The sequence below is a fragment of the Littorina saxatilis genome, linkage group LG1, assembly GCF_037325665.1.
Source record: "Littorina saxatilis isolate snail1 linkage group LG1, US_GU_Lsax_2.0, whole genome shotgun sequence".
NCBI lineage: Eukaryota > Metazoa > Mollusca > Gastropoda > Littorinimorpha > Littorinidae > Littorina > Littorina saxatilis.
Window position 1 is genome coordinate 11,014,717 of NC_090245.1, and position 141,633 is coordinate 11,156,349.

General features: G+C 41.9%; 6 protein-coding genes across 11 annotated transcripts in view; 3 read left to right on the plus strand and 3 right to left on the minus strand.

Moving 5' to 3' along the window:
• Window positions 1-26,793, plus strand: part of LOC138961542 (GDP-D-glycero-alpha-D-manno-heptose dehydrogenase-like) — a 32,385-nt gene extending 5,592 nt beyond the window's left edge. Inside the window, exon 2 of the mRNA XM_070333204.1 lies at window positions 17,575-26,793. Within this exon, the coding sequence (XP_070189305.1) occupies window positions 17,673-18,653 (981 nt within the window). The 5' untranslated portion in view covers window positions 17,575-17,672 and the 3' untranslated portion in view covers window positions 18,654-26,793. The remainder of the gene's footprint in view (window positions 1-17,574) is intronic.
• A 5,171-nt stretch (window positions 26,794-31,964) lies between these two features.
• Window positions 31,965-42,736, minus strand: LOC138961527 (ganglioside-induced differentiation-associated protein 1-like). Of its 3 annotated transcripts, none has more exons than XR_011454218.1 (6): window positions 42,515-42,736; window positions 41,699-41,891; window positions 40,561-40,731; window positions 34,231-34,431; window positions 32,846-33,323; window positions 31,965-32,698 (listed from the first exon to the last, which is right to left on the minus strand). XR_011454218.1 is itself a non-coding variant. In XM_070333186.1 (5 exons), the coding sequence occupies exons 1-5, from the start codon at window positions 42,653-42,655 to the stop codon at window positions 33,010-33,012; spliced, it is 1,020 nt and encodes a 339-aa protein (XP_070189287.1). In that variant the 5' UTR covers window positions 42,656-42,736; the 3' UTR covers window positions 31,965-33,009. The 3 variants fall into 3 exon arrangements, 1 of the variants encoding a protein (XP_070189287.1); XR_011454217.1 differs by having other exon boundaries at window positions 31,965-32,779; XM_070333186.1 differs by having other exon boundaries at window positions 31,965-33,323.
• A 180-nt stretch (window positions 42,737-42,916) lies between these two features.
• Window positions 42,917-45,853, plus strand: LOC138961570 (EKC/KEOPS complex subunit TP53RK-like). The gene is made up of 2 exons (XM_070333234.1): window positions 42,917-43,218; window positions 44,785-45,853. Exons 1-2 carry the CDS (start codon window positions 43,035-43,037, stop codon window positions 45,324-45,326), a joined length of 726 nt encoding a protein of 241 aa, XP_070189335.1. The 5' UTR covers window positions 42,917-43,034; the 3' UTR covers window positions 45,327-45,853.
• Window positions 45,854-46,529: 676 nt separating this feature from the next.
• On the minus strand, window positions 46,530-59,624 carry LOC138961553 (neuroguidin-like). The gene is made up of 13 exons (XM_070333214.1): window positions 59,489-59,624; window positions 58,129-58,254; window positions 56,260-56,397; window positions 54,692-54,776; window positions 51,250-51,302; window positions 50,390-50,498; window positions 49,956-50,080; window positions 49,611-49,666; window positions 48,901-48,949; window positions 48,404-48,493; window positions 47,785-47,820; window positions 47,444-47,480; window positions 46,530-46,658 (listed from the first exon to the last, which is right to left on the minus strand). The coding sequence occupies exons 1-13, from the start codon at window positions 59,513-59,515 to the stop codon at window positions 46,633-46,635; spliced, it is 957 nt and encodes a 318-aa protein (XP_070189315.1). The 5' UTR covers window positions 59,516-59,624; the 3' UTR covers window positions 46,530-46,632.
• Window positions 59,625-60,109: 485 nt separating this feature from the next.
• LOC138961593 (ER membrane protein complex subunit 4-like) lies at window positions 60,110-64,715 on the plus strand. Its single transcript, XM_070333255.1, has 5 exons — window positions 60,110-60,225; window positions 61,279-61,408; window positions 61,860-62,013; window positions 62,573-62,730; window positions 63,080-64,715. The coding sequence occupies exons 1-5, from the start codon at window positions 60,173-60,175 to the stop codon at window positions 63,113-63,115; spliced, it is 531 nt and encodes a 176-aa protein (XP_070189356.1). The 5' UTR covers window positions 60,110-60,172; the 3' UTR covers window positions 63,116-64,715.
• Window positions 64,716-64,901: 186 nt separating this feature from the next.
• On the minus strand, window positions 64,902-119,128 carry LOC138961460 (protein fantom-like). 4 transcript variants are annotated; one of them, XM_070333124.1, is made up of 35 exons: window positions 119,050-119,128; window positions 118,129-118,233; window positions 116,990-117,140; window positions 116,650-116,711; window positions 116,118-116,221; window positions 113,722-113,900; window positions 105,160-105,234; window positions 104,557-104,629; window positions 103,938-104,008; window positions 103,429-103,534; window positions 102,567-102,787; window positions 100,246-100,385; window positions 99,785-99,891; window positions 98,772-98,889; window positions 97,467-97,585; window positions 96,822-96,923; window positions 95,938-96,009; window positions 95,646-95,723; window positions 94,337-94,452; window positions 92,998-93,067; window positions 91,100-91,229; window positions 90,474-90,568; window positions 89,776-89,935; window positions 89,156-89,310; window positions 88,768-89,016; window positions 87,577-87,768; window positions 86,855-86,993; window positions 85,004-85,072; window positions 80,382-80,456; window positions 74,597-74,625; window positions 73,580-73,864; window positions 72,097-72,286; window positions 70,296-70,380; window positions 67,637-67,764; window positions 64,902-67,333 (listed from the first exon to the last, which is right to left on the minus strand). In XM_070333124.1, exons 2-35 carry the CDS (start codon window positions 118,184-118,186, stop codon window positions 67,221-67,223), a joined length of 4,116 nt encoding a protein of 1,371 aa, XP_070189225.1. In that variant the 5' UTR covers window positions 118,187-118,233; window positions 119,050-119,128; the 3' UTR covers window positions 64,902-67,220. The 4 variants fall into 4 exon arrangements, with proteins under 4 accessions (XP_070189225.1, XP_070189215.1, XP_070189220.1 ...); XM_070333114.1 differs by lacking the exon at window positions 80,382-80,456 and adding an exon at window positions 83,518-83,640; XM_070333119.1 differs by lacking the exons at window positions 80,382-80,456; window positions 119,050-119,128 and adding exons at window positions 83,518-83,640; window positions 118,786-118,876.
• Window positions 119,129-141,633: the final 22,505 nt, after the last annotated feature.

A 141,633-nucleotide genomic window follows, 5' to 3' on the forward strand; every position in this document is an offset into this window, starting at 1 on the left:
TCATTTCATTTTCATTACTTTATTGTCCCATCGCTGGGAAATTCGGGTCGCTTCCTCCCAGTGGAAAGCTAGCAGCAACGGAGTCGCGCTACCCAGGTGTCTGCGTGTTTAGGTGTATTCAGCCACCTGCACTTATGGCAGAATGACCAAGGTCTTTTACGTGCCATTGTGATGACACGGGGGTGGGACATGGCTTCCGTCTCTGGGTCTGCACATAAAGTTGACCCGTGTCCGTCCCGGCCCGAATTCGATCCTGCGACCTTCCGATCACAAGTCCAGTGCTCTACCAACTGAGCTACCGGAACGTACCGGCAGCAGTGGCGTTTCACCGTTTCGATTTTCAACAGACATTAAATTTGTAGCAATAACAATGGCAGTAAAACAGTAGCAACAGTCGCAGTAATATGCACTTTATTATGTGTGACTGTCGTTACATTATGTACGAAATAATAAAAGCTTGTCAGTAACACTGACGAGGGTTGGCCGAGTGTACATGTATTGATCCCCACGTACCCCACGACTTCTTGACCGGAATAAACCAATTTATACAACCTACAACCGCGGCTTGATTTAAAAAAAAAAAGCTCGCCACTACAAAACTTCGATTAGACAAAGTGGATTGCCACCTTGACGTGGTCGGGGGGCTTGCTTGCCTCAGCGACCCATAGAGCTATACCGGCGGGAGATCCGTCTTCTGGTTTGGCCACCCAAGCCGGACAGGTCGAAGGGTAGAGATATTTAAACTGTTAGCGTCGAGCAGTTACCGTTTTCAAGCTGTCAGTGTCGATGGCCACAGTATTCAGTATTATTTGCAGAACGTTTTCAGCAACACGGTCTTGCTCGATGGCTAAATAGGAAACGATACTGCCCGATCAGTGTTGGTTGATGACAACTAGTTCGTATACAGCGGCTGAATCCTAATACATATGCCAAAGAAGGAAACTCGGTTCCACTGATTTCATATGAAAATACTCATACTGTATCCGTTTCTCAAAGACAACAACACGCTCTGGTCAAAGCAACTCTAGCACTAAAGCCACAGAAGCACCTTGGTACTACCATAAGGATTAATTAAGGCACTTAATGTACAGATTGTCTTCATTGTGATTAATGCAAAGCAGCTCAAACTCTGAATCGCATTTTCCCTTCTTGTGAGTACAACAGTATATTAATTATTCCGACGCTACGAAAAGTTCAGACAAAAAGTGTGATCCGTTTATGTGTAGACGTAAGCGAACGGGAAAGAAGAAAGAAAACGGCACATTTTCTCTTTGTTTTCCCTTCTTCAAAGTTACCCGAGCTGCTGGACATTTTTTTATCATGGCGCTATATAGTCTAAAAACGCGCGTCCAAATGCGTAAAACGTCCAAACACCGACGCACAAAAGGCTTTAAGTTCAGCAAAATCCTTGCCATTGTGGTCGCATGGTTTTTGACTACACTGTAAACAATGGCAATGTGCTGTAAATAATGGCTATGTGCTTTTGTGTGAACGTGCCGTTTAAAAATGTTAATGTGTAATCGAGGGTTTTGAGCGGCTTTTCTATTTATTGCGCTCTAGTAAAACCCTGCGTCACCGTTCTTTGAGGTACTGCCGATCAGTGCTCGTGTTTTATAATTTACTGCGGACAGACTTTTTTTCTCGCGAAAGTCATTAGGCCTATGATATCCAGCCACACTGGGAAGTGACAGTTCGAACTTACTGAAAACGCAGCGCAAGTTGGCTTTTTGGATTGAATAATAGCCTATCTAAGAAGCCATTTTGGAAAAGTTTTCTGGCGAATTTGACATTAACAAGTTCAATAGACTTTAGCATAAAGTGGACCGTAACGTGACTGTGCTAATTATATTAATCACGGTGGAGACACGTTACGCCCAATATACGTACCCAGAAGGCGAAAGCGGTGTGAATGTATGCTGGCTAAAATTGTATTATAGAAAAGAATCAGAAGCGTACTAAAAACAGATTAGTTCGTGGCGTTTTTTCCCGTCAGTGTCTGTCAAAGAAACGGTACACAGACTCTGTCAAAGCTAAGGCCAAAAAAAAAAATAGGTCTGTTTACGGTAACCCGACCGACCCTAGTTTTTTCGCGCGACCCTAGACTTTTTTTTGGCATTTGGGAAAAAAAAAGAAAAATTCTTGGTTTTTTGGCAAAATAACGTAAAAATATGGTTTTTTGGAAAAAAAACAACAAAAAAAAACAATCCCGACCTACCGACCCTATTTTTTGGGCCTATGTTACCGTAAACAGACCTATTTTTTTTTTGGCCTAATCTCAAGTGGTGCAAGATAAGGCCAAAGGAGCTGGAGGGGTATGCCAAAGATCGGTCACGCTGGCGATACTGATATGTGAAGTATTGAATAATACACTTATTGTTGAATTTCTAGTTTTGGATTGCAATTCCTTGGAAAATGAGCATGCGTGTATTACATGGTGGTCACAAAGCGGCCACTTTGTGCTCAGTTTGTAAAAGTAGAATTGTTGTTAAGAAGGGATAAGGGATAATATCTATATATATCTATATATATATACGACTTGTGTCTGTGTGTGTGTGTCTGTGTGTCTGTGTGTGAGTTCGCGATGCACGGCCAAAGTTCTCGATGGATCTGCTTCAAATTTGGTGGGCATATTCAGGTAGACCCGGGACAGGACACAACCTGGTCGATATTTCAACACGTGCTCTCAGCGCGCAGCGCTGAACCGATTTTGGTTCCATTTCAGCTATTTTGGTTCCACCTCAGCTACCCGGGCCCCCATACCGACACACCAAAGCCAAAGTTCTCGGTGGATCTTTTTCAAATTTGGACACCGTATTCAGCTACACCCCGGACACAATATCATCGATGAGATATTTCAACACGTGCTCTCAGCGCGCAGCGCTGAACCGATGTTGGTTTTTGTGTTCATTTCACCATTATAAGTAACTCTTCCTTATCTTCTCATCTTCTCCAGGTTTTCAGCGTTTACCTCCCTTCCTTCGTATGGTGCACTATAGAATGAGTGGGGCGTCTTCGGATATTCCCGGCGTTCTGTTACTATTTTTAGAAGGTCACCGCAGTGTCCAGAACGTAAATTGGACCCGTAAATTATCCTCACTGTAAAAGTGCAAAGGTCGAATCAATTTATAGCCACGCGAAAAATACACTGTCATCTATCTCTCTATAGATACGGCTTCTCTGTGTTTGTGTGTGTGTGTGTGTGTGTGTGTCTCTCTATGTGAGCAACACTTGGGGATTGTTCAGTTCTGTTTGTGATGTGGTCTGGCGGCTTTTGTGTATTTGTATGTACTGGCCTTCCTTTGAAAAGCCATAACAGTTCAAAAGGGCTTACAGATAAGCTATAAATTGCTCAATCCTGTTTGAGTGGAGTTCGCCTCCAAAGGTGATTAACACGGTTACATTCGTCGACAAGGATGGGACTCGATATGGTCAGGAATGGCATTATGGCCACTGAATCATTTTCGTGCTGTTCCCATTCCACGAATCTGGGAGGGACCTAAGCTTGGCGGGTCCATTGTTCGGAGCCGGCGAAGCCGGCGTACGGCTCTAAGTACTTCTTCCCGGCGAAGCCGGCTACCCGGCGAAGCGGGTATTCATTCTAGTATAATATATACGACTAGTGTCTGTCTCGGTCTGTCTGTTCGCGATGCACGGCCAAAGTTCTCGGTGGATCTTTTTCAAATTTGGACACCGTATTCAGCTACACCCCGGACACAACCTCATCGATGAGATATTTCAACACGTGCTCTCAGCGCGCAGCGCTGTGCGCGCTGAACCGATTTTTTTCTTTCTTTGGTGTCGGGATCCACTACCAGTAACTCTTCCTTATCTTCTCCAGTGTTTTCAGCCGCGATTATCTCCCTTCCTCCGTGTGGCGTCAATCCATATTCCCGTTACTACGTTATTAGAAGGTCACTGCATGTTACTATTTTTAGAAGGTCTCCAGTGTTTTGCGCGTTTATCTCCTTTCCTTCGTGCGCCGGCAAAGCCGGCGTCCCAGGCGCAGCCTGGTATTCGGCTCTATGTACTTCTTACCGGCGAAGCCGGTACTGACCCGGCGAAGCGGGTAATCATCTAGTTTTATATATAGTCCTGTGAGGTTACCATTATGAAAATTCGGGCTGCTTTCTCTCTGGGGAAATCCATATTTTTTCTTCTTTTTCCTGCATGCGTGTATTGATGTTTCCAAGCCCTGAGACTTTCGCTGTGAACTTAGGTTCTTTATCGTGCGCATGCGTGCACACCGGGGGTGTTCGGCCACCGAGGAGAGTCTGCACAAAGTTGACTCTGGGAAATAGATCCCTCGCCGAACGTGGGGATCGAACCCACGCCGATAGCGACATCTGGTTTTGAAGCCAGCGCCGCTACCGACTGAGCTTTTCCCCCGGTGAAAATGGCAGGTGGTCACGAAGCGGTCACTTTGGGGTCAGATTCACCACCTGTATATAAGTTTGGGGAAATTTCGTTAGATACAGACAACTACAGAGGGAATAGATGAAGCTATTCACCAGTTTTAAAGCTGCTACTCCAAGAAACGAAGGTGTGAGGAATTTTACTTGTTCTCGTTTTTGAAGTAAAAGTTAGGGTAGGTAGATAGTAATACTTGTTCTCGATAGGCAACATTTCAGATGATAAATAACATGTGTATTTGAATTATTCCACTGGTATATTGAATAAAAATGTATTATTTGAATCACACTTGTTTTCATTTGTTCAATGCATTTATTTGTATGTGTTGTAGAGAAATGATAGGGAAAAACAACGTTGTGAAATGTGCACGAGTTAGATGCGAGTCAGATGTGTGTTTGGTGCTTGATAATTGACGGGATAAGTAGAGGTTACATGCCGAGTCTCAGTGATTATTAAAAATAATGGTCGAAGTTGGCGGATCATGAAAAATGCGAGCTTCAGCGAGCTTTTTCATGACCGCGAACTGAGACCATTATTTTTAATAATCACTGAGACGAGGTGTGTAACCTCTTTATTCCTCCTTTCTTCAGTTATTCAAAGAAAACAGGAGTTTTTGTGCGAAAGTTTGATCGAATCCGAATCACTCAACCAGTCAACCTGGGCAGGCGATCGATTAATGCGCGGTTGTATAGTTCCGTGCAAATCATTCCATTCTGTTAACACTTCTTGTCAGTTTCCCTGTTTTAGACTAAAATCAAATACACAGATATGCTGTTACTCTGCTGTGGCGGTAAAGGCAGATATTGTGTGTTCTGTTTATGTTTTAGTATCGCTTAAGATAATGTTCTTTCGTCAAATGGGACTAGCAGACGAACTTTTGCACCCGTGTTCCAACGTTAATTACTGTATGAAGTTCAGTTTTCTGGGGAAAATAGTGTATGAAACCGCTTTATGTTGTTTAAATTGATGAGATGTGTGCATTTGGTTGCGTGTGATCTGTTTATAAAATGAAATATTGTTGAAAACTGACCGTCGGATTGCAGTAAGTGTTGTCGAAGAAACTGCGTTAAAAGAAGGGGAACTACTCTTGTCGGCTAGAGTATGAGTTACTTGCCTTGGGAATTTGCTTGTGATGAACGGTTTGTGACGGCAGATCTAGATTCAGAAAACAACCGAACTCATGGATTTTATCTGGAGATTCATGTGTTCAGGCCTGTAGTTGTTAATTTAAATGCGGTATGTTTGTATTGTTTGCTCCAGAGATGTATACTTCGTACGTATAGAGCGTTCGAAACTTTTCAGTCGCAAAAGTAGTACCAAAACAGAACAGCATCTCAACCCATTGCACTATCGAGGATTCAGGCTGTTGCTGGCTCGTTATTTGTTTGGTTGCTGGGTCATTATCGAAAAATAACTAGCTCTACAAGTTTACAGAGGTAAAGAAGCAGAGGGGGGAATAAGGATCCATTACACCCTTTTTCAGTTTTTAACACTGTGCAATACCGGTGTAACACGAGGAAATTACTCCCACGAGATTTTTACTCCGGAGTAAAAATTTCGTACGAAAGTGTTACTCCCTTTACAAAAAAACTACTCCCCCATTACACGAGAAAATTACTCCCCACGACAGGTGAGTTCCGAGTAAACATTTCGTACTAAAATGTTACTCCCCTGACGAATAAATAACGAATAAATTACTTCACCTTAACAGGAGCAATTTAACTTCCCATGCCAGGTGTACGAAATTGTTACTCCCTTGTCCCCTGTTAATCTTGGTGGTAGAAGGAGGGTAGCGCGACATTCGTTTGTGCAAAATCACATATTGGCATCATCCCTTCGCCCGCATACCATTTTCGCGTACGAGATTTTTACTGGAAGTAAAACATTTTGGGAGTATCATTTTTGTAGAGTGAGTGCTTTTTTCGTGCCTTGGGGAGTTCTTTTCTCGTACGAAAGGTGTACTCGGAGTCAGAATTTCGTACGAAATTTTTACTCCGGAGTAAATTTTTCGTGGAGTAAAAAATTCGTGTTACACCGGCACCTCTTCTCTAAATCGACTGCAGTTATTTTCTTGGCCACATTTCACAATTGACATATTTACCAAGCACCGTGTGTTGGTCCGAATTTCAACCTTTTTCCAGTCCTTCCTTCCAGGCTGTTGATGTTGATTTGTAACATGTGTTGATTTGTAACATGTGTTGAAGTGGACGGGCGCCCTTACCGCATGTTATAACAGGTTGGTTAAACACTGGGCAGATATGTGAGGATTTACAGGGGGGGGGGGGGGGGGGAGAGAAATCCTTAGCAATGGAGCAGAGTGGAAAAACAATGGGAAACGAGATATCGACCTATTCTTGCGGTCACTCGATCTGTGCATGCTCTAGGTGCTACTCTTTGGCCGAGGCGGAACTGACTGACCAGGATGTCGTGGTCATTTCATCAAGCTGATGCACGAAGGCAAAATTGATCGCTGCCTCGCCACCCCTTCAATTATTTCACTTTCATCTGACAGGAGGTGGTCTTTGGAAGGTTGAACGGTCGTGGTATTAACCAGATCGGCAGCGGCTGGGATAGCGAGCTCACATGGTGGACCGCACAGATACAGAGATCATTTGATATTCTCTTCTTTATGAATATTGCAAGCATTCGCGAAACCGTGGTTCACGAAGGTCTTATCGATTTTGGTCCGATGCCGGGCGGCCGGTTGTCTCAGAGAAGAGAGGATTGTTGTTGAAAGAGTGACGAATGGAGTTTCCACTCAGCGGCGTTTGTCATTGACGCCGACAACGATAAGCGGGACTGAAACAGGGGGGGGGGGGGGGGGGGGGGGGGGGTTCTAAGCCGAAGAAGATTTATGTCGAAGAAGTTGAGTTTTATATCGGCCAGTGGCACATTCAATGCAGTGGTGTTTTTCTCTCTGCAGTAACGTTAGATGATCAATCACTTTTGAGTCGTTGACACCGACCCGACGGTAAGGATTGATGAGGTGACGTAGGTAAAAAGACGCAGGTAATCTTAATTGTGGTTTCGAAAATGATCCAAACTGAGATAGTTTGGTTGGTTTGTTATACATTTAGGATGTAGAATGCTTTACCCGGCGGAGCAAAAGTGCCACTGAGTTTCTTTCAGGGCCAGATCGAGTTAACACTGTTCTGTTACATGTTCGACGGTCGTCAGCATGGTCACTGAGGAGGCTTATACACGAGGGAGGGGTTGTGTGGTAATGTCCCAAAGCAAGCTGAAGAAATATACGCAATTTCCACATATGCAGAGAGAGAGAGAGAGAGAGGGAGAGGGAGAGGGAGAGAGAGAGAGAGGGATAGAAAGAGAGATGATGATGATGATGGAACTTTATTTTTCAAGGATAGAGGTTTAAGGCGACGCCTTTTCTTACAACCGGTCCTTACTTCTAATACAAATATCTAATAAATGATAAACAAGTAAAGCAACATGACAAATAAACAAAGTAAACGAACGAACCAGCAAACAATCGACAAGTAAGCAAACAAGCAAATAAAACATAAACAATAAAAATGGCAAAGTAAGCAACATACAAATCGAAAGCGAAACATGCAACATGTTAACACATGGAAAGTGATCGACGGTAAAATTCACACGATACCAACGTTTACACTAATGCTAATAATGATTATATGGTGTAAATGATAATGATGATGATGATGATGATGATGATGATGATGATGATGATGATGATGATGATGATGATGATGATGATGATGATGAAGTGATGATGGAAAATCGCAACATAAATTCCACATAATACATATAATAAAGAACATATTTGTGTAATTCATAAAGCTTTGCCAATTGTTGACAGCTACTTGCACGTGTTAAGACTAGTATAGCCATCTAGGTAGACATAAAATGATTATGCAGAGCTTGTTTAAAACTCTTTAGTGAGGTTAATGATCTTATTACAGACGGAATGGAGTTCCACACCATAGCGCCAGAGAAGGCTTGACTACTTTTGAACAAATCAATCCTGGGTATTGGTGGTAGAAAATTGATAGACCCGTACCTTTCGGTGACTCTGTGAAATAGGTCCTGAATATAGATGGGCACTTCGCCATGATATACTTTATACATCATTACAGTCTTATTAAACTGTAACTGTTTAACTAGCGGCAGGTAGTTTAGATTCTTTAACTTCAAATCAGCTGATAATTGTGGACCATTTACCATGATTTTAGCTGCCCGACGATGTAGAGAGTTTAATTTTTTCATGTGAATATCAGAGACGCCATCCCAAAGAGTTGATGCGTAATTAATATGGGATAAGATGTGGGCATGATAAAATAGTTTTAGTGTTGCGATATCGACATATTGCTTTAACTTTGATAGCAGAAACAAATTCTTGGATACTTTTTGACAAATATAATGTACATGAGATTGCCATTTTAATTCTTGATCGACTATCACACCCAAAACACGATGTTCCGTTACCTGCTGAACAGGTTGTGATTCCAGAGAAAGATTTAACTTAAGAGGTCGTGACTGGTGTTTTTGTCTTGTTGTAATAATCATGCTTTTTGTCTTTCCTGGGTGCACTATCATACAATTCTGGTTACACCAACTATTGACTTCATTCAGACTAGACTGTAAGGAAATTTCAATTTCTTGAACAGTCCTACAGCTTGTGTGAAGCGTCGAATCATCTGCAAAAAATTCCGTTTTAACTTTGGAATTAGATATATGAAGGGGGAGGTCATTAATGAATACACAAAACAAGATAGGCCCTAAAACTGACCACTGGGGGACTCCACTCTTTAAACATCCTTTGGGAGATGTTTTACCGTTTATAGAAACATACTGTGTTCTGTTGACAAGATATGATTTAAAGAATGAACACGTTGCGGGATTGTTCACGTACAATGCGAGTTTATGTAAAAGTAATGTGTGATCTACAAGATCAAAAGCTTTCTTAAAATCAAGAAATACAGCCCCTGATATTTCCGAACGATTAATTGCCGATAGCCAGTTATCACATAGTGATGAAAGAGCTGTACTACAGGAATGTTTCGGACGAAACCCAGATTGAAAGTTGTGAAATAATTTGTACCTTTCCATGTAGTTCAGAAGATTCTTCTGGATGTGCTTCTCTAAAGGCTTTGATAAAATAGGAAGCAATGAAATTGGCCTGAAGTTATTAGGGTCAGACACATCTTTATTTTTAGGAAGTGGAACGACCTTTGCCGTTTTAAATGCATCAGGAAAAATATTTTGTTCAATGCAAAGATTATACACATACGTTAGGGATTCCACTATGTACGGTAGGGCTAATTTAAGCAACGACGGGGGGATTTTGTCAGGCCCCATGGATTTATTATTCTGAAGGTTTTCTATAAATTTTCCAACTTCATGTACGGCAATAGTTGGGATAGAGAATGAATCTTGTGATTTCAATTTATGACTACAAAATTCTTTTAGTCTAAACAACAGGGTGTCCCCACCCTCGACTTCTTCATTTACATTTTTAGATTGTTTCAATCGATCAGCCAAACACAGAAAGTGCTCATTGAATTTGGCAGGAGAAATGGCGCTATTTAATCTGCTATTTCTTCTCTGGGATTTACCTAACACTTCATTTATGGCTTGCCAAAGCGTCGCAACATCCTTTTTGTCTTCAACCAATTTATGAAAATGATTACTTTTTGCCTGGCGTACTAACTCGTAGAGAGAGAGAGGGAGAGAGAGAGAGAGAGGGAGAGGGAGAGAGAGAGAGGGAGAGAGAGAGAGAGATGCTCTTAACCTCTCTACTCTGTGTGTGAGGCGGACTGGACCGCACGTGGAAAACTCAGCGACAGAGTAAAAAAAAAAGTAAATTTTAAGGGGCTTATTGTCCGTCAGGTCTTAATTGCCTATATTGGACATGAATTGGTTTATACGATTCGAGTTTTACGCCCTCACGGCTTTTTGATGTTTGCGTGTTTAGGTGGTATCAGCCATCTGCACTTATGGTAGAATGACCAAGATCTTTAACGTGCCATTGTGGTGACACGGGGGTGGGAGATGGATACCGTCTCTGGGTCTGCACATAAAGTTGACCCGTGTCCGTCCCGGCCCGGATTCGAACCAGCGACCTCTCGATCACAAGTCCAGTGCTCTACCACCTGAGCTACCCGGGCCCCCCAGCGACAGAGTCGGTGGGCTGTGTCATAAATTTGTATGGAGAGAGAGAGAGAGAGAGAGAGAGAGAGAGAGAGAGAGAGACAGACAGACAGAGACTAACAGAGAGAGGGACAGAGAGAGTATGTGGTGTGTCACTCAGTTCTGGAGTGCCTGTCACTGTATGCAAGCACCGCTCAGTGCCCCTGAATAGCAAACCGTTAAGCATTGAATTTCAACAAAGCCTGGTCTTTCACTGTCGATTTCAGTACACAGTCTCTCATCTTTGCACTTGCATTCATGCCGGATTATTACGACAGTGCCGTTTGGTATGGGTGTAACCACCAACGTCATTGTGTGTGTGTGTGTGTGTGTGTGTGTGTGTGTGTGTCACGAAGTGGAATATGGAATTAGGGAAGTTACTTTTAATGCTTGAAAGTGCTAATGCATGCTCTGCCCTATCTATTCAATCTGACTCTTTCACTCTAACTCAATCCACTTCACAAACAGAATTTAGAGGATACAGACTTATTATTTATCTTCAAATTCAATACAACACTCTTCAGGTCAATAACATAGAAGTACAAATTACAACTCACAATTCACAACTCATATATTGCTATTGTACTCACTTATGGTGCAGCGTTTAAGCGGCTTATTGATTCAGTGGTTGTCGTGGACTTGGCTTTGTTAGCAAATCAACCAGAACCGCAGTGACACGTTTACCTGTACGCTACGTTGACTCTGACTCCTTACCAAGGTTTGTTGGCTGTCTTGTGTTGTGCAACATTGTTCGGGGTTGTCCGGCTGGTCTGGTTATTGTTGTGGTACATTGGAACCCCCTAATTCAAGACTTCCTCGATCCCTGTAAAGACCTTGTTTTCTTAGATTTTATATTCATAACCTCTGTAAAATTACCCCCATTTTAAGACTCCCTCCTTGTTAAGACTGATTTTGCAGATTTTTGGAGGTCTTAAAAGGGGGGGGGGGGGGGGTGGGCTCCACTGTATTTCACCCTGAAGGGGCTTACCTTGACGGGGTGTGGGTGTCCATCCCTTGGGGTGTGGGTGTCCAGCCCTTTGGGTGTGGGTGTCCAGCCCTTGGGGTGTGGATGTCCAGCCCTTGGGGTGTGGGTGTCCAGCCCTTGGGGTATGGGTGTCCAGCCCTTGGGGTGTGGGTGTCCAGCCCTTGGGGTGTGGATGTCCAGCCCTTGGGGTGTGGGTGTCCAGCCCTTGGGGTGTGGGTGTCCATCCCTTTGGGTATGGATGTCCAGCCCTTGGGGTGTGGGTGTCCAGCCCTTGGGGTGTGGGTGTCCAGCCCTTGGGGTGTGGGTGTCCAGCCCACAGAGATATACAAAAGACGGTCTAGCCCTTGTTGGTCGTGTTGGTCAGAGGGCTTTCTTCATCTCATCGTAGAACTTAGGGTACTGTAATATTATATTGCTGAGTCATAAAGCTAAGTCACGGCAGGTTGAAAGTCTTTATTTTTAATTTTTTTAATTTTTTTTATATTGATGTTAAACTATGGATCTTAAAACCGTTAAAACTCCAAGAAATCAGGATTTGAAAAGTGGGGGAGTATGAAAAATGGAGTAAAGTTGTAGATGTAATGATCAGAAAGTGAGAAAAAGCAGGGTCTTTATTAGGGGAGGTCGGTGGGCTGGGTGTACCTCAATTGGCTGTGTGTGTGTGTGTGTGTGTGTGGGGGGGGGGGGTGTCCCACTGACGTTCTTCTAGGTATTAACTGCTGTAGAAGTCAGCAAATCGGTTATCACTACAAGTACATTGTACAAGGTAAATGGTGCATCAACAGGTTTGCCCCAATCAGGTGTACATATTATTTGCAGTAATGAGGTCAAAATACGCTTATCATTACCACACATGATTGATCTAGGCATGCGATCTACATACAATGAATGACCGACAGTTAGGCCGAAATGCGTCTGATCAATCAGCCAATATCAGCAAGCTGTTGTGCTAGAAATATACATCATAAGTTTCATTCAGGCTACCCACAAATTGTACTGAGTACATCCTTTCAGTAGCCGTCACATTTGCAACTTCATTTTCGAAGTTAGACATAACTTGGTGACAATGCAGGACTTTCCAGTTATTACACACCCGTATATACGGTTTGTGTATGTAGAGGTTACATGCCGAGTCTCAGTGATTATTAAAAATAATGGTCGAAGTTAGCGGATCATGAAAAATGCGAGCTTTAGCGAGCTTTTTCATGACCGCGAACTGAGACCATTATTTTTTATAATCACTGAGACGAGGTGTGTAACCTCTTTATTCCTCCTTTCTTCAGTTATTCAAAGAAAAGAGGAGGTTTTTTCTGAAAGTTTGATCGAATCCTATTCTCTCAACCAGTCAACCTGCGCAGGCGATCGATTAATGCGCGGTTGTATAGTTCCGTGCAAATCATTCCATTCTGTTAACACTTCTTGTCAGTTTTCCTATTTTGGGCTAAAATCAAGTACACAGATATGCTGTTATTCTGCTGTGTCGGCAAAGGCAGATATTGTGTGTTCTGTATATGTTTTGGTATCGCTTAGGATAATGTTTTTTTCGTCAAATGGGACTAGCACTGAGACGAACTTTTGCACCCGTGTTCCAACGTTAAAAAATGTATGAAGTTCAGTTTTCTGGGGAAAATAGTGTATGAAACCCCTTTATGTTGTTTAAATTGATGAGATGTGTGCATTTGGTTGCGTGTGATCTGTTTATCAAATGAAATATTGTTGAAAACTGACCGTCGGATTGCAGTCTGTTGTCGAAGGAACTGAGTGAAAAGAAGGGGAACTACTCTTGTCGCTAGACAAAGTATGAGTTACTTGCCTTGGGAAATTGCTTGTGATGAACGGTTTGAGCACGGCAGATCTAGATTCAGAAAACAACCGAACTCATGGATTTTATATGGAGATTCATGTGTTCAGGCCTGTAGTTGTTAATTTAAATGCGGTATGTTTGTATTGTTTGCTCCAGAGATGTATACTTCGTACATAAGAGCGTTCGCAACTTTTCAGTCGCAAAAAGTAGTACCGAAACAGAACAACCTCTCAACCCATTGCACTATCGAGGATTCAGGCTGTTGCTGGGTCGTTATTTGTTTGGTTGCTGGGTCATTATCGAAAAATAACTACCCCTACAAGTTTACAGAGGTAAAGAAGCAGAGGGGGGAATAAAGCATTTGATCTGTCCGTCTGTTTCTCTGTCTTTTGGTTAGACGTGTATATCTGGTACTCTGCGTTAAATTGAGCTGGTTTACAGTAGATGATTTGTGCTTATATTTAAGGACTTCAATGAACTTCTGATTTGCTGTCACACTGTAGCTTTGAGGATAAACTGTTAGTTTGTCTTGTACAGCAGTCCCTGCAATGTACGGCCCCCGGCGTGAGCGGACACCTGACATATATACGGACACATTTGCTCGGCACGGAGTGTTTTCCTTCTTTATTCCCCCCTCTGCTTCTTTACCTCTGTAAACTTGTAGGGGTAGTTATTTTTCGATAATGACCCAGCAACCAAACAAATAACGACCCAGCAACAGCCTGAATCCTCGATAGTGCAATGGGTTGAGAGGTTGTTCTGTTTCGGTACTACTTTTTGCGACTGAAAAGTTGCGAACGCTCTTATGTACGAAGTATACATCTCTGGAGCAAACAATACAAACATACCGCATTTAAATTAACAACTACAGGCCTGAACACATGAATCTCCATATAAAATCCATGAGTTCGGTTGTTTTCTGAATCTAGATCTGCCGTGCTCAAACCGTTCATCACAAGCAATTTCCCAAGGCAAGTAACTCATACTTTGTCTAGCGACAAGAGTAGTTCCCCTTCTTTTCACTCAGTTCCTTCGACAACAGACTGCAATCCGACGGTCAGTTTTCAACAATATTTCATTTGATAAACAGATCACACGCAACCAAATGCACACATCTCATCAATTTAAACAACATAAAGGGGTTTCATACACTATTTTCCCCAGAAAACTGAACTTCATACATTTTTTAACGGTTGGAACACGGGTGCAAAAGTTCGTCTGCTAGTCCCATTTGACGAAAAAAACATTATCCTAAGCGATACCAAAACATATACAGAACACACAATATCTGCCTTTGCCGACACAGCAGAATAACAGCATATCTGTGTACTTGATTTTAGCCCAAAATAGGAAAACTGACAAGAAGTGTTAACAGAATGGAATGATTTGCACGGAACTATACAACCGCGCATTAATCGATCGCCTGCGCAGGTTGACTGGTTGAGAGAATAGGATTCGATCAAACTTTCGCAAAAAACCTCCTCTTTTCTTTGAATAACTGAAGAAAGGAGGAATAAAGAGGTTACACACCTCGTCTCAGTGATTATAAAAAATAATGGTCTCAGTTCGCGGTCATGAAAAAGCTCGCTAAAGCTCGCATTTTTCATGATCCGCTAACTTCGACCATTATTTTTAATAATCACTGAGACTCGGCATGTAACCTCTACATATTTGCCCCCCCCCCCCCCTTAAACGGACACCTGCAAAACGTGGACGCGGACACTCATTTTCGGTCCCAACAGCAGGTCATACCTCCAATGTACGGACAGACCATCGTCAAATTTTCACCACAACAAAATCGATAACAGAGCAGTCCGGTTCTTGGTACAAAGATCACAACCGCAATGGCGTGATGACAGTCACTGATAACTTGAGTGCACGTGCACCCATCACTGAGGGGGGGGGGGGGGGGGGTAGTTTTGGTCAGGAGTGGAGTACATGCGAAGATGCCAACATGAAACTGCACTGAGCTCTTTATTCTTGTCTGTTGGACGTAAACAACAGAAACCACAGTCGATGAAGGTCCTGAGCGAAAGTGAGTGAAAAACCGGCCACAGTTCTCAGCATCGTGTGTCTGTGTGTAGGCCTAACCTCTTTCATTGACAAGATACTCTTGTTTCCCCTCAGCCTTGACCAGTGAGTCGGTTGCCTAATCTATGAACCCTTCAGTTGTCTTGCTTTGTCAAAAGTTACGACACTGTCAACTGGTTTTGCTCTGAGTGAACAGTGCAGCTGCTGGCCTCTCTGGCCACAGCCCCCAACAGTACATGGCTGGAGGGAGGGAGAGAGAGAGGAAAGGGGGTGGGGGGTGGAGGGTTTGCTGGCTAAACTCTGTGGGGTGTCCGGTGTCACTGCATGTCAGCAGGAAGAGCATTGGAGAGAAATAGAGAGGTGTACTCTTCCACACAATTTCCAAGCATCAGTTATCACGGCTTGGGGTAGGCAGAAGTGAGGGAGAGTGAGAGCTGTGTTGTGTACAGTGTATTTCCGACTGAAGAGTGAAAAGTCACTGCCATGCCACATGATCGGCATGCAGTCAATAAAGCCAGACAAGAAAAAAATAAATTACATGATTATGACATGCAGCTCTATCTCAGTATCTGCTGCTATTTATTCAAACTGGTTTTCAAGCTTATTCTTGCAAAGCATCTGCACACGCTCCTCTGTGCTGTGTTTGTGTGGCTGCTTTCGTATGTCAGTGCATGGTGAGTGTGTTCACTGCCTTGAGGATTTATTTTATCTCTTCTTTTCAACACTTTTCATACAAATCCTTTTTACAGAACGTTTAAAGAAGTATTAGGAGTTTATTGTTATTGTTTAGTAGCCACAAGAAGTGATTATCATAGACTCAATCCTGTTGTTTGTGTGTCTCTGTGTGAGTGTATGGGGGAGGGGGTGGTGTGGTCACCCCTCCCGTGACCGGACACCTGCAATGTACGGACAGTTTTGCTATGGCCCAAGGGTGTCCGTTCATGAGAGGGACTGCTGTATATGACTCCAGCCATTTTTGTTAATGAAAAATATTGGTTTTCGCCTTTTTACATAAAGTAATTTTGGGTTGAATGTATTGCAGTAGACTTGGAATCAAGACAAAAGAGATTGCGGTTAAAACTATGAAACGATGAAACTTCACATGTGAATTCTTACAAAAAATATACTGACAGGTGGTTTTATTTTTATATTTTTATTATTCTATAAATTGATGTCTGATGGTGTTCAGCTTTTAAAGAAGTTCAAGCCGCACTGTGGTGACAGCATTTCCTTTTAATCAAATGTCATGCATTTTTTTGTCAAAAAGTCTTTGACCGGGTCCGGACTATGGGAATTCATTTCAGCTTGGAAGTTTAAAAATGAATAACTAATTTGTTCATTAGAATTCTGTTTGATATTGAATTTGCAAAAACAGATTAATAACCTATTGCATTGTATTTGTTATCATTTTATGGATCCAAAGATATAAATGTTATGTTTATTCTGAAAATGTGCTCCGAATGATAGAATATGAGTTTTATGTAAATTAAGTCTGATTTTTACATTTTTCGCGGAGACCAGCTCGACCCGCCTTGGTCTATGGGTTTGGGTTAGCCAGGCCTAACTAAACTCTGTGATCCCAGGTTTTCAGTGTCGATCTTTTAATTTTTTTGTCTCAGGCCCCCAGACTATTTTGATATCGCTTGACGCGTCTTGTTATTTTATTCTCATATTGATTCTGTGGGTCATCATCTGTGATTTATTTGTCAACCATATGCGAGTCGTTTGTCACTTGCATGTTAGCCAGTTGCATCCTGTTTCTCTGTCTAGGGGATGTAGGAGTAATCGGCAACTTTTACTTCACTGCATAACCCTGTTCTGATGTTTATTGCGTTCAGCTGTGACCCAGCTTATCAGTCAATATTTGTGTGTGCAACACGTACAGGCATCATTGATGAGTTCTTTTAATGGAGTGATGTTGTGCTGCTGTTGCTTTATGAGCATGATGTTTATGTGTTTGTGTGTTTCTCCTAGCCCTAAATCCTCTCCCTCCCCCTCCCTTTGCCTAAAACCTCTATCCTTTGGTAATAAAGTTCAGTTTCAGTTTCAGTTTCAGTTTCAGTTTCCCTGGTTGAAATTAGATATCTGGTATAGTAAAATGACAGTCATTTTCATGTTTCACAACTTTCAGGGTCAAACATGCTAAAACGAATTTCTTCTGTTTTTGTGTGTGCAGAAGTCTGTTAGAAGTCTAGACCACGATAAGCTACAGAATCTGCTTCAACTCTTCGCACAAATAGTCCAAGAAATCAATTCCAACATAAGCAAGACAAGATGGCTGACCTGATAAATGGTGACCACGTGGACAACGGCATTGCCCATGGCCACATTCTGGTCACAGGAGGAGCAGGCTACATCGGCTCCACTCTCATCCCCATGCTGCTTGAACGCGGCTACGAGGTGACATGCTTTGACCGCTTTTTGTGGGGCATGGGACCCCTCCTCCCCGTGGCTCACCACCCGCGATTCCACGTCATGAACGGCAACATCATGGACAAGGACGAACTGGGCAAAGCCATGGCCGGCAAGACAGCGGTCATCCATCTAGCTGCCATCGTCGGCTACCCAGCCTGCGACAAAGACCAGGCCCAGGCTCAGGCCGTCAACGTGGAGGGAACGCGTAACCTGGTGGAGCTAAAGACGCCCGACATGGCCGTCATCTACGCCAGCACGGGGTCCTGCTACGGGGTGGTGGAGGGAATCTGCACGGAGGAGACCAGCATCTCCCCGCTGTCGCTGTACGGCAGCAGCAAGGCTCAGGGGGAGAAGCTGGTGCTGGACGCCGGCGGAACCGCGCTCCGATTGGCCACCGTCTTTGGCATCTCACCTCGCATGCGCCTGGACTTGCTGGTCAACGACCTCACCTACAAGGCTCTCGTCATAAAGGAGTTTGACCTTTACGAGGGACACTTCCGTCGCACGTTCCTCCACGTGAAGGACGCGGCCCGAGCGTTCATGTTCGCCGTGGAGAACCAGAAGACCATGCGGGGCGAGGCCTTCAACGTGGGTGACGAGCGCATGAACCTGACCAAGAACCAGGTGGCGCAGATCATCCAGAAGAGAGTGCCTTCCTGCAACATCACCATCTCCACCACTGGCGAGGACAAGGACAAGCGTGACTATGAGGTGTCCTACGAGAAGATCCGCCGCTTGGGCTATCGGTCCACAGTGACTGTCGATCAGGGTGTTTTGGACCTCCTCAAGGTGTTGCCCAACTTGCTACCGGACGAGATCGCTCGCTGCAAAAATGTGTAGGCGGAGGTATCCGTGCGTTGTTCAGGTGTTTTGCTCACTTCAGGGTCATAAACTCCCAGTTCTACATATCTTGATTCCAGTGACCCAGTAAGACTGACTGGAGTTTGATCCGGGACCCAAGTAAAGCTAAATGTTAATGATTAGGAAAACCACCTCAGGCAGGTAGACCCCAGTTGCTAAACATGGCAGAAAAGTCTCTACTGTATTTTGTTTACATAAATGAATACCTTCTGCATGAGTATCACTTCATGCTTTGAAAACTTGTTCACAGCCATTCTTATCATCATCGCTCCACGGCTATCGCCAGTTATCTCTCTGACCGGACGGTAAAGTCCTACGCGAATCTATCAAAACAAGAATACAGAGTTATCTCCCATATGTTGTTCGCGAGCAGTGTTCGCGAGACGAAAATGATTACAGATTGGCCGACTTCGACAGTGATCTCCGTTCTGTTCTTCACAGTTATGATAAAGACATCATTCTAAGGTCAAAACAAGTCAACATTTTGGGACTGCTGCCGGAAGGAGACCGTAATATATGGTTGCATCACTGTCAGAAAAAATCGTCTGCTCCAGCGAGCGTCGAAACCAAACGGTTGATTATCACTTGACACTTTTGCCATATTTAGAGTTGTTTGCACAGTAAATACAGCCGCGAAAAATAGCTTGGTTGAAACTGTCTTACATATCAATTCCTTTGTAATTTAAAAATTACACAACACCATGAAAAATCATTATCGACGATCGCGAATCTGCTTATATCCATAACACATTACAAAAAGATCTAAATATGTAAAAAATCGATTTCCTCACCAGACAAGGAAAACCAAGGCATCCTGTCAGGGATAGAATGAGCCGAACTCATTTTGACCTGAGGTCAGGATGGTTCACAGCCAGATTGGTGGTTATACTAACAGGTCAGATTTTTGGAAAAGTTAGTTTTTTTAATTTGATTTTTACTAGTGTGTGTACATACCATTGTTCCATGGGAGTAGACATTTTTTAAATGTTTTCTCTTAATTTGAACAAAGAAATAAATTAAGAACCAATGAAAACAAAGCTAAATGGACAGCTAATGTTAGTCACAATGTTCCCAGTATAATTATGTTGCAATGTGTCGTACATTTTTTTTTTAATGCAGTTTTAAATTCAGAAGTAGAACATGGTAATATATATTTATGGACTTGACGAGAAATACTTTTCCACGTGTTGTTATGACAGACCCAATGAACACAGGCAAGGACTGATTATAGATAATTATTTGAAAAAAAAGTGAGGAAACTTGACACATGAATCATCATGCTCTGTCCTGGGGCATGATGAATTCTGAGTGCCGCACATCAAAGGAAGAATACAGAGTGGAAATATGTGTGCTCTGTGTGCCGCAAAGGCAGGTCCATTGTGATAGCTGGGTTGCCTTTTTTAGACACTGACCTTCTTCCCAGGGGTCAATGACCCAGTTTTTGCTATGAGAGGTGGTTCCCCTGTCATAGATCTGAGAGAGGAAACACTTCCTGCACCGGGGTCAGTGACTGAGTTTAACCTATGGGGCGGTCTCTTTGATGTCTTGAGAGGAAACTTGGCAGGAGGAAAAAAGTCAAGTCGGGGAAAGTAGGGTAGTCAAAACTTTTAACTAAATGTAAAAAGGGAGAATGGTTTTTTGCCAGCAGGGCTTTATTTTTTTCTCCTTGTTATGCTAACTTGGTTTTTGTGTCCCCAGAACTAGCGTCTATTTGGGACATGACGTGGTTATATGCTATTATTCTCCTTTGCAGGACTCTATTTATTGCTCAATCGCTTATTAAAAGCACAGCCCTTCCCGTCAAAACAGTTTGGCTCACTATCTCGGGTCTACCCAGGTTTTTTTACGTGGAATAAGACCGTCCCTGCCCCCCGCGGGTTAGGGGGAAGGATTTACCCCTCCCTGGTCCCCCCGCGGGTTAGGGGGAAGAATTTACCCGATGCTCCCCAGCATGTCGTAAGAGGCGACTAACGGATTCTGTTTCTCCTTTTACCCTTGTTAAGTGTTTCTTGTATAGAATATAGTCAATGTTTGTAAAGATTTTAGTCAAGCAGTATGTAAGAAATGTTAAGTCCTTTGTACTGGAAACTTGCATTCTCCCAGTAAGGTCATATATTGTACTACGTTGCAAGCCCCTGGAGCAAATTTTTGATTAGTGCTTTTGTGAACAAGAAACAATTGACAAGTGGCTCTATCCCCTCTCCCCCCTTTCCCCGTCGCGGTATAACCTTCGTGGTTGAAAACGACGTTAAACACCAAATAAAGAAAGAAAGAAAGACCGTCCCTCCACTTGGATGCATATCAAGAGAAAACAACCTGACTGCTTTCGGTGCAGAGGGAAAAGGTTTTGATGAATTAAATTCACAGATTGAGACTAGTGTCCCGTAAAAAAAATATTTCATCAAGTCACAGAAAGCACAGAGGCTGTTGATTTGTGCTATGTGTTCAAGTGGAGGGTGGTCTTATCCCATGTAACAGCCTGGCCACATCTGAGACGGGGAGCTGAACTGATTAGAAGGGAAGAAATGTGCCTTTAATGAACTTAACTGTTGTGATCCCCCTTATTATTCAAGTCGGCATGGCAAATTGGAATTCTTATTTCATGTGCACATTGGAACACTTTTTATTTCATGTGCCAATTGGAATTCTTCTAATTTCATGTGCCAGTTGGTAAATCCCTGCTCCCCTCTTGCTGTCTGTCAAAAATCATTGGTTATCCGGCTTGGCATTTCAGAATGTGCATTTTTAACAGGATGAATTGTTTCTCACACCAGTAACTTGATGGCATTGTACCTTTGTTACTGACATGCATGTTGGCAGTGTGGATTTCTTTGTTTTGTTGAATTACTTTATAAAGAAGGCTAGTACATGTAGTGTGCTTTCTGAACAGCAAAGCGTATACTTTATGTTCGCACATGTATCGTTTTCTTTCCACAGATGTGAGCCCTACCATTCCCAACCACCACTCCCCACCCCCATTTTACATTTGAACGGGTTGTATTGAAATGGCAATGTTTTTCTACCACTGTCTATAACGTCCATAATATTCCATGCTTGAACAAATTTGTTTTAGAAAATATCGAGACTCGCTATATATATGCAGTCATTTTCACTGAATTTTCTAAACTGCATGCACTATTTAGGTGCCGATTCAAGGTGTTGTTTGCAATGCGTTAGGGTCTGCTTATGACGAAGGTGTGTTTTATGCAACACTTTCTGACACTTTCTTGTCTTGCTTAATTTGCAGTACATTGATTCCTTGTTTTGGGTTGAACACCCCCAGGGCACACTGCTAAATAACAGAAAATGTTCTGGCATGTGGGTCTCATGGAGAAAAAAAAGAAGGGAAAAAAAGGTTCAGATTTGTGCATCTACAACATTTTGTTTTGTGTCAAAACACATTGATGAAGAAATCCTTTCTCATGGCTAATGCAAAACTTCAAGAAATGTTATTGTTAATAGTATTTCCAGAAGTTAGTATTCATCAATCATTCTGCTTCTATTTATTGATACCAGAAATTTGGCATCAGAGTATTTATGGCCAAAGGGTATCATGTTTGCAGTGTTTAGGTGGTTTTAGATGACATTTATGTTAGAGACACTTTGACATTTTATTGATTGAACACGAAGGTTCATTTCAAGAGGGGGATGGTTGGGGTAAAGGGTACAGCTTTGCGAGATTTTAAAACAATTCACAATAATCATTGTTTTTTCGTCGCGACATGGAAACCAGACCGCGTTGAGGATGAGTTCCTTTAAGGTTTAGCACAGTCTTACGCATGGTAAATTAAGATCGTTACACATCCGATTTTTCAATCACCTGATGCCACAACTACTATTTCGCAGCATCTTAATCACTTCGTCCCACCTTTCCAAAGACCTTTCCATGTCTCCGATACTTAAGGCAAGGTCAGAATCTGTGCTGGCCGTTTCAACAGGTGTGTCCGTCTCTGTGTACTGCACACTGGAATGTCCTTTACGACGCACACTGTCACCGACTGTAGCGCTGAATTTTCCGCACGCTTTTCAGCATCTCCTGTGACACGTCCGTGACCTGTTTTCTTGTTCTTGGCATTACTGCGTGTCACCACGCCTGACTGAGCCACACTATGCATAACACTGTCCGGACATCGTGATCCACGTGCATATGTACTGACTTCTCCAACAGTGTGTTTGTCAGCTTGTCCACGTTGTTTGTCAGGAATAACGTCTTTGCTAACTGTGTCATTTGTTTTTACATAGACAACTTTCCGGTGAGGTAAAGAGAGAGTCTCTGGTGTATCTCCTACCTTGGTCTGTCTCTGCCTTTTGTTAGCCCCGTCGTATTTGCGAAGGCGATTTTCTCTTCCACTGTGACAAGGTAGTGGTAGCGGGTGTCATGGCGGCCTCATGGCTTGTTGCTGTCAGGCAAAGCATGAAAACAGCATTTGGACCTTTGCCACATACCTGCCATGTCACTCTGTTTTTAGCCAACAGGGTGGTCAGTAGATCACATGCTGCTGCTGGTAAACCGGCAACGTCCATAATTCGGCGTGGTTCAGGAAAACTTTGACAATATGCGAAGAGCAAAAGTTACAAGTGTCTTCCTTCCACTGCCGGTGACCTTTCATTTGTGTAAGAGAGAGAAGCAGAGAGAGAGAGTGTGTTTTTAATATTTTTTTACCATCAACATTTCAATATTTCTTATAATAATATTCCATGCTAAATGAGATATGTACCTTTCCCAAAAAATCATGAAATTAGCTCATATTTCTATCAATATTTATTTTTTTAATGATTTAATGGGCACCTAGTCATAACAAACTTCAGCATTACCCATTGTAGTCAGTTGTTTTTGCTGTATTTTTCAGGTTATAATTATGTAAAAAGCCTCTCCAAAATTGGAGAAAAATCGAGAGAAAAATTTCTATAAATTAGCAGCATCCAAGAGATTAGTAAGAACAACAAGAAAAGTTAGTATCAAGTCATTGAACCAAGACTGACCAACCAAAACATAGGCAAAAAACATGAATGAATGAATGAAAACTCAGTATTTTATAGGAATTTAATGCTAAAGGGATGTTCTCAGCCATGTATGTCGCCAAACCAAAAGTACTCTGTCATCCAATTGTGTGATCAGTGTGAACACACTTAATAACCGACGTGGACAGTGACATACAAACCAACAGTACTCTGTCATCCAATTGTGTGATCAGTGTGAACACACTTAATAACCGACGTGGACAGTGACATACAAACAAGCGACTGACCTCCAAATAACACTCTGATTTTGTGTGTACATTTTTTGATCAACTGAGTGAACAAGGCTGTGGAAGATTAGTTAAATATTAATAAGGAGTATTTGTTTGTTTGTTTGTGTTCATTTACATTCCAATAGATAGCTTTGGCAGAAGAGTGATTGTTTTTGTGTTTTAAACTGTTAAACATTTGAGGCATGCCACATTAAAATGTGTTAACCTGTAAACAGTCAAAGTATAGTTAGCAAATTGTTTGTAATGAGAAGAACGAAAGAGTTATCTGGTTGTAATGAGAAGAAAAAAAGAGTTATCTGGTTGTAATGAGAAGAACGAAAGAGTTATCTGGTTGTAATGAGAAGAACGAAAGAGTATTATCTGGTTGTAACAGATAACATTTACTCTAATCATGATCATTTTGATTAGTGAGAGTTAATGGAGATGTGCTGTGTTCGCCAAATAAAGTCTCTTGCAAATTTTCACCCATACTGCCAGCACCTTCCCCACCACCTTATGTTGCTCCTTACATAATCAAAATATATGGTGCCTTATGACGCACAGATCTCCAGTAGCCCTGAAATGTAACTTATTGTGTGTTTGTGTTTATTTATAACTGGATACACATGCATGTCTAGTTAAACAGAACAAACGAGAAAAATATTTGTGAAAGGATACTTTTTTTATCGTTATGGTACAGGAGTAATTATTTCTACTTTTACTGAATTTTAAAGCTTATTAAAAATAGATGAGGTCATCTATCATATTTTTGTCCCTCAGAGAAAAAGTTGTGATACTGTTTACAGACATACATTTTTTGTCATACTTTTTTCTTTTTGATTCATGTTCCGAGGTTGTTTCCTCCGTGTTGTTAATGAGTATCTTAGCCTTTTCCAAGAATGTGAGCATCTGTATACCTGTAATGGCCTTGCCATGAGGGCATAAAATTGCATTCTAGCATTTTGTTAGTCCCATGTCATGGCCAAGGTTGATCATTGGTTACGAGTGATAAGCTTTTGGATTTTTGTTCATGGAATTGACTGGCATTCAGTGAAGTCGTTTACATGAAATTGAGATTTAGCTGATGTCAGCAACATAATGTCTCATTTTATTGTTACATGGGTTGTGCTTATTTTGAAAGACAATGTGAAGTTGGGTTGGATGGGGGGAGGGGTAGTTATTTTTTGTTGTTGATTGGAAGTGGAACCTTATAACTGACTTTGATTACCCCCCGCGGGTTAGGGGGAAGAATTTACCCGATGCTCCCCAGCATGTCGTAAGAGGCGACTAACGGATTCTGTTTCTCTTTTTACCCTTGTTAAGTGTTTCTTGTATAGAATATAGTCCATTTTTGTAAAGATTTTAGTCAAGCAGTATGTAAGAAATGTTAAGTCCTTTGTACTGGAAACTTGCATTCTCCCAGTAAGGTAATACATTGTACTACGTTGCAAGCCCCTGGAGCAAATTTTTGATTTGTGCTTTTGTGAACAAGAAACAATTGACAAGTGGCTCTATCCCATCTCCCCCCTTTCCTCGTCGCGATATATTACCTTTGTGGTTGAAAACGACGTTAAACACCAAATAAAGAAAGATAACTTTAATTGAGAGTGCAAGTAGTGTTTTGTTGTTGTTTCAACGGCTTTCTTCTTGTTTGCTCATTTGACAGTTTGTCATTCTCCTTCTCATGAAAACAGTTTGGCTCGCAATCAAAGTAGCTCAGTTGGTAGAGCACTGGACTTGTGATCGAAAGGTCGCAGGTTCGAATTCGGGCCGGGACGGACACGGGTCAACTTTATGTGCAGACCCAGAGACGGAAGCCATGTCCCACCCCCGTGTCATCACAATGGCACGTAAAAGACCTTGGTCATTCTGCCATAAGTGCAGGTGGCTGAATACACCTAAACACGCAGACACCTGGGTAGCGCGACTCCGTTGCTGCTAGCTTTCCACTGGGAGGAAGCGACCCGAATTTCCCAGCGATGGGACAATAAAGTAATGAAAATAAAAATGAAAAAATGAAAAGATCTGGTTTGGCTTTTACATGGAAGACCATCCGTCCACTTGGTCAAATAGCAAAAATGAACAGTGGGTTTTTTTTTCTCTCAATGATTTCATGTTTGGGAAATTAATTCATCTAACAGTTCTCACTGTGCACAGAGTGGGGCACTGCGGTTATGAAATTAAAGGCCCCTCCTGTTTTTGGAACCGCAGGAGCTTTCTAGTTTGCTGTTAGGTAGATTTTTGGTTCCTCTTTCCTGTCATGCTCTCTTTTTCTTCATGAATTCTTTTCTTTTTTCTGCCTTCTTGCTCATTCACCTGTATTTTTTCCAAAAATCTCTTCTCTTGCCGCTTGTCTCGCGATTCATGTATAGTTTAATCTGTTAGTGTTCTGATGTAAGTCCAGCAGTAGATAGGTTAAGCCTATTTTAACATATTGGAAACTGATAATCTTCCAGTAGGTATTAATTTAGTTTTACTAAAGCCTGCTGGGACATAAGTAATGGGTTAGTGCATTTGTAAACAGGAATCGCTTGACAAGTGGCCCCCTTCATCCCCCCCTTCCTCGTCCTGATATGGCTCTGCGTAGTCGGCTGGACGTTAAGCAACAAATAAACAAACAAACAAACAAACTGTGCACAGAGAACGCCTAGGCTGTTCGGTTTTGGTGTGTGACCTGGGTTTTTCATGAGAAGGAGTGTGCCTTTATTTTTCCTATCTGTTGCATAATAATAAGATATATATATATATTCAATAGCTGACATTTAATGTGATTTGCATAATATTCTTCTTGGTCATCATATTCATATACATTGTACCCATAAATGTTGATGTGATTTGCATAATGTACGTGCTTGTTCACTAAAATATTAAAGAAATATTCTGGGTAATTTTGGCATATCTTTCTATTTTTGTTAAAATGCGTGTTATCGCTTTGTATGAATGATCAGTTGTCAGTCTCTTGCTATCTTTCTAATTCTACTTTTTTTTCAACATTCATTCAATATTTGGCTGAATGTTTTGCTGGGAATGGAGAGGGAGGGAGGTGTGTGTGTGTGTGTTTACTGCCATTCCCCGAAAACAGCTACACAGATCTTCATGAAACTTTACATGTGAATTCTTCCAGATAATACCCGAACATGTTTTTTTTGTTATAAAAGTCTTTAGTGTCATTTCTATCCCTTAAAAAAGTTGAGGACACACTAAGGCAACCGCCTCATTCATTCAAATACATGTACAACATTGACATATTTGTCAAACAATCTTTGACCAGGTCCGGACTATGGGATTGCATTGCAGCCTAAAATCTTAAAAATTGATTTATCAATCTGTTCATCAAAACGTGGTTTCATTCTATTCTTTCCTTTTTTCTTCTGAATAAAAACAATGCATAGATTCATTGTTTGATTTGAAAATATGTGCTCCGAGTTAAAGAATAATCCCTTTATGCAAATTGGGATAACCGTTTACCTGCTTTGCGTAGACTAGTTAGACCTGTTTATTATATAAATTTTTATAGGTTAAGTAAAAATCTTTACTAATATTATTCATGTTATTAAATGAAAATAGCAAGCTTAGCCAGACGGTTACTGATGTTTGTGTGCAATTTAAACTCTATATCTACATCCAGGCATGCTACAGGCCAAAAATGGTTTTACCTGAAAGAAGCGCGCAGTGGCGAAGCCACAAGCCTGAGCCTGCGAAGCAGGCAAGCCAACTAGGGGGGTCCGGAAATTTTTTCCAAAAACGGTTAAAATCTGTGCAATCTGGTGCATTCTGGGCATCATTTTCAGGGCTGTAATAGTGTTGTGATCTGGTTAAAAATCCCATTTTAGCCTCCCCCCACCACCATTCAACACACCTCCAAACTGGTGAAAACAACACTACTGTAGACTAGTATGTATTGACCAGTGCGCTGTACTACAGTAGTGGTGTTTTCACCAGTTTGGAGGTACACATGAAAAGGGTTTACAAGTCACAAAAGCATTGAAAAAGGTTACTGCAAAAAAACAAATGCAAGGAAGAGTAGTCACTCACAAGTCAAAGAAGGCACAGTTCTTTTTGCCGCTTTTGCCGGATTCGTTCTACTTCGTGTCAACCTTCTTTTTTTCCGGCGGGAAGGTGTTTTCAAGCCAAGCCCAACTCTTGTTGTTCTTCACGCCGGAATCAAATGGTCCCGGCGAATTTCTCTGTACAATATCTGGGCGAAACATTTCGCCAAAAACGACGGCCTACATCCGCAGAACTAGATTGGGAACGTTCTAGATTCAGAACGCAAGACCAATGACGGGCAACGCGCGTGCGCTGGCTTCATTGAGACCGGCGCCCGATCGCGTTGCGCGATATTCACACGGATCGTTTTTGCGGAAATTTTTCAACTTCACCGGAATAAATGTGACTTTCCCGGATTTTGAAAACGGCTTTACCAGATTTCCGGCAATTACCGGAAAAGTAGCATGCCTGACATCTCACACCAGTCAACACAAATAAAAACTAGTTGCGTGAAGCGATATCAAATCATTTAGTCAGTATGTCCAAACAAAAAGATCTAAACTTAGCAAAATAATTGTTTGCGACTTATCTCGCACCCTAATTACAGCATTGATTCCTGTGTCATTTCACTCAAACTTCCATACCAATTAAGACCATCCACTTAACTATCTGGCACACCTTTCCAATCAAAGATTTCCTGCAAAATCAACGCGACAAAAACTGAAGGGACCAACTAAAAATTGACGAAAAAATCATAATATGCACAACTTGGTAACTTTTACATATGAGGAGAAAATCAAATCAGTAATCTACCCAGAACATGTTATGTTTAGCTGGCTTGCACATTTCGTGTCTTATGCAATTCCTACTGATGTAGGTGTGGATCGCTTGAGGGGTCAAAAACAGGTTTTGCGGCAATGTTGAGAGGTGCCATTGGGCCTTAAAAAAAATAGGTGTGGTTACGGTAACCCGACCTACCCTATTTTTAGGGGCCGACCCTATAACTTTATTACATTTGTCAAAAAAAGAAAAAAAACGAGTGCAGAAAACGCAATGAAAGCGAAAGCGCCCGAGTCGCACACTTATTTCCCTGTCAAGTAGGTTTAATTTGTACACATTAGAAAAAAAAGTTTAAAAAAAAAAAGTGATTGCCTACCCTATTTTTTTTGGCTATGTTACCGTAACCACACCTATTTTTTTTTTGGCCTTACAAAAAGCTCTGTTGTTCATAGAATACTGGGGGTTGTGTGAGGACAGATCAGGTCAATGCGATCCTGCACCAATGCTTCACACTTTTACACTTCATTTGAGACATGCCTGGCCTTTGATGATCTGATAAACAGTCACCCTCTAGTCGACATGCACACTCGGACTGGCATGTAACATTGGATGACATCACACACACACACACACACACACACACACACACAGACACACACACACAGACACACACACACACACACACACACAGACACACACACACACAGACACACACACACACACACACAGACACACACACACACACACACAGACGACACAGACACGTTTATTCTTAATTTGAGACATCCATGGCCTTTGATGATCTGATAAACAGTCGCCCCCTAGTCGACATGCACACTCGGACTGGCATGTAACGTTGGATGACATCACACACACACACACACCAACACACACACACACTAACACACACACACACACACTAACAAAAACTAACACACAGACACTCACACACACCAGTATTTGTGTTCAACCAGATATTTTTCTGGTGTTTTACTCCTTGTGTGAACTATACACTGGAAAAGAAATTGTCAACTGGTCAGACTACACCTGACACACTTGCATACAGTAGTACCTGCCATATCCGGTCACCCATTAGTCATTGCAAAGGTGACCGCAAATATCAGGTGGCCGTTCATTACAGGCCCCCTCCTCCTCCAAAAAAACCCATAAAAACACGATCAAGTTTTCATGAAGAAAAGAAAGCGATCATCCACGAGCCGCCGATTCATTGTCTCTGTTAGTTTTGCTTTCGTTTATACATCTTAATTATTTGCGTGTTTAACTCGATCGTCCTGGCTAAGCTATTGTTTCGTATGTTTCTATGTGTGTTGTTTGGATTATTATATATGTATTTGAGTGTCAGATAAACAAGTGTTTCAAACTCACATCAGCTGTGATCGATCCGGAAGTGACTGCCGTAAATGTACATGTATGCGCATGTCTGTATTTACAGTTTGCGCATGCGTAAGTATTCATGTCGTCTGCTCGTGCTGTGCCGTCTGTGCACACAACACACACACACACACACACCACAGGCGCTCGCCCGCGAAAGTGACAAGTGGCCGTTAAGTGGCCGCTCCTGTCGAGTAAGAGGGGCACCTTAGGGCAAAAATCAGTGACCGTTGACCGCGTCAGACAGGTTAACGGCCATTAAGAGTCAATTATAGAAGGAAAACTCATTAGTCATGGGAAAGCTGGCCGCTCCGGGTAGGTTCACGCCCACGAAAGGGCCGGAAATGGAAGGGACTACTGTATCAAAGGAAAGCTACTGCCTTGCCATTGCACCTTAGTTTGACCAAGAAACACCATGACCACTGTGCAACCACACACACACACACACACACACACACACTAACTAAATTACTACTTGGCATTATTTTTTGCTGTCCATTTCTGTGATCACTCACCAGTTCATTTTTTTTCCTTCTTTTTTTTCTTCATTTTCATTACTTTATTGTCCCATCGCTGGGAAATTCGGGTCGCTTCCTCCCAGTGGAAAGCTAGCAGCAACGGAGTCGCGCTACCCAGGTGTGAAATTCGGGTCGCTTCCTCCCAGTGGAAAGCTAGCAGCAACGGAGTCGCGCTACCCAGGTGTCTGCGTGTTTAGGTGTATTCAGCCACCTGCACTTATGGCAGAATGACCAAGGTCTTTTACGTGCCATTGTGATGACACGGGGGTGGGACATGGCTTCCGTCTCTGGGTCTGCACATAAAGTTGACCCGTGTCCGTCCCGGCCCGAATTCAAACCTGCGACCTTCCGATCACAAGTCCAGTGCTCTACCATCTGAGCTACCGGGCCCAATTGCTAGTCCACATCAGTGGACCCCCCCCCCCCCTTTTAAGACCCCCCAATTTAAGACTTCCTCCCTTTCAAGACCTTGCTTTTTCAGATATTCTGTTTAAAACCTCTGTAAATGTACCTCCTTTTTAAGACCTGATTGTCTGAGATTTTTGAAGGTCTTAAAAGGGGGGTTCCACTGTACTGGGGTCTTTGGGCGGAGGCTCAGTAGATGTGCAATGGATGGAGCCATTTTTGTGTTCTATCGAGTAGGCAGTTATTTCTGCAAAGATTGGCAGAAGTCCATGTTTCTTCTTCTTCAGCGTTCCAGAATTTTGTCTGGTTACGTGTGAGCTCGTTTGCCCATTTGGGTTCCCCACACTATACTCTGAGAGCATTGTCAGCTCACTCCGCTTTCGTTGAGTAGGCATGCTGGGTATTTTCGTGTTTCCATAACCCACCAAACTCCGACATGGATTACAGGATCTTTTCCGTGCGCACTTGGCCTTGTGCTTGCATGTACACACGAAGAGGGTTAAGTCACTAGCAGGTCTGCACATAAGTTGACCTGGGAGATCGGAAAAGTCTCCACTCTTAACCCACCAGGCGGCAGCGACCGGGATTCGAACTCACGACCTCCCGATTAAGAGGCCGACGTCTTACCACCACGCCACTGGGCCCGGCAGAAGTCCATCAATAATTAATGCCTTTATGCCTAATAAATGGAATCTTTGAGAGATTTAGGCTGTGGATTGGCTTTTCAGAGGAAATGCTTCTTGATGACGCTGCTAAAGATTTAGAACCTGGTTCAATGGATAAAATCTGTGGTCTGGATCAACTTTGAGGCCTGAAAAACACAACCATGCCGTGTCTTGGAGCCAACATTTTCTACAGCAACTCTGCTGACTGCACGCTGAAGCACACCTCTTTCCACTACACCTCCCCCCCCTTTTTCTAAGACACAAAAAAAACAACGACATGCACACAACAGCAAGATCAAAAACAACGGGGAAGTGGCCAAGTCCATTCTAGAAACCACCGACATTAACAGCCAGCAATATTTACACTCTTCACAGCAACAAGTCTGAACTTTTCCTGCTTAAAAGGGCTTCTGAGCAAACACACCTCCAACAGAAAACCACACACACACAAAACAAAAAATCAACAAGTAGCACAGACCACATGGGGCAGACAGTCCTTAAAGCCTTTTGTTGTGACACGGTTTCAGAGCAGAAATGCCAGCTAGCACCGAGAACACAAATCACAGGTCTCACTCTGTGCAACAAGACACATACACATGCTCCTGTGGCACCACCTATCCCATCAATAAGTGTCATCAAGTTTGCAAGCAAAAAAGTTCTGCAAGATCAGAGGAAGCGACTAGTCAACCCTGAGAATTCTCCTTGCAACAACATGAGTCTCATCCCCCGAGTTTTACACATTTTGGCAGAAAACAAGTTCCCGAGATTAGAGGATACAGGACATATGGCCTTTTTGAGGTCTTCACTAAGCAAAAACCATAGCACCTGCGCATTTCTTTCTTCTCCTTCTTCTTTTGTAGACTAGAACTCCCAGGTACACTCAAATGTCTTATGAGTGGTCGTTTAGGTGTATGCCAATGTTCCATCCAGCCATGAAGGCAGCCACACTCTGTTTTCAATGGTAAAGGTTCAGTTTCAGTTCTGCTTGCAGGACAGCAAATAACCCAGCCAAGCCGCACGCTGTTTTAAGTGGGAAAGTAAACCTCAGGGTTCAGTTTCAGTTCTGCTTGCAGGCCAGAAATAACCCAGCCAAGCCGCACGCTGTTTTAAGTGGGAAAGTAAACCTCAGGGTTCAGTTTCAGTTCTGCTTGCAGGCCAAGCCGCACGCTGTTTTAAGTGGGAAAGTAAACTGCAGGGTTCAGTTTCAGTTCTGCTTGCAGGCCAGCAAATAACCCAGCCAAGCCACACTCGGTTTTCAGCGGTAAAATAACCCTCAGGGTTCAGTTTCAGTTCTTGCGAGCCAGCTAATAATCCAGCCCGGCAGCCAAGCCACACTCTGTTTTCAGATTCAGTTTCAGTTCTTGCGAGCCAGCAAATAAGCCAGCCCAGCAGCCAGGCCAAGCCCAGCGGCGGCCATCATGTAGGGGGAGGAAGCTTTGAGGTCCTCCCACAGCAGCGTTAGCCTGAGCCCTGCCACCTCTTTCTGGATGCACAGGAAGGTGGCGCGTCGCTGCAGCTGCTGCAGGTAGCGGTGGATGTGGGGGCAGGTCTTGGTGGGGAAGTAGCGGGCGTCCAGCCCCAGTAGCGCCAGGCGGTGAAGAAGGATGGCGAAGGTGATGTCCGCTGCGGTGAAGTCGGCGCCAAACAGCCAACGATCACCGCCCTTGTCTGCACAGATAAAATGAGGACTCAGAACTTAGAAAGTTTACTGTATAGGCCAAGTGACCCATTACAACTGATACACACATATATATATATATATATATATATATATATGGTAGGCATAAACCCCAACTGAAGGACTTCAAATGCATCTTCTCTACATTAACAACAACAACAACATTCTTAAAGGATCTTCAGGAATCTCAAGAATGGATCCTGGGGCTTTGGAATTTATAGAAAATTATAAATTTATGGAAAAATTGCACGTTCTTAACTGAAATATCAGACACTTTGGCCTAGCGCATGCAGTTATTGAAGGAGAAAAATAAAGTCAGTGTCCACTCTCATCCTTCTGCTGTAGTTTGTTTGTTTGTTTGCTTGCTTAACGCCCAGCCGACCACGAAGGGCCATATCAGGGCGGTGCTGCTTTGACGCAAAACGTGCGCCACACACAAGACAGAAGTCGCAGCACAGGCTTCATGTCTCGCCCAGTCACATTATTCTGACACCGGACCAACCAGTCCTAGCACTAACCCCATAATGCCAGACGCCAGGCGGAGCAGCCACTAGATTGCCAATTTTAAAGTCTTAGGTATGACCCGGCCGGGGTTCGAACCCACGACCTCCCGATCACGGAGCGGACGCCTTACCACTAGGCCAACCGTGCCGGTTTCTGTTACAGTGGAACCCCCCTTTTAAGACCCCCCAATTTAAGACTCCCTCGTTTTTAAGACCTTGTTTTCTCAGACTTTGTGTTCAGAACCTCTGTAAATGTTCCCCCATTTTACGACTCCCTCGTTTTTAAGACCCGATTTTCTCAGATTTTTTTAGATCTTAAAAGGGGAAGGGAGTCCCACTGTACTCCAACAACTGACATTTTCAGGCGTCTGAAATTTTGATAAAAATATCTCACCTGACTGTGAAACGGCAAGAAGTTGTTCCATGTCTCGGAACAATGGGTCCAGCTGCCCGAGCTGACCTTTGACCTTATCCTCATCAGTGATGATGTCATACTTCTGAGCAGCAATCTGTGACTTGGACAGGTAGCCGTCGCGCAGGTCAGGGTGCAGCGTGGCCTTGTGGGTAAGATACTGCAGTCTCTTGGCAAAGTTTTCTGTGAACAGATGGCATGCTGAATGTGAAACCAGTCACTGCTAAGAGGAGAAAATAGAGAGAGAGAGAGAGAGAGAGAGAGAGAGAGAGAGAGAGAGAGAGAGAGAGAGAGAGAGAGAGAGAGAGAGAATCTTAGAGATACAGACACAGATATAGAGAGAGATAGTAATGAAACAACACCAAACGTTGTACATCCCCCCCCCCACCCCCCGAGGACCCCCCCTCCCATTCTCACACACATACACCCCAAACGACCCAACGCTTTATCTCATGCTAGTGTGTGCAACCCCCACACAGAGTTCAGCCCAAGATCCAGTAACAGGACTTCATACATAATAAATAAACGCTAATGGGAAGTCTGGTGGCTTGCTCCATAATGGCAGCAATTTGCCTTGCTGCCTGGCTTACGTCAATATGAGTGTATCCCAGGTCTGGCTGGCTGGACCTAACTGTATAAAACCACAGACAGACCAACGCATTCAGTGCTCTTTATGTCTAGTAGTTGTACAGTGGAATAATAGTACAGTGGAACCTCCCCCCCCCCCCCCCCCCCCTCTCAAATGTGGACATATGTGTGGTCTTTGCAGTGTGTATGCACAGTATCTTGTTTTATTCTCTTGCTATCACTGAGCTATGCTGACCACAGACAGACAAGACAGACAGACAGACAGACAGTCAGACAGACACAACACACTTACATCCATGTTTACATTGGTTGCCTTTTTACCTGAAAATTGTTAAGAAAAAATCTGCACAGTCCAAATGCTCGTGAAAAGATTTACAGCAGCGGAGTGCAACTATGTTTTCCTTCCTTATATTTGACTTGCTTTGTATCCATGCAGAGACCTTTGTAAGAAAATATAAAGGTGAACTTTTTTTCCTGGCGGAGGATTCTCTTTTTTTTGACTAAATGTTTTAACATAGAGGGGGGAATCGAGACGAGGGTCGTGGTGTATGTGTGTGTGTCTGTGTGTGTGTGTAGAGCGATTCAGACTAAACTACTGGACCGATCTTTATGAAATTTGACATGAGAGTTCCTGGGTATGATATCCTCAGACGTTTTTTTCATTTTTTTGATAAATGTCTTTGATGGCGTCATATCCGGCTTTTCGTGAAAGTTGAGGCGGCACTGTCACGCTCTCATTTTTCAACCAAATTGGTTGAAATTTTGGTCAAGTAATCTCCGACGAAGCCCGGACTTCGGTATTGCATTTCAGCTTGGTGGCTTAAAAATTAATTGATGACTTTGATCATTAAAAATCTGAAAATTGTAAAAAAATTATTTTTTTTATAAAACGATCCAAATTTACGTTCATCTTATTCTCCATCATTTTCTGATTCCAAAAACATATAAATATGTTATATTTGGATTAAAAAAAAGCTCTGAAAATTAAAAATATAAAAATTATGATCAAAATTAAATTTTCGAAATCAATTTAAAAACACTTTCATCTTATTCCTTGTCGGTTCCTGATTCCAAAAACATATAGATATGATATGTTTGGATTGAAAATACGCTCAGAAAGTTAAAACGAAGAAAGGTACAGCAAAGCGTGCTATCCTTCTCAGCACAACTACTACCCCGCTCTTCTTGTCAATTTCACTGCCTTTGCCATGAGCGGTGGACTGACGATGCTACGAGTATACGGTCTTGCTGCGTTGCATTGCGTTCAGTTTCATTCTGTGAGTTCGACAGCTACTTGACTAAATGTTGTATTTTCGCCTTACGCGACTTGTTACATCATATTTTCAGGGAAGAGAATTGAGATGAGAGGGTGCGTGCCTGTGCATACATACCTGTATATAATTGTGTGCAGGCATGCACGCAAATATATATATAATTATGAGTGTTTATGTTTGTAAGTGTGTGTCACTGAGCTGAGTTCAGTATGTGCATGCAAATTAACTTGAGTAAATTCATGTGTTGGAGAGAGAGAGAGAGAGAGAGAGAGAGAGAGAGAGAGAGAGAGAGAGAGAGAGAGAGAGAGAGAGAGAGAGAGAGAGAGAGGGAGAGAGAGAGAGAGGGAGAGAGGAAGGGGAGAGAGGGAGGGGAGAGAGGGAGGGAGAGAGAGAGAGGGGATAGAGAGGGAGGGAGACAGAGGGAGGGAGACAGAGGGAGAGAGAGAGACAGAGAGGGAGAGAGAGGGAGAGAGACAGAGGGAGAGAGACAGAGAGAGAGAGACAGAGAGAGAGAGAGAGAGAGGAGAGACAGAGAGAAAGAGAGAGAATTCTTCACTGCTTGCTGTGTGATACCAGGACTGAGGTGCAATAGGTGAACCTGGATGCCACTCAAATAGACGGTATGCAGCTGTGGGGTCAGTTTGATTGAATTTGAGATTTGTTTTGATTTGTTGTAAATTCAACCAATCAGACCATGCAGCTTGTTCTTGCCCATCTGGGTGGGACCCAGTTTCGCTTCATGCACCTCTTGCCCAGCTGGGTGGGACCCAGTTTTGCTTCATGCACCTCTTGCCCAGCTGGGTGGGACCCAGTTTCGCTTCATGCACCTCTTGCCCAGATGGTTGGGACCCAGTTTCGCTTCGTACAACTCAGCCCAGGTTTACAAGAGTTGTTGTTTTAAATATTGAAATGCGAGTGAAAGCGTAAGCCTAGCATAACACAGTAAACCATGTAGTATTCTGTTTATCCTACATTCATGGGTCTGTACGTGTGTGCCATCTGCTGCAAACTTACCTTAAGCTTCACCCTTTTGCATTGACTCACCGACTTTCAAACCACTGTATTAAGTTAAAACGCAGTTGTCTGCATGTTTTCACAACAAATTAAAAGTATTCCGAAGTACATGTGCTTCGAGACTGTTAACATAACAACATATTACATGTAGTAATTACTTTGAACGCTTGAACTTTAACTAGTTTAAACACTGAATTAGTTCAACATGAACATAATGTGGTCAGTTCCAACAAACGAGGCAAGTATTTGCTGGTCATCCCTGGACTTCTTTTACATAATACACACAGGTGTGAAAGATACGTTATACAAGGGTCAACTGATAAGTATCGGGCCCGACCAGGAAGGGGTTGACTTACGAGTCTAGAAAAAGTTTACATTTCAACATTGTCCCTCCGGACCTCCACACACGTGTTTCATCTGTGCCTTAGATCCTTATTGCTGTTGCTGCAGAAGCCTTTGTATTTCTTTCTTTATTTGGTGTTTAACGTCGTTTTCAACCACAAAGGTTATATCGCGACGGGGAAAGGGGGGGAGATGGGATAGAGCCACTTGTTTCTTGCTCACAAAAGCACTAATCAAAAAATTGCTCCAGGGGCTTGCAACATAGTACAATATTTTACCTTACTGGGAGAATGCAAGTTTCCAGTACAAAGGACTTAACATTTCTTACATACTGCTTGACTAAAATCTTTACAAACATTGACTATATTCTATACAAGAAACACTTAACAAGGGTAAATGGAGAAACAGAATCCGTTAGTCGCCTCTTACGACATGCTGGGGAGCATCGGGTAAATTCTTCCCCCTAACCCGCGGGGGGTAGCCTTTGTATTGCAACCGTTGGAAGTCCTCAAAAGCAGTCATGACGTCATTGTCCGTTTCGTAGTGCTCAACCCTGAGGTACTTCTTCATGTTTGTAAACATATGATGGTTTGAAGATGGCATATCTGGCGAATACGGCGGATGGTTAACGATCTCCAAGCCGCATTAATGATTTGTTGCCATGGAAACCAAGGACTGTCGGGCAGAGTCGTTGTCTTAACAGAGCAACATCCCTTTCCGGAGCATTCCTCGGTGCTTATCCTTGATATGCTCTCTTAGTTGACTCGGAAGTATGAAATAGAATTCACCGGTTACTGTCTCATCTTTTGGAACTAAGCCCAACAGGAAATACCCCTCTGCGTCCAATACAATTGATGCCATCACCTTTTTAAGGGAAAATGACCCTGACCTTCTTTAGGTGGGTATAACCTTGATGCCCCTACTGCATGAACGGTTGATTGGTTTCAGGCTGAAAGTGATGTATCCTAGTCTCATCATCAGAAACACATCGGGACATAAAGCCCTCTCGATCTGCCTCAAATAACCGTAAAATGTCGCATGCCGTGTTCATTCTGAAGTGCTTCTGTTCTGGTGTAAAGTTTGAGGACCTACCTTCCTTAAATTGTCTTCATGAAATGTTTTCTGTACAGAATACTCCAAACTCTTTCATGTGAGATGCCAAGTGTATCAGCAATGTAATAGGTGCCCATTGGTTAATTTTGCATTACCAGCACGCAGACAGCATCAACGGTTTCTCGAGTTGTGACCGTTGTTGGTTTTCCACAGCATTTACATATTATCTTAAACGGTTTTCCTTCCAAGCCTGAATTCCGCTGACCACCTTATTACTGTGGTCACTGAAGGGGGATCCCTGCCTAACGTTTACGTCAGGTCATTATGAATTTCCAGTTGGCTAAATATGTTTTTTTGCAAATATTGGATCACTGAGTTTTGTTAGTTTTGTAGAATGTGGGGTTAACAGTGGGGTATGGTAATTTGAGAAACCAAGGCACACAAACTAACCGGTGAAAATACGTATTATTTTGTATGTACCGTACTTTCCGGGTGACAAGGCGCTTCGTTATACAAGACGCACCCCCTTCTTTTTAAAACAAGAAGAGCAAACGCTCGATCGAGTCACTTTCGCAGTTCTGAATATTATATGAGGCATCAGATGGACAGGAAGAAATTGCTATTCACAACACAATGAGTCACGTTCACATAAAATTTGAGCCCGGTCACTTTTATAGTTTCCGAGAAAAGCCCAACGTTAAGTTGTGTGTTGCCGAACAGAAAAGGCTAGTTATCTCCCTTGTTTTTCTGATAACGTTCGTAAAAGGCTACAGATGTAAATACTTTGATGTAAAGAATAATCCTACAAAGTTTCAATCACATCCGATGAACTTTGTCAAAGATATAAAATGTCTAATTTTTCCTTTGACGCTGACCTGTGACCTTGAAAAAGGTCAAAGGTCAACGAAACCATCGTTAAAGTGTAGAGGTCATTGGAGGTCACGAGTAAACAAAATATGAGCCCGATCGCTTTGATAGTTTCCGAGAAAAGTCCAACGTTAAGGTGGTGTCTACGGACGGCCGGCCGGACAGACTAACACTGACCGATTACATAGAGTCACTTTTTCTCAAGTGACTCAAAAAATTGTAATCCAGTCACCCATTGGACGCAGGGGGCCGATAGGGCGCACCAAAATGACCCAGTTTTTGCCATGAGAGGTGGTTCCCCTGTCATATCTGAGAGAGGAAACACTTCCTGCACCGGGGTCAGTGACCGGTCAGTGACCGACTTTAACTGAGGGAAAATATGTGTGCTCTGTGTGTGCGGCCAGATCAAAGGCATTGTGATAGCTGGGTGGCCTTGTTTATAGACACGACCTTCTTCCCAGGGGTCAATGACCCAGTTTTTGCCATGAGAGGTGGTTCCCCTGTCATATCTGAGAGAGGAAACACTTCCTGCACCGGGGTCAGTGACCGGTCAGTGACCGAGTTTAACAGAGTGGAAATCTGTGTGCTCTGTGTGTGCGGCCAGATCAAACGCAGGGCAGTACCTAGTAGCTGAAACATGCATTATCACAAGTTGTTTGACTGGTACTCAGGCGGTCTCTTTGATTTTTTTCGTATTTCATACACGGATTAGACGCTTCGTTATACAAGACGCAGGGGTCGAACTCGAGGAAAAAAGTTGCGCCTTATGACCCGGAAAGTACGGTAGTCTTCAAAAGAACCTTTCTCAATTTATGCCAAGTTTTGAATGTCTAAGTCAATTCTTTCCTGGTCGGGCCCGGTACTTCTCAGTTGGCCCTCGTAGTTATCATAAGTGTTGTCGCCAACCCTCATGCACAACCACTCACATGTCAAGTGTCATGGGAGGAAGCATTTTGACTAGTAATAGGAATAGTAATCTAAATAAAAAGTTTCACTTCACTACCAAAGCTTTTTATTGAAGCAGTTTGAACCAGACCACTCATCCCATTTGCCTATCAATCAACACTGTAAATAAACAAGGAATTGATTACCAACACAACCACACAAGCAACGAACATGGCAAACAAACAAGACACCATCCGTCCATCCAACCAACCCACAAGTACTTCCTCACCTCGCATGCTGCGCTGTACAGCGGTGGGCAGACGACAGCCAGCGGCAGACAGGTGGGGATGGAACACTGCGCCGTACGTAATGACGTCCACAGGAATGCAGTTCAGCTGTTCACGCGCTGCCTGCACCGACTGGCCGTACGCTGTTTCTATGTCTGGTACCAACGGGCTACCTGTAAGACGGAAAGAAATAAAAGAAAAACTAAAGTGGAACCTCCCCTTTGAGGCCTCCAAAAAATATAACTCTCACTTACTCTATTAGTATTACACATGTAGTATGCATTTCGAGTGCTTACTTCCCTTAGTTTATCAGACCTAACAAAAATCTGAGTCTTAAAATGCGAATAAATGTATAGAGGTTATGAACAGAAAGTCGAAGAAAACAGGGTCTTAAAATGAAGGAAGACTTAAATTGGGGGGGGGTCTTACAAAAAATTAGAAAGGGCTGCTGAGTCATTAGTTCATCTTAGACTGAAGCTATGTTATCTCCAGAAAATCTTCCATCTTATAAGATTCCAAGTTTTTGTGACATAAATGTATCAGTAAATAAGCAAAAGTAGACATCCCAAAGAAAGAATGATAATTCAGCTGATAAACCAAGAATGAACAGAGACAGGAACCAACCACTGTGCATGCAATGAAGTAGCTCAAAACTCACGTCTGTTCACATCAAAGAAAAAATAAAAATCCATCAAAACAAAATCAAGGAGTGTATAGTGGTTTTGTAGTTTTTGTAAAAGAGAATTACATGACTGACAGAATATATCATGTCAAAAGAACATGTATGTAGATTCATTCAACTAAAAGTAAAAATGACAATGCTAGTTCCCACATGGACTAAGGGAAGCAACTCCATCACTGCCATCAGATAAGGCAGGCGCTACACAGGTTCAATGCTGTGCTTCACTATAATCTGCTTTGTAAAAGTATACACACACAAAAATTAAAAAAATGAAGATATCATTTTATCTTCTGCTTCTAGTGTTCAGAAATACAAGCACACAGAAGCTGTGCATACATGCGAGCAGACTTATAATGGTAAAGACAAAAGTTTCTTTTTAGAACTGCAGGCTTTTTTTTCAAGATAACACTACATGAGACAACAACAGAAATCAAAAGCTGAATCTCTTCAAATCTCACCTGAACCAATTTCGTCAATGTAGTTAATAATTTCCTCTGGGTTGTTAAGCACCTTGTCACCGTGCACCAATACCGGTACATGCGTACCCTCCGGGTTCAACTTGACGTACCATGGCTCCATATGCTGTCCATGGAAGAGGCTCACAAGGCGAGGCTTGAACTGCAGGTCTTTCTCGTATGCAGCAAACAAAACCTGAAATGATAAACAACCACATTTCTCATGAGATTATAGCTTGTTAGTATTATTGTCACTGCCTATTTCAGTATTTGTTTTATCTTGTTTTCAATTCAAATACAACATATGCATATATATTTCAGGATTTAGGAAATATACAAGAATACAATGCAATCATTATTTAATCTGTTATAACTATTTTGATATTAATCCCAGTTCTAATTAAAAAAAAACGAATTATTTAATACACTTTTAGTTTTAAGCTTCCTAAATTAAACGCTATCTCATATTCCGGACTGAGTAAAAGAATGTTTGACCAAAATCTGATTCAAAAATGAGGTCGTGACAGATCCAAAAATTGACTGACTGTTAAAAGCACACAAAACTGAAAAAAAACCTGCAAGTCGGTTCACCTCAGTACATACTGCACGATGCAATGCACACATCTTTTCACTTTTACAAGGAAGAGCAGAAAACTATGATTTGACATGCACACACACACAAGAAAACAATAACAAATACAACAACAAACAACTACACTCTGTTACCTAACGCAAAACAAATGACATCTTCAAAGGATGCCAGAACTGTAAATTCTAAATGACAGCAAAGGTCATGCAGTGCTAGACTGCCTTTCTCACCTTTTGTGATGAAAACGAAGTGGGGAAGTAGTAAAGGGTGACTTCTTGTCCATTTCCGTTGCCATTCTTTCCCGCAGCAGCGGATGTTGCACTTGCATCTGCGCTCTTGGCAGCAACAGCAGCATCGCCCGCCTCAGACATCTTGAAGTCAGATTGTCTGCTTGCCAGCGTGTGCAGCAGCCACTTGCACTCTGCAGCAATTTGTACAGAGTAGTGCCCCTTCGAAAACGTCAAAACCGACCGATAAACTGGTATCAAATATACGTTCAGAGTTCGTGAAGTAAGAATACTAAATTAGTGCATGACTATTTAAAAAGCATTTTTAGTCTAATTCTTTACATAGTACAAATCTGATTGCATCTCTTTTATAATACTTAAAGCTTTTATCAATGTGCATCTCTTCAGAAAGCCTCCCTTGCACCAGCATGGCGACTTCCTTCTGATCTCATGCGAACTCGAGAAAGCTGAACTAAAAAAAGCGAAGTTCGGATAGTAAAGGTGTGCATAGTTAGGCCGCACGATGCAACGTACGTTTTTCAAGCAAGGTGCAGAGGCAAAGCTAGAGAGGTGTACATTCTATGGCAAGCCCTGCCTTGTGAAGGAACGGTTCAGGAAACAATACCGGCATGCTGTACTGGACAAGTCTTTGACAACCCAAAGAATCAAGTCTGAAGTACGGGCAATGCTCCGCTGCCGCACAAACGGTAATATAACATCAGTCTTCTTTGCTAAGAATTACTGTGTGTAAGCTTTAGCATAGTTTCACGCATTGAAGCAAGCATTTAATGCATGCAAGATGTCAACAGGCATCCCAAGGGAAGGGACTGTTTTCATTTTTAATAAGGCCAAAAAAAAAAAAATTGTCTGTTTCTGGTAACATGGCTAAAAAAAATAGGGTCGGTAGGTAGGGATTTTTTAAAAATTTTTTTTACCCCAAATGTAGGCCAATAAAACTAACTTTAAAAATCGCGCAAAGAGACTGGATTCACTATACATAGAGACAATACACTCAACACATTTACAAATCGTCAGCGGACTTTCGTTTTCACACGTTTTTTGTTGTTCATTTTCTCACCCTGTCCTTTACCACCAAAAAAAAGAAGAAATTTTTTGAGTTTGGAAAAAAAAAGTTTAGGGTCGGCGCCGAAATTTAGGGTCGGTCGGGTGACCAGAAACAGACAATTTTTTGGGGGGGGCCTAATGTTTTAACTGTGAACACAATCCTTCGTAATTTTTGTTGTTGTTGTTGTTGTTTTGACTAAATGTTTTAACATAGAGGGGGGAATCGAGACGAGGGTCGTGGTGTGTGTGTGTGTGTGTGTGTGTGTGTGTGTGTGTAGAGCGATTCAGAGTAATTACTACTGGACCGATCTTTATGAAATTTTACATGAGAGTTCCTGGGTATGATATCGCCAGACGTTTTTTTCATTTGTTCGATAAATGTCTTTGATGACGTCATATCCGCCATTTTGTAAAAGTTGAGGCGGCACTGTCACACCCTAATTTTTTAATCAAATTGATTGAAATTTTGGCCAAGCAATCTTCGACGAAGGCCGAACTTTGGTATTGCATTTCAGCTTGGAGGCTTAAAAATTAATAAATGACTTTGGTCATTAAAAATCTGAAAATTGTAATTAAAATTATATTTTTATAAAACAATCCAAAATTACGTTTATCGTATTCTTCATCATGTTCTGATTCCAAAAACATATAAATATGTTATATTCGGATTAAAAACAAGCTCTGAAAATTAAAAATATAAAACTTATGATTAAAGTAAAATTAAATTTCCGAAATCGATTTAAAAACAATTTCATCTTATTCCTTGTCCGTTCCTGATTCCAAAAACATATAGATATGATATGTTTGGATTAAAAACACGTTCAGAGAGTTAAAAAGAATAGAGATATATATAGAAAAGCGTGCTATCCTCCTCAGCGCAACCGCTACTGCACTTTTCTGGATTGTTAATTTCACTGCCTTTGCCCCGAGCGGTGGACAGACTATGCTACGAGTGTACGGTCTTGCGGAAAAAATGCAATACGTTCAGTTTCATTCTGTCAGTTCGACTGAGCTTGACTAAATGTTGTATTTTTGTTGTTGTTGTTGTTCAAAAACGTGTTGTTGTTTTTTGTTGTTGTTAAAGCAAGTTACCTCAGCGCAAGGGTTAAAGTTCAATATAATATTTACAATTTTGCATGTATTATAGCATTTTTTTACGTACATGTTCTTCATGAATCTTATTTTACTTTGTTGATGTTCTGTTTCAGGCATCAAAACCCCAACAATTTTCATGGTGGACATGGAAACCAACAGCATCTACATGGAGTATGTCGAACCTTCCATTACAGTGCGAGAATTCATCGCCGACGTACAGCAGAATCAAGCAGGAGACTGCCCCCTTCTTGCACTTGCCGAGCAGATTGGTCAAATCATCGGCAAAGCTCACCAATCCAACATCATCCACGGAGACCTCACCACCTCTAACATGCTGCTGGCACAGAAATTCCAGGGCGACGCTCAATCTACAGAGAAATTCACACCTGCAGACATTTTGCAGAAAAACATCCAGGACCTTGAAGTTGTGTTGATAGACTTTGGACTCACGGCGTTGGAAGGTACCCCTGAGGATAAGGGGGTGGATTTGTACGTGCTTGAGCGAGCGTTGCTTAGCACCCACCCCAATACCGACCATGTTTTTGAAGCCATACTGATGAGTTACAAGAAGAACAATCCACGCGGGGCTGCTGAGGTGGTTAAAAAACTGGACGAGGTGCGATTAAGAGGGCGGAAGAGGACGATGGTTGGGTAGTTTGAATGTTGCTGTTTATGCGTGTCTCCCACACAGCTTACCCATCATCTTTGCTTTGCTGTATAATGTTAAAGGCTGACATAGTCCTATGTAATTAGTTTAATTACTTCCAGGGCTTTTCCCATCGTTGCGGGGATGTATAAATTAAGCTTCCTGCAAAGTTTTAGGTTTGAAGTCCTTACCAATTACGAGAAATAATTAATTCTTTATTGCATTGTTTAGCAACAGTTCTCCAGGACTTGGGCTATTTTTAGACCGTTGACGTCACTTTGTGACGTTTCGTAAACCAAAGATGGCGTTTGAGACGGTTCTGTTTACATTCGACACAATCAACACCACTTTGCAATACTGAAATAATTTTTTCTGTGTTCGAAAGCTACAGCCAATCGTTATTATATCCCCTTAGGTACAGTTTTATAACATTATTGGCACATGTAAACAATATGAATTAATTAATGAACGCTACGAATATGGCAGCCTTTAAAACATGTTCTAAATAAAATGCCCTGTTCGTTAAATAAGGAAAAGAGCTTTCAGTTTTTCCCTTGTGATTTGCAAGACTGTTTTGTTGCGCATCTGATTTGAAATTTTCATGCTCCTGTTTTCAGGTGCTCCACGCGTACACACGCATGCATTATAGTTTATACGTTATTTGTCATTTTGGCCAAAATATGACATTTTACACAGATCAAGACAGTCAGTGTTCCTCTGAGACTGCGCTAGCGGTCGAGGTGAACAATGACTGTCGAGATCTGTGTAAAATGTCATATTTTGGTCAAAAATACAAATAACACTTATGTATCGATCGATTCTGGTTAGAATTCCTTTTAGTTGTTATGATTGAACGCACACATTTTGCAGTCTCGGCTGGCCATCTAAATAAGAATTTTTGTCTGATTCGGATGTCACATGGCTCAAAGTCAAAGAAGGAAAATCCACTGTTCAATCGATACATTAATTTATAACAAAATAGAATAAAAGAGACATTTACTTTGCTCTTGTGTGTGTACTGATATTTCTTTGAAACTGCTAAGATAGGTCACAATGTTTACTGTCTCTTAGGCATGTGTACAGTTTCAGGATGAAATTGTTTCTCTTATTCTTTCAAATACTTAAAAAATTGCTTGTAAAATAGATATTGTTTTTACACTCCTTTCAGCATGCAATGCTCCACACACTCGAGCTAACACAAACACAGAAACAAACATTCTCATACAATTTTATTTACAGATAATACATGCATACTCCAAGTTTATTATTTTCGCATTTGTACATGACAGTTGAGAGAGAGAGTTGTCTGCACTTTTCACATTCTGAACTTTTTCTTCTTTCCTGTAAGTAAAAGGAAAACAATTATTTTACCAATAAAAAAAAATAACAAAATAAATAAATGAATACAGGAACAGATACTTATTAGCAAAGAGGATACGAGTAAGTTCCATAGTTTTAATCTCATATTTTTGGCTCACGTAAGTGTAGCCTATGCGATGCTAACTTTTGTCTGTCTGTGCGTGCGTGCGTGCGTATGTATGTATACATGTATGTATGTCTGTGGTAGAAACTTTAACATTTGAAGACGTCACAACATTTGAAGACGTCACATTATGACGTAAGAGGGTTAGACGTCACGCGAAGGAATTACTGAAAGTCTCGGTCATTGTTATTTTGAGCGGGCCGAGACTAGTTTTTTCTTCGAAATCGGCCATTCAGATCTAGATCTAGTGTCTCGCTTTCTTGCACAGTGTCACCTATGCCGCTTACTGTGTGTGTGTGTGTGTGTGTGTGTGTGTGTGTGTGTGTGTGTGTGTGTGTATGTGTGACGAAGTGATTGAGTTTGTGTTACTGTTTGTCGATTTCTTACGTGAGCCTTGAAGGCTTCGCCTCTTGTTCATATTTGAATCCTCACAGTCTTTCTTTCCTGTTGGTTTCTCTTTTCACTACATTTTTGTGTGGACAACAAAAGCTAACAATGATTAACCTGCCGAGCACCTCCATATTAACAGATGTGAGTGTGTGTGTGAGAGAGAGAGATTCACATAGGACAATAATAGTTATAATAAGAACCTAAACATAAGTCAAAGCCAGTGATCTTCATTAGTTAAGCCAGTTAGACCTACCTTTGCCCTTCTTGCCTTTCCCTTTTCCTTTGGAGCCCTGGAAGAATGATCACGCACAGTGGGTTAAAAATAAAATTGTGAAGCTGTGGAATAAACATCATATGCAGACAGGCACAAAAAAACCTGTATGCACCAACAAATTTATATTTGGCAGAACAAAGAGAAGTTCACACTTTTCTTCACTGCTTTTGTTTCTTTAAAGTCCAAGAACATGACGCCTCTACAAAACACACACACACACACACAGACACACGACACACACACAAACACACACACACACACACACTCCCTCACACACACACAGGATCCACTTTTTGCGATTTTGTTTTTTAAAAGCTCACCTTTGAAGTCTTTCTCTTCTTTGCAGAAGGTTCATCCTGAAAGAAATCAAATTTCAATTACATGTAATGTGATACACTCTCTCTTTAAGCACTCCTTAGGAATAGGAATACAAGCAAACATTCAAGCCAACTGATCTTGATATAACAAACAATAGCACATGAACACAGGGACTGATCAAGATAACGCAGTAATTCATACCTGAAAAAACGCCCCAAAAATAAAATAAACAATGCCCTTATTAAAACAAACCAAAATGAAACTGGAGACAAAATACTGTAAAAGTCAATGCTCATGAACTTACAAAGTACACATGCTACACTCCCTGAGACGTCTATGTACAGAATTACCTGCACCTTGTACAGTTCACAACACTTAATATCACTACCAGTCGAGAGTAATGTAGATTTTCCATTAAGACCAGTACACAGGGGTGTTCGGACACCGAGGAAAGTTGGCACTAAATTGACTCTGGGAAATAAATCCCTCTCCGAACATGGGGATCGAACCCACACCGATAGCGACAACTGGTTTTTGAAGCCAGCGATGCTACCGACTGAGCCATTTCCCCGACCACCCTTGTCGCTAGATCAAACACCAGCAGGTGTGCTGATTACTTACCACTGCTCCATCACCGTCAAGGTGAGCCAGGTTGTCAAACTTTAACAAAGCATCCAGACTGGAGATAGTTGCCATTTTTCTCCCTTTGTTCTGTCGGGGAAAAAAGATCATGAATTTTAAAAGCAGCAACTACAGGATCTGTTGGAAAGACTTTTTCAGCGTTTGCAAAAAGAAACCACGACACAGTTTATTACGTGTCAGATGTTCAGGATACACATATTTGTAAAACAATTTTGCAAAGCGGCAGAAGTTGATTTGAAAAATGTATAGAATTAGAAGTGACTACAAAAACGTAAGCACACTCTCTCAGTTATACCCCTACTCTCTGGCCCTCTCTCTTGTTATCTTTCTCTCAAAAACACACACACGCACGCACGCATGCACGCACACACTCACACACACAGACACACACACAGACACACACACAGTGTAATGGAAGAACAAGAGTGCTGGAGTTTGAGAAAAGAGTGAGACAAAACTGAACACTGAACACTTACAAGTTCCTTCTTGGAAACGGACGTCCTGACAAAGTACTGCTCCTCATACCTGCAAGACAACAGAACAACGTCAGCTTTTCTCTCCTTCAACCATACATATTCCACTTATGTCATCAATGTATTAAGCCCCCCCAAAGAAGATCATATCTGCGTTCTTGGACTGCTCCAGTCATTCTGGACTGCAACTCTCATGTGCACTCGGCTATGCTTTTATTTTCTGCACAAGAGGGCTTGTACATGTATGGGTGTTTTTTCTCCGCAATCTTAGGCAGTCATACTCTGGTGGTGTGGGTTTTTTTTTGGGGGGAGGGGTGGGGGTGGGGGTGGGGGTGGGAGGGGATGCATTCATGGTATTTTTGTTTTTAAATAAGCCCACCGAAATCCGACATAGATTACAGGATCTTTTTTGTCCGTATTTTGCCTTGTGCTTGAGTGGCAAGGCACTCGCAGGTCTGCTCATAATTTTACCTTAATTTGTACCCTTAATTCACTAGGCTCAGGTGGGATTTGAACTTGGAAGCTTGAAGGCTGACGTCCAGGTCCGTCCTTACCACTAAACAACTGAATCCATCAGAATTCCAATCATTTCTGATTATTTTTATGTTTCAACCAAGCAATATCGCAGACAATAGAACCTAACACTCTAAGGTAGCAAAACAAAATTAGGTGAAAAAAGTTTACAGAGATAAAAATGCAGACAAAATACTTACTCCTGTCTCTCTTTTCTCTGACGATCCTGTTTAACTCTGTGTAGATCAGCTGATTCCTGTGAAAACAAGCAAAAGACTTCATTGATAATGGGGCATGCATGTGTGCACACAAACAAACATACCTACACCCACACATAGACACACCTACACACACACAAAGATATACCTACTCACACATATACGCACCTGCACTTCTACACACACACACCTACACCTACACACACACACTGAATTTAAACATCCAAAATGACCTACTCCATGTCCTCAGATTGACAGAAAAAGCGTATTTTGCGCAGATCCGCGTACAAGTCCCATCCCCAAACATGTATACTGTAAAGGACCGACCTTGATCTCCTCTGGTTCCTCCATGTATTCGTGCCTCAGTTCCTCCATCATAGTGGAGCTCAGCGCCCTCTTCTTCAGCCGCTCCGTCTTCTTGGTCTGCCGCTCCTCTACCGTCTCGTCGCCGGCTGGACAATACACACAACAGTCCGTTATTAAAAACAACAACAACAAAACAATGAGGCTGGATGAGAACATCATGCACACACACACACACACCTGCGCAGTCATACACACACAATCACAAAATGCAAGCATTGAAAATAAAAACTACTGATATAAAGTAGTTAGGACAAGTCCTTAAGTGTAAATGCGGTGCCAAGATGTCAACAATTGAACAAGTCTGTGATCGCGTACAATTTCAAACGGAAAAGAGTGTCACGCTTGAAAATTTATACCTAACTCACTATTTTCAAAAAGGGAAACAGTTAACTTACTATAATGCATGGGAGCCAGCTTGGGCGCTTTGTATACCCCCTTTTCCTTCTTCTCTCCGTCTTCCTTGTCTTCTTCGTCAGAGTCATCATCATCATCATCATCGCCAGACTACAAATGGAAAGTAAGTACATTGTGTATAATTTTGAAACCGACAAAAGCAAATAAGGAAAGTAAGCATGCAACAGACTTTCATAAAAAATGTGCTTCCTATAAAAAGCATACAATCAGCCCATACTTTACTGAAATATCAAACACTGATTAAAAATCTTTTTCTGCGTTCCAAGACGTCTCGATTATAAATCTATCTTTCTTTATTTGGTGTTTAACGTCATTTTCAACCGTTCAAGGTTATATCGCGACGGAGGGAAGGGGGGTGATGGGATAGAGCCACTTGTCAATTGTTTCTTGTTCACAAAAGCACTAATAAAAAATTTGCTCCAGGGGCTTGCAACGTAGTACAATATATGACCTTACTGGGAGAATGCAAGTTTCCAGTACAAAGGACTTAACATTTCTTACATACTGCTTGACTAAAATCTTTACAAACATTGACTATTTTCTATACAAGAAACACTTAACAAGGGTAAAAGGAGAAACAGAATCCGTTAGTCGCCTCTTACGACATGCTGGGGAGCATCGGGTAAATTCTTTCTCGTCCCAACCAATATGGGACTCCCCCTAGCCCGCGGGGGGCTTATAAATCTATACCAATTACCATTCATTTAAACAATAAACAAACAATTTACATTGGACAAAATATTCACATTGCAAATGCAGTTCACCACAAAACTGTTACTGCATGAGTGTACAATGTACCATTAACAAAATTCACCAAGAAGAGAAAACATCATGGATTTACCTGAACACCAAAGTTGTCCAAGTTTGGTTTGAACTTCAGGGCATCTGATTCATCTGTAAATGAAACGATTTAAATATTAACAGAAGAATAAATTCAGTAAAAGATTTGGTTGTTTTTCCCCTTGTAATAATCTCCAGAGAGAGAGAGAGAGAGAGACAAGACAAAATCTTTATTATCGAGGGTAATAGATAAGCAAGAATATTGCTTTTTTACATCCAGCCCTCATATATATATATATATAAGACTTGTGTCTGTGTGTCTGTTCGCGATGCACGGTTAAAGTTCTCGGTCGATCTTTTTCAAATTTGGAGACCGTATTCAGCTACACCCCGGACACAACCTCATCGATGAGATATTTCAACACGTGCTCTCAGCGCGCAACGCTGAACCGATTTTGGTTTTTCTCTGGATCCATTCCCGTAACTCTTCCTTATCTTCTCCATTGTTTTCAGCCGCGGTTATCTCCCTTCCTCTGTGCGGTGCGCCGGCAAAGCCGGCGTACACCCGGCATAGCCGGGTCCTCGGCGCATTCAGCTCGACTTCTTCCCGGCGCAGCCGTACCCGACGAAGCGAGTATTCATCTAGTATATACAGAGACAGACAGCGTGGCGGTTCATCACAATCACCTCTGCAGGCGAAGTTCTGTCAAACGGGATTGAGAATTTTAGAGCTTATTTCTTAGCCCTATATTATCTGTTGTGGCTTCTCAAATGCCAGAACATACAGACAGACAAAAGCCGCTAGACCCCATCACAAACAGAACTCTACAATCCACAGGTTTTTGCCCACACACACACACACACACACATCAAACACACACACAGAGAAGCCGTATATATAAATATTTATATCTATATCTATAAATATATAGAGATAGGTGAGAGTGTATTTTTCGCGTGGCTATAAATTGATTCGACCTTTTCACTTTGACAGTAAGAACAACTTACGGGTGCAAGGGAAGCGTTCTGCACAGCGCAGTGACATTCTAAAAATAGAACCTCAGAAACGGGAATTTGGGGTGAACGGCGCGAGACAGAGACAGACAGCGTGGCGGTTCACCACAATCACCTTTGAAGGCGAAGTCCTGTCATACGGGATTGAGAATTTTAGACCTTATTTCTTAGCCCTATTTTATCTGCTGTGGCTTCTCACATGCCAGAACATACAGACAGACAAAAGCCGCTAGACCACATCACAAACAGAACTCTACAATACACAGGTTTTTGCCCACACACACACACAAACACACACACACACAGAGAAGCCTTATATATATATGCATATCTGTATCTATAAATATATAGAGATAGGTGAGAGTGTATTTTTCGCGTGGCTATAAATTGATTCGACCTTTTCACTTTGACAGTAAGAACAACTTACGGGTGCAAGGGAAGCGTTGTGGACAGCGCAGTGGACAGCGCAGTGACATTCTAAAAATAGTAATAGTAACTTACAACTGAACGGGAAAGCCACACGAAGGAAGGGAGATAAACGCCAAACACTGGAGAAGATAAGGAAGAGTTACTTATAATGGTGAAATGAACACAAAAACCAAAATCAGTTCAGCGCTGCGCGCTGAGAGCACGTGTTGAAATATCTCATCGATGATATTGTGTCCGGGGTGTAGCTGAATACGGTGTCCAAATTTGAAAAAGATCCACCGAGAACTTTGGCGTTGTGATGTGGTGTAGCGGCTATGGTGTGTCGGTATGGGGGCCCGGGTAGCTGAGGTGGAACCAAAATAGCTGAGGTGGAACCAAAATCGGTTCAGCGCTGCGCGCTGAGAGCACGTGTTGAAATATCTCATCGATGAGTTTGTGTCCGGGGTCTCTCTGAATAAGCCCACCAAATTTGAAGCAGATCCATCGAGAACTTTGGCCGTGCATCGCGCACAGACAGACACACAGACACACAGACACTAGTCGTATATATATATAGATGTATAGAACTAGAGGAATACCCGGCTTCGCCAGGGTGAATCGCGAGACAGAGACAGACAGCGTGGCGGTTCACCACAATCACCTTTGAAGGCGAAGTCCTGTCAAACGGGATTGAGAATTTTTGAGCTTATTTCTTAGCCCTATATTATCTGCTGTGGCTTCTCAAATGCCAGAACATACAGACAGACAAAAACCGCTAGACCCCATCACAAACAGAACTCTACAATCCACAGGTTTTTGCCCACACACACACACAAACACACACACACACAGAGAAGCCGTATATATATATGTATATCTATATCTATAAATATATAGAGATAGGTGACAGTGTATTTTTCGCGTGGCTATAAATTGATTCGACCTTTTCACTTTGACAGTAAGAACAACTTACGGGTGCAAGGGAAGCGTTCTGGACAGCGCAGTGACATTCTAAAAATAGTAACTTAGAAACGGGAATATGGATTGAAGCCACACGAAGGCGCAAAACACTGGAGAAGATAAGGAAGAGTTACTGGGAATGGTGAATTCGCCGGGGTGAATCGCGAGACAGAGACAGACAGCGTGGCGGTTCACCACAATCACCTTTGAAGGCGAAGTCCTGTCAAACGGGATTGAGAATTTTAGAGCTTATTTCTTAGCCCTATATTATCTGCTGTGGCTTCTCAAATGCCAGAACATACAGACAGACAAAAGCCGCTAGACCACATCACAAACAGAACTCTACAATACACAGGTTTTTGCCCACACACACACACAAACACACACACACACAGAGAAGCCGTATATATATATGTATATCTATATCTATAAATATATAGAGATAGGTGAGAGTGTATTTTTCGCGTGGCTATAAATTGATTCGACCTTTTCACTTTGACAGTAAGAACAACTTACGGGTGCAAGGGAAGCGTTGTGGACAGCGCAGTGACATTCTAAAAATAGTAACTTACAAACGGGAATATGGATTGAAGCCACACGAAGGAAGGGAGATAAACGCAATGGAGAAGATAAGGAAGAGTTACTTATAATGGTGAAATGAACACAAAAACCAAAATCGGTTCAGCGCTGCGCGCTGAGAGCACGTGTTGAAATATCTCATCGATGATATTGTGTCCGGGGTGTAGCTGAATACAGTGTCCAAATTTGAAAAAGATCCACCGAGAACTTTGGCGTTGTGATGTGGTGTAGCGGCTTTGGTGTGTCGGTATGGGGGCCCGGGTAGCTGAGGTGGAACCAAAATCGGTTCAGCGCTGCGCGCTGAGAGCACGTGTTGAAATATCGACCAGGTTGTGTCCTGTCCCGGGTCTACCTGAATATGCCCACCAAATTTGAAGCAGATCCATCGAGAACTTTGGCCGTGCATCGCGAACTCACACACAGACACACACACAGACACAAGTCGTATATATATATAGGAGAGAGACAGACAGACAAACACAGAGAGCACCACAAGTACTTCTGCCATTAATGTGACCGATCTGTTGTTTGCACAAACATACCAGTTTCTCCAAACTTGTGGGATTTAACCAGTTTATCAATCTGGTATTTCATTTTGGACTCAATTGGCTGGATCTTTTCCAAAAACTGCAACAAACCAAAACTTTATTTCAAAAGCAACATGATGAAATGTGTATTGTAAGTACAGTGGAATATTACATGTCATGTGAAGCCCCACTGATTAGAGGACATCTTCCAACACAAAACTCCAAGGTACAACCCTTACTTAATCTAGAAACTTTAGTCTAACAGCAGTCCTAAACGGTCACATGGAATGCAGAGACTATTTTGATGATCTGAAAGGTTTCCTCATTACACACTCAATCATGGAACAGACAAGCTACAGAGCTTTTGGTTCAGTTTTTCTAAATCACATATTGAAAATTCATAGATCTATTCTGTTCTCAGTAACACACTAAGAAAGTGTTTTGACTTTTCTGTAAATTAACCGATCTGATCAACAAAGGGAAGTAAGCGCTCTAAATGCATACGACATACTGTAATAGAGTAAGCGAGAGTTATGCGGAACCTGTCTCCTGGCACCTGAGAGAATAACAAGCATCGAAACAGTGTTGTTGCCAGCCTAAGAAGACAATAGGTCATTTGGACCTCCCTAAAAAAACAATAGGTCCAAATTTCCTGGCTTTAAAAAAACAATAGGTCCATACCTTTGATACATGCAATGCAAAATAACTTACAGTCCGGAGTTAAATCTATCTTTTTACACAAAAATGACAATAAAGCCTATTTACCGGAAACAGCGAAAATAGCGAAACAGTTTTGAGATTATATGTGTTTGCAATTTTTTGCAAGTTTGTTTGCACCTTTGTTGCAATTGTTTTTTTTACAACTTTGTTGCAACTTTTAGCAACTTTTTGTTTTGCAACATTTTCAGGCTATTCCCGTTTTTCTCTTTCCTTCTTATTCTGAACCTGTTTCAAGTCTTTTGGCATTGCTTTGGTGTCGCTTCCTAGTTTTAATTGTTCATAAACTTTGCGAGGAGAAAGAGCCTGACATTCCTGGCCTACCCTTTCCAATACAGTGCCCGGTGTGCGAATGTAGGGATCCTGCCTGATCTTCGCATTACCATGCCTTTGTCCTATATTAATGCACTTTCCGCTGTTTGCGCCGTTTTCGGTAAAAAGGTACACCGGCTGGATCGGGTATTTCCGTAAACGCAGCCTCGAGTGTCAATGACGACAAACACGGACTCGGCACCGAGTGCATTTTCACTCGTAGCGAACATGAGCATTTCGATCGGGGTTTGTTTTCCGACTTTGCAACTCCCATTCCATTCATTGCAGACCTTGTCCGCCTTGTACGAATATGTATCGGTCAGTTGACCACCAAAACGTAAAAACTATCGGTCCATCGACCGGACAAGGCTAGGTCCAATGCGTCAAATCAGAAAGGAATGCGTCAGAGACCGAAGACCGAGGCCTGGCAACAACACTGTTGAAATGAACAAGCGACTTTCATCTTCCATTCAAATGCACCTCCATTTTACAATTTCCTCAGATCTTAAAGGGAGGGGGGGGGGGGGGGTGTTAATGCTGTAAAAGTATCTTACCGTTCTGTTCTCAATCATGCGCCAGACGGCGGGGTCATCGTGGATGGACTGACCCGACACTTTGCGCGACATGACCAGTGTCAGGTCCAGCATGTACTGCAGCATCAGCTGGTTCTTCACCTCCAGCAGGCTGATACCCTGCACAGTCATCACTCATGTCTTCTGATTTGTTTTAATAACTTCTATGTATGATAAGATAGGAAAAGATAAGATAACTGTAACGTCCATTTTCATTGTAGTTTGTACAATGGAACCCCCCTTATAAGACCCTCGAATTTAAGACTTCCTCCTTTCTCAGATGTTCTATTCATAGCGTCTGTAAACTTACCTACATTTTAAGACTCCTTCCCTTTAAAGGCCTCATTTTCTCAGATTATTGGAGGTCTCAAAGGGGGAGGGGGGGTGTCTACTGTACATACACTTGGACATTTTTCTTTTCTGCAACACATCGCATTTCTCATAACACAACGACAAGAACAATGATTAGTATAAAAAAAATCAAAAAAATCTCTACTCACCAATACAATTACAAGGACAGCACATACAAACGAAATCAAATGTTTGCCTATGAAGGCTTCTTTTTATATTTAGTCAAGTTTTGACTAAATATTTTAACATCGAGGGGGAATCGAAACGAGGGTCGTGGTGTATGTGCGTGTGTCTGTGTGTGTGTGTGTAGAGCGATTCAGACTAAACTACTGGACCGATCTTTATGAAATTTGACATGAGAGTTCCTGGGTATGAAATCCCCGAACGTTTTTTTCATTTTTTTGATAAATGTCTTTGATGATGTCATATCCGGCTTTTCGTGAAAGTTGAGGCGGCACTGTCACGCCCTCATTTTTCAACCAAATTGGTTGAAATTTTGGTCAAGTAATCTTCGACGAAGCCCGGACTTCGGTATTGCATTTCAGCTTGGTGGCTTAAAAATTAATTAATGAGTTTGGTCATTGATTCGTTGATGACACAACCATTTGGTCATTAAAAATCTGAAAATTGTAAAAAAAAATAAAAATTTATAAAACGATCCAAATTTACGTTTATCTTATACTCCATCATTTGCTGATTCCAAAAACATATAAATATGTTATATTCGGATTAAAAACAAGCTCTGAAAATTAAATATATAAAAATTATTATCAAAATTAAATTGTCCAAATCAATTTAAAAACACTTTCATCTTATTCCTTGTCGGTTCCTGATTCCAAAAACATATAGATATGATATGTTTGGATTAAAAACACGCTCAGAAAGTTAAAACAAAGAGAGGTACAGAAAAGCGTGCTATCCTTCTTAGCGCAACTACTACCCCGCTCTTCTTGTCAATTTCACTGCCTTTGCCATGAGCGGTGGACTGACGATGCTACGAGTATACGGTCTTGCTGAAAAATGGCATTGCGTTCAGTTTCATTCTGTGAGTTCGACAGCTACTTGACTAAATATTGTATTTTCGCCTTACGCGACTTGTTATTTAGTTTTGTATGTGCTGTCCATGTATACATTTTGTGTGTACAGATTTTTTATTTATTTTTTTAACTATGTTCATCTCACCCACAGTAACATTTTGTTGTTTAGATTATGATTAGTTTGTGTTACCAGCAATCAGGCCTTCTCTAAGGACGCTTGTTGAAAGAAACTCACAGCACTGTACATGTGTAAAATGGCCACATGGTATGCTGCATTTGTAAAGCCAGACATTTGTTGACCTGGTAAATTTCAAACTTTTGAAACTGATGACTATACACTTATGAAGAAGGAGCCCTTTTGACCTTTGCATCGTTACTCCAAGACTGCCAGCTATGCAGCTAAAAAAAAGAAAAGAAAAAGTCTCTCTCTCTCTTTCACACACACACATACACCACAGCCTACCTTAGCGTTCAGATCATGTTTAATAGCATCATGGTCGGCCACAGACTTCACTGTTTCCAGCGTATCCGTCGCACTTTTCTTGATTTTCAAGAAAAGCTCCCCCAGATCCTCTTTTTCTGCCACTGTCTGTGTTATAACAAGGAGAAGAAAAAAACGAATCAGATTTTGGTCTGCAGCATTAAGAGTAAAATCAAATCAACCCACTACTGTAGTACTGATACAAGCAGAGTAAAGCGTGTGTGTGTGTGTGTGTGTGTGTGTGTGTGTGTGCGCATGCGAGTGAGCGAGATATCCTGAAAGTGAAACGGGGGGAAAGATATCAAGGACCAAGACATAGTCATCAGTATTTTGTTCCAGAAGTTTTGATTGCAAAGTTTTGGTGGGGTTAGTATTGTGTGTGTGTGTGTGTGTGTGTGTGTGTGTGTGTGTGTGTGTGTGTGTGTGTGTACTATTTTTACTGTGAGGCGAGTAGAATAATGATCACACAAACTTCCAGTTCCACACATCAGGGCATCAAATGATCCATGGTCCTCAGTCTGTTATTGAAGATGCCAAGCCTACTTTGCCCTTGTCCGTTCTCCCATGGAATTTGCGAGTCCCGTGTGGGATCCGTACACCTGCAAGGACGTGGATTGCCTCGAAGCTGTGCAGCGCAGGGCAGCCCGTTGGGTTGTAAATCGCCATCGCAAGACTTCGAGCGTTGACGCCATGTTGGAACACTTGCAGTGGCCCACACTTCAAGATCGGCGCCGCAGAGCCCGCCTCATCACCATGTATAAATACACCAATGGCTTGCTGTCGATCAACACCCGCAACACACCCACCCCAAATCCCACCGCCAGAAGCACCAGACTCCTCCACGATGCTGCCTACCAGCTACCGTTGTGCCGCACAGGCTACCGCCAGAAGTCCTTCTTTCCACGCATCATCGTGGACTGGAACGCACTCCCGGGTGAGGTCGCTCTCAGCCCCTCTCTGGAAGCCTTCAAATCCCGGATCTAGACACCCCTCCCCACCCCCCCCCCCCCCCCCCTGCCCCTGATCCTTCCCACCTCCCTCTTCTATTTCTACCCCCCACTAGCTATCACTGAACCTCCGGGCAGTTCTGTTAACACCAGCTGCAAATCATCGTCGCAACTCTCTCCAAGTCTGCAGAATCTTCACTTTGATGAAGGCGGCAGTCTGAAGAAAGAAGAAGACGAAGAAGAAGAAGAACCAAGTGACCTCACCGTGACCATACTTCTCGATATATCTTCGCATGTGTGGTTCTTAGCGGAGAGATCACTGTTGTGATCACACCTGTGTTTTAACCAAGCAATAGCGTCTTCGTGCTGTATAAGTTACTTTGTATCTAACATACCTCATTGCTGTTGTTTTGGGTCTCCATCCTCGTGTGCAGTGTGACAGGAAGTGCTCAAGAGTTATGACTCTTGGCCGGGGAGTAGTTCTTTGAAGAAATGACCACGTAAAAGAATGCACTGATTGAAAGGTTTGCGCTAAACCAATATACTAATAAAATTATTATAAAAAATGCTTGACACTTCACAAATTTAAAGTTACCAGTTTGTGTATAACTTACAATAAAACTTTTCTTCAGGTACGACTTTATGACTTGGTTTTTCTTCTTGTTCACTTCCGGTAGTGTTGGATAGAAGCACAAGATGTCAGGGAAAAGACGGCATAAATGGGCAATCGACTTTGCTGGCTCAAGCAGGTATTACTTCATTTAGTGCATGAATTATTGTCTCTTACATTAGAAATAATGCAGCATCCATATTACTAACGTTTGTATTTACTGAATTTCTTCTCCCACAGCATGGAAACATCGATCTGCACAACCACCAGAAGCATCTAGACTAATGCCCATCTAATGACTATTCATTGTTATCAACTGTGTACATCATACTGCATGTATTCACTTACAACAGCGAGACTCAGTTTCAGTCTCACGTATTCTGTAATTCATCCCAGTTTCTTCAGGTACGACTTTATGACTTGGTTTTTCTTCTTGTTCACTTCCGGTAGTGTTGGATAGAAGCACAAGATGTCAGGGAAAAGACGGCATAAATGGGCAATCGACTTTGCTGGCTCAAGCAGGTATTACTTCACTTGGTGCATGAATTATTGTCTCCTACATTAGAAATAATGCAGCATCCATATTACTAACGTTTGTATTTACTGAATTTCTTCTCCCACAGCATGGAAACATCGATCTGCACAACCACCAGAAGCATCTAGACTAATGCCCATCAATGACTATTCATTGTTATCAACTGTGTACATCATACTGCATGTATTCACTTACAACAGCGAGACTCAGTTTCAGTCTCACGTATTCTGTAATTCATCCCAGTATTTAGTCTCGGCCAGTCCAGCTCTCGTACACACATTTATCTGTGCATGCTTAGCAGTTAGGCCAAAAAAGAATAGGTGTGGTTAAGGTAACATAGCCAAAAAAAATAGGGTAGGAAGGTAGGCAATCACTTTTTGTTAAAAAACTTTTTCTTCTTAATAGCAGAGCAACCAAGCGTGTAGCACTCGCAACCAAAGAAGATGCCGCCATTTTTGTCATGGCAAGCGTCTGTTGGGCCTTTTTAGTAGAAGGAGTTATTTCCCTTGCATCATCTGTCGTCTGCATGACGACTCGAGCGCTTTCGCTTTCATTGCGTTTTCTGCACTCGTTTTCTTGTGTTTTTTTTTGACAAATGTAATAAAAAGTTATAGGGTCGGCCCCTAAAAATAGGGTAGGTCGGGTCTGAGCGAACGACGAAGAAGAAGAAGAAGAAGGGTAGGTCGGGTTACCGTAACCACACCTATTTTTTTTTTAGGCCTTAGCAGACAGTAAACTAATGTTCTGTTAGTGTAAGTGTTACAAACTAAAAAAAGAAGATAATCATAATGTGTGTTACATTTACAAAGTCGTCAGTTAGATTGAACCGGTACCCGATTGAACTGTTCAATAATGATTTTTCAACTCAAATTCAAATCTTTTGTGTACAAGTTTGTTAGTGTTATGCATTGAATGGGCGCTCCTGATTTACTTGTTCAGTGCTGAGACTGAGACTAAAACAAATTCATTGTTCAGAATTATTGATTCATTTATCATTGAAAACATGTGATTAATTAATGTTTATGAATATGAATTACCAGGTCCAGAGGTGAACGAGGGGCAGTAGTGCCGGCACACTCAGACGTTCATGTCGCAAGTCCTGTTGGCTGTGTGGATACCACTGTTGCCAGCGACAGAATTAAGGAGGCAGACCCAAATCTTATTGTCAAGGTAATGTTCAGTGTTAGCTGCTTCAAATACTGAAAGTGGAAGTGGAACGCATTAGCATTTAGCGCTTATGGTGTGATGGTATTTATTCCTGATAAAAAAATATTGTAAAACTGTTTGTTTGTTTATTTGTAATATGTTGCATACTTACAAACACATGAACTTATGTCAATGTCCAAAGATATTCTTTTTCACAAAGGGCACAAAACAAAACATGAGGCCCTCTCAAGCAGACCCAAGCTTGCAATGAACACGTTTATCATGCGTGAATGTTAAGATAGTTGGGCTTATGGTTCTCAGTATGCATGCAGTTTCCTAATTGTATGCACATGTTTATTGTAAATTGTATACATGTCACACTGAGAGTGAGATCATTCAACATAGTCCTGGGTCCCATCTAACCAAGAACAAGTTGATTGCATTGTACAGTGAACATGTTGATTGTTTGTTACAGAGATCATGGGACATTGCCTTGGGTCCCATCAAGCAGGTCCCCATGAACATGTTCATCATGTGGATGGCTGGCAGCTCCATCTCCATCTTCCCCATCATGATGGTCGGCATGATGTTCTTCAGACCCATCCAGGCCATCCTCTCCATTCAGAACAGTGAGTACTGTGTGTCTGGAGAGCCAGGGGTCACACTGACTTTGAATGATTCACACAAAACAAGGCACCCTAAACATGTTATTTTTATGCAAAATTTTGCAATGAGTTCAAACCCTGTTGTGTATGTCTGGTCACATGTAGACAAATTATTTGTTAACTTTTTTTTTTATAAATCTGATAAACAAAGGGAAGTAAGCGCTCAAAATGCATACGCCATGTGTAATAGAGCAAGTGAGAGTAATTCGGAACCATTCTCCTTGCACCTGAGAGAATAACAAGCATTGAAATGAACAAGCGACTTTTGTCCTCATATTTAATTTTTGTGTAAGTCTCACTCTCAGACTTGGCAGAAAATTTAGAGTCCACAAATAAGACAATTCTTTGTGTTGATTTTGTGTGTGTGAATGGAAGATTCATCAACATTAAGTAAGCTCGGTTTATGTTATTTCAATCTGTGACTGTCAGTTATCATAATGTGTGACGAAGACGTTCAGATTCATTGCAATCAATAATTCAGATTATAACCAAACTTGTGTAAAAATGATATTTTTTCTTCCAGCGTTTAAAACGATAGAGGGACAACAAGCAGCGTTTCAGAAGCTGGTGTACATTCTGGGCAACCTGGCCTGCCTGGCAATGGCCGTCTACAAGTGTCAGGTGATGGGGCTGCTTCCAACACACGCCTCTGATTGGCTGGCTTTTGCTCAACCGCAGCTAGTAAGTAAACATACAGATGAGCCTGTCTATAACCACCCAAGGGACTGACCAAAAGTGGTTGTTTTAAACAGGTGTTAGTCTTTTTTGCAAAGACAATGAAAAAACATGATGTACCTGTGTTCCAGACAATTCTTGATACCATTTTTTTTCCCAGCATAAAAATAGAAAATATGTGACAATGGTTTGGATTGGTGAAGGGTGGTGTATCTTTCAACAGAAAGAACACATACTCATTTTGAATGCTTCTGCAGTTGCCTGTGGCAGTGCTAGCCTATAGAAGACTTTTATTTTGTTTTTGTCTTTTGTAAATTTACAAGTCTTAATTTTCTTTTTTTGTGTTTACTTCCAGCGCATGGAATGGTCAGGAGGAGGTGCCTACTTGTGAACCAAATTGAAGAACCAGAATCCAGAGTCCTTTGTCTTCTGTACATTCTCTTTGTGTTTTTTTTTATCCATTTATACCCTTCTGTCATAACAAATCCAGCCAGCAAAATTTGAACCAATGCATGCCACCAGCAAAAAGTACAAGAAAATGATCTGCGTTCTGACTGTGTCAAACTCTGTTCACAAAATTGTTGTATAATTTGTTATTGTGCACATGTGTCTCTCATGCAACTCATCTAAAAACTATACACATTTTGTGAGGGTAGTAAACAATTTAACTGAAAGTTTTCTTGGTGTCAGCATGCAGCCAAGTTTTGTGATAGTTTGGGTTACTTTAGAGATTTGTGGGATACAGAAACTATCACTGATGCACTGTAGTCCACACATCTGGCATGCAGAGGCCAGTCCGTTCTTTGGCTCTGGCAAGCTTGTTCTTTTCGTATCAAAAAACAAGAATTGTTGGTTATTGAATGTTTATTTATTGACAAAAGAAAACGTTACATGCAAATTGTAAATGTAATGTTTGTTTTGTCAATAATTAAACGTTCAAATTACCTACAATTCTTGTATTTTGATTCTGAATTTTGGAATGTTTGCAGTCTATCTGTTTTTGAATTTCTGTTTTTTCTGTGCCCAAAAAGATGGCGACTTTCTGCCAAAGTGTCTTTAAGACTGGTTTTGAGAGGATGTCATGGCAAGCCGTGCGGCCAGTCCTGCAGTGAGGAGAGTTGTCTCCCTGGGCACTCTCACCACCAGTTGAGCATTTACATCATTTCATGATGTTTCCAGTAGGCGTGGAGATGTTGACAGTTTTAAGTGTTGGCTTTGGAATTTAGCAAGAGTGAAAATAGCTTGTCATTTTTTGTTCTGTATGCACAAGGAAGAGTAAACAAATTCCAAAAATAAGTCTGTCTGGTTTATGTGTTGTGGAATCAATCAATCAATCAATATGAGGCTTATTCGCGCATATTCCGTGGGTACAGTTCTAAGCGCAGGGATTTTTATTTTTTTTAATGCAATTTATATTGCGCACATATTCATCGCGCAGTGGAAGAGTGACCTTTTCTTGCAAAACCTCTGCCAAACATTGGAGGGGCCAATCACTAGCGAGGGGAGTGTCGGAAACACGTGAAACACACTCTTCCACAACACATACAAACCCGACAAGAGTTATTTCTGAAAATCGTATCTTGAGACTTTTCCAGAGCTGATAAGGGCAAAATAATGATAAACAGCTACACAAGCTACCATTAAGGTGTATTGGTTTGGATCTGGTTAGTCCGGGAGAGACACCAGTGTCCCTTTGGGACGGCTGGTTGATACTGTATTTCATTAGTCATAATGTGAAGGCATTATTTAATTTTGACGTTGTCGCTAATTTTGACTTGGTTTGTGAAGAAGGCTTCGGTGTACTTGTGTTTTGCAGACTGTTTTCTGGATATGTATTACAGCGGAGAATTGTTGTGAATGTTTAAGCAGGTGAAGCTGTTGTCAAGTATGATTTGTGGATGTGATGCAATAATGTTTTGCTCATCAGTGTTTGATGCAAAGTAGCCGTTTCATTAAATATCTTAAAGAGGAAGAAAAGTTACATCCGACAATATTGTGTGTGGATGTCTGAATTGCATGTAGGTTTGTGTGTGTGTGTGTGTGTGTGAGAGAGAGAGAGAGAGAGAGAGAGAGAGAGAGAGAGAGAGAGAGAGAGAGAGAGAGAGAGAGAGAGAGAGAGAGAGAGAGAGAGAGAGAGAGAGAGATTGGACCTTCACACACTAATGAACAAAAACCAGTTTTAAAATGTATTCACGATCATTTACTAAGGAAAGAAAAATCTGCAAGGGGGCAGAATATATTTAACAAAACTAGATAACTAAATGCAGAATTTATTCGTGGCTAACAAAAATGATTTGCTGCTTGAAACAGGTACGTTTGTACTTATGGTAGGAGAACATAGTTCACTGAAGGATGAAATTGTTACAAGGATTCTCATGATTTTGACAAACATACTGATACATACATATATTTCATTTATGCAATTGAATCTAGCAAAGTAACAATACATTCGGCAAAAACAAAAAAAAAGTCTGTTTACGGTATCCCGACCGACCCTATTTTTTCGCGCGACCCTTGACATTTTTTTGGCATTTGGGGAAAAAAAAAATCTTTGTTTTTGGGCAAAATAACTTAAAAATATGTTTTACGGGAAGAAAAAAAAAATAAATCCCGACCTACCGACCCTATTTTGTTTGCCTATGTTACCGTAAACAGACTATTTTTTGTGTGTGGCCTTAGTCATTAAAGACAAAAAGCAAGCTGCCTAAATACAGACTTGCTAAAGACTACTGGAATAAAATGCATGTACAACATATCACAGATTCAAAGTTTTACAAATAAATAGCACTTACATAAAGTTATCTCAACAAAATAAAAATTACACAAACATACACTTTAGTCAACACCAAGTAAGTACGTAGAGATATTCACAAATGACTGTAAAACAGGCACTAAGAAATAGGAAGCAAGAATTTAAAGTGGCTGAAGGTAAAATACATATTATATTAAGGCATACACGATTCATTTGGTTTCTGTAAATTGTTAGTTATGGCAGACACACTCCAAGATAAGACACTTGCTCTATGTGGTAAAATTAAATACCAAGTACAGTGTTATGGAACGCCAGATACGCCATGTCCCCCCGGAATTCTGGCTGGAATTCCGCGCGGACTTTTGAGCTATTCTCGTCGTTGATTGGTCAGAAATTCCGCCCGAACTTTTATTGTCCGCGCGCAATTCCGGCCGGAGTTCCGCCCGGACTGTTGAGCTATTCTCTACTCACTAAAAACATGGAATGGAAATTTACCGGACACTCATATGTAATTGCTTTGAAATCAAGGGCGATAACTCAAATTCTTCAAACCGCAGGATTACAAATAGCAATGGATGTTGCGCTGTTAATAGTGATAGATGTGAATGCGATCATTGCCAAGACCCATGTATCATAGGTGCTTGAAGAAGACATTTTCTTACAGGCAGAATGTGAAATTAAACAAAAAAATACAGATTTTAGACAGATCTGTACGCAATTGTGCTCGCTATATGGGCATCTACTTCTTTAGATACGTACTGAAATCAGCAACTGTCCTGCTTCCTTTGCAGACATGAATTGTGTTGTTGTTGTTGTTGTTGTTGTTGTTGTTGTTGTTGTTGTCAGAGATGTATTTTCTGGTTTATTTTGGGCTGGTATAGCATTTTATTCAAGTAAGGGTATGTATGTTTGAATGTATTTTGGTATATGTATTTTATTCAAGTAAGGGTATGTATGTTAGAATGTCCGCGCGCAATTCCGCCCGGACATTCTAACCAATCAAAGACGAGTATAGCTCAAAAGTCCGGGCGGAATTCCGGGTGGAATTGCGCGAAGAATTTCTGACCAATCAACGACGAGAAAAGATCAAAAGTCCGCGAGGTATTCCGGCCGGAATTCCGCGGGGACATGGCGTATCTGGCGTTACATACAGTGTATCAAAAACAATTGATAAATCTGTACTTACATAAATTATGTTGCTTAACAATGAGGGGTAAGCAGTGAGCAGCACTTTTCTGCTGTATGTTGGTAAGCTTTCCCTGGACATTCTGTCTTAAATTTGGAGGGAAGGAGAAACTGGATTCAGAGTGGGTTAAGGGAAGGGGGAGAGAGAATGATTGGAGAGGTGGTTATGCTAAACATAAATAATAACGCAAGAAAACCTACATGTATAAATACAAAAGGCTACATGACTTTGGACGGACAAAGGGATTTCTAAATCACAACATGAATCATTTTTTCTCTTTCAAGTCTCCAAATGCTGCAGAAGTTTGACTGTTGTTAGAAAACGCTGGCAATGAATGCTTTCTTCAAAAATGATCAATATCTAGTTCACCGATCAGGGATTAAACTGACCGCAACGCACCTTGAACGTTCAACAAGCACTCTTCTCAAAATCAGCCCTGCTGAGTTGCAAGACACTCCTTCCAAAACTGCAGGAGGGTGCTTTGTTTCCACTTTCACTCAGAAGCAAACAGTTTTGATGTAAACTCTGTGAAGGTCAGGGAGATAAAGTAGGTCAAGGTCAGTAGGTTCCGTCGACTTGCATCTCCTCGTCAACAGCCTTGAGAGCGGCCAGACACTCCACGGTAACATTCAGTTGTCCCACCACCGTCTTCTCGTCACTGGGGTCCAGGACTGAATGGGAAGTTAGACACTATCATTTAGAATTTGGCTTGATCATGGTGATGAAGAAAAAAGGTTAAGAGGAAAAGACGTATAAAAGAATGCACACACACACACTCAAAGAAATATGCACACATAAACTCATTTCTACAGAAAAAATGGTGCCAAACCCTATTCCTTTCCCGCTTTTCATCATTATGTCTACAGAATATTTAAAAAAAAAATGTCTTCCAAACAATACAAAATAAGTCTAAATTTGACAGCCAGCTTAAAAAAATTAAAAAAAAACAACCCAAATGAAAAGGATTAACTTACTGTCTATGTCTTCGTCCTTAATGTCTTTGCCCGTCTTCAGGATGTTTCGCACGCTGACGTACGCCGCACCCACATCTTCACAGTCTGCCTCTGCGTCATCTGGTTCACTGACCACCGTGAACCGGATCCTGGCCGCCACACAAAACAATCAATTAGGGTTGAAATATTCAGCAAACTCCTAAATTTTTTTTATTATGGTGAGCTTATATAGCGCGAACCACAATTAACTGTGCTCTCCGCGCTTTACATATTAACTTCTGCCGTGTGAAATGGAATTTTTTTACAGACAGACAGACAAACAAACATTTTTTACACACAATATATAACGCATTCACATCGACCAGCAAACCTCAAGCCTGTTAGGCGAGCATTCACCTTTCGCGGCCTTTATTCCAAGTCACACGGGTATTTGATGGACATTTTTATCTATGCCTATACAATTTTGCCAGGAAAGACCCTTTTGTCAATCGTGGGATCTTTAACGTGCACACCCCAATATAGTGTACACGAAGGGACCTCGGTTTTTCGTCTCATCCGAAAGACTAGCACTTGAACCCACCATCTAGGTTAGGAAAGGGGGGAGAAGATAGCGGCCTGACCCAGGGTCGAACACGCAACCTCTCGATTCCGAGCGCAAGTGCGTTACCACTCGGCCACCCAGTCCCAATTTTGGGCGCAAGGAAGCAAGCACAACAGTTGACAAAGAGTAATGAAGTTAGTATTTGCTTGCGTCCAGGAATAAATTACCAAGGATATGTGTCAGGAAGAGCTAAGTCTACTTTAACAGCAGTCAATGTCGTTAGTAGGGGGCATAGTAGGTAGTGGGCTGCGTCCGTTAGCTCGGGACAGACCCACTACTGAACACCGTCGAAGTGACTCAGCAGAAGTGCAGTGTCATCTTCCGAGGGTAGCCTACCGCAACGACCCGACATCCCTCCCTGGAGCGTCTGTAAAATCGGCAAGTCTGGCAGCGGAACGAAATTCAGATGTGGATGGAGCAGTGAGTGCAGGGACGGGGCGGCGTGAGAGCACACCGGGACAAGGAACAGGTGTAAGGGAAAAAAAAAAAAACAAAAAAAAACAAGAAGAGCAAACGCTCGATCGAGTCACTTTCGCAGTTCTGAATATTATATGAGGCATCAGATGGACAGGAAGAAATTGCTATTCACAACACAATGAGTCACGTTCACATAAAATTTGAGCCCGGTCACTTTTATAGTTTCCGAGAAAAGCCCAACGTTAAGTTGTGTGTTGCCGAACAGAAAAGGCTAGTTATCTCCCTTGTTTTTCTGATAACGTTCGTAAAAGGCTACAGATGTAAATACTTCGATGTAAAGAATAATCCTACAAAGTTTCAATCACATCCGATGAACTTTGTCAAAGATATAAAATGTCTAATTTTTCCTTTGACGCTGACCTGTGACCTTGAAAAAGGTCAAAGGTCAACGAAACCATCGTTAAAGTGTAGAGGTCATTGGAGGTCACGACTAAACAAAATATGAGCCCGATCGCTTTGATAGTTTCCGAGAAAAGTCCAACGTTAAGGTGGTGTCTACGGACGGCTGGCCGGCCGGCCGGCCGGCCGGACAGACTAACACTGACCGATTACATAGAGTCACATTTTCTCAAGTGACTCAAAAAAGTCTACTTTAACACCTTGCACAAACAAAATACAGTTGCGACCACCTCTGGAAAGCAATCACCTGCCCACTAGGACCACTCTGAAAGATCCCAGACGAGTTTTGCTTCTACATTTCACCTTTCCATAGCGACCACCTGTCTGTTGTGACCACTTTTGATCAGTCGATTGGGTAGTCGTTATGGACAGATTGAACTGTATAAACAAACTAAACAAAACATGGCCACTGTTGACATGCTTATTACAAACATAAGTAGAAGGAACACCAGTTGCATTTTTCAACAGCAGTAAAGTTTACAAATGAAACTAGTGCTGACCTCCTCATGGCAGTACAGACTCACAGATAAGGCACAAAAAATAAAGTCTGTTTACGGTATCCCGACCGACCCTATTTTTTCGCGCGACCCTAGACTTTTTTTTGGCATTTGGGAAAAATAAAAAAAATAATAAATAAATAAATAAAATAAAAAAATTAAAATTAAAAAAAAATCTTTGTTTATTGGCAAAATAACTTAAAAATATGGTTTTTTTGAAAAAAAATAAAAAAATAAAAAAATCCCGACCTACCGACCCTATTTTTTTTGCCTATGTTACAGTAAACAGACTATTTTTTGTTGTTGGCCTAAGGCATGAAACAAGCTGTCTCTACACTTGCAACACTTTATGCAATGATTGAACATTGGATTTCTCTCCTTTGAGCCATGTGACATCAGAGTCCAACTAAAACTCATATTTAGGCGGCTGGCTGAGACTACAAAAGACAGCATATTTGTGTGTGTTCAATCGTAAAAAGTGAAAAGTAAAAGGAATTCTAACTAAAATCGATCAATACATAACTTTTAATTGTATTTTTGACCAAATTAAAACATTTGACACAGATCTCAACAGTCATTGTTCACCTCGACTGCTGGCGCGGACTCGGAGAAAGGCTGGCTGTCTTGATTTTTGGCAAATGTCATATTTTGGTCAAAAATACAAATTACGAATATTGTACAACCAAGACAAAAAGTTGAAACTGACCTTCCCTGTTCAGGATCATCAGGAAGCAGGAGTGATGCCAGCTGCTGTCTCCTCTCGTAGTTCTTCTTCATATCTACATGAATTGCTGCAATACAATTCAATACAATACAATACATGACAACTGTATTATCTGAATATAGTACTGTAAAGCGCCATAAGACTCCTGTCTGGCAGTGAATGGCGCTGCAGAAGAAATTTGTATCATAATTACACATTAACATGCTTCCATTTGAAACTTCGAGGTCGTCATCGTGGATTTAAGCCCGACCAAAGGTAATTGAAGGGCGTCAATCCACGATAAAGACCTCAAAGTTTCAAATGGAAGCATGTTAATGTTATTGTAATTCAATCTGACGACGAACTCTTTCCTGCTTTCATGTGATGGTAAACAGACAGAATTGGTTCTGTTCTGTTCACACACTACTTTCAGTCCACCTACCTGCAAGGGTCAAGTCCCAAGAAATATGTCTCTGTATTCCCATCTTATCACTCTGCTCCTGTTTTGTTTTCTTTCACATACATTTTCCCTTCTTTTTTGACGGGTTTCTGGACAGCAAACTCTAAAACAATTCTTTTCATCACAAAAGCGATCTTTGGAATTGACTGACGTAGTCCGGAAGAATTCATGCATCAACTTACGTCACGTATTCGACGTCATCACTTCGCATACCTTATGGTCTCGGTATTTCATTGGCCTTCATATTTCCTACTTGTAAAATGACCCTCAAAGCTAACCGAGACTAGTTGAGGTTGTATCAATGCGCCTCGCCAGCAGGTGGTTTATGGCTTTTTTAGCAAGTGGTTATCGACAATTAATGACCGGTAATTTTTAATGAGTTGGGGCATTCTGACCAATCACAGGATCTCTTTCATTAAAACGCCAACTTGATTGAATTACAATAAATATTAATATTACACCTTAAAAAGAAATTTTGTATTGGGCTCGTCATACACAGCAAATAAAATAACATGACGTAAAAATCAGTTTCATACTCGCACACCTTCACTCCACACAACTTATTACTCACTTATTATATAACACAAAAATCACCAAGCTTGAACATACTGCACTATTGTTTAAAAACTCCCTTCTCACACACACACACATCCACACACACACACACACACACACACACACACACACACATCCACACACACACACACATCCACACACACACACACACACATTCACACACACACATCCACACACACACACATCCACATTCACACACATCCACACACACACACACACACACACACATCCACACACACACATCCACATTCACACACACATCCACACACACACACACACACATCCACACACACACATCCACATTCACACACACATCCACACACACATCCACATTCACACACACATCCACATTCACACACACATCCACACACACACACACACATCCACACACACACACCCACCCACACACACATCCACATTCACACACACACACATCCACATTCACACACACATCCACATTCACACACACACATACACACACACATCCACATTCACACATCCACATTCACACACACATCCACATTCACACACACACACACACACACATCCACATTCACACACACACATCCACACACACACACACACATCCACACACCAGTTTTAAATTGGGGGTCTTAAAAGGGGGGATCCATTGAACCAGATTTATGAAACTAACCATCTTTAGTCTTTTATGGTCTTGTAGAATGAGCTGACAGACGGAAGAACACACAGAACAAATATGTGCTAAAAGAGACAGACGATGGCAATAAAGGCCATACATGTACTCACTTTTGCTGAAGTTGAAGGCGATGGAGTGGTAGGGGCGGGGCTTTGGGAGGGCGAAGGGTGTTTCCGTGTCTTCTGGTGGCAGGCCCAGGAATTTGTACTCCACGAACAGCTTGTTGACGCTCGGGTTGTTCATGGCTGGTGAGTCCTCTTCCAGGGACAGGTGAGACACCACCACCGTCACCAGGTCACCCTGAGATCATTGCATTCATTAGTTGTACATGTATTCATTGGGGAACAATGCATTTACAATAAAGACTTCTTACAATGCTAAAACTAACAGAGTGGGTTTGCCTGGATCAACACAGACAATAATGACTGAACCATAGATGTCACAAATATATGAGTACAGTGGAGTCCGGGTACAACGAATCTCAAGGGAGATACATTTTAGTTCGTTATATCAGTAATTCGCTGTAGAGTTTTCAACCCTAAATGGCCTCAAGACAAGTTTTCCCACTCACCTTCAAATGATCGTCCCATCGATCTTTCCTTGGAGAGTACAATCTCTGCATGTTTTCAACAGCTTCATAATATAATCCATAGAGAGCTCTAGCAAGCTAACAGCGGGAGGTGCACGAAAAGCGTCAGTTTTCACGATAAAACTTTGACTCGCTCATTCACGGGACATAACTGCACTCCGGACTGTCCACAGTGTTGAGCAATTTAGGAGACTTCACTGCCTGAGGAGAGTATTGATTCAAATGAAAGCGTGGTTCTATATTGCGTCACTCGGTCACGGATCGGAGAAAACAAAAAAACAGTTCCAGATTTCGAAACCATGTTCGTCAGCCATTGTTTTTAGCAAGACGGACCACATGTGCACGAGCTTCGCTGACGTACATCGCAAAATGTCATGACGTCACCACAACTTTCGGTTTTGGTTCGATCTGTGCACCTCCCGCTGTTAGTTTGTTCAGAGTTCGCTCATCACGCGATGGGCACTTGTGTTTGTGTATTTTTGTGTATTTTTGTCTTTGGAGACAATTATTGACATCAGTTCGTTGTAGCCTTGTGACTTTTAGAGACTAAACGGCTCTGGGGCGATGAAAACGTGTTTGTTAAAAGAGGGGTTCGTTATGCAAATGAGTTCAAAAGGTTCGATGTAGCCGGAAAGTAACAAGTAAGAAATAGAAGGCTGTCTGCCGGGAAATCAATGGCAGTTCGTTAAAAGAGGGATTTCGTTATACCCAGGTTCGTTATAGCTGGACTGCACTGTACAAGCACACAGACAGACAGTCATCAAATCACAATCTGGCAGACTGGCTGACAAGTAGACAGGCACAACAACAATACGACATACATTCAGACTCTATTTCATCCACAGACTGAGCAAATACGAAATATCCAAAGACGTTTCTTTGCAAACCAAACCACCAGCACTGACTTATAGGGGCTCGCTGTCCTCAAGCTTGCATATCCCTAACTAGGACAGTGATATAAAGACGTGCACTGATATACACAATTCCTTATAACACACACTCACAGCTTTTGGCATCCTGGATTTGCGTTTAGCAGGTGGAGCGACCGTGGTGACTCCCTCGCTGTCAGACTCGATCTGAGGTGGTTCCGACTCCTCTGACGCTGACGCCTTTGCCTGCGCTGCCATTTGGGCGGGTGTAGGGGGAGTGGTGGGGGTGGGAGTGGAGCGCTCGTCCTCCTCCTCCTCCTCCTCTATCTCCTCCCCCACTGACTCCTCGTCATCCTCCATTGACTGCGCAAGAGGGGCTGGTGCCGGTGCCGGTGCCAGTGAAGGCGGTGCTGCACGAGCCTGAAAGAGTTCAATGAGGAGGGATATGAGCAAAAACAATTGTCTTCTTCTCAACATTGTTGAAATTATCTGAATGTTACTGTTATCTTGCCAAACCTGTCTACAACTGAGATCCCAACATCACCTCCAAATATTCCCGTGATATCATAGTACACCACTGGGAAAATTTAAAACATCTGTTGTTAATTTCTCCTGGTGTTATGCCACACCCCTCCCCCCCTCCCCCATATCCCCCCTCCCCACCCCAGTTTTTGTTTGTTTGTTTGTTTGTTTGTTTGCTTAACGCCCAGCCGACCACGAAGGGCCATATCAGGGCGGTGTTGCTTTGACATATAACGTGCGCCACACACAAGACAGAAGTCGCAGCACAGGCTTCATTGTCTCACCAAGTCACATTATTCTGACACCGGACCAACCAGTCCTAGCACTAACCCCATAATGCCAGACGCCAGGCGGAGCAGCCACTAGATTGCCAATTTTAAAGTCTTAGGTATGACCTAGCCGGGGTTCGAACCCACGACCTCCCGTTCACGGGGCGGACGCCTTACCACTAGGCCAACCGTGCCGGTCCCACCCCAGTTGTTGCTGTTGAACTTGCAGAATAGGTAAAAAGAATAAAGCTATTCTTGTCTGAAATCAAGAGACCCTAACAGCATGCAACACTGAATAAAAATTATGTTAAAACTAGCAGAACCATTTATTAAGATTGTTCTATTTACTATGTCTTAATACCTTATGAGCTGTTTTCCTCACCACTTTTTCTGAAAAAAAACACACAATATAATCAGGGTTTGAATACTCATTCAAGCACAAATTATACATATACTCTTTTTGCGATACCCCTTCTCAAGTCTGAAAATAATACATAACCAAACATACCATATAAAAGATACCCTTTCTTGATCTTCAAGACTGTAAAAACATGTCAGCAATCATAAAACGTTTTAATCTTCAACATTAAATCATTGACCACTATATAAGTATATTGTTTAATCACTGGAAGATGACTGCATGACACACAATCCACTTTATAAACTTTTACAGTCATATCCAACAGTGTCCTGGTAATAAACTGCTTCAGATTAATAACATCCTATAGTTATCCCCCCCTTTCTCATCCTCCACATACTTACCGCACAGAAAAGAGAGCCGAACCCACTAAAAAGTACAATGACCTCATCATTACCCATATGTTCAAACAAAACACTTTGTCTTCTTTACTCCTATAGTTACCAAGCAATGTTGAAAATACAACCATGAAATAAATTGTGTTGCAATAGTCATAGAAAAGCAGGGTTTTAATCACCTGGTGTATGTTTTAAGCCTTTATTTTGTTTTGAAAATAACACACAGAGACAACATGCAATACAAGAAATAAGAAAAATGAATAAGAAAAAAAAGAAGAAAAAAAGGTGATGATGAATAAAAAGGCAAGCTGTAGAACATTAAAACCCACTTTCCATCATGATCAGAACAATTAAAGAATATAAAGAATAAACAGAAATCCTGACTGTTTACATTTTGATCTGGACCAATGTCATACACTACAACCTTTAACTTCTTTATCTTTTATTAAATGATATGAAAAAAAACAAGTCGCGTAAGGCGAAAATACAACATTTAGTCAAGCTGTCGAACTCACAGAATGAAACTGAACGCAATGCAATTTTTCAGCAAGACCGTATACTCGTAGCATCGTCAGTCCACCGCTCGTGGCCTAAGGCAGTGAAATTGACAAGAAGAGCGGGGTAGTAGTTGCGCTGAGAAGGATAGTACGCTTTTCTGTACCTCTCTTTGTTTTAACTTTCTGAGCGTGTTTTTAATCCAAACATATCATATCTATATGTTTTTGGAATCAGGAACTGACAAGGAATAAGATGAAAGTGTTTTTAAATTGATTTCGAAAATTTAATTTTGATCATAATTTTTATATTTTTAATTTTCAGAGCTTGTTTTTAATCCAAATATAACATATTTATATGTTTTTGGAATCAGAAAATGATGAAGAATAAGATGAACGTAAATTTGGATCGTTTTATAAAAAATGTATTTTGTTTACAATTTTCAGATTTTTAATGACCAAAGTCATTAATTAATTTTTAAGCCACCAAGCTGAAATGCAATACCGAAGTCCGGCCTTCGTCGAAGATTGCTTGGCCAAAATTTCAATCAATTCGATTGGAAAATGAGGGTGTGACAGTGCCGCCTCAACTTTTACAAAAAGCCGGATATGACGTCATCAAAGGTATTTATCGAAAAAACAAAAAAAACGTCCGGGGATATCATTCCCAGGAACTCTCATGTAAACTTTCATAAAGATCGGTCCAGTAGTTTGGTCTGAATCGCTCTACACACACACACGCACAGACACACACACACACACATACACCTTGACCCTCGTCTCGATTCCCGCTCTATGTTAAAACATTTAGTCAAAACTTGACTAAATGTAAAAAAGAAAGGAATATAGTAATGTTTAAAAACTACTCGATCTCGTAAAATAATGCCTCACCATTTTGAAAAGGTTAAATGTATAAATGCTGCAGTGTATATAACTCAACTGTAAACAGCTACCACAGTCTTTGTTCTTTTCTTTCGTGTATACAGTATCTTTCGTAGAAAAGCAAAGGAAACGGGTAAAAAGAAAAGCGGAAAAAGTGTTAGATATTCATTTTACATTTTAATTTCTGTCCATCCTCAGAGCCTAGGTCTGTGCTGCTGAGTGATAATTTGAAGACAAAAACCATGCCGGCATGCAAAACACTAAAGTGTGTGTGTGTGTGTGTGTGTGTGTGTGTGTGTGTTTGTGTGTGTGTGTGTGTGCATGTGTGTGTGTGTGTGTGTTTGTGTACATGCCTTTGCAAACACTTGTTTACATTTTCTTAAAGTTAGCTGGTACCACATCAAGTCATTATCCCAATGGAATGTAAGCAAAGGATTCGGAAATAAATACAGGTCCATGCAACTACTAAGGGCAAAAATGTCACCTCATCATTTGGAAAGAAAGAAGAGGAAAAAACCCGCAAGTTAAATCGCAAAAACAGTCCACAATTTAGCACTGATGAATTATCTAGAGATGATTACTGGGCGGCAACTCCTCACCAGGAACAAAACGGCCAAACCAAAGCAAGGCATGATGGTTGAAGAGGCGAGTGGAGGATAGTTATTGTAAAAACATATGGACTGAGTCTGGATGAGTGTGGGAGGGGGGGGGCAGGTAATATTGGAGAAGGGAGCAAAAATCCACGGAGGGAGCGAGGGTACGAGCAGAGAGTATCGCCAAGACATGGGATTCTGAAATCTCGAGTTTTGTTTAAGTGCTGATTTTACTTAAATGCTTTTGACTAAAATACTGTAGATGAAGTAAAAATCTCATGTCTGAATGCCAGAACATTTAGTAAGGGGAGGGTGGTGGATGTTGGGTAGGGGGAGGGTTGTTTAGGTGGAAGACCGACAATAGGATGGACAGACGGGCTGAACCTGAGGCAAGACCAGGCTGTCTTACCCACCAATCAAATCATTGCTTTGCTTCCATCAAAACAGCTACACTAAGATATGTACACAATTATTGTCTGACATGCAACATGCACATGACCACACTCATTCTTCCATGCTACAGTGGAACCCCCTTTTAAGACACCCCCCCCTCCTCCCCTCCCTATTAAAGACTCCCTCCCTCATAAGGCCCTGTATTCTTATATTTTCTGTTCATTATCTTTGTTCGTAACCTAAGGCCTTGTATTCCTATATTTTCTGTTCATTACCTTTGTTCGTAACCTAAGGCCTTGTATTCCTATATTTTCTGTTCATTACCTTTGTTCATAACCTAAGGCCTTGTATTCTTATATTTTCTGTTCATTACCTTTGTTCATAACCTAAGGCCCTGTATTCTTATATTTTCTGTTCATTACCTTTGTTCATAACCTAAGGCCCTGTATTCTTATATTTTCTGTTCATTACCTTTGTTCATAACCTAAGGCCCTGTATTCCTATATTGTCTGTTCATTACCTTTGTTCGTAACCTAAGGCCCCGTATTCCTATATTTTCTGTTCATTACCTTTGTTCATAACCTATGTACATTAACCCCATTTCAGACTTCCTCTTTGGGGCGGGGATGTATACCTCAGTCGGTAGCGCGCTGGATTTGTATCCAGTTGGCCGCTGTCAGCGTGAGTTCGTCCCCACGTTCGGCGAGAGATTTATTTCTCAGAGTCAACTTTGTGTGCAGACTCTCCTCGGTGTCCCAACACTCCCGTGTGTACACGCAAGCACAAGACCAAGTGCGCACGAAAAAGATCCTGTAATCCATGTCAGAGTTCGGTGGGTTATAGAAACACAAAAATACCCAGCATGTTTCCTCCGAAAGCGGCGTATGGCTGCCTAAATGGCGGGGTAAAAACGGTCATACACGTAAAATTCCACTCGTGCAAAACACAAGTGCACTTGGGAGTTTCAGCCCACGAACGCAGAAGAAGAAGAAGCCTCCCTCTTTTAGACCTCATTTTCTCAGATTTTGGCGGGTCTTAAAAGGGTGGTTCCAGGGTATTCCATTAGTGTCTTGATGATCTCAAACTAAACATTCAATGCCATTAGGCCAAAAAAAAAAATAGTCGGTTTACGGTAACATAGGCCCAAAAAATAGGGTCGGTAGGTCGGGATTTAAAAAAAAAAATTTTGCTCCCAAAAAACATATTTTCCAGTTATTTTGCCAAAAAACAAAGACTTTTTTTTTTTTTCTTCCCCAAATGCCAAAAAAAGTCTAGGCTCGCGCGAAAAATAGGGTCGGTCGGGATACTGTAAACAGACTATTTTTTTTTTGGCCCAAGTGTCTTGATGATCTCAAACTAAACATTGAATTCCATTAGTGTCTTGATGATCTCAAACTAAACATTGAATTCCATTAGTGTCTTGATGATCTCAAACTAAACATTGAATTCCATTAGTGTCTTGATGATCTCAAACTAAACATTGAATTCCATTAGTGTCTTCATGATCTCAAACTAAACATTGAATTCCATTAGTGTCTTGATGATCTCAAACTAAACATTGAATTCCATTAGTGTCTAGATGATCTCAAACTAAACATTGAATTCCATTAGTGTCTTGATGATCTCAAACTAAACATTGAATTCCATTAGTGTCTTGATGATCTCAAACTAAACATTGAATTCCATTAGTGTCTTCATGATCTCAAACTAAACATTGAATTCCATTAGTGTCTTCATGATCTCAAACTAAACATTGAATTCCATTAGTGTCTTCATGATCTCAAACTAAACATTGAATTCCATTAGTGTCTTCATGATCTCAAACTAAACATTGATCTCAAACTAAACATTGAATTCCATTAGTGTCTAGATGATCTCAAACTAAACATTGAATTCCATTAGTGTCTAGATGATCTCAAACTAAACATTGAATTCCATTAGTGTCTTCATGATCTCAAACTAAACATTGAATTCCATTAGTGTCTTGATGATCTCAAACTAAATATTGAATTCCATTGGTGTCTTGATGATCTCAAACTAAACATTGAATTCCATTAGTGTGTTCATGATCTCAAACTAAACATTGAATTCCATTAGTGTCTTGATGATCTCAAACTAAACATTGAATTCCATTAGTGTCTTCATGATCTCAAACTAAACATTGAATTCCATTAGTGTCTAGATGATCTCAAACTAAACATTGAATTCCATTAGTGTCTTGATGATCTCAAACTAAACATTGAATTCCATTAGTGTCTTCATGATCTCAAACTAAACATTGAATTCCATTAGTGTCTAGATGATCTCAAACTAAACATTGAATTCCATTAGTGTCTTCATGATCTCAAACTAAACATTGAATTCCATTAGTGTCTAGATGATCTCAAACTAAACATTGAATTCCATTAGTGTCTTCATGATCTCAAACTAAACATTGAATTCCATTAGTGTCTTGATGATCTCAAACTAAACATTGAATTCCATTAGTGTCTTGATGATCTCAAACTAAACATTGAATTCCATTAGTGTCTTCATGATCTCAAACTAAACATTGAATTCCATTAGTGTCTTCATGATCTCAAACTAAACATTGAATTCCATTAGTGTCTTCATGATCTCAAACTAAACATTGAATTCCATTAGTGTCTTGATGATCTCAAACTAAACATTGAATTCCATTAGTGTCTTCATGATCTCAAACTAAACATTGAATTCCATTAGTGTCTTCATGATCTCAAACTAAACATTGAATTCCATTAGTGTCTTGATGATCTCAAACTAAACATTGAATTCCATTAGTGTCATGATGATCTCAAACTAAACATTGAATTCCATTAGTGTCTTCATGATCTCAAACTAAACATTGAATCTTGCTTGAACAGAGTACCACCGTGATAGGAACAAAATCTGTAAATCGCCCCTTTTGACAATTAATACTTCCCACAGGAACCATTATAAAAGCAGCGCCCATGCAGAGTATATGATAATATTTTGACAAAAGGGGATACCCGCATGCATAGTTTCATACCCGACTTTTTCAAAAAGTGTGTCCGCGCTTTGGGTTTGGGTGCTTTTGAAAATGTGTCACCAAGAGTTGTCTCACCTGAAGTGTTCACAGCAACAATTGTCAAAAAGTGAATGAGAAAACTGACAGAACGCACACATACACAAAAGAGAGAAAAGAACATGTTAAGGTAATCCTGATGAAGATAAGCATAATACAATGATGAACTATATTCACTGGAAACAGAGCATAATCAAAATTAAAGGTACATGTATTATTTTTAATGTTAATACAGAAAACACATTTTGTATACTAAATAGCAAAACAACAACAGAAGAGAAAGTGTACTGAAATGAACTTTTGAAAAGCAACTTTACCTTTGGAACTTACATATATGCAAGCAGTTAGTTTCACCAAACGATGCCAATAAAATTAAGCGCTGATACAATTGGTAGTAAACTCAGAATGCAAGGACAACAAGGCCACTAAAATACAGACAGGTTGCGGCAAAATTAAATCAAAATGCAAGGAAATAAATGATTCCAAAGGAGATACACAGGCACAAAAAACAAGTCGCGTAAGGAAAAATTACTACATTTAGTCAAGCTGTGGAACTCACAGAATGAAACTGAACGTAGTCCGCCGCTAGTGCAAAAGGCAGTGAAAGTGACGAGCCTGTTTGGCGCGGCAGCGGTTGCGCTGTGCTTCATAGCACGCTTTACTGTACCTCTCTTTGTTTTAACTTTCTGAGCGTGTTTTTAATCGAAACATATCATATCTATATGTTTTTGGAATCAGGAACCGACAAGGAATAAGATGAAATAGTTTTTGAAACGATTTCGGAAATTTAATTTTGATCATAATTTTTATATTTTTAATTTTCAGAGCTTGTTTTTAATCCAAATATAACATATTTATATGTTTTTGGAATCAGAACATGATAAAGAATAAGATGAATGTAAATTTGGATCGTTTTATAATTTTTTTTTTTACAATTTTCAGATTTTTAATGACCAAAGTCATTAATTAATTTTTAAGCCACCAAACTGAAATGCAATACCAAAGTCCGGCCTTCGTCGAAGATTGCTTGGCCAAAATTTCAATCAATTTGATTGAAAAATGAGGGTGTGACAGTGCCGCCTCAACTTTTACAAAAAGCCGGATATGACATCATCAAAGACATTTATCGAAAAAATGAAAAAAACGTCCGGGGATATCATACCCAGGAACTCTCATGTCAAATTTCATAAAGATCGGCCCAGTAGTTTAGTCTGAATCGCTCTACACACACACAGACAGACAGACAGACACACACATACACCACGACCCTCGTCTCGATTCCCCCCTCTATGTTAAAACATTTAGTCAAAACTTGACTAAATGTAAAAGAAGAAAAACAAGTCGCGTAAGGCGAAAATACAACATTTAGTCAAGTAGCTGTGGAACTCACAGAATGAAACTGAACGCAATGCAATTTTTCAGCAAGACCGTATACTCGTAGCATCGTCAGTCCACCGCTCAGGCAGTGAAATTGACAAGAAGAGCGGTTTAGTAGTTGCGCTGAGAAGGATAGCACGCTTTTCTATACCTCTCTTCGTTTTAATTCTCTGAGCGTGTTTTTAATCCAAACATATCATATCTATATGTTTTTGGAATCAGGAACCGACAAGGAATAAGATGAAAGTGTTTTTAAATTGATTTGGACAATTTAATTTTGATAATAATTTTTATATTTTTAATTTTCAGAGCTTGTTTTTAATTCAAATATAACATATTTATATGTTTTTGGAATCAGAAAATAATGGAGAATAAGATAAACGTAAATTTGGATCGTTTTATAATTTTTCATTTTTTTTTACAATTTTCAGATTTTTAATGACCAAAGTCATTAATTAATTTTTAAGCCATCACGCTGAAATGCAATACCGAAGGCCGGGCTTCGTCGAAGACTACTTGACCAAAATTTCAACCAATTTGGTTGAAAAATGAGAGCGTGACAGTGCCGCCTCAACTTTCACGAAAAGCCGGATATGACGTCATCAAAGACATTTATCGAAAAAAGGAAAAAAACGTTCGGGGATATCAATCCCAGGAACTCTCATGTAAAATTTCATAAAGATCGGCCCAGTAGTTTGGTCTGAATCGCTCTACACGCACGCACGCTCGCACGCACACACACACACACACACACACACACACACACACACACACACACACACACACACACACACACACACACACACACGCACACATACACCCCGACCCTCGTTTCGATTCCCCCTCTATGTTAAAACGTTTAGTCAAAACTTGACTAAATGTAAAAAGAGACTTAGTGTAATACAAAACAAATATAGAAATTAAAAAATCAGATAACCAACAGAAGCTAAAATATTGCACAGGAGAAAACAGATTTGAAAGGAATTCCAAAACAAGTTATAAGCTGGGAGAAAAAACGGGTAAAACAAGAATAGAGTAGTTTCAATTTCTATACAATTGCACACTTTTTTTAAAGAGGAATCTTGCGAAACTAATGGGTTAACAAATAAAATAAGAAACTGGTCAAGCGAGAAGAGAATATACAGTTTCAATTCAGTCTCACGTGGTTAAACAAAATGTTACGGTCAAGCAAAAAGGGCAAACAACATTATCAAAGCAGCAGACTTGTAAAATAAATCAAGACCCAAAACCATGAGTACAAAACTGAACCAATCCAAAACAAGCTGGAAAACCCCCAAAGCTTAAACTCCAAAAAGGAAGTAAATCCAAAAACAAAGAGACTGCCAACGTTCCAAAATTCAGAATAAAAAAACAAGAAAGGTAGGTTGTTGGAACGTTTGTTATTGACAAAACAATACATTCACAGATATTTCAACACAACGGTCTTTTAAGTGAACAGACAAACAAATATTCACACAAAACTTATCTTGATAGAATCAGTTTACGTCCACTCGTCAGGAAGCCGAGCGAATGAATATCATCTTCTTGTTGTTCACTTAAAAGACTGTTGGGTCGAAATATCTGTGAATGTATTGTTTTGTCAATAACAAACGTTCCAACAACCTACCTTTCTTGTTTTTTGACTCCAAAAAGGAAGGCTAATAAGCCAGGAGAAAAAAAAAACCGCCCCAAAGGGAGGGGTTGACTGTGTGTATAGGTATACCTTCCTCTGACGCAGACCCCGACTCAATATTGAGAGAGGATCTAGGAGGTTTGGGTCGAGCAACGAGCTCCTCCTCCTCTGTGGAATAAGGCTCTGCCTCCGGAACCACAGGGCCTCTAGGTGCTGCAAGCAGGGTGGGGAAGGGAGGATGGAAGGAAGGAAGGAAGGAAGGAAGGAAGGAAGGAAGGCAGGAAGGATGGAAAGAAGGAAGGAAGGAAGAAGGAAGGATGGATGGAAGGAAGGAAGAATGGATGGAAGGAAGGAAGAAAGGAAGGATGGAAGGAAGGAAGGATGGAAGGAAGGAAGGAAAGAAATAAGGATGGAAGGAAGGAAGGAAGAAAGGAAGGATGGAAGGAAGGAAGGATGGAAGGAAGGAAGAATGGATGGAAGGAAGGGAGGAAGGATGGATGGAAGGAAGAATGGATGGAAGGAAGGGAGGAAGGATGGATGGAAGGAAGGGAAGAAGGATGGATGGAAGGTTGAAGGAAGGAAGGAAGGAAGGAAGGGAGGTAGGAAGGATGGAAGGAAGGAAAGGTGGAAGGATGGGAGGAAGGATGGATGGAAGGTAGCAGGAAGGAGAGGGATGAAGGAAAGGGTGGGAAGAGGGTGCAAGGCAATAAGGGGTGTACATTAGTGTTGTGTGTGTTGTTATTATTCAGCAACATGCTTCAGCTTGGTAGAAGCTCTGAACAGGTGCACCTCAGTATCTCACTAATGCTGATAACCAACAAAAGCACTGTCAGTCCATTATTCCATCTTTTTGTTTTCACTATGGCAGAATGAAAAAAAAGAGTTGAAAAACTGCCAATTTTTTTCAACACAATCATTAAATTCAAAAGTGATACTGTGATGCACCTGAGTGCCAATGTTTAACCACCTTCGTCAAGCAAAATCCCTAAATTCTTTTCATGCTATTTTCTGCACCTCTCACACAAGCATTAGTATTCATCAGAGTAGCTTATGATCTTAACTCTCAGCCCATAAAGGAGACATGCCAAGTAATAAAGCACAAATTCCAAACAAACCATCACCACACTCATCCTCACTGTTCACACTATTAGCCCAATTAGCATAACACATGTGCAAAACTCTCTTTTAAAACAGTTTCCATTCTATGTTAAATGCTATTCATAATTGTATGCAAAACTGCAAGTAAACTTTCTTCACATTCTGTTAAGCCAGACAAAACTTTTTGTATCAAATGTTACGTCAGATTTCAATCAACATGAAACTGCGAATCACAACAGCATATCATGATGTCTGTAACCACGTAGAACATTTGATACAGCACACCTTACAAATCTGCCAACATATGAATACCATCAAAGTTTCTACTCCTAGCAAAACTTTCAGCTAAGAAAGCCCTACTACAACTCAGTAATTCAATACAATACAAAACTGTTGCTACTTCTTGCAGAGTTAATTCACAGCATTGTGAGCAAACTCTTCAAATTCGATATAAACTGCAAAGAAATGGTGTGTCTACCTTCTGAGCCAACATGAAGTGGTTCCTCTCGCATTTCAGCATCTTTTTCTGCCTGTATCGTACTCATCTCTGAAACACAATGTGTAAGAATGTCAACACCTAGCAAAACTACCAAATCGTCGTCGACACGCAATTTTGGCGTAAGTCAATTTGTACAACTTTTCAAGAGAGAGAGAAACTGTTCAAACTGTTACGCCATTTTGTGGCCTATTTCTCTGATCAGTAGAGTCAGAGACCGCAAAGTACACATTCTCTGGTAGAGTTACGCCGTTTTCTCTCTGGCACTTACGCCGTTTTCTCTCTGGCACTTACGCCACTTTCTGCACATTTTTGGACATGAAAAAGTTACGCCATTTCTTCACGAGTGAATTTCACCACTTCCGGGTATCGCATTTAGATCTGAAAGCACTAGGTAACAGAATTTCACCACTTCCGGGTATCGCATTTAGATCTGAAAGCACTAGGTAACAGAATTTCACCACTTCCGGGTATCGCATTTAGATCTGAAAGCACTAGGTAACAGAATTTCACCACTTCCGGGTATCGCATTTAGATCTGAAAGCACTAGGTAACAGAATTTCACCACTTCCGGGTATCGCATTTAGATCTGAAAGCACTAGGTAACAGAATTTCACCACTTCTGGGTATCGCATTTAGATCTGAAAGCACTAGGTAACAGAATTTCACCACTTCCGGGTATCGCATTTAGATCTGAAAGCACTAGGTAACAGAGAAGGAGTTGCTTAGTTCAAAGTGCAAAAAAAAAGGAAAATCGCAAAAAATCGACTTACACCAAAATTGCGTGACAACGACGAAATATAATTATTAACAAGATGCAACCGGAAACCAAACAAGAAATTCCTACGAGGTAGGAAAAACACCCCCGTCAAAGGAAAATAACCTTCTCAGTTGGTGGCAGTGACTGAGTGAGAATGGTTATTTCCCTTTGACCATTAAGATGTTCCTCTATAAGTCCTTGTATAATTTTAATCCACCAATAACTCCGTAACCGTGTGTTTGACTGGTCCCAATTTTTGTAAGGACCGTCTCAGGAATGTATAGAACCTGTTCACCAAGTTTGGTGACGATCGGTCCGTTCATTCTTGAGATCTATATGCGAACACAAACAAACAAACAAACAAACAAACACATCGAGCGAAACCTATACACACCCCTATACCGGGGGTGTAAATAGACGAATTCCAAAATAACTCCTGTCCACATGTTTTTCACACACACCCCTCACTAGTGATTGGCCCCTCCAATGTTTGGCAGAGGTTTTGCAAGAAAAGGTCACTCTTCCACAACACATACAAACCAGACAGAGTTATTTCCGAAAACATCAATTTCAGAACAAAAAGTTTGATATTCTCATTCAAACAAAATCAGACACATCATTGCTTTGTACTCTTCTGTGAAAACCTGCACAAAGGATCCTCACACAAGTTTCCCTCTGTAAGAGAAATCATATGGCAATAAAATAAAACCCCATGAAAGGTTTTGTACCTGTTTCCTCGGACCAACAACAGGGAGTAATTTACTGCAGCCAAAAACATACCAGCACTCTTCATAGTATTTTTCACACAGTTCTATCTGACATGGTAGTGTCTTAGGCACATGGATGGTAATGAAAGCTAACAGATTTGGGCCAATATAGAATTATCATGAACAAAAGAATAAAAACTTCCCCCTTTTTAAGACTTTGATTTTTTCTTCTTCAGATTTTCTGTTCAGAACCTCTGGAAATTCACCTAGGTTTAAAGACTCCCTCCTTTTTAAGACCTGACATCCTCAGATTTGTAGAGGACTTAATAGAGGGGTTCCACTGCACTGGAAAGAATGCTATCATACCTGCCACTGAAGACACAGATTCCGACATGCCTGGCATGAAGCCTTTGATGACCTGTGACACTGTGTCATTGACGAGGTCACTGCCGTCACCTTCCCCGCCCTCTGCCAAGCGCACACGTCGACGAGCCACTGGCTTGGGCTGAAATTACACAACGATGTTTAAATAACATCTCTTTTTGTGTATGCGAGTGGTATTCTTTCTTGCAAAAAAAAGAAAAAAAGAAATAGTGGGCTAACGGCCTACTGGCAATGAAATTCCAGTAAAGCTGACAAGAGAGGACCAAGAAACAATCCAGAACTTCCATACAGAAGAATACAGAGAGATAAAGAAGCTTGTGCACACACAGACACACACAGACAGACACACAAGCAGACACACACACACACTTCTTGTCTTTACAAATATCCACTTCGTGTCTGATAAACCCTTTACTGTGTTTTTATGACAATTAAATGAGTTCTGAGTTCTGAGTTCTGAGTTCTGAGTTCACACACACACACACACACACACAAGCATCATACTGCCACTACTGCATAACTATTTCTGAAACAAACCAATGACATAAACCATGTTACTCTTTTTATCCAATAAACAAGATCATAAAACGACAATTTAAAAAGGAAAAAAAAAAAAAAAAAAAGACAAATTTGTTCTACTTTTGATGACAGTTCAGGGGCTGCTTGCCCTGTTTCTATACTAACACCACCAAGCAGACACTCACAGAAGAAACAGAGTGAGCGGGTTCTGAGTGAACGATCTGAGCCTCGACACGAGCGACCTTGTCCCTGTCCATAGGGGTGGACGTGGCCGAGGGACCAGGCCGACTCCTCAGTTTGGGGCGGGCGGGGGTGTGGTCACGGTGGGGTGGGGAGGCAGGTAGCTTCACAGGGGTGTCTTCTGGTGCTGCGTCCATCTGAAACAGCAGTAGTTAGTTGAGTAAAAATCTAAAAAAAATAAGGGGGAAAAACCCTACTGATATGACATGAACTTTCACCATGAAATAACAAGAGATATGCTTGACTTGCAGCCCCTGCATACAAACGTAACTATAAACAAGACACCCCCAACCTTTATATCAACACAAACCCCAAAGCATTGTGACTCTACAGGATGTACAGCAATTTATAGGAATTGTACTTAGGTCTGCTGGGCCTGATGTACTCATACTGCCAGTAGATTTGACTCTGTGCCTAACAAGATCACAACTAACCATATCCCTACCTCTATGGGTGTGTGCTCAGGTCTACTGGGCCTGATGTACTCATACTGCCAGTAGATTTGACTCTGTGCCTAACAAGATCACAACTAACCATATCCCTACCTCTATGGGTGTGTGCTCAGGTCTACTGGGCCTGATGTACTCATACTGCCAGTAGATTTGACTCTGTGCCTAACAAGATCACAACTAACCATATCCCTACCTCTATGGGTGTGTGCTCAGGTCTACTGGGCCTGATGTACTCGTACTGCCAGTAGATTTGACTCTGTGCCTAACAAGATCACAACTAACCATATCCCTACCTCTATGGGTGTGTGCTCAGGTCTACTGGGCCTGATGTACTCGTACTGCCAGTAGATTTCAATATCGTCACTGTAAGACAGCAAACCCTGTGCCTAACAAAAACCACAACCAACCATAACCATACCTCTATGGGTGTGTGCTTAGGTCTGCAAACCCTGTGCTTTGAGACTGAAAGTGATGCAGTATTGTTGGATTCACCAGACCACTGGTTTGCTGTCTGTTCAGTCACAATGTAATTCCTCTTTTGAGATGATAAAGTAGTATTGTATTGCATTGTATTGCACTGAATTGCATTGTATTGTATTGTATTGTGTCTTATAATATTGTATTGTATTGTATTGTATTGTAGTATATTTCAATATCTCACTGCCCAACAAATCATACTCCTACCTCTATGGGTGTGTGCTTAGGTCTACTGGGCTTGATGTATTCGTACTGCCAGTAGATCTCCACGTCAATGGTTCCCAGACTCTGCTCTCTGTCGGGCTGCGTCTCTCCGCTCTCTGTGGTGGGGTGCAGCAGTGGGTACGTTCCCCTCAGCTCCTTCATGTGACGCAGCGTCATCAGCGGAATCTCCGCTCGGCCGACGTAAGACGCTTCTTCTGGGTCAGCGTCATCAAACACGAATAGTTTTAGGTGCTGCAAAGGAAATGAACGAGTTGTCAGCATCATCAAATACAAAGAGTTTTAGGTGCGGCAAAAGAGAACAAAAGAGTTGTCAGCGTCATCAAATACGAAAGATTGATAAATGACGCCAAATTCTCATTTTTACACCCACCGCCATAGACAGGTACTGATCGAGGTCGGCAGTCATGGGCACAGGATAGGTCTTGTGGTCATGGAACTCAGGGTTGTTGGAGTTACGCACGATCACCGTGTCGTGGTCGCTGAAGTCAAAGAACTGGTACACACAGTACGGAGAGGGCTGTACATCTGCAACAGATATAAAGGCTCAAATAAGCTGCTGCAAAGTTCTTGTAAATCACTGTAAGAAGCCCAATTTTCACATAAAGTATTCAAGCCAAAAGCTGATATTAACTTCCTGATTCAAGAAAAACTGAGCACACACGTCCACTTCAGGCACAGTTATATCTACAGCTTGCTTACTCAGGCTACATTTCACCATATATGCATTCTAACACAAGCATCACAATATACCGTCTCAATAATAGAAACAGAAAAACAAACTTTCTATCAGTTTCTATGTTCAAGACATAATACCATTGCAACATGACGCGCCATCATTCCTGACGTTTTACTATCCTGAAGAAGGCAGTGAAAAGCTGTTGAAATATTGATTAAGAATGTACCAATCCTGCTTACTGTTGTGTTCTCTTTTTGTTTAAATATCATTGCAACAGTATAAAATACAGAAACGACTCTCTGTGTGAGACATACCTTGTCTTCGACCCTTCAGCTTGGAACACTTGAGGATCTTGATGTGAAGTTCGTTGACGTTTTCCAAGGGCCGCCTGGCGGCCTCCTCGTCCAGAGCTGTCACAGCTTCCTTCATGTGTTGCTCGTTGGCCGTCAGGTAGCCCAGAGCCTTGGTACGCTCCTGAACATTACAGAATTGACGCAGATGTAAAGCTTGGGCATTGGATTGTTTATGCTTCTTGACAGATTTGCAGAATCTTGTTGCTTCATACCAATTAATTGAAAAATTAGGTAGCCCAATTAGTCTAGGTACGCTCCTGAACATGACACAATTGATAAAGCTGTAAAGCTTATATCCAAAAACAGATGGACCGCTAACGTTCCAAAATTCTGAATAAAAAACCAAGAATTGTTGGTTATTGGAACAAACAAAAACGTTAAAGTGATCATCCCTTAGTGCTGTAAGGCTTAGACATGAGATCAGATGTTTTATATGCTTCTTGACATGTAGAGGATTTACAGAACCTTGCTGCTTTCATACAAATCAATGGGAAAATAGGGTAGCCCAGAGCCTTGGTATGCTCCTGAATATTACCATATTGATGAAGCTGTAAAGCTTAGAGATGGGATAAGACATATTATATACTTCTTGACACCTAGAGGATTCACAGAATCGCGTTGCTTTCAGTCCGGAGACTAGAAATTCCAAGACCACCAACCTTGTAGAGGCGCAGGGCCTGGTCCATAGGGACGCGCAGTCTGATCCAGTACTCCACAGTGCCATAGCCCACACCTGTTTCCTTGTCGTCCACACCTGCAGTAAGATATGATGAGTAAATTACAGGTACAGACTATAGAGGTACAGGTGATTAAAACATTATTATATTCATCAAAAATCTTCCAAATGCTACTTATTTTTAATGTGTTGCAATATCTAAAGTATTAGATTCAACAATTACTAGACACACACACACAGGCACACACACACACCACCACCACAGGCACACACACACACACACACACACACACACACCACCACCACAGGCACACACACACAGGCACACACACACACAGGCACACACACACACACACCACCACCACAGGCACACACACACACACACACACACACACACACACACACACACAGACAGACAGAGGCACACACACTTCAACCCAATTTAGTTCAACCTAGCTCCCACTCCTTCCTACCACTACCCTTTCCCCCACACACACCAACACACTTAAGTTCAATATAGCTCCCACTCCTTCCCCCACCCTCTTCCCCCCTCCCCCAAACACACACAAAAGGCCAGAAAATAACCAACACACAGAGCTAAGCTGTTACCTGTGAGTGTGGCCAGCCCATGGATGCGGCCAGACGGTTTATCAAAGATGTCCCTGAAGACCATCTGGCAGGCGGCCACTGTGCGGAAGTCTTGACCAAACGTCTGATGGAGCTCCAGGGTGCATGTTTGCTGTTGATCATAAAATGGCTATTTGCAAACATTGTCACAAAGATGTGAGTAGGATATTTCGAGATATGTTGAGCTGTGTAATACGTCGTGATTTTAACCTCCCTAAAGATTGAATTGTGATGCGGAGGACAGGTTAGAAGCGATATCACGGGTTTCGTGTGTTGCACGAGGAAATAGCCCTGGTTTAAACAGAATAGTGTTTACGAGTTGGAAAGATATAGCTGGTTTTGAACTAAGATATTGGATTGGATCGGATTGGATTGGATAAGATTTACAGTCCAGTGAGGTTACCCTCATGGAAATTCGGGCTGCTTTCTCCCTGGGGAAAGCGAGCTGCCATACATACGGCGCTACCCATATATTTTTTTTCCTGCATGCGTGTATTCATGTTTCCTGAGACTTAATGCCGTGTGAGATGGAATTTTTTTACTTTATTCCAAGTCCCACGGGTATTTGATGGACATTTTCATCTATGCCTATACAATTTTGCCAGGAAAGACCCTTTTGTCAATCGTGGGATCTTTAACGTGCACACCCCAATGTAGTGTACACGAAGGGACCTCGGTTTTTCGTCTCATCCGAAAGACTAGCACTTGAACCCACCACCTAGGTTAGGGAAGGGGGGAGAAAATTGCGGCCTGACCCAGGCCTGAACACGCAACCTCTCGCTTCCGAGCGCAAGTGCGTTACCACTCGGCCACCCAGTCCATATTCACAGCGTTTAAGATTCTCAACCGAGGAGGTTGTTTAGCGCGTGTCGGTCTTGTTCGGGGAACAAGCACTCCTTCTTGAGACGGGTCTCTTAAGGTAAACGATTTATTATGTTGTATATTATTGAAGCTTGACTACATAGTTCGAATGTAAACGGTAGTGTATGCAAAGTGCACTAAATGCTAATGTGAAGTTTTAAGAGAATTCTTGTTGAGATTGTATCACGGTTTTTGTTGGGTAAATTCTTGAACATAAATGTTGTTACGCATTTATGTTATGTTTAAGACGGTGATGCTATGTATGGTAGTGTTATTAATGGATTAAGTGATTCATGGAATAAGTATAGCTTGGATATTGACTGTGGACGGAATGACATATATGAAGTGATGTCGGAAGTACTTGTGTAATGTTTAGTTGTGAAGGTAGAATGAATGAGAGAGAGGATACACGACTGTTTAGGAAGAAGAAATGGTTTAAGAGAATGTTGTATTAAGACTTGGGTTAATTCTTTAGGAGTTTCCATGAGGGTGTACGAGGAGCGGACCTCACACGGAAGAGTGCGTGACGATGGTGGAGCAAGAGGCCACATCGGCGCAGATGGATGGACGGGGAAGTCCCCATCGCTACCGGTCGTAGAGACGAACCGGTTCTTCTCGCTAATGGCGAAAGAGTGTTTCTCAGGGAGGAATGTGAAATGTGCATAATAGCATCTATAAGGAGAGTTTCTGGGAAATCATCATCTACATGGATTCAGCGGCACAAGGATGTGTAAATGACGGCATGCAGTGACACCGAGGAGAGTCTGCACACAAAGTTGACTCTGAGAAATAAATCTCTCGCCGAACGTGGGGACGAACTCACGCTGACAGCGGCCAACTGGATACAAATCCAGCACGCTACCGACTGAGCTACATCCCTGCCCCACTTTTTGGTCTCATGTTTACCATTTAATACACACTGTGTAAATAAAAGAACAGTTAACACAAACAACTGACAACATTTCTCAGTATGACTATCAAACTAAACAAGCAACCTGTCAGGTAGATAAGAAGCGTACCTTTTGCAGGTAATGCAGGAAGAAGTCGTCCACCTTGACAATGTACTGAGATGTGAAGTCGTACGCAGGCCTGTAATTAACATACACAAAAGTCAGTGCAGTTTTTTTAGAGACACTATTAACCAATGTCTTGGTGAATTATGAACAATACCAGCTGCAAATCAAAGCATTTTTTGTCTTGGCAGCTTAGCAACAAACAAAAAAAACAAAAAACAAGAAGAGCAAAGCCCACACGACTCACATGCTTTACACATTTTTCCTACCAAAATACATGTACCCAAGGTCAAGGTCATCCAAGGTCATGCAACACAAAGCTGTTAATTCAAGACATAGGAAGTACAATGGTGCTTATTGGCTCTTTCCACCATGAGATATGGTCACTTTTAGTGGTTCACTACCTTATTTTGGTCACATTTCATAAGGGTCAAAGTGACCTTGACCTTGATCATATGTGACCAAATGTGTCTCATGATGAAAGCATAACATGTGCCCCACATAATTTTTAAGTTTGAAACAGTTATCTTCCATAGTTCAGGGTCAAGGTCACTTCAAAATATGTATACAATCCAACTTTGAAGAGCTCCTGTGACCTTGACCTTGAAGCAAGGTAAATCAAACTGGTATCAAAAGATGGGGCTTACTTTGCCCTATATATCATATATAGGTGAGGTATTGAATCTCAAAAACTTCAGAGAAAATGGGAAAAATGTGAAAAATAGCTGTTTTTTAGGCAACATTTATGGCCCCTGCGACCTTGACCTTGAAGCAAGGTCAAGATGCTATGTATGTTTTTAGGGGCCTTGTCATCATACACCATCTTGCCAAATTTGGTACTGATAGACTGAATAGTGTCCAAGAAATATCCAACGTTAAAGTTTTCCGGACGTCCGGACGGACGGACGGACGACTCGGGTGAGTACATAGACTCACTTTTGCTTCGCATGTGAGTCAAAAATCAAATACTGAACATGTTACTTTATCTGTTGTTGTTTCACCAAAGAAAAGGGACATCATTGTATATGAGATCAGACAATGTTTTGGATACTACTGGAAGGACACATGCAAACACACAGACACATGCAAACACACACACGCACACAGACAGACAGGCAGACAGACAGACAAACACACATACATACTTACACACACACACACTACACACAGACATGCACACAGACAGGCAGACAGACAGACAAACACACATACATACTTACACACACACACACTACACACAGACACACACACAAACAGACAGACAGACAGACAGACAGACAGACAGACACACACACACACACACACACACACTCACACAGACATACACATACACACACACACTGACCTTGCCCCACGCACAACAGGTGTGGACTGGATCTCAAACTCAAAGAACTCCCAGGTACAGAAGAGTGACGGTTCCTCGTCCCCAATGTGACGGATGGCGTCCTCTGACAAGTTGACCTACAACAGTCAAAGCTTCACAATGAGCATGGATGCAGACTTGGACTTGTGAGCACTATTTATATGAACAAGAAGAGCAAACGCTCGATCGAGTCACTTTCGCAGTTCTGAATATTATATGAGGCATCAGATGGACAGGAAGAAATTGCTATTCACAACACAATGAGTCACGTTCACATAAAATTTGAGCCCGGTCACTTTTATAGTTTCCGAGAAAAGCCCAACGTTAAGTTGTGTGTTGCCGAACAGAAAAGGCTAGTTATCTCCCTTGTTTTTCTGATAACGTTCGTAAAAGGCTACAGATGTAAATACTTTGATGTAAAGAATAATCCTACAAAGTTTCAATCACATCCGATGAACTTTGTCAAAGATATAAAATGTCTAATTTTTCCTTTGACGCTGACCTGTGACCTTGAAAAAGGTCAAAGGTCAACGAAACCATCGTTAAAGTGTAGAGGTCATTGGAGGTCACGACTAAACAAAATATGAGCCCGATCGCTTTGATAGTTTCCGAGAAAAGTCCAACGTTAAGGTGGTGTCTACGGACGGCCGGCCGGACAGACTAACACTGACCGATTACATAGAGTCACTTTTTCTTCGCATGTGAGTCAAAAATGAAAGTGCTGAAAATGTTGACAACAACCTCTAAACAAGCCTGCCAAGCCTTGTGAAACCTCAAGTGTAGCAATTCACATTTCTTTGGAATTTTCAGCGTAGCAAATGGTGTTTTAGTGTGGCATTGTCTAAAATTGATTAGCATACCTGCATTAAAGCTATTTCGCGCAAGAGAACATAATTAAAAAAAAGTTAATTTAGAAAGAAACATAATGGCCAATAGAGAGTGTCTGCAGTGCCCCTCTCAGTGTGGACATTGTCTTATAACACAAAGTCTGACCGCTACACGGAGCAAGAATCAGAAATGAGTACCAGCACTCACGGAAAAGAGGGAACTGTTGTATGCATGTGATTATTTGTTTGAGCGTAGCAATTCTAAGCTTGGCGTAACAGTGTAGCAATTTGTTTTAAAACATAGCATGCTATGCTGAAAACGTAGCAGTTGGCAGATCTGTCTAAACCTACATTGGTGATAGTTCTGTTTCTTTTAACACCAAATACGCAGTCTAGTCCAAACTCATCCCACCCACATACACATCAAAGCAACAGCAAAAGCAGCAAAATGACGCATGACCAACCTTCTGAATGTGGATTTCAAAGAGATTCTGTCCTCTCTCCAGTTGCATTGTTTCTTCAAAGTCCACAGTGGACTCCATCTGCAAAATGAAACAATACCGGTTCAAGTCAGGGTAAGAAACATGCACATGCACAGATGTGGAATCATATCCCCCCCCCCCCCTCCCCCAAACCCCCCCTCCCCCCTCCTCTCAAAAGATAAGTGGATGATGAGAGGAACATTCACTAATGCTTCACACACACACACACACACACACACACACACACACACACACACACACACACATCACTCACGTCTTCATCAGGCGGAGGAATGCGGTATTGGCGTGTACCGTAAGCCACATCACGCAGCTGAGACTCGAATTTCTGCACAAAGTAAGAATATGCAAGTTAGTGTTTTAAGATTAGTTCCATACAGCAATGAACAAAGAATGATGAAGAAATGCCAGCACATATAAAGGGAGTTACACAGAAACTTGCAGCATGAAATAATATTTATATATCTAAACAACAAAGTGACTGTGGTAAGATGAACAAAGTTTCCCCTCCATTTTCTTTCAAACCTAGTTCGTTCCGTGTTGCGTCTGCTTTTTGTTGTCTTTTGTGTTCTTGTTTTTCCTGATGAAGCTTCCAGAAGAGAAAATTCGTTATCGTCTTGTGTCGTCTTTGTATCGGTGAGTACAGTAATCCTTTGTTTTTTTAACTATATTTATATATGTCAAGAGGAAACCTTGCAGAAGGCAGACAGATATAAAGGGATTGAAACACTGACCATCTTTTGTTTGCTCAACGTATATAATATATGTATGTTAACCTCCTGACTACCACAATATGTATGAGGTACGTAGTTCATTTGGTATTACCAGACGCCCATATATCTATGTGATGTATACCTTTCTTGTCGGACCCAACTGCTACTTAAGGGAGGTAAGCAAGTAAATTGTTCCCAGAGTCTAAACATTTGTGCGCGAAAGCGTGTTACCTCCCTTCAACTGTTAATTGCTTGGTAAATGTCAAAAGTCATAAAGTCAAATGCTCATACACGCTGGAAAGAATAACATTTCTGAGAAACATGCCGGCTTCAGTGAGTGACTACAGACTTTAAATATATTACCAATAAATGTTTGCTTTTATCCCCATAACACGCTCCAACCCCTAAATCATCCCCCAGAACCCACCTTGATTCTGCCCGCCCTGATGTCCAGCAGTCTGGCGTACTCGTCCAGCTTCAGTTCGTATTCTTTCTTTGTCTCCTCCAGCTGCTGTCTGGCCATCTGCGTCTGATCACACACGGTTAAAGGCATTTGTTAATCTTCGTTTTTTAATCTTACACGTAGATTGAGTAGGTATCAACATATCCTCATGCAATAACTTTGTAGGTCTTTCGTTTTAGTAACGGAGTCAAAAAGTTCTTTTCATGTGATGTACGAGTTAAAGAATCCCCAGAGCACTTGATAGCACTTGCAGTGCTCAAATAAAACAATGCTAAACACTGAAAACATATCTTGATCCTGGTTCCATTGCATTTTTTTCTGAATCCAAAAAATAAATGTAATATTTGAATTGGTATCTAAAAAAACAAAATCCGATGTATGCAAATTAGGTTCCTTGTTAACATGATTGATACCGAGAGAGCGCTGTCTTGGTTGACAGGTTTAGCCAAGACTCGATCAGTCTTGGTGAAGACTTTTCGGTTCAGTTTTGATGTCTGGGCTGACAGATTGATTGAATGTTTTGATACCACTTTAAGCGACTTGTTAAAGTTCAACAGAGCCAAAAAAACACACACAGACGACAACATCTGCATCAAAAGTCTCACTCACCTCTTTCTGGTAGTCCTTGTTGATCTTGTGCTGTACCACAAGCATGTTGCGGGTCTTCTCCAGCTCGTGCACTGTCTCTGCGTACTCTGCCTGCAACTCCAGCAGTTGCCGCCTGTGATCTGCACATTCATATTCATAATTAAAATTTAACAGCGTAAACTGTTTTCTTTCTCTTCTTTTAAAATTTCTCTTGTTATTAACATCAATAGTTAGAACTGAATTGTCAAAACAATTAAACTGCATTTATGTATTTATAGCAGTCGTGGCAATGACATATTAAAAATTATGCGTCTGGTAAGCTGCTAAAAATGTGTACCGTACTTTCCGGGTCATAAGGCGCGACTTTTTTCCTCGAGTTTGACCCCTGCGTCTTGTATAACGAAGCGCCTAATCCGTGTATGAAATACGAAAAAAATCAAAGAGACCGCCTGAGTACCAGTCAAACAACTTGTGATAATGCATGTTTCAGCTACTAGGTACTAGTGGCCAAGTTTCCTCTCAAGACATCAAAGAGACAGCCCCATAGGTTAAACTCGGTCACTGACCCCGGTGCAGGAAATGTTTCCTCTCTCAGATCTATGACAGGGGAACCACCTCTCATAGCAAAAACTGGGTCATTGACCCCTGGGAAGAAGGTCAGTGTCTAAACAAGGCAACCCAGCTATCACAATGGACCTGCCTTTGATCTGCCGCACACACAGAGCACACATATTTCCACTCTGTATTCTTCCTTTGATGTGCAGCTTATTTTCATTCTTCGACCGTTTGTTACCGGTATACTTTTTTAATTTTGGTGCGCCCTATCGGCCCCCTGCGCCCAATGGGTGACTGGATTACAATTTTGTTTAAAAAGAAGGGGGTGCGCCTTATGCGCTGTAGCGCCTTGTAACCCGGAAAGTACGGTAACTTTTGAAAATGTGCAGTTACTTTTTGAGAATTAAATCTACCTTCACCAAGTTCTGCACATACAAAAAACACACATACAAATACATCAAACATACAATCACATACATACACACATTAGATAAAAGAATGAAGGACCAAAACAACAACATTTGTTAAGCTGTGTCCACCTAGTGCATAGCCAGACACACACATATGAGAAACACAGCGATAAAACTAACACCAAGATATTTGTTCCTGTTTACCACACACACACACACACACACATATACACACACACATACACACACACATACACAGACACGCACACACACACACACACACACACATAAACACACACACACACACCCACACCAAAACAACTGAAAGACAAAAGCAACACAAGATTTCTGTCCTGTCTACCTTTGTCCAGCTCTGTGTCCACCTGGTGCAAGAAGTCGGGCGGTGCCTGTGTCTTCTGCTTCTTCTGCTTGACCAGCACCAGTGCATCCTCCAGCTCCGTCAGGTCTAGATGGCTCTCCTGGACATGAAATAATGGTTGTTCTTGATATCTTATCATAAAACTCAAAAAACAAGAAAAGTACGTTGGTGGAACGTTTGACGGGCGCAGTGGCGTGGTGGTAAGACGTCGGCCTCCCAATCGGGAGGTCGTGAGTTTGAATCCCGGTCGCTGCCGCCTGGTGTGTTAAGAGTGGAGATTTTTCCGATCTCTCAGGACCTGCTAGTGACTTATCCCACTTCGTGTGTACATGCAAGCACAAGACCAAGTGCGCACGGAAAAGATCCTGTAATCCATGTCGGAGTTCGATGGGTTATGGAAACACGAAAATACCCAGCATGCCTACTCAACGAAAGCGGAGTGAAGCTGACTATGCTCACAGAGTATAGTGTGGGGAACCCAAATGGGCAAACGAGCTCACACGTAACCAGACAAATTCTGGAACGCTGAAGAAGAAGAAAAAGTGGAACGTTTAATCACAGACAAAGAAAAGCATTCCATGGAATTTTGACCAACCAGTCAGTGAAAAAAAGAAAGAAAGAACAATGGACAAATAATAAGGATGGGTCATCACAAAGTATCTGTGGATATTGCTTCCTGTACAATGGCAGAACAAACATTTTTATTTTATTTTATTTTATCATAAAACGTTTTGTATGTTTTACAGAAGTATACTCTGGCATGACATTATTGTTAAAATGTAGAGAGAGTACACTGTGCTACACTAGAACAGTTTCAACCACCTAAGATTCTTAAATTCACAGTAGCCCAAATTCTTTTCAAGTTAGTTTAGCAACACATTAGCTCCCTTTGAGGGACTTTTGCTGCAAGGTTCACAAACACAGATCAACAGCACTCTGTTAGCAGTATGTGAGTACACTCATGTAAGATCTTGTAACAAACACAAAAATAGTACCTTTGTGAAGAATTTCAGTTTCTCCTGCATGTCATCAAACTGTTCCTTCATGTGGAAATAGTTGATCTGGAGCTCTCGGTACTCTTGCTGTAGCTTCTCATGGCCATCTGCAGACACAAACCAAACAAAATGTATCATAAATATGCACGCGGGGTAATAGACAAAATGCAGAAACTTGCTTCAAATTGCTGAAAACTTTGCCGTTATTTTGGCAACTTTTTTTACTGTGGGGTAAAGGTCACGCCAAGAGCTGCCGAAATCAAAAACAAAAAACATCCAACCACCCACCTTCTCTTTCACAGTTTTTTCAATGCTGTCTCTGCCTACAATAGTTCTATTCCTATTGAGACCAGGCTCACAGGTTTGAGTTCAGCGCTATCAGTAGCATGTCTATCACACTGCTATCATTTATTCTACTCTGTTTTTTTAAATTTTCAACAATAACTCTTGAAATGACTGACCTCTTTCGTTGGCATATCTGTCAATGATGCTTCCCTTCTCTCCAAGGTCGGACTTGAGTGTAGCCTCCAGCTGTGCTATCTGCACCTTGAGTTTGTTCTCTCTCTGACGCCACTCCCGCTCCCGCTCCAAGTCAAACGCACTGAAACAAAATCATGACCACTTGACTCAACGATTGGCCCTGTGCCATTTTGCTATTATGATTTAGGCTTTAAATACCCTTGATGTGAGCAAAAACAGTAGTGACATTTACACAGATAAACACACACACACACACACAGAACAGACACAGACAGACAAATAAACTAAACATTATGCAAGTGCATGCTACTTTCCTGTCGATTAATGACTGACTAGTTACGCTGTATATACGTCCTCTTCAGCCCGACAGGCGTATCTTAGGACAGGTAGAGGTAGTACGCTATGTGATCTGTGGACCAATGCCACCCTTCGACCATCAAACATGTGCCCAACAATGAATTTTACCCCTTCCTGCCCCCAAACTTCTACCCTTACTAATGTGAAAGGTTGATTTGAAAAATAACCTATACAGCGGAACCCCCATTTTAAGACTCGATTTTCCCCACCATAAAGACCATCCCCTCCTCATCGTGGTATGGTGGTGAAACAGAACCAAGCTATGCCGTCGGAAGAAAATCGCTGAAATCTCACTGTCCCTAAAACATGGGGGTGATTTTTCATTGTGAGAAGTATACTGATAGGGCTCTCCCTTGGCGGACAGGTTGGTTGCTGGCTAACGGGGCTCTGGTGAAGACGGAGGTAAGCTGGACAGTACCGGTGTGACGGCACAGAGGCACAAGGACACAAGCGGTCATCTCAGCAACCTCCAAACGGGTAGACTGGACTCGTCAACCCTGGCAGGTAACCAGTCTAGGAGAAGGAAAACTCCGAAATAGAACCACGGGCAGACCAAGCTCAACAGCCCAGGAAGGCAATTGGTCTAGGGGAGGGACCCCTGACCAACGTCCAAGGCCGAAGTCGGAGATGCGAGACCCCCTGGGTGCCAAAAAGCGCTGCATCACGCAAATCACAAAATGATGGAGACAAATCAATTAGTGAACGACGACGAAGAAGAAGAAGACTCGTTTTTCTCAGATTTGGGGCGGTCTTAAAAGGAGGGTTCCACTGTACCATCATATAAGTGGCTCTGAAATTTTATCACCTTTATAAAGTATCTTTTTGGAAAATAAACGTTTACTTTTAACATCCTATTCCCAATGCTTTTGGAGACAACGGGTGCCAAACCCAAATATATTAAATCACACTATCTAGAAGAAGAATTTACTCCTCTTAACAAACTTTTATCATCACCACTCCGACCCACCCCGTCATCCTCCCCTCCTTTCTCACTTTTACCAGCTTTTAGCGTATCACCAACTCATGTCCCTAAAAGGAAAATTTCCTGTGAGGACGTTAAGGACCCCCATTTCATACCATCATATGCACACAACAGGAGAGAATAAGAATGAAAAGACAATAAGGCAGAACACACATTAATAATAATAATAATAATACGAATATTTATAACGCGCACATATCTCACCAACAGGCGACTCAAGGCGCACATACACTCATTCACACACACGGAGACTTAAAGTCACCAACACGCACACACCATCAACCATTAAAATATGTACAGTTATTCAGGGTGGGATGGGGTGGGCAGTGTAGAATGCATGGATTATGTGGAAAAAAGGAATGTCTTGAGTGCAGATTTGAATGATTCGAGGGACTGTTGTTGACGGAGGGGGAGAGGTAGTGTGTTCCATTGGCTAGGTGCTTGGAAAGAAAATGAGCGTTGACCTGCTGTTTTACCAAGAACAGAAAAGACACAGACATTTGCAAAGAACACAAGACTGATCACAAGAGTGATCTGATTGATCATCATCCTGAAGAAGTCAGTGACAGGCTGACAAACATCTGATGAAGAATTTACCATAAGGCCAAAAAAAAAAAAAAGGTCTGTTTACGGTAACATAGGCCAAAAAAATAGGGTCGGTAGGTCGGGGTTTTTTTTCTTTTTTTTCTCCCCAAAAACCATATTTTTACGTTATTTTGCCAAAAAAACAAGATTTTTTTTTTTTTTTTTTTTTTTTTTCCCAAATGCCAAAAAAAAGTCTAGGGTCGCGCGAAAAAACTAGGGTCGGTCGGGTTACCGTAAACAGACCTATTTTTTTTTTTGGCCTCATCATCCTGAAGAAGTCAGTGACAGGCTGACAAACATCTGATGAAGAATTTACCATAACTTCTGTTGCATTTTCTTTTCGTTTTGACACAAGAGTGGTACTCAGAATTCTCGTACCTGCCGACCAGTTTCTCGTTGGCTTCCTTGAGAGTGTCGCACTCTCTCTGCAGGTCGATCACCTGCTCCTGCAGCTCCGCCATGCGTCTCTGATTGGCTGCCGACATCTTGAGCTCGTTCTGTAGCGACAACACGCGGTTCTGTTCCTCCTTCACCTGCACATTCAGCCGTTCCATCTCCATCAAGATGGCGTCGTGGTTTTGCCGCAACACTCGCGTGTTCTGTGGAATGACGAGGAAGGTTTAAAAACAAATGTATTGACATTTTTGACATTATTTTATTAACCGCCTGACACTGCTAGGCAATTTTTCTTGTTTTTATAAGGACAGTACCATTTTTCAGTCTTGACAAGCCACTAGAGTGGTGACAGCAATGATTGGCGATGAAAATATTGTTTTCAATTTTGAAGAATCAGTAACAGCCAAGATGGGGAGAGAGGGAAAAGGCTGCCAAGGGAAACAGTGCTTTTGGTCTGGTTTTTAGCATGTCTGCTGACCAGTCCATCAAAAGTACTATTTGAATTGTGCTGTGTGCAGTATCAGTAATAATAAAAGATGGTGTGTGTGGATGTATGTTTGTGAGAGAGAGAGAGAGAGAGAGAGAGAGAGAGAGAGAGAGAGAGAGAGAGAGAGAGAGAGAGAGAGAGAGAGAGAGAGAGAGAGAGAGAGAGAGAGAGAGAGAGTAAAATGGCTGATCAAACGAAGTGTAATACTAATAATTTACAGTAATCTATTTAAAGCCACAACACTTTTTGTCAACTGCTTCTCCTCCCCTCTCTTCACAACTGCGGAGACTCGATCACAACTTAATAACATTCAATCAATCTATTTGCCGTTTTCAAACAAACACAATGTGGACTCACCTCTTCCAGAGCAGAATATTTTTCCTGTAGAGCAATGAGTCGTGTGGACTTTTCCTTGACATCTCTCTGCACCTTGATCATGTCAATGTTCTCCTGTACACTTTGTCTGCAAGTCAGAAACAAACATGTCAGGCCACAGGTCTTTCTTCACTTCATTTCACACACACACATCAAATGCAGCAATATGCAAGATGCTCTGAAATACAAAGCGTTATCTTAAACCCCCCCCTCCCCCCCACACAAAAACCAACAACAACACAGAAAAAAAAACACCAAAAAACTGAAAAAGGGCACCAGGACTGACAAAAGTCATACAACATGATAATGGGCAAACCTGTTCTCATAACAACTACAGATTTAATTCATCATCACAGGCATGGCTTAAAAATAGATTAAAAAAGCCCAAAAGACAATATAACGAAAGCATAAATAAACAAAATAAATTACTTTTCACACACGTACATCCATTTATTAATCAGTCAGCCAAAATTGACATATGCCTACCATACCTCTGCTCTGATGTTATCTGTGTTTTGATTTTAATGAGATCTTCTTCATATTCTGCCTCTCTCAGCCGATTCTGCAAAAACAAGAGAAACATCAACAAACTTGATTTAAATATACCACAGTATTAGCACAAAATTTCTTTTCTTTATTTGGTGTTTAACGTCGTTTTCAACCGTGCAAGGTTATATCGCGACGGGGAAAGGGGGGAGATGGGATAGAGCCACTTGTCAATTGTTTCTTGTTCACAAAAGCACTAATAAAAAATTTGCTCCAGGGGCTTGCAACGTAGTACAATGTATTACCTTACTGGGAGAATGCAAGTTTCCAGTACACGGACTTAACATTTCTTACATACTGCTTGACTAAAATCTTTACAAAAATTGACTATATTCTATACAAGAAACACTTAACAAGGGTAAAAAGAGAAACAGAATCCGTTAGTCGCCTCTTACGACATGCTGGGGAGCATCGGGTAAATTCTTCCCCCTAACCCGCGGGGGGTATTAGCACAAAATACTGCTATACATAAAAACATGTTCCAACAAAGCACATCTGTTACCCCATTTCTTTTCCATTGAACTCTTGTTATTACTTTATTATAAAGAGAAATCAACCACTAACCTGTTCTCTCAAAGTTTCAATCTCCATTTCATACAAGTTTAGCTGTTCATGCAGCTGAGCAATGTTGCTTTCTCTGGAAAAAAAGATAAATAATTTCAATATCAAACAACATCGGCATTCCTGTACTTGAGGGAGCCAAAAAGCACACCTTCTGTCAAAATGTAAATCTGCAAAACAGAAACAATCCCCAAAGTCTTAACCTTTCCACACATGCTGTTGTCAATTATACACACACACACACATAAACATGCATGCACGCCCGTACACACACACACACACACACACGCATTCAAACATATGCACGCACACGCATTCTCTCTCTTCCCCCTTATATCTCCCACAAAAGTACTTCCACATCAGTCTTCCCAAACATTCAAGACTGTCAGATATTTATAGAGCACTATTATCAGCATGACTTGATTACTACTTGTCACTTGATAAAGCAAAGCCAGAAAATATAAAATTAAAACAAAAAAAGTTGCAATTACAGCATTCAAAGGAAGAAGGGATGGAGAAGAAAGTGGAATAATGAACTCATTTTAAAGGGCTCTAACATTCTATACATTTCAAAGAAAGAGAAGCATGAAGAAAAAATAGGCTTACAAGTGTCGTTTCTCAGCTCTGGTATCCTCTAGAACACCGTGTCCATAGCGTTGCCCAGGAGGTGGGCTGGCAATGCTAAAAAACATACGTTAAAAAAATGTAAAGAACATCAGGAGAGTCCCTTGTTCATTTCAATGCTTGTTATTCACTTAGGCGCCATGTCATATGCATTTAGACAGTTACTTCCCTTTGTTTCTGAGATCATCGGGAAAATTTCAGTCATAGGAAATACAAGGATCTCCAAAAGTCAGATTGATTCTGTGAACAAGAATATTTCTTCCTTTTTCTTGAAAATAACTTAGAGGTGGTACTTGATAAGGTTTGGTTGGGTTAACACTGGGTTAAGAGGACCCGGGGTAGAGATATAGGGAGTAGACTGATAAAAGCATCAGTTGTCACGATCAACGTACAATTTTGTGTAAAAATTGCATTTTCGGGTGTCATATGCATTTTATCATACCCCTGAGCAGAACAGGTCTTCTTTGGTGTCAACTGAAACAAATTACTCGCCACCCCTGAGCATGCTAATTTTTTTCTCTCTCCAAGAATTAGCTTTGGGGTACAATATATGTTCTACTAGATGATTACCCGCTTCGCCGGGTACCGGCTTCGCCGGGAAGAAGTAGAGCCGAATACCAGGCTGCGCCTGGGACCCGGCACGAAGGAAAGGAGATAAACGCGCAAAACACTGGAGACCTTCTAAAAATAGTAACGTGCAGTGACCTTCTAAAAATAGTAACCCAGTAACGGGAATATGGATTGACGCCACACGGAGGAAGAGAGATAATCGCGGCTGAAAACACTGGAGAAGATAAGGAAGAGTTACTGGTAGTGGATCCCGACAACAACAACAACAACAAAGTCGCGTAAGGCGAAAATACAACATTTAGTCAAGTAGCTGTCGAACTCACAGAATGAAACTGAACGCAATGCCATTTTTCAGCAAGACCGTATACTCGTAGCATCGTCAGTCCACCGCTCATGGCAAAGGCAGTGAAATTGACAAGAAGAGCGGGGTAGTAGTTGCGCTAAGAAGGATAGCACGCTTTTCTGTACCTCTCTTTGTTTTAACTTTCTGAGCGCGTTTTTAATCCAAACATATCATATCTATATGTTTTTGGAATCAGGAACCGACAAGGAATAAGATGAAAGTGTTTTTAAATTGATTTCGACAATTTAATTTTGATAATAATTTTTATATATTTAATTTTCAGAGCTTGTTTTTAATCCAAATATAACATATTTATATGTTTTTGGAATCAGAATATGATGGAGAATAAGATGAACGTAAATTTGGATCGTTTTATAAAAATTTTGTTTTTTTTACAATTTTCAGATTTTTAATGACCAAAGTCATTAATTAATTTTTAAGCCACCAAGCTGAAATGCAATACCGAAGTCCGGGCTTCGTCGAAGATTACTTGACCAAAATTTCAACCAATTTGGTTGAAAAATGAGGGCGTGACAGTGCCGCCTCAACTTTCACGAAAAGCCGGATATGACGTCATCAAAGACATTTATCAAACAAGAAGAGCAAACGCTCGATCGAGTCACTTTCGCAGTTCTGAATATTATATGAGGCATCAGATGGACAGGAAGAAATTGCTATTCACAACACAATGAGTCACGTTCACATAAAATTTGAGCCCGGTCACTTTTATAGTTTCCGAGAAAAGCCCAACGTTAAGGCAAAGGGAGCCACTAAAATCTAAATTTGTATTTACTTCTACCATAGGCTAATGTTATATGCTTATGAAGTGGTAAGGCATATACGATTTCAAAACGGATAACGTTTTCAGTACCGTCACTGTCCGTTACCATGGAAACGGCAATCTCCAACTGCCAAAATGGGTTGCTAGGAACACGTTTTTTAGCTTCCCCTTAAATCATAGGAATGTGATTTTTTGTATGTAGGATGTAGGAGTCCATAGTTGTGGAATGACAACAGGGATTTTTTCTAGGATGAATAGTTCTGATAAAATATTTTTTTTTGATGAATTATCATGTTTTTCAGCACAATTTTAGTAAATATGACCCGCCTGAACAGTTATTTATTAATTTAAAGAAAATTCCTGTTGTCATTCCACAGGTTGTCCTCTGATAAGCATGTCCCTTAAGTTTCATTGCATTCTGAACAGCTGGATTGAAGAAAAACAGTTTCCTAGAAAGCAGGTCATGCAAAAACGCTGAACAGAGAAACAAGGCCGAGAACATTTCAAAGATCTTTCATTCACCCCAAATCAATGTTAACATAGTTCAGGTATTTTTCACAGACACCTGGTAACTACAGGCTTACCTAAAACTGCCCAGCAGCATATGCTGCACCCCCTTGTAGTCTGATGAGCTCATCCTGTCTTTTGAGTTTAGCTGCACGCACAGTGTCGCGTCTCTTGTTTAGCTGATCTTTCTTGAACCTGAGGCTGCCAAGAACCCTTTTACACTCCTAGCCTTGTTTAGTCTTTTCATGTTACAGCCTGTTGTAAAGCCGTAGAACTGTGCAGTGTTGAGAGCAGCCGCTGGTTCAAAATTGAATTCCCTAGCCCCTGTGACGACTGCAAACCGTACGCGATTTTTGCATGCAAATTTGTCCTTGGGGCAGCGAACCCAAACGCTGCTGTGGAGACACTCATTAGAGTTTTGGGTTTTTCCTGACACACATCTCTGAAGCAGTTGATCTTTCGTCAGTCTCTGGTAAACTGGTTCTAGAGGAGGATTCAGCTTCTTGAAGTTGAGAGGTGTATGGACGAGTTTTGCGTGTGGTCCTGGGGGCTGGTAGAAGGACCATGACGCGGCACCATGGGGGCACACGTCATGCTGTGGTTTGTCATCTGTTGAGAAGCCGTGACGCAGAGATGCCATCACTGCCCGTTTCATGTCTGCAACTGTCTTACCCCCCCCCCCCCTAATTGCCCGATTATAATATATCGTCAACTTCCTGATTGTATTCAGAGTCAGCTGATCATACCCTCGCCCTCCCAAAGTGATTCCTTTTTTGCGGCAGTCTGTCATAAGGTTGCGAAGCGCTGTTACAAGACGCTTGGAAACGTGATTGATGTACTCTTCTTTTTCGATGGTTACTTGATCTCCATAAGGCTTTATTTTGGAAAGTTCCTGGAAGGTTTTTGTGTCACCGTCTGACAGGATAACTGTGTATCGCAGATTGTGCTGCGACAGTGACCTGCCCCACAGAACCCGAGCCGCCTCGACTTCCATGATGCCACTGGAACCTAAAAATAAAACCACCGTTTCAGTCAAAGTCAGCCACTGAATAGCAAACACACAAACACACACAAACACACACACACACAAAAGGCAATCAGCCACATATCTACCAACATAGACGCTATTATTGCTTTTGTTCAGTACATGTATTACTATGCATGGATTAGTACCCAAACACACACACACATGCATGCACACATGCATGCACACACACACACACACACACAAACACACACACACACACACACACACACAAGGCAATCAGCCACAGATCTACCAACATAGACGCTATCATTGTTTTTGTTCAGTACATGTATTACTATGCATGGATTAGTACCCAAACACACACAAATACACAAACACGCACAGACACACACACACACACACACACACACACACTTCACATAGACAGCGCACACAAAACACTGACACACATTTTCACAAACACTTACAGATCTATGTAAAATTCAAACACAACACACTATCATCCCATTTCAACAAACGTCTTCACAAACGCACCATACACACATACTGTTTAGATCTACGCACTCACCTGCAAAATTCTTGTCACAGATGTCCAGTTGTTTTACCAGCCAGGCAGCATACTCCAGGGGTTTCTTCTGGAGAAGTTTGTTTCCAGTTGTCTGACAAACGTATGACAGTAGTTGCACATAACATGAGCGTCAAAGCAAATTCCAGTCAGCACGTCTAGACTACAGCACACCCTATTCCAATGTGGGACGAGTGCCCCCTGGTCAGCCATGATCCGTCGTAGCTTACACTGATATCAAGAACATCATCATCAGACAGTGTCATTCCATTGTGCGTTGCGTGTATCTGTCTGACCTGACGGACAGCCTCACTGAATACTTTCTCCTCCAGTAGATCTACATCAAGTCGTTGATAGAGTTTATCAGCTTTCTTCTGGAAGGTTTTGTGATCCATGCCTACCAAATCTAAACTTTCACAAAATTTGTTAAATTGTTGAGCACCTAGCCCACATATCAAGGAGTCTGGACGAATAAACGGCTTGCCTGATGAGACCATAATCCGTTTGACCGCTTTCTTTGGAAGCAAGGTATCCAGCGGTACCTGGAACAACTTCCTCACATGCACGTACACTGCAAGGCCGTGTCTCTGTTTTGAGTCTGGGCATGGTGACAGCGTTGGCTGTTTACATTGCGGACAACAAAGTTCGTTTACAAGTCAATACCATCAAAGGTTTCCAAATCAACAAGACATCTCCTTGTTTGGGAAGCCTCTGGACCTGTCGCTTTTGACCAGTGGCTGCTGTGTAGGCCTATGTGTTCGTCTTGAATTGTTTTCGCGTCAAAACCGCCAAGAACACACTCTCAGTCCTGACGCAGAATTTGATCTGCATGCCACAGCGGTCGATCCAGATTTTGTGCGCTTGGTCACCGATTGTGTTTTAGTTGTTCTCTTGTCTCTGCAACTCTTCAGTTGTTGTCTTCTCGTACACTTGCCTTTATGATGTGTTTTTCGGAGTGTTGATCTTTTCACACGTGCCATTTTTCTAAGCAAACTCAGTCGAAAACTAAACGCGGTGAGCAGACGACTTTTAAAACGCGAAAAGCCACGCGAGCCTATCTGACCAATCGTGGCCAGGTATTCACGTCATACCCCCGTATATGGAAAGTTCCTGTGGTTTGCTTGTTTAAAAAATAGGGGTTTTCCCCAGGAGAATCCATATTTAACCGAAAATAACCGCCGAATGACACAGGGGAGAGAACTGCTGTTCAAACGGTATACGACGTTCCCGCGTTGGGCGAGCAGAAATGTCTGTTGTCAAGGGTTGAAAATCGGAATTTTTATCGGAAGAGTGAATGAAAAGACAGAAAAATTCGCCGGGTTGGTGCAAAGAAATATGTTTTTAGAGACTTTGATGAATTTGTATTGTGTAATCATATGCATTTCATGAAAGTAGACAGATTGAAAGGTGCAAAACTGCTAACAACTCAAAATGGCTGTTTAAGTCCCATCACTCTAAATTTCAGTGGCGCACTTCGCCTTAAGTTGTGTGTTGCCGAACAGAAAAGGCTAGTTATCTCCCTTGTTTTTCTGATAACGTTCGTAAAAGGCTACAGATGTAAATACTTTGATGTAAAGAATAATCCTACAAAGTTTCAATCACATCCGATGAACTTTGTCAAAGATATAAAATGTCTAATTTTTCCTTTGACGCTGACCTGTGACCTTGAAAAAGGTCAAAGGTCAACAAAACCATCGTTAAAGTGTAGAGGTCATTGGAGGTCACGACTAAACAAAATATGAGCCCGATCGCTTTGATAGTTTCCGAGAAAAGTCCAACGTTAAGGTGGTGTCTACGGACGGACGGCCGGCCGGACGGCCGGCCGGACAGACTAACACTGACCGATTACATAGTCACTTTTTCTCAAGTGACTCAAAAAATGGAAAAAAAAGTCTGGGGATGCCATACTCAGGATCTCTCATGTCAAGTTTCATGAAGATCGGTCCAGTAGTTTAGTCTGAACCGCTCTACACACACACACACACAGACACACACACATACACCATGACCCTCGTCTCGATTCCCCCCTCTACGTTAAAACATTTAGTCAAAACTTGACTAAATGTAAAAATGGGTTCAGCGCGCACAGCGCTGCGCGCTGAGAGCACGTGTTGAAATATCTCATCGATGAGGTTGTGTCCTTGGTGTAGCTGAAGACGGTGTCCAAATTTGAAAAAGATCCACCGAGAACTTTGGCCGTGCATCGCGAACAGACAGACAGACAGACAGACAGACACAAGTCGTATATATATATAGATGTAAAATGTAAAAATACGCACTGAATGTTTGTTTTAACCCAAATAAAATAATGGCAAATAGCTATCCTGTGTAAGTGTTTGTGTGTCTTTACCGTATCATAATGCTGCCCATAGGGAAACATAACATCAGACAAGCTTCTAGCCATACAAACAGGTGTCTGGGTGCAAATGTAACTCAACCTTGCAGATGCACTGGCACTAACTTCAAACTGCAGCAATGTATAGCGCAGCATGAATGTTTGGCACTCGGACAAACAAACACACAGAGCACACAGACAAACCACAGCACAGAGCCATAATCATAACAGAAAAGTTCACACTGTAGCATCCCTGTGCAATACGCAATATCAATGTTGCCACACACATTTGATTGTCTTACTATTTCTTTCTGGGCAGGGGACTGGCTTGACTGAAACAATACAATCAACCTTTCATCTTCATGTTTCTGCAGATTAATTATCTTTCTCAAAAAATGAACTCTTCTGCTACACTAAAGAATGTCACTGTCAGATTTCCACTTTTTTGAATGGTTGGTGGAAAAAATTATATTTTCAGAGCATGGGGTCAGAGTAAAATACATTCTGATGGTCACTTCTAGTCTGGCAGTGTTTTGTGTTTCTCTTCTTTATGCTTCACATTTTGACCTGACCCTATATTAAAGTGACTTTTCCTGTAAGAAATGAAACTACTAGCACACAACTGCTCATGCAAAGATGGCTTACAGCATACTTGTCCTGATACATGTTTGTTTGTTTGCTTAACGCCCAGCCGACCACGAAGGGCCATATCAGGGCGGTGCTGCTTTGACATATAACGTGCGCCACACACAAGACAGAAATCGCAGCACAGGCTTCATGTCTCACCCAGTTACATTATTCTGACACCGGACCAACCAGTCCTTATACATGTATTTTGGTCTTAATTTACATGAATGAGCAGGAAAGGAAAGAACACATACATGAACCGATATCACTCAAAGAACTGCAAATAGGATTATTTTGAGTTAATAGGTTCATCATGAACACAAACTGAGCTTCCACGCTATAAACAAGGACAAATACCAAAACCCACCCAAACAACACTCCAGCAAAAAATCTGAACATTACATACAACATCCCGTTCAGCAGTAAAGCTACCTTACGCAAACAACTGGACCAACGGAAACCAACTTCACTCACACACATTCTGCCACCCACCCCAAAACAGAAAAACACTAACAGACTTTTCAGAAAAAGAAGCACTGAGTATAAGGCATCACAATAGAAGATTTTCATAAATAACTGTCGGGTTTGTATATGTTATGGAAGAGTGTGCACATGTTTCCGACACACCCCTCGCTGGTGATTGGCCCCTTCAATGTTTGTACGAGGTTTTACAAGAACAGGTCACTCTCTCACAACCCATCCAAACCTGACAGAGTTCTTTTCGGAATTAATCTATTCCCTGATTCTGTCAATTTCCTACACAGCAGGATCAGCTGACAAGCACCTGCACCTACACCCACATGTACACCAACACCCACCTCAACAACAAAATGTCAGACATTAGCTTACACTTCTTCAGGTGGTGGTGGACTTTCCACCCTGTAAGGTAGGCACACACCATAATTTTGCAATTTATTTTCCAGGAAAAGCTATGTGAATACGTTTTTAGCAACAACCAAAATAAACTCAATACTGAAAGATGCAAACACAAACAGACAGACAGGAAATTTGTTTCTTGTACTGGACACACTTCTTTTTGTAATCATACCAATTTACATTTTCAATATTCTTTAAAAATCCAAATTCCCTACTTATCAATCTAGTACCAAATCATAATTTAAAAGAAACAACCAAATACACATTATAGAAGAAAAATCAAAATCCCGGGACTGATCAGATCAGACGAGAAAGTCACAAAATGCTCAACTCGCTGTGTGGCCTCAGTGAAATGGAGTCCTGCTGCATTCAACTACAAGACAATCAAATGACAGCCTTATATCCCAAAGTTTACAGTATTTGCATTAACTGAACATTATTTTTCCTTTTTCAATATTCCATTATTCCTTCGCAGGGAAATTTATGTTGTTTTTTATATAAATGGAAAGCTAGCAGCTGCAACAGTCATGCTACCCAAATGTGCATGTTTAGGTTCATCAGCCACCTGCACTTCTGACAGAACGACAAGGTCTTATATGTGCCCTGGTGGTGACACAGGAGGTAGGGACATGGATACATTTTCTGAGTCATCGCATAAATTTGACCCCTGCAAGAATTCGAACCAGTGACCTGAGGATCACACGTCCAGTGTCCTGGATCACACACGTCCAGTGTCCTATCTGAAAACTTTGAAGTGTGGGGTAATTTATATCTGTCAATAGGGTAAAACTCCACTTGATTTTGTGTTGAAACAAAGTACGTTTCGTGAAACGTAAAAATTTCAAAGTTTGTGAAAGCTGCTTTGGTGTTTGTTATTTGAAATGAAAGCTTAATCATTTTTGTTTGTGTTTGAACCGGTAAATTGATACAAGCTCTTGTGCTCTGTACTTACCGTTTTGGCGACTCGTGGTGCAGCGGACCCATGACACGCAGGTTCTTGGTGATGCGGGGGTCGACCTGGATGGTCTGGTGCTTGGGGATACCCGTGTTGATGCGAGACTGCACATAGGGGTACGGGGCCACCCTTTTGGTTGAGCTCACAGCCTGGGCCTGTTGCTTGGCTAGAGTAAGCTGCAGTAGCAAACAGAGCCTTACAGAACAAGACATGTAACTGTGTGATCTGACTATATCATTTGTGAGTAACTCATATAACTCAAATGAAAATAGAGTACTTTAGCAGGGGTGTACCTTAACTTTTTTTGCTACCGGCCAGGGGGGCCGGTAAGTCAAAAATTGAACCGGCCCCCCCAAATCCCAACCGGCCCCCAACTTGCCGGGATTTCTTACAAGCGCCCCAGCGGCTCGTCGCTTGCTAACCACATACACAAAAGACGTACATTCATACTTATAATGCATACATGTGGATTTGCACTACTAATAACTACCACAAACACACAGAAAACTTGATGACTAAAATGCTATGTTTTAATATAATGATAATTAACCTTGTTTTAATAAAGAATTTAAAATAAAAGCCGCCACAAAGAAACAAGAAATCAAAACCACATTCACACCCTGTCACACAATCACACACTAAACCTCACTAAAAGTTACCCCCTTTATGTACCCCAACCACACAATTTACAAAGTAATTTACTATGGAACTTTACTTACCACATAAACACACACTACAAAAGAGTAAATCAGCATTTTTTTTAATTTAAATTATGTTTTTTGTTGTATAAAACCAAGTATAAAAAACTGACTACAAACAAAACATTTTTCTAAGTTGCTTTCTTGTTTTGTTTCTTTTTCTTTATGTCTGTGTTATTAATATTACTGTAAAAGTTGCATACCAGCCAAATTTACCACAGCTTAAGTCATAAATAATCAAAAGCATTACATTTCATTTCTATTTCCTAATGAGATGTTCAGATTTCCTGATCCTAGAATTGTTCACAGGTGATCTTTATGCTTTTGATTCAGCAGAGTTGCATCCCTTGTCCTATTGTTGAAGGTCTGTCTTTTCTTCTTTATATAGTGGATCTGGGTGGGTTTTTTTACTTCCTTAGTTGAAGGAAAATAATTGACAGCAGTAGTACTGTCACTACTTGTACTAAGTTGGTCAGCAAAGCTGGTGTTAACATATTTGGGAAAACGGTCTCAATGAGTATCCCTGCAGTCAATGACATAATTATATACATTTCCCAGAAACTGGATCAGTGGTACATAGCAGGCACATCAAAGGAAAAATACAGAGGGCTAGGGGGAATATGTTTGCTCTGGATGGGCGGTCAGATCAAAGGCAGATGCATTGTAAAAGCTGGTTGGCCTTGAGACCTGGGTCAATGACCGGTACTTGCAACACTGACCTTCTTACTCGGGTCAATGACCGAGTTTTTATCTGAGAGGAAACTGTTTTACAACATGTGAAAGTCTCTGAAGGATTGGTGAGCGCAGGATAAGATCAGAGAGGGGGTGAAGTGAATAGCGCAAAGAGGGGGGACGGAGGGTTTTTTTAACTATTTTGACTGCTGATGCAATCGCCAGCAGCTCGTGGCACTGGAGGGGTGATGACACGGTCAAGTGAGGCGGAGGGGGGTAGCTGTCTAGCCAATGTGTCTGACATTGATTGATGGTAGTCCTGAGTCCTCAAAGTGGGGGAAGGGGAGGGGGGATGAGTGGGCAGTAGAGAAGTGACAGATTTTGAGATCGCCCGCAGAGATATTTGTTCGCCGGCCGTTCCGATTGACTACGTTGCCTAACGACTTTGTACTTCAGCAAAATTTGAACTCGCCCGGCGGGCGATTTCAGAGGAATTTCGAACTCGCCCGACGCGATTTGAAGTCGCCGCGGGCGAGCGCCAAAACTCACCCCTGCTTTAGACTTGGGGAGATAGAAGAAGTAACTGCAGACAGAAAAGGAGGAAGAGAGAGCCTAGGAGTGATTAAGGAGAGGATAACACAAAAGGAACGAAAGAAAGTAAGAGTACACACAGAAAAAGCCAGTGGTTTCAACATTTTTATAGTGCCTTCTACTTCCAGTGGTTTTGCAAAACCAAATCTACATTCATGTGGTCAAGTGAGAGGGGGGTTGGACTGGAGAGAGAGAGAGAGAGAGAGAGAGAGAGAGAGAGAGAGAGAGAGAGAGAGAGAGAGAGAGAGAGAGAGAGAGAGAGAGAGAGAGAGAGAGAGAGAGAGAGAGAGAAACACACAAAAGACAAACAGGTAGACACAGACAGAGAGGTCTGAGCACAGTTGCTGCTTATAACATCCTGGGTGGCAGAGAGAGAGATGAGAGAGATGAGAGAGACAGAGAGACAGACACAAACACACACAGAAATCTGACCTTGTCCCTGAGCTGAGCATTGATTTTCTCCATTTGCAGCAGTTTGTCCTGCAGCTCTAGTATCTTCTCTTCTGCCTCGATGCTCATACCACCACCGCCCTTACCTGCCACACACAATCACATCATTATAAACATGGTTTCGTTATCACACATCCTTAAACCAACATACTTCAGCCAATAAATCTGAGTGTTCACTTAATCCACTCATTCTATCATAACACAAAGACAAGAATAATGCGGTAATTGAGGCAGCTATTAGCATTATGTTATTTTTTTGGTCAAAAGCTGAGTTTTGTGTTTTTTCCGCTTTTACATTCAACTTTTAACAGTTGAATTAGCAGAAACTACTATTTAACACAATCTCTGGCTCACACTAAGAAAAAATAATGCTCTAAGCTATTTCCTTCTATTCTTCTATCCAGGAAAAAATGCCCAGACACAATCAAACACACTGTAGCCTGCATGCCTATTTAAATATTGGAAAAATTATTGTTTGTTTGGTCTGGTATATAATTTATCAAGAATTTCTTACCTCCACCCTCTACATCATGTTTCTTTTTGTCATTCACAAGCCGCAGGAGTTTTGTTGCCATTCTGAAACAAATAAAGTTGAAATGAAAACAGTAACTCTCTCTCACACACACACACACACACACACACACACACACACACACACACACACACACACACACACACACACTCTCTCTCTCTTTCTCTCACATTGAGTTGACACTCTCTTTCCTTCATCCACTCGTTCTGAACCTACATCCGGCAACGTACACTACAGTTACAAGACTAATTAGGCAGTACAGTTACAAGACTAATTAGGTAGTACAGTTACAAGACTAATTAGGCAGTACAGTTAACTGTACCTTTTGATTTTATCCTCCTGCTTTCGTGCATGTTTCTTGAGCACAAGGTTTTCCTCATGGGTGCGTAGATATTTGTCTTCCAGCTCGTCACGACTCCATTTGGACACCTGCCGCCTCTGCTGAGCCGCCTTCTGTTCCAGAACACCTGGCCCTGATCACAATTAACAGAAACCCCATTAAACAGCAATTCTAAGTATCTGATCAACCATAAAAGCAACAAAAAAAACCCACAAAAAACAACAACGAACCCACGCACACAAAAACCCAATCCCCATACAAAAAAAAACTAGACAAATGTAAGTGTGCTTGTTCATCTCCTGGTTAACCCTTTCTGCAAAACTCCGCATTAAGTTGATTAACTCTACCCCATCTGCATCCCACTTCCATTCCTATTGGAAAAAGTTAGAGACCATGTATACTGTCTAAGATTCACATTTTGGAGTCCTTGTGCCTTAAGTCACTGGTGTGCTTGAGAGCTTGGTTCTTAAGGGAGCACCTAGATTTTGCTCTCTGAAGTCCTACCTCATTTGAGAGAGAGAGAGAGAGAGAGAGAGAGAGAGAGAGAGAGAGAGAGAGAGAGAGAGAGAGAGAGAGAGAGAGAGAGAGAGAGACGCTTTGACACTTTATTGTCATTAGCTAATAAAAGCCTTATAGACAAGGTAAAACAACAACAATTTCTGCATCATTCATAAAAGGGGTAAAAAGATGAATGAGCAAAACAGCTATAACAACAAAAACATAGCAAACCTGGTTATGAGTACGAACAAACAAACAACCAAACAAACACGAAAACCACAGGTAAACGAAAGGTTTTCAAAACTAAGAGTAAAAAGCAAGGTATAGTATGTACACACAAAGGAAAATATTGATCCAACAGATCGGTCTAGGACTGTTAAAACACACTCAGAAAACCAATCAAACGGCAGACCACAAATATTTAAAACCAACCATGTGATGTACAAATCACTCTGAGAGAGAGAGAGAGAGAGAGAGAGAGAGAGAGAGAGAGAGAGAGAGAGAGAGAGAGAGAGAGAGAGAGAGAGAGAGAGAGAGAGAGAGAGAGAGAGAGAGAGAGAGAGAGAGAGAGAGAGAGAGAGAGGGGGGGGAAAGAGAGAGAGAGTTTTTGCTGTACAACTGACCTGCACTTTTGAGGGCATTATTGCTGGTATCCCTCACTGGAATATGATCATCAGCCATTGTGACAGAGAGGTGTTCTGTCAGAGGCTATCCGGCATTCCAATCACCTAAAATGAAACATCAACAAGTTTGGTCAAATCATACATTATACATTTTATTTATACACAAGTATTTACGCATGCTCCATTTCATACTGCTGACTCTGCTACATTATATCATGAAAAATGATACCAACAATGGAATCATGGTGTAATACACCTTGCATTTCTTCAAAACTTGCTACTGATTACTGCGTGAGCATCAAATCTGTGAAAAGTAAGAACAACCACAGCAACTGACTCTTATTGAGACTCAAACCTTCATCACTGTGAGTGTGAGTCTGTGAGGCTGTGCACAACCTAAATAACAAACCTAAAAAAACGAAAATCTTATTTTGGCTGCCTAGATTTTAATACATCTGGTCATTGCAGTGGAATTCTAACTGCTCTGTCAGTCTGTGAAGTTTATGTTATCACGCTACTGTCCTAACTAACAAGTACAGTGATACTGATACAGCCAACGTGTTCCAACATGATTTTCTCACAAATACGAGGTTGAATTATGGTGTTATTTCGTAGGAAAGTAAACGATCAAGCACATGAACAAATTTCTGAAAATACGTTTCTTGTGTAATATGCAAACAAAAAATGTTTGGTCCAAAACAGCGTGTCCAGGCTGACAAAACTGTCAGAATACCGACTCCGCTCGTCCCTAGATAGAAGCCGCCATTGCAACCAAGGACAACAAAACTACACTATGGCACAAGAAACACTGCTCCCCTCACAGGTTTTATCACACCGTTACATTAAAGTAAGAGCGTGTGATCAGCTCCACACGGTAGATTTTAAAACAAAACTCCTTTATCTCCAGATTTTCATGTTTACCTATTTTTCTGAGCCTCGTTTGTTTTCGTTTTGAATGAATGTAGCACCGGAAGTTGACAATGGAGGTATTCACTCTTTGTCTTGCCAATCGCGGTTGTTTCCCTTCGACCTCTTGCTTTGCTAACTTCCCAAGTTCGAGCGTGAGCAGTGTGGAAATAAAGCTATGGCGCATGTGGCGATCACCTCTCGATAACGACCACCTGCCCACAACAACTGCCCCAAATGGTCTTTAAGAAAAAAAAACCCATTGTTTTTAATTTTTCTAAATATTTGTTTTGCTTCTCTCAGTGTCTTTGTCATTTGTTGGTTTGTGCAGTGCAGTTGTTTTGTCAGTTATTCTCCTCTTTATCTGTTCTATCGTCTTTCTTCTTCTTTTTTGTGTGTGTATTTTTGTGCTTTTGTGCCTGAAGAAGACCCTTAGGTCGAAACGTCGCTGTTATTCGTTCCGTGTTCGTCATTTTAACGTGAGTACATTTCTTTTTGGTCTCTTTATTTGTTTTAACATTTAGTCAATAATTGACTAAATGTCAGTGTATATACACAGATAGACTGGGAATCGATAAAACTACCTAACAGATCTTTGTGAAACTTTGCATGTTAATACTTCACCTTCCAGATAATATCCCCAGACGTTGTTTTTCAAATGTTTCTAAAAATAAATGTTTATAATGATGTCATATCCGGCTTTTTGTGACAGTTGAGGCCGCACTGTGGCTACCTCGTTTTTTAATATCAGTCTAAAATTTACTAACAGCAACCTAAAAAACGATGGCATTGTTTTTACTTTAAATTTGTTTGTTTGTTGTAATCATAGACGGGGAATGGAGACGAGGGTGGTGCACGTGTGCGTGTGTGTGTGTGTGTGTGTGTGTGTGTGTAGAGCGATTCAGAGAAAACGGCTGGACCGATCTTCATGAAACTTTACATTCACATTTTTCCAGGTGATACCCTCAGCCTCTCTTTTTTAGTTTATCATTTTTTGGATAAATGTGTTTGATGACGTCATATTCGGCATTTAGTGAAAGTTGAGGCGGCTCTGTCACGTCACGCCCTCATTTTTTGATCAAATTGATTGACATTCTGGTCAACCAATGATCTTCGACGAAGCCCGGACTCGCAAATGATTGTATTTCAGCTGGGAAGCTTAAAAAATAATTAATGACTTTGGTAATTGAAAGTCTCAAAATTCTAATTCGAATCTTCAAATTTTAGTAATCGATAAAACAATGATTTAATCTTATTTCCTGAATCCAAAAACATTTAGATAGGCCTATGTTATCTCTGGATTTTCTTCTTCTTCTTTTTTGTTCTTGGATTTTAACTCCCACGTTCACTCAAGGTTTTGCACGAGTGGATTTTTACGTGTATGACCGTTTTTCCGGTAGCGCTAGCGGCCGGGATTTGAACTCACGACCATCCGATTAGGAGGCCGATGTCTTATCCACTAGGCCACTGCGCCCGTCAATCTCTGGATTCAAACCAAGCTCAGAAAGCAAAAAGGATAAAGAAAAGTCCGCTTTCTTTTAAAACGCTAGTGCTATTGCGCTATACTGGCTTGTCACTTCAAGCTATCAGAGGGCCGGTACGCGTTTCACGTGAATGTGTTAAAATGCACTGTGTTCAGTTTCATTCCGTGAGTTCGAATGATTGACTAAATGTATTAAATTCGCTTCAAGCGACTTGTTTTTGTTGTTGTCATTTCCTGCATTTCCTAAACAAATATAAACACGTAATGTTTACTCTGAAAATGTACTTAAAATGAATGAAAATTGGTTTTAAGTCTGCATGCTTAGCGGAGACCAGCACGACTCGTCTCGATCTCGGTCTTCGGGTTTTGGCTGGCCAACCCTTACTTGTCTCGGTGATGACTGATCCCGGGTTTGCAGTGTTGATCTTCTAGTTTAAGGCCGACCAATTGCCTAATGTTTTGATGTGGCTTCACGCGACTTATTACACCCCCGGTATAGGGGTGTGTATAGGATTCGATCGATGTGTTTGTGTGTTTGTGTTCGCATATAGATCTCAAGAATGAACGGACCGATCGTCACCAAACTTGGTGAACAGGTTCTATACATTCCTGAGACGGTCCTTACAAAAATTGGGACCAGTCAAACACACGGTTAGGGAGTTATTGGTGGATTAAGATTCTACAAGGACTTATAGAGGAATGGTCAAAGGGAAATAACCTTCTCAGCTGGTGGCAGTGAGAATGGTTATTTCCCTTTGACCAACGGGGGTGTTTTTCCTACCTCGGAGGAATTTCTTGTTTTCTATATGATTCACCTGTCCATAACTGAGACGATCATCCCTGGTCAGACCCTTGGTTGGTCGATATGGACAGGTTCGACTGTCCCTCCTTAGTGTAGTGGGTAGTCATTGCTGCTAATCATGGTCCGAGTGGTTCGTCGCTAGTCCATGTTTTCATGTTTTAGTTTTTAAAAATGTATCTTCCAACCCTCCTCTTCTTCTAAACCCTTCCTTCTGTTGTTTGCTTTGATTTGTCCTTCATTCCCAATTTTTTGAGCGGTTTACGAAAGATGGAAGATAGCCAATCAAAGTTGAACAGGCCAACAAAGTAAGTCAGTCAGTCACGCAGAAAGGGGTGTAATTTGACCCAAAGTTGGTGCATTTTGTGTACTGGTGGAGTTTCTGTACGGGACCCGCCCCCCCTACCCCCCCTACCCCCCTCTACCTCCCCCTACCCCCCCCCCCCCCCCCCCCCCCCCACGACCCCCACCCCCCTGCCGGCCTCCTCCCTATATACAGAAAATGACACGCTATGAGCATTCCCTGGAAAAAAACACGATATCACTGCATTTTGCAACCGATGCGTGACGTAACATTGAATTACAGTGGATTGAAAAACATGATCGCCACAGTGCCGCCTCAATTTCAAGGTGAGATATGACGTCATCAAACGTATTTATCCACACAAAAAGACCTTATGATATTTTCATGCCAAGTTTCATAAACATCTTCATGTCCTGCCAGTAATTGTGTAGGAGTCGCTCTATGCACACATACATGGGACACACACACACACACACACACACACACACACACACACACACACACACACACACACACACACCTTTCCTTCTCGATTCTAGAGTCACCGGAATAGATGTTCTGAAATATTGACTTAACATAAAAACAATGCTATTGTAATTACTCTGCTGCTTTGGTTGAAATATACCGTTCTTGAACCATCGTAGAATAATTCAATAAGAAAGCAGTATTTGAAAATTGAAATGAAATTGGATTCATGTGTTTTTCATTTTTCAAATGTATTTTCTTAATACTTGGCATTGTTATTAAGGACTTCGACGCTGCCGGCACTTTGTTGCGCCTTCGGCAAAACTCCTTTGCTAGTTACTACTGGGCTATTCAGTTCAACACTGAACAAATGTCGATTATTAATGACTTTTGCCAAAGTCTAATTAAAGGACGTTTGAAAGGATCACATTCGCAGACAATTATAGCAGAAGGCAGCGAGAGACTTTGATCGCCGACTTGACCTTAAAATTCTAATTTCGAACTATGTCGTCTCACGTGCGAAACACTTTGATGACGATTGAGACTTGAACGCCCCGATTATTGCCATTCAAGTTGATCTGTTTTGATCTGACGCAAACTTTACAGGGGTCAAATCTCTTTTTCTCCCATGCAATAAAGGCAACAGGTGCTCATGGGTTTAGAACTGAAAAAGCAAAGGGAGCTAAAAGGCGCAAAAAGACGTTCTTTTGACTGTGTCCCTTCGTTCGCGGGGATCATTTGATAGGAAACATGGCCGCGGCTGACAGGTACAAAATAGCGTGCACCCACTGCTACCAGCGCGCCCTTCACGGCAAAGACCTCGGCTCTAAATATCACTTTGGCCGGGAGAAAGGATCACATAGTGTGAAAACATCTTTACACACGCCGCCAAACGAAGAGGCAAAAAGCCAGAACGAAGGTCGAACATCTGAGTGGTGAATTGAAACGCGCCGAGTCTTGAATCGGAATCCGTTTTCAATTTTGAGCCGTCTGAATGCCGAGCGAGACGAGGCGGGCAGAAGATTGGAACTTCAAAGACCGGGCGAGCTGGGGGCTGTCACGCTTCCATTCAGGAGACATCAGAAAGCCGGATACAAACTCTTGTTGTCGCTCTTGGTGCTTCTTTCTCGCCAACCCGCGCCACATGATTTTCTTCTTTTCAGGGGTGGGAACATGATGAGGGAGGATGGGGTGGGGGGGGGGGGGGAGAGAAGAGGAGTGAGGTTTCAGTAGGGGAGAGAGGGTTAGTTCCTCAAGTCTGGGGGGGGGGGGGGGGGTGGTGGTGGTGGTGGTTGGGGCAGGACTTAGGAACGGTCCTGAAATCAGTTCAGCTCGAACGAATGCTAGCGTATGGGCAACGTATGTGTCAAATTGTATTTTGGGGACAAACATCTTGCGCCATGAGACCCAGCCTTTGTCACACCTATTCGTTGGGTGGTTGGGGCGGTGGTGATGTAGTTCCATACGGGCCGGAGTGAAGAGGGAACCTTTGTTTATTTATTAAGGAGATTTCTATAGCGCATAACTAAAAGCACTATGCGCTTGTTCTCTTGAGTAATGCCGGGCCCATGCATGTGACGTCAACTATACTAGTGTTCTGTTCACTTTAGTGACCACTCTTGGTTCATTAGAACTGGTTCACGGCAAGCCGGTATCGCAAATGCCATTGGCCCAAACTGTTATTATACTTAAAAAAAACAACAAAAAAAACCAACCCGTTGGATATCAGGGACCTTTGTGTTTCTGGACACCGCTTTATGCGTTCACGAAAGCGCCCTTGGTTTTATTCTGACTTTGAAATACACTTTTGATAGTACGTGTGTTTTTAGGTGATTGTGAGAGAAGATGCTGCGAGACCGCTGCAGACAGTGAGGATAACAGCATAGACTCATTGAAGGACAAGCGAGCCCAATAACTTGTGACCGTACAGCATAACGATGGATACAACGTCAAGCTCACTCGGAACAGAACACATCACTATCATGACTGGCTTACTGAATTGACATTCAGTCCGGGAGGTTTTCAACTGTGACACGTGTAGGTAGCAGCGGGAGCCTTTTAATCAGACGCACAGAAGCGGGAAAATCCTTAATTGACAGTATTTTGGGGGCCCACACCAGAGCAACACTTGCCACCCCCCTCCCCCCTCCCATTCCCCCTAAAAAAAATCTTTAAAAAATCATCAACGCCCGGAGAGAGGACGGTCATGAGTTCCGCCGCAGGTTGTGGAGGAACGATTGTCGACAAAAGAGCTCACTCTTTCACTCTTGCAGTTGACTCTTGCTAAGTGGACAACTCGGCTCGCGGCTCAGCATCAAAGAGTTAATCCGTTGGCTGATATTTCATTTCGTAGATGTCAGTGGGGAGCCGTGCGGATGTATTTTTGGCGTTTTTTTCTTATTCTTTCCTTTTGATGGGCTTTTTAATAAGTATCTAGTAACAGTCATTGAGTTGTGGGTGTGTGTGGCGAGTTACACGCTCTTTGAAGTGATTGGGTCAAAAGGAGAAATTGTTAAAACGGTGTCGGTGGGCAGCACAGTGGGCGGTTGCCCAGGCCGGGTTTTGTGGTGGTTTCGCCGGTAGATTACAGTGTGTGTGCCGGTGTGTGTGTGTGTGTGTGTGTGTGTGTGTGTGAGAGAGAGAGAGAGAGACAGAGACAGAGACAGAGACAGAGACAGAGAGAGACAGACAGACGAGAAGAGAGAAAGGGTGGGTAGGAGGTAACGTTGGAAGGTCCAGTTTCAGCTACGTGGCACATTAGACAACAGTTAACAAAACAGCAAGGTGTTCACACAACTCGTGACACACACAAACAAGCGCGCGCGCACGCATGCGCATGTACGCACATATACGAGCACATACACACACAGCATGCGCATTATACCATCACCAGTGGCTTTAAAAACAAATTAAATCACCCCCCTCCAAAACAATTAAAATGTCCAACTCACCACACCAAGCAGTCATGGACTCCCATTGATATGTTCTGTTCTTGGCGAGCTTTCCATTTAGCTGCTCAAAAATTCAAGACACAATGACACAATTTAAGACAAAAATGCACCATAAAAAGCATGCAGACCGAGGGGTTGTGACTGGTGGTACCCACCAGCCACAGTAAAACAAGTGTTTAAATTATATTTATACTAAATAACACTTTAAAATGGTTTACAGAAATTGGAACAAAAAATATGTTTTGGAATTATCGAATGTTCAAAGATATTTTTGCATGCGAAGACTACGTCACAACCCTGCCATATCAGCAATGTGTTTCAATGATGAAGTTTAGAACATTAAACAACAATTTACCCGTACAGAAAGAACGTTATCTTAACATCCCGAGGTCAGAAAGAACTTGCACCAAATGTGTATCGCATGACATAGGTGATGAATTCCATTATTTATTTGTCTGTGATTTTTTCAAAGAAGAAAGAGCTGAGTTGTTACCACCTTACTATTGGAAAAAACCTAATGCACTTAAATTTAAAAAGTTGTTTGCGACTAAGAAAAAGAAATTGCTAAAGAATATTTTGGACTTTACTAATAGAATTTGTAACAGTTTTTCATATTTTTATTTTTTTATTTTCTATTATTTTTTTTATTTCATTTTCTATTATTTTTTTTTATTTTTTATTTATTTATTATATTAGCATATATCATGATTGTATTGATTGTATTTATTGTTCAAAATGCCCCCATGGGTTATGGACCAATAAACTTGAACTTGAACTTGAACTTGAACAAATACCCAGCAAAGATATCCCAATTTGCACAGACAACCCTCCCCCCACTAAACAACAGCATTGTCGATATCATTAACCAGCTGAAAAACAAGCCATCAGTTATATTTGCGGCACTCTTTGAATGTCTCAGTCCAGTTTTTAGTAACACACTGTCAAGTAAGAAGCAGCAGCTAATTCTCTAGCACGTGCGTGTCGGCACCCCGCGTGTTCAGGGAGTACCCCGGCTGTCATGGTCGCTTGTCCCAAATTGCAGCAGTTTGTTTTACTTTCCCCACGCTCAGCGACACAAAGTGCGGCACTTTTTGCTCAACTTGCAAATGATCTTTGATCCAGACAGGCTCCTGGTGAGCATTAGGGCAGGGCAGCGACCAATTGATGGCGACGTTACAATCTGTCATTGTCACACGACGCCCCATTGGTTTCAAGACCCACGCTCTTGCTGAGCTCGGGGACAGAAGTTTCCGAGTGCAGTCTTTTGGTTTTTAAACACACCGAAGAAAATGTCAATGAATTCTCAGCGTATTAACACCTCATGTCCCAAATAGTCACAAGGACTGGGGACAAAAATACCTGCATAGCATTAATTGAATTTGAGCAAAAAGTACAAGCTGCTGATTCCGCTACTACTGTATTACACCTCCTTAAAGTCCTCGGGAATGGTGCGTGTCCAATCTGTGACGTTACGTGTCCAATCTGTGACGTTACGTGTCCAATCTGTGACGTTACGTGTCCAATCTGTGACGTTACGTGTCCAATCTGTGACGTTACGTGTCCTTTGTTCTCTTTTTATGATAATATTTTCGAAAATGTAATGGTGTGGTTGATTCGTTGTCCTTCTCCGTTGGCTTCTGGTTGATTAGCTTTCGAATCTTGAACAACAGAATTTGAGACAGTGTACTGTAAATGTCTTGCGTCAACATTTGGCTGGAGTCCCTCCCGATATAAGCCAAGAGAAGATAAGATAAATCTTGATTACCAAGGGTAATAGAATAAGCATTTCCACACTGTTTTGCATCTATCCCTCGCCAAAAGTAGGGAAAACACATTTTAAAGATATATACAGAATTAACAAGTAATCAACGTTATTCATATTGATGAACTAAAACATGTACATCCAAAAACAACTTTGTAACATATTCGAACAGAGAGAGAGAGAGAGAGAGAGAGAGAGAGAGAGAGAGAGAGAGAAAGAGAGAGAGAGAGAGAGAGAGAGAGAGAGAGAGAGAGAGAGAGAGAGAGAGAGAGAGAGAGAGAGAGAGAGAGAGAGAGAGAGAGAGAGAGAGATGGGGTTGGGTTGGGTTGGCTGAGAAGACTATAACTGTGACAGCAGTATTTAGAAAAGATTTCACCAAGTATCATAATCCCAGACGCCGGCACCGAACGGAGCCAATCAAATTACACTACCGTTGCCTCGCGCATGCGACCCGATGAGTCTCGTTCACTTCCGCTCTCTAGAGAGACATCGACGCCTGCACGCACGACAGCTCAGCTGGAAAAGGGCGAACGCCGATAATCGAATTATCCACTCAGTGACAGGGATATGTCCCAGAGGTGCAAACTAAGCCGACAAACCCCTCGCCGCCCATTCTTTACCAGAACGACCAATTTGAAAATGGTTTGTTTCGTATTGCATAGTATGACAGGGAACTAGATGATCCAGGTGGCTATTGTGGCTTTAGGGGGGTTTAGCTGCATGAGACGATGTCTGGCCCACTTTTTGGGAGGTTCAGATCCAACGATACATTGTATAATCATCTTTATGACTACAGCAATTCTTTTCTAAATCGATATTTTTACTTTGCTTCGCGTTCATGGAAATTCCTATTTTAACGAAAAAGACCCCACACTTACCAACAAAACAATAACAGTTTCGATTGTTTTGCAGTCCTGCAAAATCCAACGCTATCACTGCTTCGGTGGGTGTTATTTCCAATGTTCGGGGACGTACAAATAAATCCGTTGTACAACATAAAAAGCATAGCACAGGAAATCAAAGTAACCTATTGTGATGTTTTGTAATGTTGCATGTAAGCTACAGATATTTTTTGCTGCCACACCTATCATGTGTAAGAAAGCCCAACCCCAAAGGACAAAAATAGAACTTAAATTTTATTGTAATGGAATGGAAAGCGAAATTCGATACGGTGGACTCCATATGTATACACAAACAAAAACGACCATTGCCCGGCCATTTGGCCCATGCCAGCGTGGCTGTAGCGTTCCAAAGCGTTTAAGCAGAGAAACATCATATTTTCCGTTGCCCTAGGGGTACATGCCACTCTGTCCAGCTTACAGCTAAAGTAGCAGGGACAGCAATATAATCAACCAAGGCTTCATACATTTTGTGTAATTTATTCCGTCCCCCAACGGATGAATTGTCTCCCTTCGGCGGGTGTGGTGCACCACCAGACAGTGTTGTTTTTGCGGTTAGGATGTCTCTAAATTGAACAGGATAAATGTTGTGCTATTGTCAGAGCAGGGAGGACATTTGTTTTTCCGTGTCAGGGACAATTGAGGAAAGCCAATGGACAATAGGGATTCGGGGGGGGGGGGGGGAGAGAGAGAGAGAGAGAGAGAGAGAGAGAGAGAGAGAGAGAGAGAGAGAGAGAGAGAGAGAGAGAGAGAGAGAGAGAGAGAGAGAGTCTCCAATGCTAAAACTCCGAGTCTCATATGGCTTTTGACCGGGCAGTTCGTGCCAGCCTTCCCGTAAAGAAGATTACGCTTTGTCCATTTGCAGGATACGCTCTATTTTTCTGCCATTGTCACAAGATGTTCACTGAAAAATTGACCACTCATTAAAAATGTCCATTTGGTTCAGAAAAGGTGGGAACATCCAATCAAGTCCATTTGGACATCCTCCCTCATCGTCTCCTAACCCACCTCTGAACCTCAAAGAGGTGTTCGCCAGCGAAAGCGACTACAAAACACGACAAATAACACTCAGTTGCCAACGGCTCTAGCCGCTCAGCAGGCTCGAACGAGTCCGGGCGAGGACAATTTCTCTCGGGTGCAGACGTGCTTTTCGCCGGCCAGGCACAATTCTCGCTGCTACGCCTCTTTTCACTTCAAACCCTGTCGAGCTCTTTTGATGATGATTTGATACACCGTCTCTAATTGATTCGTGGTTGTTAATTGCTTGAGAAACGAACAGTCAAGGAAAATCAAAGTGGCGGCCATCATGACCGGAAGTGAGAAGAGGGCGGAGCATGCGCAGCAATCACGTCCTGTCGGGGACTTGTACTTTTGTGCACTGCAGACTGTGGGAGGGTAAGTAAACCCAACTCCGTGTCGTCCTCACAGTTCTCACCTCTTCAGAAGTTCGCTGCATTCTATGTGATGGCAAAATGGTTTTGTGTTTAGAAAAAACAGGGAGGGGTGGGGGTTGTTATCAAGCTTAGGCTGTACTTTACTACTTAACCGACACTTTGACTCAACTCTGGTCTTTCATTTGTTCTGTGAATATAAATGAAAGGATGTGCCTAAAGTTCTGAGGACGGAAGTAAAAATCTGTTGTTGATGCTTTGAACCCGTGTATTGTTGAAAAGAAAGGAAGGAAGACAGAGAGAGGAAAATAATCGGGTCCCCCCACAAAGATTTTTGACGTAAGCTGTCTTTAAGTGATCCCTTTTCATTTAGTTTGTATTAAACTGCCAAGAGAGAAAGAGAGAGAGAGAGAGAGAGAGAGAGAGAGGGAGGGAGGGAGGGAGGGAGGGAGGGAGGGAGGGAGGGAGGGAGGGGATAAATACGAACGAACGAACGACCGAACTTTATTTTACAAGGATAAAGGTTTCAGGCACATTGCCTTGTCTAACAACCTGCCCTTAAACAAATACTAAACAGTTAATATTCACTAAAGAAGCGTACAAATGGAAAGAAATAACAGAGAGAGAGGAAGGCTGGGGGGGGGGGGGGGATCTTCTGGCGCGCAGCTGAAAGACTTCCCCGTAAAGTGTGCATCACGACGACCAACACACGCCGTGAGGACATCAGAGGCACATCAAAGGCATCGGAAAGGTGCTAACGTGAATTAAAGGCATGTGAAACGGAGGTGCAACTGGGAGGGTGGAAGAGGAGAGATAGAGAAACAGAGACAGAGACAGAAAGAGAGACAGAGAATGAGATACGCACACACAGAGACAGAGAGAAAGACACACAGACACACCGATAGAGATACAGCAAACCAGAAAGAGAGAGAGAGAGAGAGAGAGAGAGAGAGAGAGAGAGAGAGAGAGAGAGAGAGAGAGAGAGAGAGAGAGAGAGAGAGAGAGAGAGAGAGAGAGATGACAATGACAAATCTTTATTTTTTTAGGGTAACAAGAATAAGCATAGATATAATGCTTTTTTGTATCTGGCCCTCGCCCTAAAGAGGGACTAAACTATTTAGAGAGAGAGAGAGAGAGAGAGAGAGAGAGAGAGAGAGAGAGAGAGAGAGAGAGAGAGAGAGAGAGAGAGATGGCTGACTTGCCCAACATCGGACGGCCGCGATCTACGGAGGGAGCTAACTTGTCACTTTACACAGAAATCTGACGAGATGTCTGCATTTTGATTAAGGTTTTTCATTGGACCACGCCTTGGCGTTGCATTAAATCTCCAGCGTCTGATTGGTTGAATGACTCATCTTGCTTGGATTCAAATCAGATGTCGTGACCGTTTTTAATCTGACTTGTTTAACTCATGTACCCGTCCATTGTAGCGAATTAGTGATAATTCCGTTTTCTCTGTGAAAGGGAACGTGTTTGGTTACAACAGAGAACAAAACGAAAGAGTCAAGTTGGGTTGAAAATTCAGAGTCTCGGAAGAGAAGAACCGATCAAGGAGAAGATTTGAATGAAAAACGGAAAGCATACGACTATTCGTGATTAACAAAATGACAAAGTCTTGCAGTCTGTTGCTTTAGACCTTCTGTTCTTTGAAACAGAAGCAGTCACGCTGAACAAACAATTTAGCATATTGTTTCCTGCAGACACGTTTTCTTCTAGGTTTCTAGTGAGAAACCATAAATCACTTACGTGTGTGTGTGTGTGCGTGTGCGTGTGTGTGTGTGTGTGCGTGTGTGCGTGTGTGTGTGTGTGTGCGTGTGCGTGTGTGTGTGTGTGTGTGTGTGTGTGTGTGTTGTGTTAAAATGAATTTAAGAAACCAAATTTCCCTTCCACAACAAAATAAATAACAAAAATCAAGAAATATGTTGTTCCTTGGGTTACAAGGCGGAACATATGTTGCATAATTATGCTGATTTTGAAGAAGGAGAAATATTGACAACAATTTGTTGGTCTTTTGGGCTGACGAAGTTAAGACATATAAAATCAGAAACCAGAAACAAACACTGTTAAACTTCTCATCATAACACAAAAGCAGTGATGCAACATGCGTATGACCCTAACGGCCCCACACACAAGAGGCTGGTCTGAGAATCGTGATGAGCGAAGACTGGACAGCTCAGCGGGAAGACGTCAGAAGGTCGCGAGCACGTGCAAACTGTTAGGGCGGGCGCTGGATGTTGACTGTGCCCCCTCGCTCCTCGTTCACGCATGTACAGCAAGTGTGCAACACTCGCCATCAGACTGTGATGATGGACGGTGTTCTTCTGTCTTTTTCAAGAAACAAAAATTCAAGGTTGTTGGTCTGTGTTTTTGTTTTCATCTTCGAAAAACATTAATTCAAGGTTATTGGTCTGTGATTTCATTTCCATTTTGAAGAAACACGAATTCATGGAAAAAATCAGACCTGTGCCCCCCCCCCCCCCCCCTCCCCTGCAATTTTCAAGTAACAAGACTTCAAGGTTGTTGGTCTGTTTTTTTGTTTCCATCTTCAAGAAACAAGATTTCAAGGTAGTTGGTCTGTGTCTTTTTTTTCATCTTCAAGAAAGAAGAATTCAAGGCTATTGGTCTGTATTTGTTTCCATCTTCAAGAAACATGATTTCGATGTTGTTGGTCTGTGTTTTTGTTTCCATCTTCAAAAAAACCCCTCAAATTTATTTGCATCTTAAAGAAACAAGATTTCAAGGTTGTTGGTCTGTCTTTTTTCCAAATTCAAGGTTGTAGAGCTGTGTTTTTGTGTCCATCTTCAAGAAACAAGATTTCAAGGTTGTTGGTCTGTCTTTTTTCCAAATTCAAGGTTGTTGAGCTGTGTTTTTGTGCCCATCTTCAAGAAACAAGATTTCAAGGTTGTTAGTCTGTCTTTTTTCCAAATTCAAGGTTGTTGAGCTGTGTTTTTGTGTCCATCTTCAAGAAACAAGATTTCAAGGTTGTTGGTCTGTCTTGTTTTCCAAATTCAAGGTTGTTGAGCTGTGTTTTTGTGTCCATCTTCAAGAAACAAGATTTTAAGGTTGTTGGTCTGTCTTGTTTTTCAAATTCAAGGTTGTTGAGCTGTGTTTTTGTGTCCATCTTCAAGAAACAAGATTTTAAGGTTGTTGGTCTGTCTTGTTTTCCAAATTCAAGGTTGTTGAGCTGTGTTTTTGTGTCCATCTTCAAGAAACAAGATGTCAAGGTTGTTGGTCTAAACCTTTGCAGGTAATGCAATACGCTCAGCATGACGTTGGGTATTGTTTCCATACCAGTTTCTGTGTCCCTCTTCAACAAACAAGTGTTCAAAGTTTTTAATGTGGTCTTGGCCCTTACAAAAAGCATACGTACGACGCTCGCCATGATGGTAATAGACGAATTCCGAAAATAATGGTTGTGAAAGAGTGGATACCCTTGCTTTTGACTCGGACAAACATTGGAGGGCCAATCACTAGCGAGGGGTGTGTCGGAAACACGGGGACAGGATCACGTGTGAAGTTATTTGTCAGAGGAAAAGCAAGGGCATTCACTCTTTCACAACCCATACAAACCATACGGAGTTATTTTCGAAAATCATCTATTGGCGTTTTCTTAACAGTTTTTGTGTCTATCTTCAACGCATACATTTGGAGGTTTTAGTTATCAAGTCTTTGTTTTCTTTTAATCGTTAGAGAGACAATCGAGTTGAATTTTTGCTGTACCGACAAATATGCATGCAGCTGAGCTTGTACGCCCATTCCGTTTTGTGTCAACTGCTAAATACTGAAAAAATGCAATTATTGGCCATGCGGGAAGCTAATTGAAAAGCCAACGCTCATTTTGTTTGCTTATGTGAACAGTTTGCGATGGTTTTGTGGACACACTTGTCAGTGTGAGAAAAAAGAAGAAACTTGCCAGACAGATTGAAGTACAGTTACACAAAACATGAGGTGAAAGAGTTAAAACATCAACAAAAACCCTGAACAAGAGCAAAGGTCGTCCTGTTGTTTTTGTTTCTCGCAAAGCGTTCAGGGGAACACACACAAAAAGCAGGGACCCGTCTTTGTCTCTGACGACAGCCTTTCACGACAAGATTAGTCATTGTCTTAGGAATGCTCACAGCCCTTGCTCGTCTTCAACACTTCGTGTCGACATCAAAGCCCTCGTGCAACCCTCCACGAAAAGAACCGAACCTCCCAGGGCAACCTCGCCGACCTTTTACAGCGGCCGCCTTCGACCAAGCTTCCACTGCTGGACCTGTTAAGGTGGAGATCACCTCGATATTTGTTGAGAAGCAACGGTTCGTGTGTCTTTGTTTCTTAACAAATGTTCTTGATTTTTGTATTGCTGGCGACATATAACCGGCACGGTTGGCCTAGTGGTAAGGCGTCCGCCCCGTGATCGGGAGGTCGTGGGTTCGAACCCCGGCCGGGTCATACCTAAGACTTTCAAATTGGCAATCTAGTGGCTGCTCCGCCTGGCGTCTGGCATTATGGGGTTAGTGCTAGGACTGGTTGGTCCGGTGTCAGAATAATGGGACTGGGTGAGACATGAAGCCTGTGCTGCGACTTCTGTCTTGTGTGTGGCGCACGTTATATGTCAAAGCAGCACCGCCCTGATATGGCCCTTCGTGGTCGGCTGGGCGTTAAGCAAACAAACAAACAAAAAGCTGGCGACATAAGCTTTCTTCCGATGCCACTCTCGCTTCGTGGATAAACTACTTGATAATACACGAGACCTTATAATTATAAAGTACAGTCCTTGTAGTGTAATTGTGAATGCTATTCCTTTTTCTTAATAAAATGCACCATTTCCGCAGTAGGTAACTGGTAAGTTTCCTTTACAACACTTGCCTTGCGTGCTTATGAACCTAGATAAAGAGAAATGATTGTAATATATTCCCCATGACGTAGGCCTAAGTATTCTGGAAAATATGGAGTACAAAAGACCAAGGTAATATCCCTATAGGGGCGGGGATGTAGCTCAGTCGGTAGTGCGCTGGATTTGTATCCAGTTGGCCGCTGTCAGCGTGAGTTCGTCCCCACGTTCGGCGAGAGATTTATTTCTCAGAGTCAACTTTGTGTGCAGACTCTCCTCGGTGTCCGAACACCCCCGTGTGTACACGCAAGCACAAGACCAAGTGCGCACGAAAAAGATCCTGTAATCCATGTCAGAGTTCGGTGGGTTATAGAAACACGAAAATACCCAGCATGCTTCCTCCGAAAACGGCGTATGGCTGCCTAAATGGCGGGGTAAAAAACGGTCATACACGTAAAATTCCACTCGTGCAAAAAGCACGAGAGTACGTGGGAGTTTCAGCCCACGAACGCAGAAGAAGAAGAAGATATCCCTATAGTGCTTTTAGTTATGCGCTATAGAAATCTCCTTTATAAATAAATAAATAAATATTTAGCCCCGTTTGAGTTTGATGGTTATACTGAAGGAATCGAAAAATATTCATCAGTTTTGTAGTATGGGACATCAGTTACACGGGGGCTAATTCTGGAGTATGCCAAAGCAATGCAGACCAGAGATGCTTCTTTTTTTCAACACAGTTTAACAGCTTGGTGTTCTCCCCCTTAAGGTCGGAGGGGCGGGGTTCGAACCTGCCGCACAGGAACTTGGTGGACCCGTGCGAACTGGACGGGGGGACGCACGGCGCGCGTGGGGTCGCAATCGTTGCCATGGTTACGGCGCCGTCAGCACGTTTCTGATGCACAGTTGCCGCTTGTAACCTCCTGGGTGGCAAAGAGAGAGAGAGAGAGAGAGAGAGAGAGAGAGAGAGAGAGAGGGAGAGAGAGAGAGAGATTAGAGAAAGACAGAGAGAGATGAGATAGAGAGAGAGAGGGAGATAGAGAGCCAGAGAGAGAGAGAGAAAGGGGGGAGAGAGAGATAGAGAGGGGGAGCGAGAGAGAGAGAGAGAGAGAGAGAGAGAGAGAGAGAAAAAGAGAAAGAGAGAAAGAGAGAGAGAGATAGGACAGAGAGATAGGACAGAGAGAGGAGGGCGGGAGAGAGAGAGAGAGAGAGAGAGATGAGAGAGAGGGAGAGAGAGAGAGAGATTAGAGAAAGACAGAGAGAGATGAGATAGAGAGAGAGAGAGGGAGATAGAGAGCCAGAGAGAGAGAGAGAGAAAGGGGGGAGAGAGAGAGATAGAGAGGGGGGAGCGAGAGAGAGAGAGAGAGAGAGAGAGAGAGAGAGAAAGAGAGAAAGAGAGAGAGAGAGGACTGAGAGATAGGACAGAGAGAGGAGGGCGGGAGAGAGAGAGAGAGAGAGAGAGAGAGAGAGAGAGAGAGAGAGAGAAAAGTAGAAAAAAAACTTTGACAAAAAACTTTAATCAAAGTGTGACTGATGTTCGCATTCAGTTTCTTCGTTAGAATCCCTTTCTTTGCTAAAGAGTTTGCTCACAAAAAAACTCCGCGAAAGGAATATCCGGGCAGTCTCTGGGGCGGAAGAATTTAACGCGATTTGTGATTTGCCAGGGCAGCTTGTACAAAGCCGTGTCCGGCGACTCTTGACCTTTTTTCTTGGACGGCTGCAAAGCGACTGTGCTGCCGACGACAGGAATGAGACCAGGCGTAAGAAAACGAAGCGAAAGAAATCTCCCCCTTGCAGAACTTATCAAAGGACGAAAATGGGTAGCTGGTCACCAGCGAGATGGCAAAATGGAAAAACACGAAATCAGAGAAAAGGAAGCTTCGGAGCGGCGTTAGGGACAAAGAGCTGTTTAGAGTCTCGTCAGCGTCCAACACAAGATGGCGCTCTTTCATCTTCCTACGCCCGGGTGCTTCTGGGAATGTTCCATCTGCGGGAAGCACTGAGGGGCAGTGAGGGGTTGGCCTGTCCACTATGGATGAGTCTGCTCTGGGGGGGAAGCCCTCCGTCCCCCGCCCTCAGCCCCCCGCCACAATCCAATACCACCCCCCCCCCCACCAAACCCTAGCACCAACCCCCAACACCACCCCCACCACCCCCCCCTCCACCCCTGAAAAAAGATTCATAAGAAAAAGGGACGAAAGTTTAACATAGCGACCTCAACAGATGCGGAGTCTCCGCATAGAAAAACGCAATGAGTTTTTAAAGCAACCTCCCAGCCACGACCACCGTGGTTGACTTCCTTCAGAAAAGAAAAACACCAATGAATTTTTAAAACAGCTTTTCCATTAACTGTTGCGTCAGGGGGGTCTCACGCCTGGTTGGCGAATGTTCTAGAGTGTTCTAGTGGGGAGCCATGTTGTCGAGAGAAACGTCCCGTTGCTTCCTCGTTTCATGTGCAGCCAGCTGGATAACTCGATGATTTTCGTGGCAACTGCTTGACTTTTTGTGACCAGCGTGGGACCCTTCAACGCTGACTGTGATTTTAATGGCTCTCGTCAGTAGGTGTATGCTTTTCGTTGATGTATAGCCAGCTATTAACATTACGGAAGACCGGCCCCAGATCAAAGCGACTTTGTTGTTGTTGATGTGGTTGACATTATTTCCTCGTCGCTGAGCAGAACCGTTTGTTTGGTGCACTTCTGCAGCGCGCTGTAGGTTTTGTATAAGTGTGAATATTATTATTTTTTCAGTGGGTCTGCCGTTTTGCTTGTCAGGTGTTTTTTCGAGGAATCCCTTCAGCATAAGATATATGAGATGTATTGTATATTTCTTGAAGTGCCGAAGGCATGATCATCTACACACGCTTCACTTATTGTCTTTGGCCATTTGTTCTTTCATGTAGTCTTGTGTAAGTTTTCCTCAAGGAAATCCGGGCTGCTTTCTCCTTGGGAAAGCAAGTGACCATACAGTTTGTTTGTTTGTTTGTTTGCTTAAAGCCCAGTCCATCACGAAGGGCCATATCAGGGCGGTGCTGTTTTGACATATAACGTGCGCCACACACAAGACAGAAGTCGCAGCACAGGCTTCATTTCTCACCCAGTCCCATTATTCTGACACCGGACCAACCAGTCCTAGCACTAACCCCATAATGCCAGACGCCAGGCGGAGCAGCCACTAGATTGCCAATTTGAAAGTCTTAGGTATGACCCGGCCGGGGTTCGAACCCACGACCTCCCGATCACGGGGCGGACGCCTTACCACTAGGCCAACCGTGCTGGTGACCATACAGTAGGATGCTACCTTTTTTTATCTCCCAGTTTACTGCTTGCATGTGTTCGTGTTTTTCAAATCATGGGACTTTTGTTGTGAACTTGGGATCTTTGTCGTACGCACGCGTGTCAACGGGGGGTGGTCGGATACCGAGGGAAGTCTGCAACAAATTGACTGATTATAACAAAAACCGGAAACGAATGACCCCAAAGAACAAAGTATCAAAGAAGCCTTGGCCCTGCTAACTGGGTGACAGAGCAAGGCGATACCATGATCTCCTACGGTGTTTTACACAGAACCTTCTGCAGCTCTTCAACTCTCAACAATGGACACCCTTGTTACATCTGGTTATAATCTTCAGTTTCCACCATCTGAGGTGAAACTCAGCTGAGTTCGACCAGAGATACTGTAATAGAGATCACTGTCGTTGCCAGGCCATCTTTGTTTTTTGGAGAGTGCAGACAAGGCCGAACATGTCAACAATACTCTTTCAGAGCGGACTGAGCGGAGCCATGCAGTAAAACTTGATACTCTGTTCCCCTCTGGCTGCGGTGGTGCACAGGAACTTTGGATCAGCGTCCGGTTACAGTGGCATCCCCCTTTTAAGATCCGACTCCCTGTTTTAAGAACCGACTCCCCCTTTTAAGACCCGACTCCCTGTTTTAAGACCAGACTCCCTGTTTTAAGAACCGACTCCCTGTTTTAAGATCCGACTCCCTGTTTTAAGACCAGACTCCCTGATTTAAGACCAGACTCCCTGTTTTAAGACCCGACTCCCTGTTTTAAGATCCGACTCCCCGTTTTAAGACCCGACTCCCCCTTTTAAGACCAGACTCCCCCTTTTAAGACCAGACTCCCCCTTTTAAGACCAGACTCCCTGTTTTAAGACCAGACTCCCTGTTTTAAGACCAGACTCCCTGTTTTAAGACCCGACTCCCTGTTTTAAGACCCGACTCCCTGTTTTAAGACCCGACTCCCTGTTTTAAGACCAGACTCCCTGTTTTAAGACCAGACTCCCTGTTTTAGGACCCCCCCTCCCCTCCCCCCAGTTTAACACCCTAGCTTTTTGCATATTTTTTGATAATATAAATTAACCTCCATTTTAAGACTCCATCTTTTTTAAGACCTCATTTTTTCATAGGGGGAGGGGGGGGGCCGCGGGAGTCCTTGTAAAACTAGAACGTTAGCTTATGGGCCAAAACGTTCATACGTTGAGCATGAACTCAATTCTGTTGTCTGCGTCCCTCTGCAACTTTTTAAGGTCGGCGAGCGAGGTGGGTTGTACTTTCGCCGGTGTATGCATGTGCAAAGTCATCCGGTTTTGGCCTCGGTAGAATATGTCTTCTCCTATTCAGCTGCAAAACAGTAGTATTGCTTGTCAACATAACCTCCAAACTAAAAAAAAAAAAAGAAAAAAAAAAGATAAGAGTTTGAAAAAAGGAAGGAAACTCCAACCACAAAAAGATAAGACTGACTTGGAAAAAAAAGGAAGGAAAAAAGGCAAGGGTTGGAAACATCGGGGAGCAGAACGATCAACACGTGCAATTATCACAGAAACCGGACACCCAGTGCAACGCCTTGTTGGGAGTGCACAAATACAACTTAGTCCCCCAAATGACCTATATATCTTCTCCACCTCGATGGTTGACGAAGTGACAGATACTTGTCGCATTTCTGCCACCTTACCCGGCACTGTAATTAGCTGAAAACCCGAATTACACAGCCCTAATTTTCTCCCCGCGCTCCCCCTCCCCGAGCGACGTCGACGCTGGGACCCATTTATCACGACGTTCGATCATCGCCAGGGCCGCGAGGAGCTCTAAGTAGCGACCTTTGGCGTCTAAATAAACTATTAGCCTTGGCCCGCGGATTTGACGCTTGCAGACAGCGGGTGACATGATCGGCATTTGTTTCACATGATTGTCGCAACTGCCGATAGGGTCTGGCGGGGAAGGGCGACGGTTAGCGTTACGTGATGCTATCGCTGGTGTGAACCAGGCCTCGCTCTCAACGCCCGCCATGATACCATCGCAGGTCAGGCAGAGCCACGCTAATCCGCCGTGAGTTTCGGATTCATCAGATAGCTCCGTGACGCTGCCTTGTGTTTTTCAGGCGGGGACAAAAGGCGGCTCAGCACCGGCCCGTCACCTGCTTGTGCAGGAAGGGTGTAGAGGCCAGGCTGGAGGTAGTGGTGGTTGCAAGCGGTGACTCCCCCCTGTCATCCGACCTCCCTCCCCCTCTTCCCCCAACCCCCATACCCCCTTACCCCCGCACTCAGTGTACACCAGCCTGATAAATCACAGCAACAAACTGTCGGGTAGATAAGTCTGTGGGCCCGACCCACCAAACGATCCACACCCATGTTTTTGGCACTCAGATGGATCTTCTGGAAAGCTCCCAGACGTTGTCGTTGGTTTACGACTGTGGGCGTGGTATCGGTCAGTAAAATATTGCTCGAATATATTTATGGTTGTTTGTCACGGAAAGTGGCCGGACTGTCCCGACACAAGTTATTTTACGGGATATCCATCCTTAGGGTAATTGCAGTTGAAGCTCAGCTTCAGATTCTTCAAGATCTATATTCTCATAGTAACTGTCAGTGCCAAAGGTTGTGTCCGTACAATTCCAAGCTGGTCCTCAGAGGGGGGAGTGGAAGCAGAACAAAGAGGTAGTAGCTCGCTTTTAACGATAATCATAGGTCAGCCTAATGTTTTGATTCTTATAGAGCAGAGAATGTATTGACAGTAATAATATATCAGCAGGGTGTTCGTGGCAGAAGAGAAACGGACCTTGTTTGTTACACCCCCGGTATAGGGAGGGGTGTGTATAGGTTTCGGTCGATGTGTTTGTTTGTGTGTTTGTGTGTTTGTGTTCGCATATAGATCTCAAGAATGAACGGACCGATCGTCACCAAACTTGGTGAACAGGTTCTATACATTCATGAGACGGTCCTTACAAAAATTGGGACCAGTCAAACACACGGTTAGGGAGTTATTGGTGGATTAAGATTCTACAAGGACTTATAGAGGGACATATTAATGGTCAAAGGGAAATAACCTTCTCAGTTGGTGGCAGTGAGAATGGTTATTTCCCTTTGACCAACGGGGGTGTTTTTCCTACCTCGAAGGAATTTCTTGTTATTCTCGTTTTGCTTGCTGACAGGAAGTGACAGATACTGATAAAGAGAAAGAGCGAATGCATGCGGCTTGTGCGGTAATCATGTTGCTACCTGCCAGAAAGAAGGGTACCGTTCTGCTTTAGATCTTGTCATATCTTCTGTTATTCAAATAAGTATTTAAAGTTGCTCAGAAGAGTGGTACATTTTCAGAATAAGGAAATCCTAGCAAGACTATAAGCTTCAGCTCAGGATTGTTGTTTTTTGCTTCAAATTTGCAATTACAAAACTTAAATAATGCCGCTAGGATTAAATCAGTTATCAATAATCTTCAAAAAACGACACTTTCTGCCTTTCTATCTACAATTGTTTTTAAATCGATTTCTGAAATTTTTATTTTAAAGGCACAGTAAGCCTCCCGTAAACCATCACAGAGCTCCCCGAGCGTCTACATACAGTACAAGCATACTTCCATTTGAACGCTCACCGAACGGGAACATCCTGGCTGCTTTCTGTCGAGCGTGAGCAATTTTCAAAGAATTTATTTTTGTGGACTTGGTCTTCTACAACAATGGCGCCTCGTTTTGGTGCTGCCGGTGTAACACGAAATTTTTACTCCACGAACAATTTACTCCGGAGTAAATATTTCGTACGAAATTCTTACTCCGAGTACACTTTTCGTACGAGAAAAGAATTCCCCAAGGCACGAAAAAATTACTCCCTCCACGAAATTTTTACTCCCCATTTTTTTTACTTCCAGTAAAAATCTCGTACGCAAAAATGGGATGCGGTCGAAGGGATAATGCCAATAAGTGATCTCGCGCACACGAATGTCACGCTACCCTCCTTCCACCCCTTCCACCACCAAGACTAACAGGGGACAAGGGAGTAAACATTTCGTACACCTGGCATGGGAAGTTAAATTGCTTGTGTTTGGGTGAGGTAATTTATTCGTTATTTATTCGTCAGGGGAGTAACATTTTTGTACGAAATGTTTACTCGGAACTCACCTGTCTTGGGGAGTAATTTTCTCGTGAAATGGGGGCGTGCTTTTTTCGTAAAGGGAGTAACTTTTTCGTACGAAATGTTTACTCCGGAATAAAAATCTCGTGGGAGTAATTTTCTCGTGTTACACCGGACGGCTGTTATGATACCGGAAATCACGCCCGGACAGTAAGCCTCCCGTAAACCATCACAGATACTGTCAGGCTTTTACACACAGTACAAATACCCTTCCATTTGAACGCTCACCAAACGGGAACATCCTAGGTGCCCTCCGTAAAGAGCGAGCAATTTTTAAAGAATTAATTTTGCAGATTGTCTCGAACACTTTTTGGACCCATCCTG

What these genes read in the sequence shown, in the direction of transcription:
- LOC138961527 (XM_070333186.1), bottom strand. Translation starts at nt 42,655, where the DNA reads ATGTCTGAGGCGGGCGATGCTGCTGTTGCTGCCAAGAGCGCAGATGCA. An exon ending in CTTCGTTTTCATCACAAAAG is followed by an intron (nt 41,892 to 42,514) that starts GTGAGAAAGGCA and finishes TTATCATTTCAG; the next exon opens with GTTTTGTTTGCTGCATACGA. An exon ending in TGTACAGCGCAGCATGCGAG is followed by an intron (nt 34,432 to 40,560) that starts GTGAGGAAGTAC and finishes ATCTGTTCACAG; the next exon opens with AAAACTTTGCCAAGAGACTG.
- LOC138961570 (XM_070333234.1), top strand. Translation starts at nt 43,035, where the DNA reads ATGCAACGTACGTTTTTCAAGCAAGGTGCAGAGGCAAAGCTAGAGAGG. An exon ending in GCTCCGCTGCCGCACAAACG is followed by an intron (nt 43,219 to 44,784) that starts GTAATATAACAT and finishes GTTCTGTTTCAG; the next exon opens with GCATCAAAACCCCAACAATT.
- LOC138961553 (XM_070333214.1), bottom strand. Translation starts at nt 59,515, where the DNA reads ATGGAGACCCAAAACAACAGCAATGAG. An exon ending in GCATGATTGAGAACAGAACG is followed by an intron (nt 54,777 to 56,259) that starts GTAAGATACTTT and finishes GGTTTGTTGCAG; the next exon opens with TTTTTGGAAAAGATCCAGCC. An exon ending in GAAAGGCAAGAAGGGCAAAG is followed by an intron (nt 46,659 to 47,443) that starts GTAGGTCTAACT and finishes TTTTACTTACAG; the next exon opens with GAAAGAAGAAAAAGTTCAGA.
- LOC138961593 (XM_070333255.1), top strand. Translation starts at nt 60,173, where the DNA reads ATGTCAGGGAAAAGACGGCATAAATGGGCAATCGACTTTGCTGGCTCA. An exon ending in ACCCAAATCTTATTGTCAAG is followed by an intron (nt 61,409 to 61,859) that starts GTAATGTTCAGT and finishes TGTTTGTTACAG; the next exon opens with AGATCATGGGACATTGCCTT. An exon ending in CATCCTCTCCATTCAGAACA is followed by an intron (nt 62,014 to 62,572) that starts GTGAGTACTGTG and finishes TTTTTCTTCCAG; the next exon opens with CGTTTAAAACGATAGAGGGA.
- LOC138961460 (XM_070333114.1), bottom strand. Translation starts at nt 118,186, where the DNA reads ATGGCTGATGATCATATTCCAGTGAGGGATACCAGCAATAATGCCCTC. An exon ending in TTGAAATCCACATTCAGAAG is followed by an intron (nt 94,453 to 95,645) that starts GTTGGTCATGCG and finishes TGACTGTTGTAG; the next exon opens with GTCAACTTGTCAGAGGACGC. An exon ending in TCCTGCATTACCTGCAAAAG is followed by an intron (nt 91,230 to 92,997) that starts GTACGCTTCTTA and finishes TATGATCAACAG; the next exon opens with CAAACATGCACCCTGGAGCT.